The 123,037-nt window shown below is 37.9% G+C and overlaps 3 protein-coding genes across 4 annotated transcripts; 1 reads left to right on the forward strand and 2 right to left on the reverse strand.

Annotated features, from left to right (window-relative positions):
* Positions 1-420: 420 nt before the first annotated feature.
* Positions 421-4,552, reverse strand: LOC127626315 (dynein light chain roadblock-type 1-like). Its single transcript, XM_052102031.1, has 4 exons — positions 4,403-4,552; positions 3,952-4,023; positions 1,719-1,886; positions 421-830 (listed from the first exon to the last, which is right to left on the reverse strand). Exons 1-4 carry the CDS (start codon positions 4,407-4,409, stop codon positions 787-789), a joined length of 291 nt encoding a protein of 96 aa, XP_051957991.1. The 5' UTR covers positions 4,410-4,552; the 3' UTR covers positions 421-786.
* Positions 4,553-24,540: 19,988 nt separating this feature from the next.
* Positions 24,541-55,259, forward strand: LOC127626312 (CMP-N-acetylneuraminate-beta-galactosamide-alpha-2,3-sialyltransferase 2-like). Of its 2 annotated transcripts, none has more exons than XM_052102028.1 (7): positions 24,541-25,373; positions 40,164-40,876; positions 45,448-45,635; positions 47,293-47,472; positions 48,740-48,785; positions 48,879-48,998; positions 50,479-55,259. In XM_052102028.1, the coding sequence occupies exons 2-7, from the start codon at positions 40,553-40,555 to the stop codon at positions 50,644-50,646; spliced, it is 1,026 nt and encodes a 341-aa protein (XP_051957988.1). In that variant the 5' UTR covers positions 24,541-25,373; positions 40,164-40,552; the 3' UTR covers positions 50,647-55,259. The 2 variants fall into 2 exon arrangements, with proteins under 2 accessions (XP_051957988.1, XP_051957989.1); XM_052102029.1 differs by lacking the exon at positions 24,541-25,373 and adding an exon at positions 29,165-29,186.
* A 219-nt stretch (positions 55,260-55,478) lies between these two features.
* Positions 55,479-118,034, reverse strand: LOC127626309 (arf-GAP with SH3 domain, ANK repeat and PH domain-containing protein 2-like). Its single transcript, XM_052102024.1, is given in 29 exon segments — positions 55,479-56,417; positions 61,081-61,203; positions 62,112-62,302; positions 62,412-62,473; positions 67,075-67,138; positions 67,553-67,714; positions 67,717-67,734; positions 68,538-68,784; positions 68,916-69,023; positions 70,154-70,221; positions 70,772-70,887; positions 71,519-71,604; positions 71,744-71,930; positions 74,295-74,386; positions 75,271-75,404; positions 78,829-78,992; positions 82,327-82,375; positions 83,523-83,610; positions 85,181-85,250; positions 85,554-85,654; positions 92,802-92,888; positions 95,648-95,723; positions 96,169-96,254; positions 97,927-98,056; positions 98,672-98,721; positions 99,654-99,728; positions 100,045-100,190; positions 102,591-102,663; positions 117,765-118,034. Coding segments are annotated over 29 exon segments (3,054 nt in total). The 5' UTR covers positions 117,891-118,034; the 3' UTR covers positions 55,479-56,342.
* Between the last annotated feature and the right edge of the window lie 5,003 nt (positions 118,035-123,037).

The following is a 123,037-nucleotide window of genomic DNA, read 5'->3' on the forward strand; positions in this document are numbered from 1 at the left end:
TAATCTTGTTGTGTTGCATAACAAAGACAGTAACGCGCAGAGACCTTCACCCGTATTATTGGAGACCGCCATTGGACCGATAAACGGGCTTACAGAGTCATATGTATTACTTTTATGCTGCCTTTATTTGATTTTTGAAGCTTGAAAGGTCTGGTCACCACTCAATTGCATTTTATGGATCTACAGAGCAGAAATATTCTTCTAAAAATCTTAGTTTGTGTTCTGCATTAGAAAGAAAAGTCATAAACATCTGTGATGACATTAGGGTGAGTGAATGATGAGTGAATTAAAATTTTTGGGCGATCTATCCTTTTAAGTAATGGTCATTATCATTTTAACATAAGTTTTCGAAACTTGATGTACTTGAAGAGACTTCAACTGTCCATTTCATATACAATACAAAGCCACAACAAATTATAATACAATTAAATGCTTCACCTTTTTATTGTCCATTCTTACACTCACAAATATTTATGGTATTTCATAGTGTCAGATTGAAGCATACAGATGAAGAACAACTAGATTTCTGGCATAAGGGTCATTTTGAAAGAACAATAAATTAAGAAACAAATATTATTGGAATGATAAACAAGAGCAGTATAAAGAGAATCATATTAAAGATGGGAACTAATACAGTGAACCAAACTAATCCACTAATTTTCCTTTATGGTAACTTTGTGTTATAATATAAACTTCACTTTCCTGGAACATATGAAAAGCAAAACATTTTTGGCAATTAATTAGAAATGAAATTACTATGGAAACACTACTATGATGAATTAAGTACTACTCTGTTGGATTTTGAATGACAATCAGGAAATAGTCCTTGTCTGTGGAGAGAACAGAATGAAATATATGATTATTATATACATTACCTTATATACATAACTACACTGATGAGCCAAAACATTATGACCACCTGCCTAATATCCACTGTGTACCGCCAAAACAGCTCTGACCCGCCGAGGCATGGAATCTACAAGACCCCTGAAGGTATCCCATGGTATCAGGTGGACAGGGGTTATCTTAGGCACTCTGACTGGTCTATGGCTACGCAGCCCCATACGCAGCAAGGTGCAATGCACTGTGTGTTGTAACACATTCTTCCCGGAAAATCATGAACATATGTGATTTCACCACTGCTGACCGGGAGCACCCCACAAGCTTTGCCATTTCAGAGATGCTCTGACCTAGTCATCTGGCCTTAATAATTTGGCTCTTATCAAAGTCACTCAGGTCTTTAATCCTGCACTTACCACGTTGACTTCGAGAACTGATTGGTCCCTTAGCATCTAATCTACCCAGACCTTGTCATGTGACCTTGTTAGGAGATTATCAATGTTATTCACTTCACCTGCAAGTGGTCATAATATATTGGCTCATCAGTGTGTGTGTGTGTGTGTGTGTGTGTGTATATATATATATATATATATATATATACACACACATGAGTAAATGATAAAAGAATATCACTTTTGGGTGGACTATCACTTTAAGTCTCTTGGCAATTATCTGACTGAGAAATAAGCATACCCATCTTATCCTGCTGTATAACAATTGGAAACTAATAATTTACTAATTTCAAGACAAACACTGTTATTAATCAAACACTGCAGCTAAAAATTGCCATTGTATAGGCTATTTGTTGTGACATTACCACATACCTAATAGTTAGCTGGATATGAGCAATACATGTTAATAAGTTCACTTCTATTTACCTGGGGCAATCATGATCTCATTCTTCTTCGAGCGAACCCTGAGAAAAGTGAGGTCGTTCTGAGGATCAACTTCTCTCACCATGCTCCGTGCCTTCATGAGCAGCTGCTGGATATGTGCAGCATACTGTACAGTGCTCGAGTTATCAAGGGTGCTTTTGATAGGGATGCCTATTGAAAGAGAGAGCACGGGAACTGAAAGTTAAGACAACAAAGTCTTCTTTGTTTTATACATTTCTGGCTTCCACTTAAACATTAAAAAAATGGAACAGCAATGTCATGGTTTTGGCTTCATAAAAATATTTTCGGCGCCGTCCAAGAGGAATTTTGTGCTGCCGAAGCAAATGTAATGATATTCGTCTTGTGTTTGCTACTTTATATGAGCCAAATGCTTTTCATCTGAAACACGGTGCAACCGAAGCCTGGTTTTGGCATGTGTTTTGCACGAGACATTAAAGAACCACTTGCACAAGTGATTCGCACTGAAAGTGTTGTTTATTGCGCTATAGAAAAGGTCAAATCTCTCAAACAGCCCCGAACATTATGAACAACACTGTGCCATGCGCCAAAATAACTTTTTTATTTTTTTATTATAATTTTAATTAATTTAAAACTAAATTAATAAAAATTATAAAATGTAATTACATTTAATTATAAGATTTTTAATTTTATATTTTTGTATTAAAAAATCTATTAGGTGGAATCTATTAGACTTCATTGTGGCAGTAGTAATTTAACTTTCTAAATGTGTTTATGCTACTACTTTTTCCATAACAAATACTATTACTTTTATGTATTTGTTTGTTTTTGAAATACCACAGTAATGAGGAGCAATCCATGGTCTTACTATATGCTAATAGCATTGCTCTCTAAATATAATGGCAATCCCTAACTAGTTCTATAGAAATTAGGTGTTAATTAAATTTGGTTTGATTTCACATTTTTTTCTTCATTTCTACTCAAGAAAAAAGTGGAGAAAATTTTGTATTCCCGGAAAAAATATTTTTAATTGCTCTTCAGGACAAATACTTTAATTTTTGAATTATTATTTTTCTCTTAAAAATTGTCGTAAAGATAACCACACAGTTGTCTTAAATCCCAAAAGATAGGAGGTTTAATTAATTTACTGGGTTGTTTTACATGTGACACGTTCTATCATGTTGAGTAGGAAGTCGCAATGGGCTGTGTATGTAGAAATGTGATTCTTGGGGCCTGGATAGCTCAGCGAGTATTGACGCTGACTACCACCCCTGGAGTCACGAGTTTGAATCCAGGGTGTGCTGAATGACTCCAACCAGGTTTCCTAAGCAACCAAATTGGCCCGGTTGCGAAAGAGGGTACAGTCACATGGGGTAACCCCCTCGTCATCACGATGAGTGGTTCTCGCTCTCAATGGGGTACGTGGTAATTGTGCATGGATCGCGGAGAATATCACGAGTCTCCACATGCTGCGAGTCTCTGCGGTGTCATGCACAATGAGCCACGTGATAAGATGTGCGGATTGACGGTCTCAGAAGCGGAGGCAACTGAGACTTGTCCTCCACCACCCGGATTGAGGTGAGTAACCGCACCACCACTAGGACCTACTATGTAGTGGGAGTAGGGCATTCCAAATTCTGAGAAAAGGGAAATAAAAAATAAAAAGATTCTCCCAAAAACACGTTTTTTACTGTTTTGTATTTTATGTTATTTTATCTTCAGCTTTTAAACCATGTAAATGTAATCACAAAATTCAAACAATAAATGTTGTTTTTGTGGTGACCAATCATCCAAGTCAATTCAAAGTAAATTCTCCTATGATGTTAATGACGTTAAACTAAGGCATCTCACACTTTATGTATTTTAAAAAATTATTGCGAGGTGCTTGCTACTTAAAGAAAATGGTTAATAGATATATAGATACATTTATTGTTACAAATGAACAGTGTTGAAGTACTGAATTTGTTGTATTAGACAAGGCAACCTCATGAGCAGCCTCGTATAATCAGACAATGTCAAAGCCTGTCATATATCATCTTAAGAAAACTAATTTATAAGATCTTATAAGAAAATATGAGAACTTCTTCAAGAATTGCATCACTCAAACATATTTTTATTAATCCTAAGAAATGTCTTATTTTTTTCATTTTAGTAGACCCTAAAAGTAACTCATATCCAATGTAAATATAAAATGTAATTAAATAATTATGTTGTGTATTAATGTATTGCAATTATGTCATAAACCACCTTCGGTTACCTTCTGCATTAACTATGATGATTCCTTGCACTCCTTTCTGGCTCTGGATCCTCTTAAGTGTCTCCTCAACCTCTGCCTGCAAAATAAACGCGAAAGTGATTTAAATCAGTGAAATACACAATAAATAAAAAACAGTAAAAACAACTGTAAGTCACCGATTAATAATCGGCATGCACATCTTTCTTTCTGCATCATAGCTCTTTGAAATCCCTAAAAGAAAATGTATCTGTGGTCAAAAGATCAGATTGTTTTTTTGCATTTGTTTATTATATTTATTCGATGAATTAGCTGAAGAGCTAACTAACTAAAGGCCAAATCTCAAACATGACAACGCCCTGCACAATGTTAGCCCACAAAACCATAACAGCTACACTGACGAGATCCCAAACATGAGCTTTCGATTATATGCACACATAAGTTTATTCAATTGATGAAATAAGGTGAAATATACTTGCCATTGTAAAAGAAAGTCGCCGTTTTCGTTGCTATGGTAGATTCAGCAAGCGACGAAAGAAGCTGTTGTGTAGTGTAGTGTAGTGTAGTATGTTGACGCAAACGAACGGTTGTTCTGTACTGTCATCTGCTGGATTGGAGAAGCCGAAATTAGTTTAGTTAGTACAGCAGATCGCTCATGTTTCAACCAAAGGGCCAGGAAATGGCTGGTTAGCAGGTCCCTGTTAGCACCTGCTGGTAGATGCTGGAACTACACCACCCGATGGCAAAAATTATATTTATTCACTGACAGCCATTCAAAAGTAGCAGTTTTATGACAAAAATAAATAAATAAATAAAATCCAACAACATCTAAATTTAGATTATGTCATTACATTACAGCACAACGTCATCCTGTGACGGATTGTTTTTGAAGGGCTCCTAAAAGCGTGAAACTGATTTATATATTTTCCCCATCTATTCCCATTGACCAGTGATCAGTCACGTGACACCCGATCCCGTAACTGAGCGCGCATGAGGAAAGATGGCAGCCTCCATTTCGCTCGCTTTCTGTAAACCCTGCGCTAGCTGAGCACAGTCACAGAGATGAATTGGGATGCTAACGGATAGCTCTCTGCAGGTATTTTATAGCTCCATTATTTTAACACATAGCTACATTGTTTACTACAAATCAAGGGCGTGTCCAGATGGTGGGCATAGGGTGGCCCCTGTCCCCAAAATTTGATTGCTGCCCCCCAAATTCTAAAACCCTCAATTATTTATAGCTTAGTTTTTAATTGATTATATTAGTATAACATTAAAAGCCACAATATATGTGTTTTTATGTTTTTACTGTTATTATCCGCTTTTATCAGGACGTTTATTTTGAAGGGCTTCTGAAGAACGGGAGAGTCAAAAGAAGAGGAAAGTAGTGATGGGAAGTCCGATTCATTTCCGACAATTTCGGACAGTTCGTTTCCATGAACCTGTTCAAAAACAGATTCAGCGGTTCAAGTCACCAGGTAATGACGTCTCTAGCACGTAATTCTAACATCCCAGAGTTATCTCTTACGCTCATACATTTAAATAAAGCCATATGTGAACGCACATGGCTGATTATTACTTTTTATCCAATGAAGTTATAATAATAATGGTGCAATGGTGCAATTGTTAGCATTGTTTCATTCTGTGATCCTGCATGAATACAACTGATATTGAATACATCTTGGACAAGTTTCCTACATTAAAGTTTTGCACATAAAGCACCCAAAACAGACACTGTGCTCAAACGTGGATAAGTTCTATGTGTCTTAACGTTTTTTTTAAATAAAACTAGTCATAAGAATATTTCTAGTATGTTTTGGTTGTCATTAAAGAAACAGTTCGGTCCATGCTCGTTCACGTCCTCGGTACACGTATGCGCATAGGATCAGCAGCTCAATCATCAGACTAATCGGAAATCCTCAGCAAACTTTGACAGTTCGTTGACCGGCTCTTTCAGTTCTTTTTGACTCGGACACGACTGAAGAGCTGACTTTCGATTCTGTCTGCAGGTTTGTTTCCTTCGTTTCAAACGGGTTCTTTGGTTCAACAACAGCCTGTATGATTCCAACTCGTTCATTCAGGCTACTCAAGTCAGGTTACTAGTCATCTGCATTTAATGAATGAAATTCAGTTTCTTAAAAATGTCTATCACAGTTAGCTACACAATTCATGAAGTCTCATTTAAAAAATACAAATACAACAAGAAAACAACTATTTTATTATAATATTTTATCATTTGTATTAGTAACATCATCGAGTAAAAATGCCTACTTAATTCTCGAGATCTTCATTTGCGAATATTTTTTTAATTATTCAATATAACAGAAAGAAACATCTGTTTTATAAATGTTTTATTCGGATACTATTAATGTCTCAACGTGTTACAAATCCTCGGTAACCCTCGGCAAGCTTCGACGGTCAGTGGGAACATTTATTTTATTCATGCAAATTTTCTAAAAAATTCTGGGATGACCTTCATGTCTGGATTAGCTGGAAGTATGTAGTAACTGACTTGGATTTTAAAAGTATAAAATATACTTTTATTGTGAATTCTGATGCTAAAAGTTTAATAATATTATGGTTTTGGCCAATTATTATATACATAAATGTAGATTTTTTTTAAATCCTCCCATATGCTTGCATTTCCAGTTCCAGAAGGAACTGGCAGTCTTCTACAAATCATTAAAACATATGCATAACAAAAAAGCCCTAAAGTTGTGTAATCTTTTGAAGGTGTATTTTGATGATGAACCCCCTTGTGTGGTTTTCTTTTGTCTTCTTTTCCCTTCCCTTTGTTGTTGTTGTTTTAAAGCTATAATTTATTTATTTACCATATGTTTTGCTGCTACTTGGATTTCTTGATATTGTATTAAGTTGTTGTTCATTGAGGCATCTTTTATAATACATTCAAGCAATAAAGAGGAAAAACTAAACTTCGACCGTCAGTGTGACCAGCTCATTCAGTTCTTTTTGAGTCGGACAGTGCGGCGTGCTGCTTAGCCAGCACATTTACTTCAGCTCTGCGTCTTGCGTCATCAACCTGTAACTAAAGATTGATTCAATTTGATGTTGTGAACCGGCTTGAAAGAACAAATAATTTAATGAATCGGACATCACTAGAGGAGAGAGCAATTCACACACCCACATACATAACAATTAATGAGCCACAGTGTAGTTAAAGGAGTTTTAAAGTGCAAATTTACCCATTTAAGGTTTTTATCTAGTACCTGGTTGACAAGGGCGCAAGGTCAGTAATGTTCATTTTATGTGTTTGTATTTTGTTTATTTTTGTCTTCATGTCAGTTACAGTGTTTTATGGTCAGTTTTGTTGTTTATGCTTAGATGTTGGGTTAAATGAAAGATTTTGTTTTGTAAAATAGCCAATTGTGTTGTCTCTTTGGTTTGTTTAAATCAATTTCCACCTGCAAATTCCCATACTGTTTTATTTGCTTGTTTTAGCTCTTATGATGTGTTGTGGAGTCAAAGTATGTGAAAGGGAAAAAAGGATGACAATCACAAACATCAGTGGAAGAGAACAAATTTGTTTTATTCAACAGGACTGCTACACTTTGTTGGTTTAAATCGGAGCAGAAAGCAGTGTCAGGAAATTACAGTTATTCGAGTGGACTTGGGGGAAACACTGTGTACAGTCATCCAGATGTGGGAGCAAGTTACACATGTTCAAGTCACAAGCAAGTCTCAAGTCTTCACCATCATGTCTCATGTCAAGTCTCAAGTGCAGTGCAGACAAATCAAGCAAGTCAAGTCGAGTCCTGATGAGTTCAAGTCAAGTCGTGTAATACACACAGTAATAATTAGAGGTAAATGCTTTAAATAAATATTTATTTTTGAAAAGATGAACTTATATACATATCTTTACATACAATTTTTTAATCAAAACTACCTTGAGCTCAATGCTCTAAAGACAGTGGAGATGGTTGTGTACTTCAGGAAGAACTCAGCCTCACCTGCACCCTCTGTTACTCCACAATCGACACTGTGGAGTCTTTCCGCGTCCTGGGAACTATCATCTCCCAGGACCTCAAGTGGGAGCTGAACTTCAGCTCCCTCATCAAGAAAGCACAACAGAGAATGTACTTCCTGCGGCAGCTGAAGAAATTCAACCTGCCAAAGACAATGATGGTGCACTTCTAAACAGCCATCATTGAGTAAATCGTCACATCCTCCATCACTATCTGGTATGCTGCTACTACTCCCAAGGACAAGGGCAGACTGCAGCGTGTCATCCGGTCTGCAGAGAAGGTGATTGGCTGCAATCTGGCGCCGCTCCAGGACCTGTACGCCTCCATGACCCTGAAGCGTGCTGGAAAGATTGTGGTTGATCTCTCCCACCCCAGCCACAATCTCTTTGAGACACTCCCCTCGGGCAGAAGGCTGAAGTGCATCAGGACAAAAACACTTGCCTTATCAACAAGGCCCGGTACCCACCCTAACACTCTCCACACTCCACCTCTGGCTGTACATGCCACTGTACTTACTCTGAGGTACTGCTCTCTTTTATTTTTATTTTTACTTTTAATATATACTGTGTGGACATATTTATATTTATATTGCTTATATTTTAATACTTGTTTTTTTTATATTTAGAGAATGTGTGACACATGCCTACAACACCAAAACAAATTCCTTGTATGCGTAAAAAAAGTACTTGGCAATAAAGCTTTTTCTGATTCTGATATATATATATATATATATACACTCACCTAGAACTTTATTAGGAACAGTATGGTCCTAAAAATAGTTCCCAATATGGTCTTCTGCTGTCGTAGCCCATTCGCCTCAAGGTTCGATGTGTTATGCATTCTTAGATGCTATTCTGCACACTACAAATGTACAGAGTGGTTATCTGAGTTACTGTAGCCTTTCTGTCAGCTCAAACCTGTCTGGCCATTCTCCGTTGACCTTTTTCATCAACAATGTGTTTCTGTCCACAGAACTGCCGCTGACTGAATGTTTTTTGTTTTTGGCACCATTCTGAGTAAACTCTAGAGACTATTGTGTCTGTTGTGCATGAAAATCCAAGGAGATCAGCAGTTATACCAGTCAAACCAGCCTGTCTGGCACCAACAATCATGCCACCAATTTTCCCTATTGTGATGGTTGATGTGAACATTAACTGAAGCGGCTGACCCATATTTGCATGATTTTATGCAGTGCATTGCTGCCACATGATTGGCTGATTAGATAATCAAATGAATAAGTAGGTGTACAGGTGTTCCTAATAAGGTTCTAGGTGAGTGTATATATATATATATATATATATATATATATATATATATATATACACACACACACACACACACACACACACAAGTAAATTGCGTTAATAAACATGCATTGTATTTTTATCGAGGGCACTTAAAAATACTGTGAATAATTCTAGATACATTATTATCCAAATTGTTTAGATTTTTAGAATTAACCGGTTAAAATGTATAAAGCTGCGTGTATGCTGTGTAAAAATGCTGTCAGATTTTTCACATTGATCTAACAAAAATGGCAGACAGGCTGAATGAAAATGCTAATTTGCTCTCTGATAGTAGGTGGTGCTTATGCAGCAGAAATATAGCTGTTACCCTGGTAATGCCTGTACACAAAGCAGCTTATAAACAATACTTTATTAGGCAATATACAGAGGTTAGATGAAAAGAAATGCCATCGAAACTTTTCTGAAGAAAGTCAGTTCCCTTCAAAGATACATTTATATATAATATTCATAAAGGTTTTGCATTCAAGGGCTTTAGTTAAAGTCTTCAGAAGTCATAATCACTATGAGAGAACTTGGATTTCATCACAAGTCATTCTGTATATTTTATACTTGTCATGTTTTAAATAAAGTGTTGTGACTGCAAATCTGCCTGTTATGTTTTTATATTGCCAGCAAATGGTTATGGGATATTATTGACTGTTGAGATGGTTTAAATAAAATTTAGAGCCAATGTCGGGTCATTTCAAACTTGTCACGCTGCAAAACGTGAGATTAATCGTGAATCATTTTAATTTACTGACAACCCTCAAACATTTGAACAGTAATTTTACATATTAATCTTTCTGTATTATGAAATGATTTACTTCCCTTTCCTTCTGGTTTTTGACATGTCTGATGAAATTCAAGGTTGTGGTGGTTGTATCGGATATTTTTGCATTGCATATTTTCATACTTTTTATATTCACACGGTCCAAATCTAAAGGAGATTATTTTGGGGACAATCATCTGTCATTTTGGCACGTTGTGAGCACAGCGTTAACTGCGCAGATGCAGATCAGTTGTGCTGGCAGGCTTACATTTTTCATATGAATTAATTGATGTCTCAATAGTTTTTAAACACATTTCATTACTTCTTATAATAAGTTATTGCAAATAATAATAATAATAAACATTCACGTAATTGTCGAGTCATACAGTTCAAGTCAAGTCTTAAGTCAATGGTTCTCAAGTCAAAGTCAAGTCATTTAGTCAAGCAAGTCACAAGTCCTTAAATTTGTGACTCGAGTCAAGTAAATTTAACTCGAGTCTCCCACCTCTGCAGTCATCCGAAATAAAATATAGCTTGAATGTGCACTGTAGATCACGCTGCGTTTCACATGATTGTGACCGCGACACTGAAGTGAACCCGTGAAGAGGGCTTGAAGAAATCAGTTGAGGGACCATTTCACTAAAAACAGTGTTGGGTGTAATGCATTACTGAGTAATTAATGACTGGAATTAAATTACTTTTTCCTTGTCAAAAGTAAAGTAAGGGATTACTATAAATTTTTCAGTAATTTAATTACAGTTACTTCTGATTGTAATTGTGTTAAATACTGTATAGACTTGAGCAATTCTATATAAAACTATAGTGAATTTAAAATAAAAATGTAACGTCTAATGTTAAAATGTATGTTTTCTAATTTAATGCAGCCCCCTTAAATTCTTTGGCCAGTTCATTAATAATTTATCTGATTTTATATGACTTATTTGAAAGAATTAAAAAAACAGTTTCATATCTATCCTCATATTTTTCATCTGGTCGAGGTTGATCAGGGTTTTAGAAAGTAATTAATAATAAGTAACACAGTTACTTTTCAGACAGAGTAATTAGTACAGTAAACTAATTACACTGTAGAAGATGTAATTAGTAGTTAGTAATTAATTACTTTTTTAGAGTTACTTGCCCAAAACTGACTTTAAACAATGGTTACATTCACTGCAAACATTTCACAACGTGACAAAAATCACTATGATCATCCGTCCCGTTAGAGGTCTTAGCAGGACTGTTTTTTCCTTCCTGCTCCTGCAAGTTTGTGTCCTGCACCCGAACTCTGAATTTTACTCCATGTTCACCCACTCTTTGCCCACAGTGATTTTCTCCGCATTTGTTTTCCACATAGGGCGAAAGCCATGCAAATAGACAAGTGTACACATGTGAAATCGTTTTATTGACGTTATTGCAAATAACAGAAGCCCCGTTGACTACCTGCCTGCTCTAAATATTGTATAATTTGATGCATGTGCTGTGTTCCTCACCTTCATGCCATCCTAGATCAATACTTTATTTTTAATTTACTATGAATTGTCCTCCCTGCCCTGAAGGTGTCAATATGTGCAAAGAATGCAAATCGCCAAAAACAAAATTAGAAGAATGTGAAAGTGGAGTATATATATATATATATATATATATATATATATATATATATATATATATATATATATATATATATATATATATATATATATATATGACTTGCTTGCATTGTATTACAGAGCTGAGATAATATTAAAAAAAAAATTGTGTTCTGCAGAAGAAAGAATGTCATTCACATCTGGGATGGCATGAGGGTAAATGATGCGAGAATTAATATTTTTGGGTGAACCATCATTTTTATGCATACTATGTTGTCTATTTAACAACATCACCTTGTATTAATATGCAATGAAAAAAGATACAGGCCTGTGCACGCAGACCTTAATACTTGGTGTGCAATACACAATGACGGTAACAAACAAAAGCTATTTTTTTTTTATCATGAACAGGTAATTTTGAGTAGAAAATCAACAATACAAAGTCTGTGTAAATTAACTTGCAAACAGTGAAACCATGCAAGCTCAATAATTATTCAAGCTCTGTGCATGCTTGGAATACCAGCTTTGAAAAGTTAAGTAAAATGTACTTGTTTTATTTACCTGTGAAATGTTTTCAAATTAGCAAATAAATATGACAAGTTTTTCTACTTTTAGACTGATACATGATGCCCCTTGTAAAAATAAAAAACGGCGATTAATAATATTTAGTTATAAGCTAGAGCGTTACTTTTTGAATTTTCGAATTTAAGTAAAAATGTACAATTTACTTAAATGTTTCATGTTCACGCTTTAACCGATTCAGTGTACAAAGAATTAAATATTTTCTGATTTATTTAATAAATTGTTTTCCGATGTGCACAGTTTCTGTATTTATACAGTTAAAAGTACAGTTAAAATTGAAAAAAACAAAACTTTAACCCATATGGGAGTGCCCAACTAAACCTTTCTTTTAGCCGCTGTAAAGATTTACATTGCACAAAGTGGCCAGGCTTTAACAACAAACCTTACTGATTTTCGCCTGTCTTCAAGTGCAGATGTTGAATGTTTGTTTAAACCCCCGTGTGCATCTTGTATTTCAAATGTCTTGGCATGTTGAAAAATCAACTGCTGTAAGTTACATTACTGGCTTAGTGTGTAAACCATAAAACTACACATGACATAAATTTAAGATGGTACAGTTCCATGATGGGAGTAGAGAGACGAGAGCAGACACACTGTGGGTTTGTGAGGTAATTTACTTTCTTTCCAAACTTTTCTCAGGTTTTCCACTTGAAGACTGCTGCTATGTCAGCTTTACCCTTGTATCCTACACATGGAAACTTTGAGTCATTCCATATGTGCAGTTACATGAAGCTTTAAGATCAGGGGGTTTCTCACGTTTGTGGAAACGTAAAGCAAGCATCTCAGTTGAGGGAGCAACAAGTTTTCTGTGGTGGATGCCAGTTGACACACTGGCATTTTTACTGCTATTTCAATATGATCTGACAATACAATTAACATTGGTTTTGTCTGTTTTGATCATTTATCTGTATTACCAAAAGCATAATGCAGTCTTTCAGTTTGTGACCCAGTTATTTTTCTTCATCTCATTGGAAAGACAATTCGCAGGTGGCGTTTTAAAATTGTGGGCAATTACAAGCATGTAATTTACTTTATTTATCATGCGAGCATGCTTATAACACCTTCCCGACCCAATTTCTCTCAAGCTGCGAGAGCATATCTTGGAGCTGAGCCATTTTCCCTCAGGAGAAAAACACCATTTAAGGGTGGGCTTTCTGTTACGTTTCTCTTACTCTCACACGTCTTCACCATTTCCTTGTCGTGTAATAAATACTTTTACTTTACATTCAGAGACAGTGACCCGTATCTCAGATTCCCTCATAAATATCACGAAAAGGGTATTCTATCTTAATACCTGTTCTCTGCAGACATACTTTGACAAAACAAAGGTCAAACTGCAATGTTCTCCCTTCATTCTTTGCACAAAACAAAAGTTTGTTCACAAGACATATAGCTAGCACACTTATTTTAAAAGATGGGCTCCCTTGCCAACATACACATGGACACCAGCTATTGACCAAAAGGGGCTGCCACTTCTTGCCCATGACTCCTGACAGGGTGAGGAAATATGATCCAGTGACTATAATACTCAAGTATGTTCAACTCTTTCTTTTTGGGGGGTGGGGGGGCTGACTGACTGGGAGTGAGAGATGATTTGCCAAAGCAATGGCACAAAACGCAACGTTAGAGATATTTTATGTTATTATTAGAAGTGCAAAAATATTTTCGGTTCATTATGAAACTGTGGCGGGACAAATTAGACTGTGGCAGGCTAGGTAATAATGGGAAACACTGTATCAGCTAATGCTGTTAATTATACAAATAAAAAAAAAAAAATATATATATATATATATATATATATATATATATATATATATATATATATATATATACATTAAAAAACATTATAATGGTTATTTCTAATATCATTAGTATATTGATACAAAACAACAACACTAAATAAAACTAAGACTTCCATTAATTCTGAATAAAAACTTTTGTACATGATTTTTTGCAACTTTTGTAGCCCCAATGCACTGCCCAAGCATACATACATATTCAAGCGCAAATGCTTATGGGTATTTCACCATTATATGCCACAATGCAGTGCTATACTCTTAATTTACAGTGTACCATTTTTTATTTCATAAATAAAATAGTTAAATCCTGACAACATGTTGCATTTAATATGTTCATTTCTTCAAATGTTGATTTATACTTTTTTAATTTGACATTTAATTAGATATCATGTGAGATCAGGAACAGAGAAGAGGAGGAACATCATGAACACTAACTATGTGCCATATATTTGAAATATATTGGGGGTTTTATGTTCCTCTTTTTTTTAAATATCATTTTCCCATAAAGCTTTGCAAACAGTATCAGTATCAGTAGGCCAAGTATGCTTACACACACAAGGAATTTGTCATGGTGACAGAAGCTTCCAGTGCAAGAGAGTGCATTGTACTGTATATACATACATACAAACATATTTAAATATATTTACATATAGTGACTGTGGAGAGGAGGGGGGCGGGGCCGGGCTAGAATGTCGCAATCGGCCTAATGGGGCGCGCGAGGGATAAAGGCGGCCGGTGACGACGGTTCGACAGAGAGAAAATTACGGGCATGTCCGTCATGTGTGTGTTTATGTTTGTGCGTTTTGGTTTTGAGTTTAATTAAATATTATTTATATTGACAAGCCGGTTCTCGCCTCCTCCTTGCACATCATAACCCCCTTACAGTGACATAACAAAAAATACAGATAAAACAATACAATAGCACAATAATGTTGTTAGAATATTTTCTATACAGATATACAGGTGCTGGTGATGTATTGAAGAAGAGGTAGGATATGTTTGTCGTGGAAAATCACAATGAATCTCTCTAAGTTGTAAGAAAACTCTCGGAGTCTTGAGTTCCAGATGCCAAAGTTGTAGTTTATTGAACACCAACAAACATGAGACCGGTCAGCTGTCCGTTCTGACTCATTATCCTAAGTTCTCAGTTATATACCTTTTTGTTATCTTGTTACCCACTGTCTCTGACCCACGAGGTCACTGCCTTGTCTCTTTCCCACCTATATGGTCTACGTCCTTTGTTAATTAAATATTGGTGGGAGATCCCTCGCCTATCTATTAAAAAGAAAAAGTAACATGTATCTTTGGTAGCCTCTCTTATTTTGACCTCGTGTTACAGTTCATGGACAGAGTACATCAACTCCTAAAAACATTTGCGTAAGAGACAAACAGCCATGTCCTCATCACATACTTTTTACAATGAGGCAGCCTTGTTTGCTCATACACATTATCATTTGACTAATGAAAGAAAACACCAGCTGCAAAGATATCCTACATTCAGCTTATTAGAACAAGAAACCATTCATATGTGCCAGCACAAAGGAAACACACCAAGGACTCTCATCAGAATACTATTGATTAACAGAAACACATTTTGTTTTTGAAGAAATACATATTTTGTTTTTGACGAAATACACCTGTTTTTCAAGGTTATATACCATATGTTAAAGAATATAACTGAAATATGGATATAAGTAGGAATGGATGGATTGAATATTACACATGGTTCTATTGACCAAAGGAACGTATTTGGGGGTAGTACTTTGAACTGTTCATGAGGTGGATGACCTGAGGGTAAAAACTGTCCCTAGCTGTTCTGGTGCTCAGTGCTCTGTAGTGCAGGCCAGAGGGCAACAGTTCAAAAAGGAAGTGTGCTGGGTGAATGGGGTCAAGAGGGATTTTTCAAGAGGGATCGTTGGCATTGGAGGCATTTGTGTACAGAGAGAGGAGTAGTGGGGAGAGCACACATCCCTGGGAGGCACAAGTGCTGACTATGTGTGCTGGAGGTGAATATCCCCAGTCTCACTAACTGTTGCCTATTTGTCAGAAAGCTGGTGATCCATTGACAGATAGAGGAAGGAACAGAGAGCTGGGTTAATTTAGTCCATAGCAGAGTGAGGTTGATCTTAAAAGCCGAACTGAAGTCAACAAATATATTTTATTGTAATATCAATGCAGGCTAGGTAATTTTCTGTCACAACACAACAAATTACTTTAAAAGATACATTTGAAGATCACACTGCATTATGGGAAAATTGTGTTTTGTCTGAAATCACCATTATGGTGTTAAGTGTTCCCTTTGGATGTGTGGATTTCTTTCTAATTGAATTTCTTGCAGTTGATGCAAATGTGTTTAATAGTACAGTTTATTGTATTGTGATGTATACAGTAATTAATCACATCAATGGTTGACTTTATGTTGGTCCATGATATATAAACTACACCATATGATGCATTTTAAAGTAAATAAATAGTATCATTTTGAATAATCAATGTGAAAGAAATGTTTGCAAATCTAGGACAGAATATGGTTGATTTTATCACGCATTAACTTCATGAATTGTCAATCAGGTACGTAAGAAATCAACACTCAGCATACAAATCTCAACGATGGTGATAATTAACAAACACTGTGTATAAAAAATACAGATGATTATTGTGATTCTACAACACAGCACTACTACGTTACAGTAATTTATTGGTCCTGTTCAATGTGAAGTCACAGGATACAGTTGTCTTAATATATACTTATATACTACTAGTTGCCTTTAATATATACTACTAGTTGCCTTTCACAGTATATATTTATATAATAATATATACTGTGAAAGGCAACTAGTAGCCAGGAATTTACTGTAAACTCCTGCTAAATGTTTTTAAAGTGTATTGCAATAAAACAAGTCATTTCACAGTGAGCCTGCCTTTGATCTCCCAAAATGGCACATTTGTGTCAGCAAACTATTGTATTTAAGAATCACAGTAGATTTATGTAGGAATTTAGCAGTAAATTTACAGAATTGTTTTTACAGTGTAGGTGTACATTTGCCATCATTATGATGTCTGGTCTGTTCTGTTTTTCATTGTTGTGTTACTGTCAAAAATGACAGATAAAGCTCTAAAATGACAACTAAAACATGCATTCATGCAAACAGTACAAATTCATTTCTATAACCCTTCACCTGGGACTTGTCGTCATCATTTTTAGGACTATTAAATTTGTCATAATATTTATGGTGGTTTTCTTTACACAGCTGCTTATTTTACAACACTATCTTAGTTGTTGCTTCAGTTCCCAGCTGCTTATCATATTGTCCTTCAGTGTTAAGACCTTGGCAGTGTGAAAAGGCTTTGCATCACCAATGATTATTAACACAGTAAAAAAAAGTTTTGTCGATGAAGTGACACTAGGGACCGATCTTGAGAGCCCGAAACACCTTCAGATCTTTGAGAAAAGGCCAATGAGAATTGGTGAGTTGAATTTGCATGCCACTCCCCCCGACATACGGGTATAAAAAGGACGCCAGCAGGCAAGTTCATTCGGGTTTTGCACTGATGAGCCGAGACAAGGTCCCGGGCGTTACAGCGGTAAAATTCTGTATGTGGCAAGAGGGACACAACGTCTTGTTCCCTCTATCAGGGAATGGAGTTTAAGACAGTCACCGATACGTTCACCTTCTGTCACTCACTCGACGTTGTATCGATGAAGTGACACTAGGGGTCCCATATACGAAATGCCACACTGACTGATCTGGTCAGGTGAACTACCGATGCAGGTGTAGGCAAGCTACTATGAGCATAGGATCAGATGCACTCTGTCTGCAAGGAGCCTCTCCAGATGCCCCAAGATATCATGTGCTTCCCCATAACCCCCGGGGGGCCTTTTCTCTCTGATTACGCTGGGGCCTATAAATGCTCATAAAACATGCCAGGGAAGGCATTCTTTTCATTCATATTCTTTCAGGGGGAAATTCCCTGCGGAGGCCAGACCCTGCCCTGGAGCGGAGGCAAGGGTAAAAGGTGGCAAATACATCATATGGGAAAGGTGCGGTGGTAAGTCCTGCCCTTCGTAGGGGGGAGATTCTACAAACACAGCGACCTGGGCAGAGAGGGCTCTGTCAAGGGAGACGTGGGTCTGCCACATGGAAGGGGAAGACCGTACCGAGGAAGATACATCATAGGAGGTAAACAAGGAAACCAAAAACCTATGGAGCACTTACCCCGGTACAGGGCCTGTAGCACAAGTACTGGGTCTGACCGCGAATTCCTCCACAGAATTCGTTAGTAGGGGTCGGAGGAAGAACATCCAGGGTTCACAAGTCGTGAACACGCATGGGAGAGAAGAGCGCATGGCATCACCTTCTTGGAGGGGAAAGGCTCTATGCACAAGCAGTACACCCGGCCAGCTGTCCGTGTAATGAAACTTACTTATCTGTTCGCACCTGAAAGAATGAGACCGGCTCAATCCGGAGATTGTAAAACCTTGCAATGGTATTGGGTGTTGCCCAGCCCGCTGCCCTACATATGTCTGCTAGAGAGGTGCCGTTGACCAGTGCCCACGAGGATGCCACACTTCTCGTGGAGTGTGCTCGAACCTGCAAGGGGGCGGGCACTGTCTGGACCTGGTAGGCTAATGCTATGGCGTCCACGATCCAGTGGGCAAGCCTCTGTTTGGAGACAGTGTTCCTTTTCCGCTGTCCACCAAAGCAGACAAAGAGCTGCTCAGAGTGTCTAAAGCTCTGTGTGCGATCCAAATAGATGTGCAAAGCATGCACTGGACACAGCAATGATAAGGTTGAGTCTGCCTCCTCTGGGGGCAGCACTTGTAGGCTCACCACTTGATCCCTGAAGGGGGGTGTGGGAACCTGAGGGTGGACACCCACTCTCCCCTGTGATGTTGAGGTAGCCAGGGATGTGAGCCACAGCTGACTCCAGAGGAGGAGACGACGGACAAGTTGTGACATGAGACGGGAGCCTTGGCGGTTTATATAGGCTACCGTCAAGGTGTTGTCTGTCTGGATCAACACATGCTTGCCCTGGATCAAAGGCAATAGCCTCTGCAGTTGATGTGCCACCATTGGTGCGATCTTATCCAGGAACCCGCAGCTGTGTGCCCATTGCACACGGCGCCCCAGCCTGTCTTGGAGGCGTCTGTCATAAACGTGACGTGCCAGGACACTTGCTGTATGGGGACTGCAGCCTGCAGAAATGCAAGGTCGGTCCAAGGGCTGAAAAGGCGACGAGCCAGTGCTGTAGCGGTCTCATATGCATCAACCCGAGTGGCGTGACCGTTGCTGAGGATGCCATATGCCCCAGGAGCCTCTGGGAGTACTTCATTGGGACCGACATCTTCTGCCTGGACAAGTTCAGGCAGTGCAGCACTCCTCCCTATGGGTACAACGCCGATGTGATTGATGCTGGAGACATTTCGCGGGCTTCACTGGGTATGGTCCCACCGGGTAATCCGCCGTGGGCCGCCCATCCTGCCTCTTAGTGCCTTGGCCTGATGTACTTGTACAAAAGTCATGGCGTGCAGGGCGGCCTGACCATCAGCGCTGTAGGCTTTCGTCGCCAAAGACAACGTCATCCTACAGGCTTGGGAAGGGAGTGCCGGCTGATTCCGCCAGGTGGCGGCGCTCAGCGTGCACAGGTGTGCTACGATCACCTTATCCACCTGGAGAATTGTGGCATAACACTTGGCCGCCCCACCATCGAGGGTAGTGAGGGCGGACGAGCTGAAGAATCAGGTCCGGGCAGCAAATGGTGCCCTCCATGACCGCGTCAGCTCATCCAAAGAAAAAATCTGAATGAACTTGCCTGCTGGCCTCCCTTTTATACCCGTATATCAGGGGGAGTGGCATGCAAATTCAACTTGCCAATTTTCATTGACTTTTTCTCAAAGATCTGAAGGTGTTTTGGGCTCTCAAGATCGGCCCCTATGTGTCACTTCATCGACACAACTTCGAGTGAGTGACAGAAGGGGAACAGCATGTGTTTGAATGAAATAGATGCTTGTCACTCCTACTCATCCATCCACCTATCCATCTATCTATCTATATTCACTGAGCACTTCATCCTGAACACTATGGACCTAATACTGTAAAATGCCCAACATGGTCTCTGCTGTTGTAGCCCATCCACCTCAATGTTCGACGTGTTATGCATTCTGAGACTCCATTCTGATCACTGCAATTGTACAGAGTTGTTATCTGAGTTACCGTAGCCTTTCTATCAGCATGAACCAGTCTGGCCATTCTCCGTTAACCTCTCTCATCAACAAGGCATTTCCATCCTCAGAACTGCCACTCGCTTGATGTTTTTTGTTTTTGGCACCATTCTGAGAAAATTCTAGAGATTGCTGTGTGTGAAAATTTTCAGCAGTTACAGAAATAACCAGTCCTTCTGGCACCAACAATCATGCCACGGTCCAAATCACTGAGATCACATTTTTCCCCATTCTGATAGCTGATGTGAACTGAAGCTCCTAACCCGTATTTGCATGATATTATGCATTGCACAGCTGCCACTATCTATCTATCTATCTATTTAGATGTACTTTTGTGTATAAAGCAGCATGACTAACTTAACTAGATATGTGTGTAGGCATGAGGTCCTATTCCATTATTTAGAGTAAAGTAAATAAATAATTTGGCATTAAAAACAAATAAATGTGTCAGCAACATACAGTAACAGCAACAGATGTGACAGTCTTGAATAACTCTATAAACAAGAACAAAATTAGAGTAAATACTGGTTGATGATGGTGACAGAAACGTTAGCTTTGTTTGCCTAATCTTATCTAAATTTCAGTCTGTGTTCTGAGAATTAACATTGGATTTTTGCCATTAACTTTTAGGACCACAAGTCGATTAAACAACTAGATACAGTGTACTTATTTTTATAGTTTCCATAACTCCCATAAGAACAGAAAATAATGGAGAACAAACATAGACAATACTCACACATACATTTTTGCATGGACACACTAGTTTTAATTTAAACCATATTGTGAATTACTCCCTGCTAAGAGATCAACAACAACAACAAATGACTGCACAGCTACAATCATGACCTCTTGTTTCAAAATACCAACCCACTGCTCTTTAGAGGAACAATATTCTGGCCTAAATAAAGGCTATTACACATGTTTTTGAAACATTAGGACATTTCAGCTGATTTTTAAGAACTAATTGAAGTATGCAATATGAATTTAATAACAGACAAATTTCAGTGAAATGAAAACACACATTATAATTATTTTAGTTCTTTAAACAAGCATAGTATTTTTCCTCAAATATTTTCCATTGCAATACACTGGTTCCACGGTCAAATTTGATCCATTGTTTTGATTGGAACAGGCATATGTCACAGTAAAATAATTTTCTAAGTATACATACTTATTTGGCTCAAGTTAACTTAATTATTTAAGTACAGTTAACTAGTTACAAGTAAAATGAACTAATCTGTGATTAAAGTATGTTGTGGTTTTTATTTAATACATTTAATTGGATTATAGCACAATCAACACTATAAACCATATAAAACAATATTAATTTTCTATAAGTTCTCTTGTCTTCACCAAACATACATAATTTATTCAAGTGCGAATGGGTATTCCACACAGCTGAAATTTTGTTCTTGATAATTTATCAGTAATAGTACTCTAAGCCAAAGTTAAAAGAATGTATATATTTGAATTATGATTCCAAGTTGTGACTTTTGAAGTACTGTTTATTTTGGACAACTTGATTGTTTGTATTACTGTAATGACAACTTTAGGGTTTAGAGACATTTACATTTATGCATTTGGCAGACGCTTTTATCCAAAGCGACTTACAGTGCACTTATTACAGGGACAATCCCCCCGGAGCAACTTGGATTAAGTGTCTTGCTCAAGGACACAATGGTGGTGGCTGTGGGGATCGAACCAGCAACCTTCTGATTACCAGTGATGTGCTTTAGTCCACTACGCTGCCACCATAGAGAGTAACAGTAACTTAATTGAAACTAGTTAGAAAAGTAAAAAAATAGTTGAGTCTACTATTTTTTTATTTCAGATAACTATTAATATTTACAGTGAAAATGTGCAGTCACTACTTCATCTGATGTTGAGAAAATGTATGCTTTCATTCTTATATTTGATCTGTCCTGTACCCTATTTTAAAACTGTGTGTATTCACTGCTGCCTGAGAGAACATGGATCAATTTTACTCTTACGCAAGTGTTAAAAAGTGTTAAAACCTTTAAATTTTTTAAATAAAGCTCTGCTTTTCACCCACCCTATTTATTTATATTATACAACAATATTAATTAAATAAAACCTGAACTGAATTGTTTTTTAAATTGTGGTTTAATTGGATAGTTCACCCCCCAGAAAATGACAATTCTGAAAATGAAATTTCCATTGCTTCTTTTTTCCATACAATGAAAGTGAATAATGATGGAGGCAAACAATCTACCTAACATGTTCCTTTGTGGTCGAACCGAAGAAAGAAAGACATATGGGTTTGTAATAAGAGGAGAGAATTTTCATTTTTGAACAATTTCTTTAAGATCAATTCAGCAGTGGCTTTTTGTTTGCATCAGGGGTCTAGGTCCAAAATGGAAAAGTACACCATGCCCTCCTGCATAAACAACCCTGGGAGACAGGACTGATAACACAGATACAAAGGTCTTCTGTGCACTTGTATGGACACTGCGCTCCTTTATCACATCAATTAATGTCAAGCTAATTCATTTTGAGTAAACACTGCACTCTGAACAGCCTCAATGGCCTGTCAGGGAACTGCTGCACTGACAAAGCAATAGACCGCAATCATTATTCCACACAAACCAGACACAGGAAGGATGCCAAACGACGAGATAAGCACTATTAGATTTTATGTTTCTCTCATATTTGATTTGCATCTCAACATTTCCTGTAGCTCCATTTGCAAAAGCCCTGCCCAAATCACAATGTACAACAATGTATAGAGAGAATGTACACTCACTGGCCACTTTATTAGGTACACATGTACATCTACTTATTCATGCAATTATCTAAGCAGCTAATCATGTGGCAGCAGTGTAATGATAAAAGCATGCAGATACATGTCAGGAGATTCAGTTAATATTCGCATCAACCATCAGAATGGGGAAAAATGTGATCTCCATGATTTCGACTGTGTCCAGATGTGCTGGATTGAGTATTTCTGTAGCTGCTGATCTCCTGGGATTTTCATGCACAACAGTCTCTAGAGTGTGTATAGAATGGTACAAAAAACATCGAGTGAGCGCCAGTTCTGCGGACAGAAATGCCTTGATGAGAGAGGTCAACAGAGAATGGCCAGACTGGTTCGAGCTGACAGAAAGGCTACAGTAACTCAGATAACCACTCTTTACAATTGTAGTGAGCAGAACAGCATCATCAGAATGCAGAACATGTCGAATCTTGAGGCGGATGGGCTACAACAGCAGAAGACCATGTTGGGTTCCACTTCTGTCAGCCAAGAACAGATAATTGAGGCGGCAGTGGGCCTACCATTTGTGTACCTCAGCAGAAATCCAGATTTGTCAAACCAGGCGATGTTAATCCAATCGTCTACTGTTCGGTTTAGATGCTACTACATGAAGCACATTTTGCATGTTAACATTTCTTTTAGTGTACATATCAAAGATAAACAATTGTAAAGTGGGACAACTGGTAAAGTGTGACACTTAAAGGTGCCCTCAGTCATTTCTTTCCATATTAAAAAGTTTTGAAACATATGTATAAAATCATTAATCACAGGAGATGAAGATTCCAGTCATATCAGTAAGCTTATAAAAGCTGTTTTATTCTACATGGTTAGGGTCCCCTAATGGGGGCTGCCATTTTAGGATCACATGACCAACCGAATTCTGCTGGCTAAATCTCAGTAACCGCCTTGATTTCTGGACACTTTACATAAACATTTTCATGGCTGACTGTGAATAATAAATTTTTACACTGGCATTGGTAACAAAAATCTATTGCGTTGAATGATTCTGCATCCATGCCTCTAGGTGTCAGTGTCCAAGACGGAGTAAATAATATAATTACTGAGTGCACCTTTAAAGGTACTATATGCACGATTAACAACATGTGTTTGAAATGGGTACTGCAGTCCAAATTAAATATATTGGAGAGTTGTCTACACCGACTCGGACTCGAAGCTCATGCGCGTTGCCAGAATGTTGACATGCAAATTAGCCAACTCTGCATCCGTTTTAAAGGATTTCTGGGCTTTAAGCTGTCCCCAACTTCCAAAGGCATCTCCAATATTTAACCTTTGTTTTACTACGCCTCTGGTCATGGTGCGGCTGTGGCTCAGATGGTAGAGCGGGTTGGCTACCAATCGCAGGGTTGGTGGTTCGATTGCCGGCCCACACGGCTCCACATGCCGAAGTGTTCTTGGTCAAGACACTGAACCCGAGTTGATCCCAATGGCAGTCTAGCGCCTTATAGCTGCCATTGGTGTGTGAATGTGAGTGTGGATGGGTGATTGGACACAGTGTAAAGCGCTTTGGTAACCTCTAAGGTTAATAAAAAAGCGCTATATAAGTGCAGACCATTTACCATGGTGGTTTTTAGACGGATGACGAGGCTTTTTAGGTTGGGTGGAATCCGTTACCGTTATGGCTGCAGCGAGCGGTGTTGTTTGCCTGCAAACTTGTTCAAATCGCAACCCAGGGGTGTCGCAATACTATTGGGAAACGGGCAGTGGGCGGGATCACACAGGCCAAAACATAAACGTAAAATCCAGCCCGGAATGGAAACTTCAGAGCATTGTTATCGGAGAAGCCAATATTTGAACTTAGCATGTTTCCTAATTCTCTAATGAAATATTATGGTCATTTTATGATTTAGTACAGTAAACATATTACATATAGCACCTTTGTATTTAGTATTTTGCACTGTCTAGTGTAGTAGAGATCTTTAGCTATTTAAAATTAGGCCTATATCGTGGGTGGGACTAAGACATTTGACATCATATTTTACAGTAAAACAATGTAAAAGCAAATTACTAGAAAATGCCCCACTTTACATTTACTATATTAAAATGCACGTACATTTAAAGTGTTACTGTGTTAGCTATATAATAGTTATAAATGTTACAGTCCATGTGTTGCAAATGTATTATAGCACTTGCAACCTTTGAAAACATTTAGACTTTGAGTGAATGTGATTTGAATCAATTTACCAATTAGATATAGTTATTATTTATTTTTACTGATTATTAACATTATTTAGTCACGTAGCCACAGTAAAAACTACGCGTAAGAACGGAAAACAGAAAGGTTATGTAGGAGCACACACACACACGCACACACACACACACACACACACTTTAGACGCAGGACGTAAAGCTTGACATCATTTCTCCTCAGTCCCATGAAACAACACGGAGGTCTGCCTGTTAGACAAACACAGTCGAGCTGAGGCGGTAAGTATCCTAAACTTATCCCGCTTTTATATGCGGCTGCATGTGATCTAACACTAAACCTTTTTCAACTTAATAAAGTAGTCCAATGTGAGTACATGCGCGTGAGTGAATTATAGACAACAGGCGGTCTCCAATGTAACGGAGTTGCGCCGCTATCTCTAAGTTATGTTCTCTCTTTCTTTCGCTCTCTTTCTTTTTTTGTCCAAACATTGAGCTAATGGAATGAAAATCAATTATATTTTAAAGTAATACAAAGCTTATTAGTGAAGTGCTTTGTTTAGAGTTGAGCAAGATGATACAAATGTTTCCACCTCGAAGATTCAACTTGTGGTCGACTACTTGAGAAAACAGTTAAAACTACCGTCTTTGAGTGTATGACACAACTTATTCATTGGTTGTCAAACGTAAAATATACAGAATTGTGATATAGATGCCTTTGTTTTACTAGGCATCCGTTCGTTCGCGCCTGAGGAGCCGTTCACACCGAATCGTTTTTACGTCCGTAAAAATTTTCACTAGTTTTTCTATGTAACCAAGCTCTTGACGGACGTTTTTGACCGTTTTGCAGCTTATTTCTGTTTTTTTTTCAAGGAGCGCCGCGTTTTTAGACACGTGTCTGGAAAAAAGCAGGTTAAACTTTTAAAAGCGCCTTTCGAGACATTCTGTTTTGCGTCTTGCTTTTTTATGTGTGTGTGTGTGTGTGTGTGTGTGTGTGCAAGTACACGTTCGGTCTGAACGGCCCCTATTCACGTTATGCGCCAGAGAAGCAAGCGCGCAGCCATCTTGAAAAAGTTGTCTAGCGGTTCTATATAGATATCTATAGTGTTGATGTCAAAGTGTAATCATCTAGCGAATTGGATTTACAGGTTATAGAGTTGTTATAAGCTATCATGAGTGTTTTAAAGTGTTCAGGTTATGTCAAAGCCTAACAACTGGAAGCAGAGATACAAGCTGTCACTGTTGGAAATGTCATATCAAATACACATTTTAACACAAATTATTAAGTTGAAACCTAAAAATTAAGCAGAATTAAACTTATAACAATTTAATGTTGGTATCGTCAAAAAGTGCAGTGTGTCATAGCTGTCTGAATGTGATCTGCCAGGTCCAATTTACCTCCGGGGCTGTCGGAAAAAACGAACATTTAGAGAAAAAACACCTCACAAGCTTTTTTTAAAGGGGTGATGTAGACTCACACCATCAACTCTTGGTGAAAAATACTTCGTGCTCCCACACATTTTGATCGACTCTTCACAGTAGCTTCAATTCAAACTGGAAGTTAGATGACAAAAATCGGAAGAGCAGAGCGTTGAAAAGTGGCAGAGTTGAATAAGGTGAATAATGATGCCCAAAAATGCTGTCTAGGTAGGCAGCTCACTTGGTTTTGAGACACAGCCCACAAGTGACATTTTCCCCCCTTTTTCTTCCCAAGTCCTCGTGCCTTTGCTGAGACCGTTAATCTGTGCATCTTATCACATGGCTTGTTGAGCGCCTTACTGAAGAGACATAGTGCATGCAGAGGCTTCGCGTTATTCTCCACGGCATCCACGCACAACTCACCATGCACCCCACCGAGAGCAGACCACATTATAGCGACCAGGAAGAGGTTACCACATGTGACTCTACCCTCCCTAGCAAACAGGCCAATTTGGTTGGTTAGGAGACCTGGCTGAAGTCACTCAGCATGTGCTGGATTCGAGCTCGGGACTCCAGGGGTGGTAGTCAGCGTCTTTACTCGCTGAGCTACCCAGTACCTCCTTATTATAGGCTACATGTTGATTCGTTTTGTATAGTTGCTATAGGACACGTTTGCTGTATTATTTCCATATGTTATGCATAGCATATGTTGTAGGCTATAGCTGGTCAAGGGACAAAGAAGATTTATAAGGGTTCATTAGTTTAATGTACAATAGCTGGGGTTGCTAACCTATGGCTCTTTGTTAAAAATTAAGTTTCCTTGCTCTGTCGGCGGGTGGTACGGCTTCTGATTCTGTGCGATCAGCGACGTCAACTTGATTGAAGAGGGAAGGGGATCCTTCTTTCTTCACTTCTGCAGGCAAACGGATGAAGATGCGGATTGCTCGCCGGTTTCCTTCGGATCCGTTAAAGTGTTCGGTGGAACACAATGTAATCTCAACTCGTCAGGCAAGATTTTATGGCTGCAGTTTCAAGTTGCACGTTACTTCCTTGTGCAACGAGGCAACACCTGAGAGCAGCGATCAACTGTGTCTATGCACTGCGAGCGAAGTCACCTGAAGCAAGGTATTGTCAATTTCCGAGGTATTTCTACTCCTGATGACATCATAGTTGAGGTGCGTTCTGTTGAGTGCCTCATCCAAAAGGAGTTGAGAGTTCGATCCTTTGGAATTTCACACAGTTGTAAAGTGAGCAAGACTTCTTGGGATTTGTAGATTTGTACTCCCTTTGTTTGATTTTGGCGCGGTTTTTATCAGTAAGATTTATGACTGTTTTTGTGGGCCTCAGTCAGGCTTTACTACTGTGTTAGGCCTGCCTTTGTCTTGTATCTGAATACATGAGTCCCAACATTTTCTATGAGAATGCTGCAAATGATCTGCGTTCATCTCGTGAGGTGCTGTGAGTTTTGCTTTATTTCCACGGAGCAGTTTGCCCTTACACATTGTGAACACAACTCTGCAGGTTCAGTAATATATACAGGTATCATTATATTAAACAAAGACAAAAGTTATTAAGTCATAAAGTAATACAAGACACGTTGACTTTGAATCTAAAATTTAGTTCTATTTTCTTTTCTTTACGCAACATAAACTGTATTACCAAAACGCAAAACAATCACATTGGATAAGAACACACATTTGGCAGCATTTTTTGGGAACAAATGGAAATTTATTAGGCTTATTTATTATGATGATTATTATAATTATCTTTACATTTATAATTGTCTTTATTTCTTAATTTGTAGGCTATAAGTAATTATTCACCTGTTGTGATACTTGCCAATTGGGGCCGTTGGAGATGGTAAATATTTGGATTTGTTAAGGTGGTTATATAGAAGATTTTTTAATCACTTTGTAATTTTAATTGCTTTTTTCGTTTCATTTAAAGTGCAATTTGAATTTAGAAATATCTTTTGTTTTAAGTTTTTTGTTTTGTTTTAAGTGTTTCAATAAATTAATTTAATTGTTAAAGCAAAATCAGTTAAACTGAAATATTTACTGACCTTGGGGGTTGACCATTTAATCGGATATCGCTGACAAAATCATGCCGACATTCCCAAACATGGTTACAAAAGTAAAGCTGTAATAGCAAACCTAAAAGAACCTGGAAAGCCATACTTTATGTTTGTAAAATGAAGTTATCAAGAAACTTTTCAATTTGGAAATTGGTCATTTTCTGGCTTGAGTTATTGGTCTATAAATGTAATATTGATTGGCCAGTGTACTAATTCATAGATGAGGGCAGCACTGTAGGTTATGCTTTTTAATTGAGAGTTAAGCGCATGTGCTGTGGTTCTCTGGCCAAAAGCAGGAAAGAAATACATACAGTATGTATCAAACAATTAAATATCACATTTCTTAGCTCTCTCAACATACATAACATAAAATCCCGAAAGCCTCCTGCCCTCAGCAGTCCACACTTCACTTAAAACTGTCACTGTAGTGTTAACGCAGCCTGACTCTTTAACATGCCTTGAGCAAAACAAACCACTCACGCCTCTGCAAGTTAAAAAGTGTTGGCCGGACTCCAAGTCAAATCTTTTAGAATAATATTTCCCAACACCTCAGCAAATTTGATCATTGTTTTGAAATTGGTGAGGACTGTGTTACTACATCTGTAAGTATTGGGAATAATAATACATTGCATTAACAATAGAATGAAAAAAGAAAATCTCAGACATTGATAATGTTAGGTAACAGAATGTTAGGTAAACATGTGTCTGTTTATTTAGTTTGTGTGTATAGTTAGATGTGAGTTGCTGTAGGGTTGTTTCTAGGAGACACTTAATTTTGTGTGCAATCTCCTCCAGATTGAATACGATTGAAGTTCAGTCGACAGCATTTGTTGATTACCACAAAAACTATTTTGACACTAATATGGGTTACATTGAGGCACGTACAAGGGAAACCAATCCACAAACGTTAAAATACTCACTGTTTCAAAAGTGAAGCTATAAGATCAAAACAGTATGCATTAGGGCTGCACGATTTGGGGAAAATGTCATATTGCGATTATTGAGGCTAATATTGCGATATGCGATTGCGATATATATAATGCTTGGTTATCAAGGAAAATGCACAAATAGATTACTGATAATGCTGAAATGTGTATTTCTCAACTCAAACATACAAACTAGCAACATCAAAAACTATAAATGCAGTGTTTTCAAATTAAAATATTTTTACAAAATTAAATAATAATATCTTTGCATATCTATAAGAATATACAAATATTCATGAAAATAAGGGACATTTTAGCAGGATGTAACTTTGTATAAACTCCTTTGAAAAGGAAACTGGATATAAAAGTGTGGTTCACTCAAACCACTAAAACTGTTGTTGTTGTGTTTTTTTTTTTTTTTAAATGACCAACTGGTATTTCCAAATCTAGTACATCTGGTACCTCTTTGTCCAGTGTGTGTGGATCATTTTCTGAAATCCCATTTTGCTAACGGTGCATCATGTCTCTTTATATCTCTGTGAAGGTGTGACACAGGCAAACACATCTGTAATTGTGTTTTGTTTTGTTTGCTTACTGGGCTTTTTAATGTAGTTTTAGTCAATGAAAACTGTTGACATTTTAGTCATATTTTAGTAACATTTAGTCATATTGATATTTTAGCCAATGAACACTGTAAACATTTTAGCCATAAGAGTATTATTGATAAGCATTTGTCAATCTTGTCTATCCAAAACCAATATATATATTAGTTTTATTTTTCACATATGATTGATCTTATCATGATGATCTCATCAATGATGCTACACGTTGCAAGCTGCAGACAATGGGGGTGAGAGACGAGCGTCTCCATACTATGATCTGTTATTTTTTCTGGCCACCATTTCATTGTCGGTCTGCTCGGCATCCATCTTTACCTGATTTCCACGCTTTCACACCTGAAACTCACATGACATGACCGCATGTGCCACTTCCTAAACTGAGACTGACTGGTCATCTTTATTAGCGGTGTAGAAAATGGGCAAACATCTCTCAGAGAGAATGGGCTGTCACGACCACACATGCACTTATTTATTTAATATAATCGCACAGACTGACATCGCGATTGTGATATGATTAATCGTGCAGCACTAGTATGCATGTTAACATGATTTTAATGTGATAAAATTGCTTACTAAACATTTCTGTGTAAAGTTATGTCTAATTTTACAAGAATAGTAGAGACAAGTTGAAATACATTTTTGTGGTAATCAACATTATGCCACAAATGCTGTTGATTGATCTTAACTTTTATGAAACCTGGAATATTCCTTTAACTTACCTTTTGGGTAAGAAAATATGATGTAGTTATACTGTTAAAAAATTGAAGTGGAATCCGCACACCAGACCAGTTTAGTTTAAAAAAGAATGAGACTTGAAGTCCAGTGAGAAGAAAATTTTACTGAAAAAAATCCAATATTCTTGGAAAGTGAATATGTGCACAAAAAAGGGAAAAAGAAATAAGCAAAAGTTTTAGTCCATTGCAGACTTTAATTCTTTGACCATGTTAACATGCACTTAAGAAACTTTTTATTCCAGGGCTTTTGCAGAAACGCTCTGAAATATTATGTAAACGAGAATGCCATTTCCCTTATGCTGTTTAAGGGATTAAGAGAAAGCAGTTTAACACACCCAGATTTCTTCTGGATATCGCAGATTATCTGGCCATGTAAACACATAATCTTACATGTTTTTGAGGAGCACGCATGTGTGTAACAGATACAGCGGAAAGAATAAAACATTTCTAAGAGTACATTTGAAAAAGCACATAATCCAAAAATCATATCTCGTTATTTTTAGGCTGAATGGCGATACGCGATATACAGTATTGTGCCTAAGTACTAAGTCTTAAGCACATTAGATGTTTCACAAAAACATTTGTCTTAAGATGGTTATGTATATTTTCAGTTTTAGTGTGTCAATAGGAAATATACATGTTAGACTCACAAACATTACTTTTGCAAATATAAAAGAATAGAATAGAAGAACAGGGAGCCCTGCAACAGATGTCATTGCCCCCACTAAACCCCCCACTGAACATTGTGAACATGTCAGTCTGAGATTACATAAAGAGACGGAAGCAATTGAGACTGCCTAAATAGATAGAAGAACTCTGGCGAATTCTCCAAGAAGCTTGGAACATCCTCTCTGCCAACAACCATGAAAAACCGTGTCCAGGTGTACCTAGGAGAACTGTTTGAAGGCAAAGGTGGCCACAATGAATATTGATTTAGCTTTTTTTATGTTTACTGCACTTTGTATGACATTAATTGATAAATGAAAATGATTTATTTCATTACTTTTGAAGACATCCTCACTATACAAAATGTTTCACAATTGCCTAAAACTTTTGCACAGTACTGTACATCTCTGTGTTTTCTACGAAGTGGGTAAATGTTCAGTTGTAAGTCAAAGCCACATTTAAGATGGTAAATGAAGCTTGCAACGTGTTTTGTTTCAGGGTAGAAAACTTTTCGGGCTGCGAAGGTTTCGCGGCCGGGGTCGCAGCAGCAGCACAAAGTTTAATACACTCTTTGTACTGTAGTTTATGTTTGCTCCCTAAAAAATCCCACAATGCACTGTAAAAACCAGGGAGCATGGTTGCTCGCTATGTTCCCTTACCGGAAATGTCCTCATGTCTTCTGAAGTCTCTCAAGCCGTTACATGACGAGCACAAGTGTAAAACTATGAAATCCATTAATTGTTTGTAATGTCTTTCATTATTAATTACCATGAAAGTGAAACAATCTTTTAAATATTTAAGTTGTTAAAAGAAGGTTTAAAATACACTCCTTTATATTTTTATTTCTTTATGCCATTTGTCTGTTTTAATAGACCTGACTGTGATGATGCGTTTTCGCTAGAGATGCACCGATCGACCAGCCAGGGACCGGAATTAGCCGATTTTACGCATGCTCGGCCGGACCGGTAACCTGCCGGTCAGCCTCACGTCTTTCCGATTCCAAGCCGGTCCGTTTTGTTGCCAGCGGCGCAAGCAATAACGTCACAGCCGCACGTAAACATGCCATTGGCGTGGAAGATATTCACTGTGAGTGAAGAATACATAAAGTTTGAAACGTGTAATAATTGTAAGGCCAAAGTAAACCGTGGGGGAACCACCACAATAACTTTCGGAACAACAAACCTAATTAGACATTTATAACACCATCACCCAGCTGAAAATGGCCATTTTAAAAAAAGAAGCTAAAAAGTGAAAGCGGCTAAAGCTAGCCAGAGCTCAGAGCCAGTCACAATTCAGCAGCCTCTCCTATCATTCCTTGGAATGAGCAGCGAAAAGACCAAAGCAATTACGAGGAAAATTATGGAATTCATGGCCCTGGATGACCAGCTGTTCTCCATAGTTGAGGACAGAGGGTTCAGAAATCTGATAAATTTCCTCGATACAGAGTATGAGGTACATTCCGACGTCGTGCTGCCCAAGTCGTGTCATGTCACACACGCAGCCTGTTATCTGCCAACATTTGGGTACACAAATCCGGAAGAGGGGAAGTGGGGTGCTGGATGGCAGAGGCATGCTAAATACTATTCAAATTGTGCCGTTGTGATTTAATGTGTTGAGTAACGTAATTTTTCCCACCGTGTCCGATATTAAAATCAGTGCGACACACATTACAAAAGGCGTGGGCATTGTCGATATGGCTTCGGGATATCAAATTAAATTCTTCCATCCAGCTGTTGTTAAATGTACTTGTATATTTCGTTTTTTTTCACCGGAGCACAAGCTGAGTCTTCCTCTCCCATCTACCAGTGATGCTTGATTTAACATCCCGCGTCTACTACCTGCGCAGATATCAACAGCGCAAATGGGTTTTAGGTTGCCAGGTTGAGGACACAAAAGATTTGTAATTTGTATGAAGTGTCGATTGTGTGAGTAGGATGCGTTTCATTCAAGATCTGGCAACTGGACCACCTTGGAATAATATATTGATGTGATTATTCATATAGCGTGGTTTGGGCCATACAAATTACGGGAGTTTTTCAGATCTTTGGAATTGTTTTGTTAGACGAGTAAAAAAGAGAAAAAGCTCCATTTATAAAAATAGTGGGAAATGACATCTGTTTTATAAAGCAACTCATTTGCAGTTAATCGTTATTTCTACCTCTTTCCAGTCACAGAGCACTTTATTTTGAGAGTTGTTTAAGTGAGAGAAGATCCTGTATCTTAGTGCAGTTTGGGGGAAATTGTAATGTTTAATAATTTATTTTATTATGAAAATAAAATGTTGCATTGAAGAAAGGTAGATTTTGTTTGTATATGCGGTCAATAATAGTTCTTAGAAAGAAAATCGGAATCGGAAAAAATCGGTATCGGCAGGTCACAGGTGCAAAAAAAAAACGGAAATCGGCCAAGAAAATTGCAATCGGTGCATCTCTAGTTTTTGCCTTATTTATTAGTGTAAATCTCACAATTTGTTTTATATTATACATTTATTAAATATTGAGTGTAAATTTAGAACATTATGCTTTGTGTTATATTGCCCTGGAATTCGTTTTAAAAAAATGTATTACCACAGCTGCGAGGGGGTTTGGATTACAGCTGCTGAGAGAGTGACAGTAAATTTGCCATCTTCTCCCATTTTGCTGTCTTAATCCACCACTCTCTATTTTTTTTTTACCTCTTCTGGAAAGTCATTCAAACATAATATTGGATTTTTTTCTTTTGGTCTTGGAGCAAATGGGTAAGTGAAAATAATATTTGCTGTGATCTCCCCTTCACTCCCATTCACCTGCTGTCGAAGTTTACCCTACAAACGTTTACTGTCGCGTTCCAAAACGGAGTGTGAAAAAGGTCTATAACATGGTACATTTGAATGTCTTCAACGAAAATGAATGATAGTGGGCGAATTTCAGCATGGCATTACAGTTTGAATGTACCCTTCACTAAAAATCTTGTAAAAGGGCCCTTTGTTAAAAAACACACTTTTTACTTTTGTTTGGAACGACTCTTCGAGTGGCATCCCCTACCCAAAGTGCACTTCAAGGGTGCAAAAATTCTGTATGGAAAATGCCCAGTGTTGTTTATACTGCGATGGTGCTGATTAATAACAGCTGCGCTACAATGGGCAAGCTCGTTAACGTGTCACGTTTGATTGAGTCACAAGTGTCCCAATGTTCACTGGATCAGTACCCTCACCAGTACCCGAATTCATGTTCACGATATACTGATTCACAAACCTGGGAGCTGATGAGACCCAGGGTGAGTCTTCTTCGGCAGTGTGGACCAGCACTGTGTCTCCCTCCATGTTGCAGGAGAACTTGTGAGCGAGTGGGGCTGGGTTTGCGTGCAGATGCAGAGGGAGATTGGGGGCGGGGTTGCACAAAGAGTGTGAGAGTGGAGAGATGCAAACACTGGCATGGCTTTACGGAAGAAACGGGTTATGGAACGCAACATCAAACTATATCTATATATAAACGGTATTGTCTTATTCTATATCTCATTTGAAAATATATTGCTATATCTTTAAAAGTCAGTATACCACCCAGCCCTAACACCAATGTAAAATTTCGACTGTCGACTTTGCGTATATGCGCCCGTACACTGGGGGAATCCCAGAGTCTGATGTAAGAGGAAACTCCTCTATTTGAGCGCAATTCCGCTGGAGATAGTGATAAAAAGTTAAGAAAACAAAAACAGCAAAAACTCTGGAATATCTGGAACTAAAGCAAAGCAACAGGGCATAAAATAGCGAAAACAACAGAAGTATCATTGCAATAGTTACTTGATAAGTCTTACTCAAGGATCTGTTTTAACTTGATCTAACCTGTAGGAATGTCTTTTGTTTGGTTCATTTAATTGGACTTGAGCATGGTATTAAACTTTTGGCATGTAACTCGTCCTGCAATGTGATACAGACATGAATGATACCTCAACTCACATGGCTTATTGAGAAAAGGTGTGCTTTTACTTGTCCAAGCAATCAGACTTATTATTATGTTCCTTGCAACCACACAGAATACCCTAGAAACCACCTAGCATTGTGGCAGCATGTTTTGTACTGGCAAGCACCACTCACATTTTCTTCAGGAATTGTTTGTTGTCCACCCCAAAATCCTGAATATGTAGTTACAGCTTTGATTCTTCACTAATTATTTTCTTCTCAACTAAATAAACTGTCTGCCCTTACAAGCCTGCTGCATACTACAATAGTCACACACAAAAAGTTTGGGAAGAAAGATCTGTAACAAATCAAATCTGAATAGTTTGGCAGGCATTGGGGAGCCTCTATGTTAAATAAAATGAGTGTTCTATTGGCTCTGTGCTATAACATATTGGTATGCAAATTAATTTGGTCAGGCAGGGGTGTTTCTCAAAGCTTGGTGGAATAACAGCTGCAGTTCTTGGTCAAACACACCAATAATAGTTTCTCATTGCAGAGATTGTATCTGGGCTTTGAACAGAGCCACACAAGTCTGGAGTGTTGAATATGTTGAGTCACAGCTTGATCCATGGTAACTTGGCTGTGTATGAGGACGTTGATATTTCCTTTTCATTTTGAATTCTGAGTCATGAGAATGGTTGCTATATTTGGAAACTTAACACTATAGGAAAAGCACACACATTACTCTCCCAATATTACTTGGACCTAATATGCTAAAAAGGCACTTATAGGGAAGCTTATACCTCTTTTAGCGTGGTACAGCTGTTCAAATTCCTCCGATTACTTTTCTGAATGGACTAGTTGTTCCTCAGCTTATTAGCATGAGAAAGTTCCAGGTTCATTTCAGGGTTAGTATAGTTTTGAGTTCTGAATTTAGTTTTTATTTAAATGTTATTTTCAATGTGTTTTGTTTTTTTCTTCAATTTTCTTTACTTTTCATTAGTTTTCACTAAGAAGAACATGCATGCAAACACACTCCATGACTAATAGTCTTAGTTTTTATTATATTTTGTTTTTATTTTAGTGTTAGTGTCTAGTTGCATTTTTATGTTTATTAAAGCATGTTGTTTGATATCTTTTCATATACTGAGTATTAACCCTCCTATTGCGTTCAGGTCATTTTTGATCTGGGAGAGGTAGATAATAGTTTTAAATACCACATCGTTTTTAGTACGGGAACCAAACAAAGTGACTGTCAATACTATGAAAATACACATACATTTTTTTATCAAATTCTTTAAGAGATACAACCTTTTAAATTTTGTTTTACATCTTTTGTATTTGTGGCAATCGATTTTTTTGTACATCTATGAATTCGATTTTTTCTTACACTTCACTGACATTTAGCCTCTTTACGATACTCTCTCACACTTTTTTGACTCTCATTGGTGCTGCTTCTTGTTTATAAACATGCACAATCTAAATGGGGTGTGAGGAGGGTAAAAGTTAATGCATATATTAGTCTATTAGTCTAAAAACGCTTGAAAGAGGTCAGACATTTGTCCAGCTAAACCAGCTATCTGATGCTAAACCAGCTTACAGCAAACTCACACATCAACATTGAACATTCATGTAAGTAAATAGAATATATTTAGCTTAAAAACTTAGTAAAGAAGTATTAATGTTGTATACTTGAGTTGCACAGTTGTTTTGAGGAAGTTTAATTAGAAAATAATACATTGGTTTCATAACTTTTGTCCATCAAGTTGAATTGAGCAATTATAAGTAATTGGAAATTCATTAAAATTACTAGTAATTCTCACATTAGATGTTAATATAACTTGTGTATTATGTTATATTTAGAAACAGTTGTCTTCACATGTGTCACACTGGTTTTGCTTTAGTTAATGTATATTTTTACATGACAAAGAATTTCTACATTTTGTTATTTTTAAAAATGGCATATAAATAAGAACTTTTATATTTGTCAGTTAATATGCCAAAAATGACAATCGTTTTACATGCATAAACAGTTAAGAACTTATTAATGACTTACAATATAATTTTAGATGAAAAACATCATGAATGATTTATAAGCTTGAATTCTGTCAGATCAAAATTTACCCATGAATGCAAATGGTGTACGAAAAGTTAAAAAGGGTTTTTATGGGTTTTTTTTTTTTTTTGCTTTGTTTTTTTAATTTTTTTAAAATATATTTTACTTAGTTTTTGAGTCACTATCAATATTTACTATCTATTGGGACTTTCATGTTTATTGATTTGAAAGCACATTGTCAAGGTTTGAAATCTAATTTTGTATTTTATGTTAGTTTAGTTTTTTGATTATTTTAATTGTTGTTTTTATATCAGTAAACAAACATGTTTCCTGCTGTGTTTTTGTTTTGTTTTTAAATCATTTTTGCTTTAGTTTTCATGAAAAAAAGCATTAATTTCATTGTAGCGATAGCTTGACTCCCTCCATCAGCTCCATCAGGTTTTGTTATTTAAGGTTGCTTGCATTCGTTTTGAGCATAGTTCACATTGAATAATCAATGGGGGGAGACTTGTCTGTGCTGCTGCTTTGCTGACTAGGTGGATTTGGTTGCATTGGCCTGAGATGTAATTCTGTTTGATCTGTAGTTAGACAGCTGTCTGGCAGGCAGAGATGTTTCTTCAAAAATCAGCTGAACGTCAGCTGATCCCACCTCCCCCACCCCATTACCAGCTTCTCCCTGCTCCACTGGACACAGCTACATTACCACACAGACAGGAAAAGTCTTAAGCAACACTTCCTGTTTCTTATATAGAATTAAATGGCAGCCCTGCTCTGCAGTTAATTTTGGCTGTGGTCTCTGGTGCAAGACAGCATGCATCTTTTTTTCCAATGTAAAGTGTTTTTTCCAAGGATGCTTGCTTAAGTAAATCAAGAAGGCTATTGCAAGTACCCAATGTCAAATCCAGAGGTCTTGATGGGAGTAGCTGTGTTTGACACTCAATCAAAAGAGTGATTTGCTGTTGTCTTAATGCTTGCAGTTGGGCCACATTCCGATGTATTAGTGAGATTGGTCCAACACAGTCAGGCTGAGTAGCACATTATTTATGAAGGATGTGGGGGTGTGTGTGTGTGTGAGGGAGGCTTGGCTGTTTTCCTGCAGTCTCAGCAAGAGGCAACAGTTTTGCCAATTTTTCTGGCAGTCTACAACTTCCTTGTTGCATTTTGTGTGGCTGTCACACACACAATATGTTTCTGAAGAACTAAGAAAAGGCTCATTCCTTCTTTTTGGATCAGTTAAACATGACTGAGGAAAAATATGACTTTGAAGAGACAAGATGACAAGATACATTCTTTGTAGCTCTTCATTTTTCAGTCAAGCTTAAGATGGGTTCACCTTTTGACTTAACTGAAACTGCATGCTGATACCAGCAAATGGTGCATCCCCTAAAATGTGGCTGGGCAGAATAACAGTATAAACAAGGGGTCGGCAACCTTTTTAACATGGAGTGCTATTTTTTATTTTACTGGTCAATGGCTGTTTTTTTCTCCTGGAAATTACTGATTTGGATCGGAGTTGCACAATAAACTGCATCTGGGATTTCACTGAATTTGCATTCTTGTAGAGTCTCTGTGTCAGGCCATCTGATAATAGTAAAATACTAAGGCAATATTTTTAGTTACAGTACACCAACATGCGCACACAAATGCAAATACACTGGTTCTCACACAATTATTAATACATACATGCATGCTGTAACTGGTTCGAATTGTTCTTCAACCGGAGGAAAACCTCTTCGCGTTGTTCAGGGAGTTAGTGGGGCAACGATCAAAAAATCTGGGGTCCAAGGCAGTAATCTCTAGCAGATAATTCTGTTCCTTTGTGTATCTGCTTGAGAGGTTTTGCAGGATGGCTGTCTTCATGTTAGCTATAGTTGTAGAGTATTTCTCATCATGCTCTGTTCGATTGTGGATTTCAAGGGCACATAGAGTGACAAGGTGGCGCTCTTTTCATTAGACAGGACGGTGGTGACTTTTTTTTAGTGGTTTAAGAAGGTTTACTATTTGTTCGGCATCACTGATGTCGGCACTATCCAGAGTATCGAGTTGACGGGCATTTTTGCGCACCTCTGTGCTCAAGAGGGCTGACGTTATAGCCGCTTGTTGCTCGAGATAGCGTTCCAGCATTTCCATTGAGCTGTTCCATCGTGTAACAACATCCATGATAAGATTATGTGATGCGATCTCAAGCATCTTATACTTTACCACGAGCACAGCTGTTGCTGTGCCACTGCGGTGAAAGAAAGCCACGACTTTTCTCACGTGACAAAGCAAGCGACTGACACAGGTAGCATGCAATCCTGCTTGCGAAGCAAGATTCAATGTGTGCAAAACCCTTAATATGAGGAGACAACCCAGCTTCTCTCACTGCCACCTCCATAATAATGTAATGATTTACATGTTATGTTTACTGTGAAATGAGAAAATGAATTTTGTTGTAGTGGAATTTTATTGTAGTGTGTGTAAAGAACTCGAAGGGGCTGCATCTGTAACTGTTGGCAGACTTCTGGGGTTAAGTTCCCAGCAAAACAAAAACTATATTAAGATAAACTGTATACCATTACCTTGAATTAAACTCCTACTGTGACTAAATTTTGGCCATTACGCCCAACCTCACCCCAAAGTATATTGTTAAGACATTATATTTCTGAAAAGTAATGAAAAATGTATTTAAATATTCATGTTCTGTTGTGTGTTTTTCAGATATGATCTGTAGCATATGTAGAGACGTCTACTGCTGTACAGAGAGGAAGTGAAGCTGAAGTTGAAACAGTCTCCTCACAGAGTAACTTTTCACCATATTGAGCCTTCAACCGTCTGTTTACTCTTGAAGTGTGTTCCACTAATGCTTTGACTACCCATGGACTTTTGGTTTACAAACCATAAAATGGACAAATAGAACATGGACATAATGGACGTTCCAGGATCCTTTTTAGACACAATATTCCATTTAAAGCAAATTGTCAAAGACTATAAAACCACTATCCACTTGGCCAGGACAGTCAAGCCAGAAGTCAACTACTGCTTTTGAGGTGTTTCCTTGAAATCATCTGCTGAAATTTTCCTTTGGAGAAGTTTAGTCTGCTCTAACCATGATTTTAAGAAAAAAACTGTACTTAGGTGCCCTGCTAGGAGCTATTTTGTTTTTAATGATAGCTGCTCACACCATTCAGAAGGCCAATGTTGTACCAATTGCAATATTACCCACTCAAAGCACTGTCAGGATACAGACGAAGAGCCAGACACAGTCACATCCTGTTACAAAGCCAAGGCGAGTTCTTTCCTGTAACTGTCAATCTTGTGTAGCAGACACAAATTTGTCAGAGTGGTTTGACCAACGCTACAATCACAACCAGCGACCTTACCTCACCAGCATGGAAAATGACATAGATCCACTCTCTCTAAAGTGGTGGCTGGTAAGTGCCAGAATGCAAGCATTTCATCTATGGTCTATGTTCTTGACTGTTAAAGAGAGTTTGCATATAATCATCCACAGTTAAAGGAACAGCATGCAATGCAATGTAAAAAATAGCACTGAAAACCTTCAACATCAAGTTTCTTATAAATCTGATGGGAGTAATTGTTTTGATTTTAAAATATTTTTTTTCATATCCCAGCTTAATAGGCAGAGACCAACTATAAGTACATTTTTTGTAGTTTGATTCACACAGAAGTGTAAAACTGTGGCTGTGTGCCCAGCAATGCATCATTTACTCAACCAGTGGTGAGAGTTTGGGGCAGGACTATCTGTTTATACTACCAATGGAGGACGGCTGAGTTTACTAGAATCTGTTTGAAAACCATAATAATTTTTTGTGCTGTTTTAATTGGTGAAGCTAGTGGAGCAGAAATTACACACTTAAGCTTAAAGGATAGTTGACCCAAAATGTACTCATCTCTCATGTACTCACCACCATACCATCCCAGACATGTATGACTTTCTTTCATCTGCAGAACACAAACAAAGATTTTTAGAAGAATATTTCAGCTCTGTTGTTACATACAATTCAAGTGAATGGTAGACATAACTTTGAAACTTCAAAAAGCATATAAAGGCAGCATAAAAGTTGTCCATATGATTCCAGTGGTTTAATCCATATATTTAGAAGCAATATGATAGGTGTGGGTGAGAAACAGATCAATATTTAAGTCCTTTTTTTACTATAAATCTCCACTTTCAATTTCACTTTCACATTCTTCGTATATAAGGCCACCTAATGGGCAAGGAGGAGAATTTATTGTAAAACATTTAAATTTTTGGTTGAACTATCCCTTTGAATTGAAATCGTTTTTGATAGCGGAATTCCTGGTTAGGAACTAGTCGCAATCCTGAGGAGGAAAATTAACCAATCACTCAATTGCGGCAAAAAACCTTCGGGAAAAGAGTTTAGCAGGGACCGCCCACTTCCATGAGTCGCTCTCCCTACATTGTCAAACTACTTGTATATTTGAATATACCTGAATATAAGGCAATGTACTTTAAATATTAATATTTAAATATATGATTTTATGGTTATAATCAACAACTTTAAATCAATGAAGGGTATTTTTCTATTATTTTTAATTTAATTATGCAATTCACAATGGTTCATGGGATTGTAATTTCTTCCCTCATTACAGATGGTGGTATGTACACAGTCTGTACCTTTTGACTTTTTGTCAGATTTTCAAATATTTTTTTCCTTAAAATGAAAATATGTACAGCTGTGATTCACCTCGGTGCTGGTTAATTTGATTCGTGGCTTAGAACCAGTGTTAAACTCATCAATGAAATCACTGACGAAAATGTTCGTTGGTGAAGGGTTGATAATGAATACGAGACAAAAAAGACGATAATTAAACAATTTTATTAAAGCATACTGTTGATGAAAATATGATATTACAAATTACATCTGAACAGACAAAGAAGCGAATGTACGGAAGAGGATTAGGGCCAAGCAATAATAAAAAAAAATAAAGCCATCTCGAGATTAAAGTCATTATAATGCGAGATTAAACTCGTTAAATTTCGAGGAAAAAGTCTAAATACAATCTTGAGAATAAACTCATTAAATATCGAGATTAAAGTCATTATAATGCGAGATTAAACTCGTTAAATTTCGAGAAAAAGTCTAAATACAATCTTGAGAATAAACTCATTAAATATCGAGATTAAAGTCATTATAATGCGAGATTAAACTCGTTAAATTTCGAGGAAAAAGTCTAAATACAATCTTGAGAATAAACTCATTAAATATCGAGATTAAAGTCATTATAATGCGAGATTAAACTCGTTAAATTTCGAGAAAAAAGTCGAAATACAATCTTGAGAATAAACTCATTAAATATCGAGAATAAAGTCATTATAATGCGAGATTAAACTCGTTAAATTTCGAGAAAAAAGTCGAAATACAATCTTGAGAATAAACTCATTAAATATCGAGAATAAAGTCGTTGTGTTTCGAGAAAAAACTCGTTAAGTTTAATCTTGCATTATAATGACTTTTTTCTTTAAAGTTGCTGGATTTCTGTGTGCAATTCCTGTTGTTTCTATCCATGCACCTTGTGAGTAGCACCAGATCTACTTCTACAACCAAAAAAGAAGCAACATTGGCATCACTGCTCATGTTTTCTCCATCATCAAATCTTTCCACCTCGTGTGTGCCATACTGATGTTTACTCTAGTTTTTTTTGCCCGTCTTTCTGTCTTGCTTCAGACCTTTTTCGCTTCTTCAGCAGTACAGCTACTGAATCTTCTGTTGTCTCTGCTCCTAAAACACAAGTATGTTCCATTGTATTCTTTTTGCTCTTAGCATCACCAAACAACACCGTGCTAAGCATAGCCAAGCATATCTACATAGGCGGCATGAGGATTTTCTTCAAAGTTTAGTGAAACACAGAGGACCATGTCATATCAACATGGCGAAACACATTGAAGGGGTGACCCACACCATGTATTATAAAAACAATTTTTATAGAGCACTATTTTGAGTAGTCTTCAACTCATGTGTGTACAGTACATCATTCAGATCACTCTTCACAAAAACAATTAATTTGTTAATGTGTAAAACTTTTTAAATTAGCCCAAAATTACTGAATGCGCCTTAAATATATTAATTGTATGATATTATTTCAGGAGCTCAGATTTTCACATCGACACTGGAAACATTTTTTTTAAGTGGAGTTTACTTAAAAAAAAACCTTAGTAAACAATTTCTATATCGAAATTGCTAGTAAATTTAACAGACCATATTTTCAAGCAAAGGTACACACAATTCTTGTTGGTTTAATTAGAAATTCTCAAGTAATTTAACTTTGCAATACTCTTTCAAGTAAATATATCTCACTCTTTATTGTGGATATTTTACTCAAGAAATGTCACACTGAATTAAACCATGCTTTATAAACTGTACTAGCATATCAATGTTTTAAACATACTTAGACACACGTACCACATGAAACATGGCAGCCTTCCACAGAGAAGCTTAATGCATGCAACGTAGTCTATTAGACATCATCACCTTTAATTGTGATTGAAACAAGATTCAGAGCTGCCCACACAGACCTGAATACTTGGTGCACAAAACACAATGACGTAACAATCAACAGATACATTTTTTTTTTATTGTGAATGGGTAATTTTGAGTAAACAAATTAACTTAAGACTTCACCAAACCAAAAGTTATCAAACTTAAAAAAATCACCAATAAAACGGTGTGAATCAACTTGCTAACAGTGAAACCATGCAAGCTAATTTATTATGCATGCTGGGAAAGTAAAATGTACTCAAAAAAGCTAATAAAGATGACAAGGTTTTCTACTTTAGGATTGAAACATGATGAGGCATTGTAAATATAACTAACAGTCCAGATGTTACTAACAAGCGGGCATTCATTTTGACAAGTTTGAATTGAGTACAAATGTTGAATTTACAATGTAGAAAGGACTCAATCTTTTCTGCTATATTTACTTAACTACAAAATCATTTATTTCAGAACAGTTGTACATTTATTGTATGTGTAGCCTTTGTACAGCCTTTGGCCTCTCTTAAGGCAAAAGTATACTTCGCGTGTCCATGTTGCTGATCGCTCCACGCACAGTATGCGTGACGCAAATTTCGTCATCAGCCGCGTGGCCTGACCGCACGCCACACAGGTTATCTTGACCAGCAGACGCGGTCTTTGTCTGTGCGTGTCGTCTGCGCATGCGCTGCCCATTGACTGAACTAAAAGAGTGTCACAAAGCAGTTGTGTGCATGCGTTGAATGCGCTCCTATTAATTTGCGGTCAGAAAAGTATATTCAGAAAGGCAACACAGTCAGCCAGATGTGATCCAGAATGTGCAAAAACAAAGTATACCTAGGCCTTAAGCTAGAGACAGAATAGCTTTCAGGATGCTCAGGCATGCCTCTACAGTAGTGTCATCATAGCTACAGATATAATTTCATCCGTACGGCACACAGACTCACCAGGAAAGACAACAGCTGGTGTGTGCATTACAGAGCCTCTCATGTGCACTTACTACCATCATGTGCCTGCTAAACATTATTAAAACACATGGTGGTGGATCCCCCAAGCTGCAGTCTGGTTATCTGGTTTCCTCTAATAAAAAACTTAATTCTCCCCAGGGAACATGGGAGCAAACAGACCAACAGTCTGAATACACCACCCTTCGGCCCAGACTTGTGTTTCAGTAAGGTTTAATTTAGCCTAATTTAAGTCTTTCCGCTTTTGCATGACACTGAGAGTGCACCCAGATAAGCCTGACATTGGTATGCCTCAGGTGTCTTGAGTTTCCATCCACGTGCTACATAGAAATAGTGGGCAGTATTTTAAAGGCATATACAGCATGCTATTACACAGGAAGGCCAGGCAAACAAATAATGTGTACGTGTATTGACTTTAGATATCCCAAATGTATATTCTCTTTAATAGCTGGTTTGATAGCATTCAGATGTTTGCCATTTACTGTAAATTGTAAGTTTTAATGATGATATTGTTTTGCATAGTCTTTGCAGGCATCTGACGGGACTATCAAGGATGTCACCCAGAAGATGTTTAAGATCATATCTCCTCCACCTGTGGATAAGAAGCCTCGGCAAAACCAGTGCCGGACATGTGCAGTTGTTGGAAATTCTGGGAATCTGTTGAAGTCCAAATATGGAGCCTTGATAGATTCCCATTCAACTGTTTTTCGGTGTGTCCCATCTATTTCAATAACCAGCGCTTTCTGTTCTTTGTATGACCAATCTCAGTTCCACTTCATTTTCTTTCATTTTTTTTAGGCCTTTAGTTTAAAAGTATGCAAGAGTGAAAGTAGACAATGTTAAAGCTTTTTTGCAGAATAGTTCACCCACAAATATTCTGTCATAATTGACTTCCAACCCGGTATGATTTCTTTCTTCTGCAGAACATAAAAGGAAAACTATAAATTAATATCCTGGTTCATCTTTTTAATACAATGGCAGTGATTATTGACTCCTGAGTCTCGAGCTTGACTGCTGTGTGCATTTTCCATTTACCTTTTGATTTGTAACTGGCAACCCCTAAGAAAAATGCAAAATATTAAACTTTCCTAAAAATGTATGTCAACATATATGGACAGCGCGACTAATCTGTGACATTTAAAATAATATCGAGCTATACAAAGTTAAAAAAACAATTATCAAATTGTTTATTATGTTCCCAGGAGTGTTGGTTATTCATGTTTTTGAGACATTACAGATATTACAACACTAATTAGCATAATTAATTCTGAGTTAAAGTAATTGCCAGTATCATACATTCACTGCCAATTATGTTAAAATAAAATTATACATTCTCAATCTATGTACTGATTACCATTGTCCCATGTCTGACAAACATGTTGAGTGGTCCAAACCTCAACTGCAGCCTAAAACTGAACTTTTGGTCAGATTTTAAGAGTGAATTCACTTATAGCTATAGAACGCTCCCTTGATATCTATTTAGTGAGTGACTTAACCTCCAGTGTGCTGTCTGTCTGCAATGGTCTCAAAATGCACCTTATTTGTATCCCAACTCCATATAAAGCCTCTAAAACAATGAACCTATTGTTTCTCAATGTGATGATGCACAGTAAATCTAGGATTTCTAAGGAAAAATGCACTGAAGTACACATTGTGTTTAGCAGTGTGACATTTCGCGATAAATCGCAAAAAATTGTAAAATTGCATTTCGGTTGAAACTAGAGACTACTCTTTTGACTCAAACAGGTTTCAATGTAAAAACTTAATTAGGTTTCTTACCAGATGTAGTTTTGTTTGTGTTTTTCCCAAAGACAAACTCTGTTGCTTTGTCACATGACTCAGTGCTTTAAAAGTTTAACCCTTTATAGACACACAGAGTCTCCTGAACTGCGATCAATTTGGTTTAAATTATTTTAAATGATAAGTTGCTTATAGTAAAGCCAAACCTTTAACCTCATCCAAACATCCACAGATGTTCCATGAGGTTAAAGCTTAGAAATGAACCCAAATGTATCACGGAAGTAGTCCCTATCTATTCCAAGTCAAGGCATTAAGGTTTTGGTGAGAAACAGCTCAAAGTTTAAGACATTTTTCTGTGACAATCTTGACATTTGTTGCATATTCATGACAGCATGAGACAGCTCGTTCACAGTGGCTTGTGTGTTCAGGCAACTACTTGCGTTGTTTTTAGTGGTAAACAACACAAGTTCTTGCTTGAACATGCAAGGAACTGTGAACGAGCTTCTCTCTTACAATTTTGGGTGAACTTTTCCGTTGTGTTTAAATATTTTTGTCATTTCAAAGCATGAAAGCTCTTTAATAATATAATAATTGTACAAGTTTCCTTTTTACTGGAAATTCCCACAGAATGAATAAAGCCATAACCTTGGGTTACGAGGTAGATGTTGGTAAGAGGACCACACACCACTTCATGTACCCAGAGAGCGCAATTGATCTCGCCCCTGCTGTCCATCTTGTCCTTCTTCCCTTCAAACTGCGAGACATGCAGTGGTTGACCAGCGCCCTTTCCACGGGAGAGATCAAAATGTACGTCTTTGCCCAAACCTTTCAGGAAATTAATTGTTTGGTAGGACTTGATTTTCTACGGAGCGCTTTAGAGGACAGGGATGAAATTATTTTTTCCTGAAATCACTATAAATTACCGTTGGTTTTACTATAGTAATATTGTAGACTGTTGTGACCATGGATTTTGGTGGAAACCATGGTTTGAATACAATTAACCATGATTTTACTATAGTAATATTTTACAAACAAAGACTGTTGCAACCATGTTTTGTTTTTTTCTGAAACAATTATTTGGATACAATTTACCATGGTCTTACAGTAATAATGTACTATCCAAATAGTAACCATAGTTTTACTATAAAATATAAACTCACTGAACAATTTATTAGGAACACGATGGTCCTTATAAAGTGCCCAACGTGGTCTTCTGTTGTTGTTGCCCATCCTCCAATAGGTTCGATGTGTTATGCATTCTGAGATGCTATTCTGCTCACTACAATTGTACAGAGCGGTTAACTGAGTTACTGTAGCCTTTCTGTCAGCTCGAACCAGTCTGGCCATTCTCTGTTGACCTCTCTCGTCAACACGGCATTTCCGCCCACAGAACTGCTGCTCACTGGATGTTTTTTTGTTTTGGCACCATTCTGAGTAAATTCTAGAGACTGTTGTGTGTGAAAATCCCAGAAGATCAGCAGTTACACAAATACTCAATCCAGTCCATCTGGCACTCACAATCATGTCATGGTCTAAATCATTAAAATATTTTTTTGTACCCATTCTGGTGGTGGATGTGAATATTAACTGAATCTCCTGACTGAAATCTGCATTATTTTATGCATTGCACTGCTACCACACAATTGGCTGATTAGATAATCGCAAGAATAAGTAGGTGAACAGGTGTTACTAATAAAGTACTCGGTGAGTATAGTTTTACTACAGTAATATTGTAGTAACCATGACTGTTGTAGTAACCTTGGTTAATCTTGTGGTTACTATTTTTACTAAAATTATCATAGTAAAACCATGGTTAGTCTTCAAAAGGGTTAACCATGGTTTTAATACAGTAAACATAACTGAACTAAATTATGATTTTTATTTCAATAGTTGTGGTTTTCATGTAATATTATTATGGTTTCACTACAAATATCATGGTTAAAATATGGTTACTGTAGAAAACATGTACCTCCCTGTCCTCTGAGGGGCTCCGTAGTTATCAGAAATAACAATCTGAAAAGATTCAGATTTCGCATATGCTCTTGCTCTAAAAGTATTTGTGATTCTCAAACAGGACATATATGAGAGTGAAAAATCGTGTAAAAGCTGATAAAGACAAGGTGAGAGTACATTACCGCTTTAATTAAAGCTTGTAATTCCATAAACAGATCAGTCTTTTATGCCTCATTCTCTCTCTTGTGTTTGCATTTCAGGTGATAGTTGTAAATCCAGCCTTCTTTAAGTACATACATGACAGATGGACAGAGCATCATGGAAGATATCCTTCCACTGGGATAGTAGCCGTTATATTTGCTCTGCACCTTTGTGATGAGGTATGTACTTTTATAGACAGCCAAGTAAAATATTGAGCATATTATTCATGCATCAAAAGAGTCCTGCAGTGACCGGCAACTCCCATAACACACTGTGAATGATGCCATCCAGTCGGTCTCTGAACTGGATTGACTACTTATATTGATATTAGTATATTTTGATCTAAGTATATTAATTCTATACTTCAACTTTAAATCAATAGTTTTAAAATTTTCTGCTGTTTTTTATTTGATTACATCATTCGCAATGCTTCATGGATTTGTAGTCCATTCCCTCATGAAAGACGTTAAGTACACAGTCTTCTACTTTCTAATTTTGCCTTTGTCCAATTTTTTTAAATACTTTTTTTGCTTCAAATCGAAGTTTGTAATGCTGTGATTTCTCTCAAACCTTGTTGATTTGTTTCATGATTTAGAACTCTTTTATGAAGGATTTTATGAAATCCCTTTGGGTAAAAATGTATAGGAAAAAACTTCCAGAATCATGACGCCTAAGAAAGTGGGCAGGAACTAGATTACGTAACCGTTTACGTCCTATAAAGGCTATCGGCTATTGGAAAAAGTGACAAGCCCTTAGAAATGTCCACCCCAACTTCCTGGGAAATACACTCAATGGCCACTTTATTAGGTAGTCCTGTACATCTACATATTCATGTGATTATCTAATCAGCCAATCGTGTGGCAGCTGTGTAATGTATAAAATCATGCAGATATGGGTCAGGAGCTTCAGTTAATGTTCACATCAACCATCAGAACTGCTGATCTCCTGGGATTTTCACTAGCAACAGTCTCTGTGTATAGAGAATGGTGCAAAAAAACATCCAGCAAGCGGCATGGAAACACCTTGTTGATGAGAGAGGTCAACGGAGAATGGGCAGACTGGTTCGAGCTAACAGAAAGGCATCTCAGAATGCAGAACATGTCGAACCTTGAGGCGGATGGGCTACAACAGCAGAAGACCAGGCAATGTTTTTCCAGTTGTCTACTGTCCAGTTTTGGTGAGCCTGTACCCACTGCAGCCTCAGTCTCCTGTTCTAAACTGACAGTAATGGTACCCGGAGGGGTCATCTGCTGCTGCAGCCCATCCGCCTCAACGTTCGATGTGTTGTGTGTTAAAAAATGCTTTTCTGCATAGCACTGTTGTAACATGTGTATATTTGGGTTACTGTCACCTTCCTGTCCCAAAAAAATCCCAGGAGATCAGCAGTTACAGAAATAATCAAACAAGCCCGTCTGGCACCATAAATCATGCCACAGTCTAAATCACTGAGATCACATTTTTCCCCCCATTCTGATGGTTGATGTGAACATTAACTGAAGCTCCACATGATTGGCTGATTAGATAATTGCATGAATATATTGATGTACAGGTGTTCCTAATAAAGTGGCCGGTGAGTGTATCCCAGGGGTCTTCTTTAAATGTGTGTTGGACATCATTTCCTTTTCAAATGCCAATCATAAAGGTTTTTAATCCCACCAGGTGTCAGTGTTTGGATATGGGGCGGACCATCAAGGAAACTGGCACCACTATTGGGAGGACAACAGATACGCTGGTGCGTTTCGGAAGACAGGCGTCCACAATGCAGATTTTGAGATGGAGATAATCCGAAGGCTCAGCAAGGAGGGCAAAATTAAACTGTACAGATGAGCTTGTAATTGTGGCCTTTATTGACTAAGTAGTGCTTAAACCAGGACATGCACAACTGTTGGAAACCAAAGAGTGGAAGATCTGTGGTCCACATTACCATTAACTGACCACTATGAACTGCACTGAACCAAACCCACAGACATCAAGCTGGATTCTTAAAACCAAATGAACTCCTCCTGTTCTCTAACAGCATTTATTGTCATGTGCCTGAAGAAAAAACACATTATGTAGTGGAGCTGGATGTTGCCTTGCACCCCAACTGGGCATTGAACATTGAAGAAAGCGAATAGTAAGCAGATCGGCTTGATCTGTGCGTCTTCATATCTTGTTTTGTTCAATTGGTGCTGAATTGCCTTACACCGTGTCTGCACTGTAAGAGGTGACAAAACTGTCCCAATCCACAAAGCTGAGTACATTGCAAGCCAGTGATGTTGATAATATTGGGAGTGATCTACTTGCTTGCAGTGTACATATGGTTTTATAAAAAGCCAGCTTGCAGGGTACTAAAGCCTTAAAGTCAACATGAAGCAAAATCCACAAAACGATTTACTTCCGTAATTGTCCACTTTCATATGATTTTTAAGTAAGCTTGAAACAAAATTCCATAATGTGAGAAAATTAGGAAGGGACTCATGGGTGTCACTTTGTTTTAAAAAGTGGTGGGGACCTTTTTGGGGGGCTCATGAATATTAATTAAGTTCAGATAATGTCAAATAATCTTTTACTGTTTTGATAAATAATCATTCTTTATGACCAAATCAAGCATTCTAATAAATATTTCACATAGTTAATTTGATTAATTGATCTGCAACACAGTACTGTTGGTACACAGTACCAATTTGTTTTGGGAGTACCAGGTTCTAAGCCGCCCTAATATCACTTTTAAACTTAGTATACTGCAACTGTATGTTGGTGGATGTATTTAGAGCGCCCTTACAAAAATCGAGAGCTCGTGGCAAATTTGCGACAAATTTCAATGTTTTGAATGACATTTATATATCGCTTTTCTAGACACTAAGTGCTTTGCATAGTATGGGGGACTCTCCTCAACCACCAGTGTCCACCTGGATGATGCGACGGCAGCCATAGTTCGCCAGTATGCTCGCCAAACACCAGCTATTGGTGGAGAGGAGAGGGTAGAGTGATAGAGCCAATTCATGGAAGGGGTTATTAGGAGACCATGATTGATAAGGGCCCATGGGGGAATTTGGCCAGGACACTGGGGTACACCCCTACACTTTATGTGAATTGCTATGGGATTTTGCGGCTAGTTTGCCAGAACTCCGATTTTTTTTGTAAGGGTGGGGACACATCTGTTTGCATTTTGCTTTACGATTTAACTGGAAAGGAGAGTGAGGTGCTCAGCGAGTAGAGCCCGTTGTCACTCAGCGGTACATCCACAACAAGCACTCATAATAACATACTTGTAATAACACACAAACGAAAGAGAGACTCCTTTGGCATTAGACACTTACCTGATGAAAGCTTTTTCAAAAAGTGTTGTCAACAAAATTGGCAAATGCAAAAGTGGAAGGGTCATGTCCCACCCGTAAATGATGCCTTCAATTTATCCGTAGATAATTGATCAGACCTTGAAAAGTGTCCGTTTCATACCAAAATTGAAAATAAGAGGACTTGTTGACGTCAGCTGAAAAGGAAATTCATTTCAGGAAACCCATTTTAAGACCAGAATCATTCATTAAGAAAGTAAAAAGGGTCCATTTTGATTTCATGTTGACTTTCAAACTTAAACCTGCAGAGTGCAAAAGCCTTGATCTTTTGTTTTTGAAATCTTTTGTTTTTGAAATCTTTCAAAGTATCAAATGAGCAATGAAAATGTTTATTATTGATTATTTTAGATATCACATATTGCCTCTTATTTTATCCATGCTGTCATTTAAATCACTTCATGCACCAAAAAAAACATGCTGGAATATGTATTTTCTTTGTCCCAAAAAAATTTATTTACAGTCTAGATTTCACATTTCAACACACATTCTTAATTTAGTGTAGCGTTTTCTATGGGAGCATTGGTAGTGTATGTGATATGTGTTTAATACCATTATGTACCTTTAGACCAATGCCATCCCTAGAGGCATCTGGTTTTTGTGGCCTTGAAATGACCCGTGACTCTCGCACAACATATTTTGAATATAGCAAATGCTGTATTTTTTATACATATTTCATTTCTTAGCATTCGTTTCATTCTTTGACCCTGAATTACGATTGATCTCTGTATTTTTATAGTGGAAATGACTTGTGATAAACGTTCTGTGGTTTTTCCCTTTTCAATCCAAGTTTGCATTATTGTAAGGACTGTGATAAGGCTGAAACTTGGAACTGTAATTTTCGATGATGTTTGTTGCCATAGTGTTACAGTGCATGTGCAGAGCTGTGATTTGCTCTGTCATTTTATGTCCTTGAATGCAATTTGGCTGCACATATATCGCTTCATGTCAATCAATGGCGCTCATAGTGTTTTTAGGGATTTCGCTATGAATACTATGAAGATATCGTGACTAAAGTATTATCACTTTGAATTTGAACAAAACATGACATTAATAGGAAAAAAACACTTGAGGTGTTTTATTCCTCTATTTAGAAACAGAACCAAAGCATAAACAATACAAATAAAATAATTACATTTAAAAGTCACAGTTTAGGGTACCAGGACATTATTAATAATAAAGATATTTGATATTTGTTGCATAAATAAAAATACAGAAAAACTTAATTTTTAAAGCTACACTATGTAACTTTTGGCCCTCTAGCGGTTTAAAATAAACTGCATGCGTCTTGCGGAAGAACATTGTTTAGGATGTGCTTCGGCTCTGCTCCACTGCGCGGATGAATGTGGTTCGAGGCACCGGTGTACACATGAATACAGGGCATCTTATCAGAGCGAATGGATAAATAAATAACGAAAGAAAGGAAAAGATGGATATCTGAAAACATGTCACCTGAGCAGGAAAGTGCCATATCTTATGCTATTGTTTTAACTTACTGGAAAAATTTATGTTTTGAAAAAAATGACGTTACAAAAGTAAGGCAACATTTGTTATCATTAGACATAACGATTGCTAGCTTGCTATAATAAGGTCAAACGTTGTAAAGTTTTTATAATTGCAGGATATTCTGGCTAAATAGACCACGATAGTAACTAATTTCTAGATCTAGATGGTCAACATCATTTCAAGACTCACATGTGATTGGCAAGCCTAGGACTAAAGGATTTAGTTGCCGTTATAAAGAAAATACACACATGTGCTAGCAAGTGAAAAGATTACACCGATTACAGTATAATTATTGTATTTGTACAGACGTGTGTGATTACACAACTATACATTAACCATATCAATAAAATATCTTACGTGTTGAGGTAAGAAAAAAGCCATCTCTGGGTCACTTTCAGATCTCAGAGTTGTTGCCACCTCTGAAAAGCCAAGCCAATGATGATTCGGGTTATATTTCGTACTCGCTTTCCCTTTTTGCTTGTAGTTTCTGCTCCGTTTGTGGTTTCTTTGTTTTTACAACCGGTGATTCCCCGGAGGTTTGCCGTTTTTAATGATCCATGGTCAGTTTTATCGTTTGTTGTGTCAACAAACTTTCAACTTCTGCTACTCCGACACACACGATACAGTAGCCAGATCTTATTTTCTCTGTGTACGGATATGATGTGACACGCACGTGCGAAAGATGTATGTATGCAATTTCTAAAATATAAATCATTATTATAGGTTTATCAAAGTTTATTTGGGTAAAGACATGGTTTGGAAGATGGATTTTTGTTGAACTCTCTCATTAATAACATTTTATTTTTTTAACAAACAAAAAAAAGTTACATAGTGTACTGTAGCTTTAATGGAGAGACAATTTAATATATCTCAATACTCTAATTTCCATTCAAGTTCATAAATTTTTTTGAAAACATCACATTTTCAACTTTATATTAATGTGCATACATATATATATATATATATATATATATATATGGCCCTCTAATGCAAGTAGAAAAATAGAACACCACTTAAAATGGACTCTAGATGTATTATTTAAGATTCCAGATTATTGAGCACTGACATTCAACAAAAGCTGAGGCCAAATTACTTTTTTATTGTTTTGTTTACATCACACAAACTCAACATGTGACCACAGATTTCATATTTCTTGGGTTTCATATGACTTGAGAAGCATCTTCTGCCACATAAATCTGAGTAGTTCTCTATTCTCTAAGCACTTTAAGGAAGGTAAAGTATACATGTTAAAAGACTGTCCAGCTGAATGTGATGGTTTTATCCTGTTGAAATGGACAAATTGTGAGGCTTCATAGTATGCATGTCTTGTGAGAAATTGTGGTCTGTGTCTTCAATAAACCACTTACTTCACCATTTATTTGATCATTATTTCATCATGACTCTGAAATAAGTGAAACAAGCCATAAACGAGTGAATCTCACGATACCACAAAGAACATGTCCAGGTCCTATTGTACCCCAAATTCAAAAGAAAGAACAAATTATTTTTTGCATACTGAAATGAAGGCTAGTTTTATTACCATTAATAATGTAATATTTTCCCCCAAGATTCTCATCACTTTAATGTAAAAAAAACAAAAAAAAAAACATATGCATTGCTGTAATTTAATACAAAACCTAAAATTAATATATATATATATATATATATATATATATATATATATATATATATATATATATATATATATGTATGTATGTATGTATATTGTAAAGTATGTTATTTCTACTTTTAATTTATGCTTATTCGAAAACGTTCTGTTTTAAAAATAAATTTAAAAAACAAATAATTGTACTGTATTTCAGTGATAGAGTAAAAAAATATGTTTAATAGTAATGAGAATAATGAGAAGAGATTAAATAATTTTTTTCTTCAAAAATAGGCTTAATTTTCTTTAAACAAAATATGGTTTCTGATTTTTTTATTTTATTTTTGGAGTAAAATATGACCAAGACATGCACTAAAAAAATGCCTATTTTAAATGCCTATTTATATCTTTAAAAACATTTTTTTTTAAGATTTATTTCAATTTCATTGTACTGGCTAGTCTTGATTATTGGGTTACCTTTCCCCCATCCCCCCAGAATCTACGCCCCTGAACAAAATTCATTCATTCATTCTTAATTTGTTTTCTAAATAAATGACATTTACTAATTAACCCTGTTGCAGAGAGTTGTGCTTTATTGACGTTCTTACTGTATCCATTTCTTATTTGAATAACTACACAAACTTAGCATTGCAATTTAAAGGAAAAAAATATTCTCAATACAATTCTGTGGATCACAAATGATCATTCACATTTCAGTTGAACTAAACACAGATGGCATGCTTCTCATGCTGTCTTTTATTTCAACATTTCATGATAAATAGGACTCTGGGATGGTTCAGTTTGGCTGGGCTGTCTAATTAATATCCTCAGAGGATGGCATGAGGCATGATTCTCATGATTGAGGGGCCTGAACAACCACAAACTATGAAAAGTTTTGTGCACAGCACAACTTGTTCCACATTGCAAATCTCCCTCTTGAAGGGCCGGTGGCTGCTGCTTTGTTATGCTGATTATTCATTACCGCTGGTTCTGTGGGTAGACTTCAAACCCGATTTTCCCAGGATGTTTTGGCAGTATAGTCGACCGTGTTATGATTTCAGTTCCTTTGGTCAGCATCAATCAGAGAGCAAAGAGACAAACGATGCTGGAAATAAGCCAGTTTTGTCTGGCTGTCCCTCGATGTAGCCATGCTGAAAAGGAGATATTATTGGCTCTGGTTAAAGTCATCAAAAAAGGCCCTCAGAAGGATAATGTAAAATTCAATTATGTTATAAGTGAAGGCTGCGAGCTTTCTGGACAAACAACAATAAAATAAAAGCTGAACATGTAGCTCGGTTTGAGGAAAGCGCTAAACAAATAAAAAATAATCAGCATATTGTGAACACGAATTCAGGCATTAGCTTTAGCATAAACATTGGGGGTCGCGCATCTAAATGTAGATGGTTCTTATAAACAACGTTGTATAACACACCGTATGTCGTTGAGCTGTTTAGGGATACAAAGTTAAACTAATAAATTATTGAGATTACAATTACAGTTGTCACAATTAACTAATCGTGAAAAGTGCCATTGCGTCAAAATGTTCAATTTTCAACATGTTGTTTTGGAGCAGTTGCTCGCTTTCCGTGTATCATTTATTATCATTTAAAAAAGTTTTGTTTTTCTAAGAGGCCGACGTTAAATTCATTCTTTAGTCTTAATTTACTGATGTATAAAATAGCAAGTAGCAATAAAATAATTCAGAATCAGTTCTCGGCTTGTTTTGGATGAAGAAAATTATTTTAATGTGAATTCAATCAAACTAAATTAATTTACAATAACAATTTTCACAATAGTGTAGTTTACAACATTGAGGGAATTTTAATAGTAAATTAAATTAGTATAATTTTACAATTATAACAATTACGAAATAATTGACAGTTAGCCTACATATTTCGTGCAGCACCAGTGCCATTATAAATAATGCACTTGTCCTGAATTTATACTTAGCAAAACAGATCATGTAAATGCATAATAATAATAATAATGCATGCAGAAATGTAATATAACTATATGCATTTATTAAAATTGCATGAATTAATAAATTAATAAAAATATAAAGAATGGGGTCTTTTTAATCTTCTTCTAACAACTCTATTTCTTGTGTAATAATTAAAGGTTGCAGGATTGTTTCCTTTTCATGCAATTAGGATGAAAGTTAACAAAAATAGAAATGAAAAATGTCTTTGTCTTCACTAGTGCTCGCCCTCTGACGACTTGAGTTTAAATTTGTAATTTAAGCGCCACAAGCGTCTCCAAACGTATAGAGCTCAAACAATGACTGGAGAATTTGAATCTGAGTTTTGTTCATTTGAATACTACACATGTGACAATAACCAATATTAATTTTGTGGCATATTTTACAAGTGTGTATTTTTTGTATTTGTATTTATTTATTTTTAAAGGTGGAATTAGCTGTAAATATTCAGGTAATAAAATACAGGTTCAAATTTTCAGATTAACCCTTAAATGCACACCCCCTTAAATGAGGACCTCATTCCACCCCCTGCACCTCATCCATTTTTGAAGTGTAAGTCAAAGTTTATAGGGTCAATAGAGAACCTAGGTATGTAAAACTGTATTTTTTAAATTTTTTTTTGCACTTCCATCAATTATATTTTTATGATTATTTCATATCTATATATGTTTACTATCACGTGATCTATTTATTTGTTTTTTTTTACAAGAGATATGAGTACTATATTCATACAAATAAATACTATATCACGTTGATTTTCTGTGCAACAATGGTGAATTATCAGTATCCCATATGCACATACTCATACATGCATGCTATTTTTTACTCAAGGTGGCGCTGTTGTTTCAGTGATTGACTTGACTTACATTTGAAATTGCTATTTGATGAAGAAGCAACGTGGAAGTAAACTATAGCAAGTAAAACACATGAACAGTATTAGACTATTGTCATTTGGGTACACTACTGAAATTATTTAAGTTGTGGATTTATTTATACTCAATAAGTACCTGAGAAAATACACATGTAGCTTGTACATAACTTATGCATATCATATGTGTAGCTCAATATTTGTTTGACAGCCAGTTGCATCTCATTAAATTTCAGCGTGAAAGTAATGAATCCTGTTCTGGACTTTGTTCTAAATTGTTGCATTTTCTCTTTCGGAAATATGAAAAATAAAACATCAAAATATATAGAAATCAATTTTATTACATTATTTTCTAATTGTCTTGAAAATAGTTTGAAAATTTGACACTATCTGGGCATTTTGTAGATCCGTTTGTGATGGATATAAGTGCCGGGTCTCTAAAGACCCGAATATGTAAGAGTGTTTTGTGAAATTCTCATTTAAGGGTTAAGAAGAAATTCAAAACTTTCAAACTTAGCATTTTGGCCAACCTCAGAGTTACCAGAATTCTCTGACACGGCCCAATGTTAACATGAACTACAATGAACAAAACCTTTACAGCATTTATTAATATTGGCCAATGTTAATTTCTGTACTATATGTTAAATGTTAAATATGTACTATACATTTTACCATTTCAAGTTATAAACGATAACATAAATGTATGTATTATGAACTAACAATGACCAATAAAATTGATAAATGAACACCGGCTCAATAATTACTCAATTCAGTCCTATACTACATCAGATAGCGCCAGAGCATTTTGACCAATCATAGAGCTACCAGAATTTTAAGTTTGAATATTCTGACAACCTCTACTTTTCCCTGTGGGGCATGGAAGCTTGACCTATGGCCTAGTTTGTTTCTCGGAATTTCTGAGATCCAAATTTGTATTTGGAGTTCTGACATTTTTAACCTGTAATTCTATAAATTGAATATTTACAGCTAATCCACCTCTAAAACATTCATTTAAAAAAAAAATATAGATATAAAATGTAAATGTAAAAAATAGGCCACAAAAATCCAGAATCAAAATGAACAAAATTCAGACTCACTTTAGTGACTGTTCAAGCTCCATACAAACGGAATTGCAACAATAATCACTGTTTTCAAATAGACCCTGTCTTCCATGAAAAACAGATACAAGAACAAGAACCTTGCTGCTCTTTCTCATCTAAACCATCTGTAACCGTAACAAGGAATCCCAGCCATTTATGCCAGCATATTACCAAAGTAAATTGAAAGGGCTTAAAACAACTGAAAAATAATGCCAGTAAAAAAAATCATAAAAAAAGCACAGTGTGGTTCAAAAGTCTTTCCATATTGAAAATCTTTTATTTAAAATCGAATTTAAACCTGGGAATTAATAGGTAGCTTAAAAATTTTGGAAAATGTAGATCACGGTCAGGAAAGGCACATTTATCACACAAACAGGACGAGCTGATGCAGAGCAGCAGATGGCCGTCCAAAGTTTCAAAGGATTTGTACTTCTTCAAGAATGAACAAAGTGACGCTGTTGAGTTTGCAGGTTAGTGTATGAAACTGGTGTAACTGCATGAACTGAATGATTAGAAATGACAACGTTTATTATGCAATTTCTCTGTATGTAGCCTTGAATAGATTTCATTCAAGCTGTCAAACCACTGCAGAATTTGGACGCTGAGCATTGGCAGTGTGTGCATGGCTAAGTAGAAATTATGTTTTGATGTTTTGATGTTAGAACGTGCCACCAGTTCGTGAATTGCTTTAATTAACCCTGCCGCTCATAATTTACCAACATTTTTTCCCACTTTTCTCCCAATTTGGAATGCCCAATTCCCAATATGTTCTAAGTCCTTGTGGTGGCTTAGTGACTCGCCTCAATCCAGGTGACAGAGGACGAATCTCAGCTGCTTCTGCATCTGAGACCGTCAATCCACGCATCTTATCACGTGGCTTGTGGCTTGGAGATATAGCGTGAGTGGAGGCTTCACGCAGTCTACCGCGACATCCACGCACAACTCATCATGGGCCCCACCAAGAGTGAACCACATTATAGCAATCAAGAGGAGGTTACCCCCTGTGACTCTAAACTCCCAAGCTACCGGGCCAATTTGGTTGCTTAAGAGACCCGGCTGGAGTCACTCAGCATGCCCTGGGATTCGAACTAGCGAACTCCAGGGGTGGTAGCTTTACCACTGAGCTACCCAGGCCAAAGACCAAACAATATCCTGATTATTAATGTGTGAAAAAGTTACCGATTTCCTACATAGCTGTGCTAGCTTTACTTACATTATAAAATTTCAACTTAAATTCCTATTTATTTTTATGGTATTAAGTTACTGTATTTAGTCAGATAGTGTACAGTGAACCAGTCAATATCACAAAATAAACCCCTTTTTGGTCACCTTGTCGGAGATTATTTTGCGATATTGTCCTGCTGACTGTACATTACCCCTTGCGTAATTGCACAAACTACGTAGTACATCTATTACACCATAAACCTGAATGAAAATGAAGAAAATACTGCACTTTATTCATCTTATATCTCACACTGGACTGTCAACATATTCTCCTCAATATACTACTTCATATATATATATATATATATATATATATATATATATATATTTCATATACTCCTTATTGTATTGTATATTGTGTGTATTGTATATAATTATTGTGTTGTGTAAGTATGTGTACATTTGATTTGTAAATTGTTTTGTGTAAGTATGTTGTTTACTGTAATTGGTATATGTCTCGTCACTGTCATGACTGCTATGTTGCTCGGAACTGCACACAAGAATTTCACCTACTGTTGCACTTGTGTACATGGTAGTGTGACAATAAAGTGATTTGATTTTGATTTGAAAATTACTCACTGGCTTTCCTTGTAATAGGTTCATTGTTTTTTAGTTGACTTAAACGTGTAAATCCCTATACTCACCCACCAATCAGCATCTTCCTCCCTAAGTACCACCAGAACTTCGCCTTCATTAAAGGTGAGCTCATCGTGATGATCAGCCACACAGTCATACATGGCTTTAACACGCCTCAGCTTCAACTTCATCTACAGGTGAGAGGACAACACGGGAGGTTGTAAAAACATAATTTGGCTTTTAACAAATGTGTATGTTTTTAAAGCTGTCATTATTTGTTGATGGGTAACCACAAGTATGAGGAACATTTCCAGGAACACCTACATCACTCTGTGTCTTTCCAACAGCCAAAGATACTGGCCGAAAAATAACATTCATTCAGATTATGCAGATAAGACCAGCTTAAACCAGCATGAACACAAGAATGGTTTAAGCTGGTTTGAAGTTAGACTAGCTGATAGACCAGCATAGAGAACAATAACTTACTGGTTATGAAGCCTGGTGTGGGTACCAGCAAAACACAATTTATGCTGGTGTTTCTCATTTATGCATTTGGCTGATTTATCCAAAGCGACTTACAGTTATTACAGGGACAATCCCCCCGGAGCAACCTGGAGTTAAGTGCCTTGCTCAAGGACACAATGGTGGTGGCTGTGGGAATCGAACCAGTGACCTTCTGATTAACAGTTATGTGCTTTAGCCCACTCCAAGTGTTTCTCCTGACAGCATTGAGATTAAATGCAAAACAAATGGAGACGTTTCCTGTTTTCTGAGAAAAAGACCCTAGTAATCTCACGTGTCTCCTCTAGAGTTTCAGAAGAGATCTCAACAATGTCAAAAACTGTGCTCAGATTTGCCTCAGAGTTTAGTCTGAAGTCTCAGATATTTATCATAAAATATATTCTGTGTCTACTTTTGTTTCCTCTAAGGAACTTCAGGTGAAACATCTGAGAGAACATTTATACTTCTCTGTATGAAATTGATAATTTTTATAAGATACATTTCTTTCTCCTATCCCAGCTTACAAGACCTTAAATAAGCCATCTTCAGCTAAACTTATGCTCATCATGAATGGATTATAGTAGGTTGGTGTTCTCACCAGAGTTTTTCTGGGCAGTGGATGAGGTACAGCATAGCAAGATGAAGAGGAGCTTCCGTTAGCCTCCAGGCTGAACGAGCGTGGGGAGGTTGGGGAGCGGGCCGGAGTGTGCCGCCCAGCACTGCTGATAGGCTGTGGTGTATGGTACAGGAAGTAAGACGAGCTGCTCTCCCCATCCGCTTGAAATCCTCCTGAGATTACAGTCACGACACATGACATAAAAACACACAGAGCTATGATCTGCAAAACATATTAACAGACAACCAAATGCAGAGATATCTGATGAACGAAAGCACTAACCTCGTTCTGGCAGCTCAGATAAAGAGTTTAGAGTGGACACGCCGAATTTGGGAGACCCTGAGCTGAAACGGAAAAGTCTGATCAGTAACGATACATAACAATACAGTAAACTAACTGTAATTATACACCAACAGAGTATACACTATAGTGTAATGTATTGTTTTGTATACAAGCAATGCAGTGAAATGTAAAACTGTAATCATGACAGTGTAGCCTTGTGGTCTGTTTCAGATCTAGATTGTAAACAACCTGAAAAGGGTTGTAGGTGGGTTCATTTCTATGGCCTTTTTTTTATCAGCATAAATAATTTATGTTAAAATTGATATGAATGTATTATGGAAAGTGCATATCTTAGGCCATGTAACTGTTCACCATTCTTTGTACAAGTTTTTCAAAATGTTTAATCACTTTTCAGGTCACTCTTTATATTAGGTGTCCTTAACTACTATGTACTAACATTTAATACATACAAGACTATGTATTTACTGTGTTACTATATGTTGTTCTTTCATTTTTGGGGTAAGGCCCAATACTTAGCGGTAAAGTTAAAAGTGTAAATACAAATGTAATTAAATGTAAGTACTTTAAATGTAATTGCAATGCAACAACATGTATGCACATAATAAGTACATTGTATTAAATGGTTAAGCACACAATAGTTAAGGCCACCTAATATAAAGTGGGTCCCACTTTTCTATTCATTTTAACCCTATAACGGTATGATGTTTGGCAGCTCCTGTTCAAGCTGACGAGCCAAACAATCTATTTTTTGTAAGTTTCACATGTTTAAAAAGTGTTTTAAATTTTTATATCGATCTATTTAAAATGGCTGCTGTCTTGCATGAAAAGTGACTCTTGTGTTGGGATAAATGATAGCTTATTTTAATAAAGTAATGATTTTGTTGTTACTGATATTAAAATGAGTATTTACTGAATATAAGCAATTTGTGCTTTGTTAAAGTTTTGTAATTTAAAAAAATAATTTTATTGAAATCCCCCTTTTGAAATCCATGTATCAAATATGATAAAACAGTCTTTTGAGGTATATCACCACGAAAATAAAATGGTTTTTGCATGCCACTCCCCCAAACATACGGGCAACCGCTCATTCAGATTTTCTCTTCGGAGCAGAGCAGGTGACCATGGCAACGCTGCGGTCGCGGCTTGCCTTCGTAAGAAAGCAAGCCACCCTCAGCGGCTCCCGACCTCGGTCCTTCTACCTACGGGTATGAGGCCAGCGCTGCTAGCACTGGGTGTGCTTGGCGACCGACCTCGCCCTCCGTTCGACAAAGGTCACGGCGCGGTCTCTCGGGTGGGCGATGTCCACCTTAGTGGTCCAGGAGCGACATTTGGCTCAACCTGGTCGAGATGAGAGAGGCCGACAAGGCACGGTTCCTTGACGCCCCCATCTCCCAGGTTGGCCTGTTCAGCGAAACCGTCGAGGACTTTGCCCAGCAGTTCTCGGCAGTGAAGCAGCAGACGGAGGCCATCCAACACATCCTGGCATCGAGCCCACAGCAGGAAGCAGATGCCACCTGTCTCACGGCCGGCCGCCAAGAACCCAAGGAAGGCTTTGAAGCGCCCCTGAGACAGGCAACCCAGGGACAAGGAGACCCGCTGTTCCGGAGTTGGTGAACAGATCACTCCATCCCCCGGTGGAGGGCTGAGAGGAGAATCTTTTGCCCCACAAAAGCCCCCTTGCCTGCACACCCAGTTGTGGCACAAACACGCCCACACATGGACGGTTTCAATGAACTGTGGTGACGATGCACCTCCTCAGCCCTCGCCAACCGATCCTCTAATGGGTATCAGGAGCCAGGTAAGTGCTTCGATGTCCCTCGACTCAGCACGGCCACAGGGCTCAAGCCCCTTCAACGTGGCACCTCAGGCTCCGCCCCGCCGCGAGGCCCCACCCGCCAGTATGTCCGACGAGATTGCCCCTTGGTCCCCCTCACCCGGAGCTTGGACGCGTGGCTTGCGCTCTCCAACCCGTCACGATAGCTGACCCGGACCGTCCAACTCAGCTACGCGGTTCATTTCGCCAGGCGTCTGCCCAGGTTCAGTGAAAGGCGAGAACGCAGCTACCTTGCGTGTGGAAATCGCTACCCTCCTTCGGAAGGGTGCAATAGAGCCTGTCCCTCCAGCTGAGATGAAGAAGGGTTTTACAGCCCCTACTTCATTGTACGGAAGAAAGGCGGTCGGTTGTGGCCAATCTTGGACCTGCGAGTACTGAACCGGACTGTACACAGACTCCAACTGTGCAAAAACTCATTCTAGCAAGCGTCCGACATCAAGATTGGTTCACAGCAGTAGACCTGAAGGACGTGTACATCCACGTCTTGATTCTGCCTTGACACAGACCCTTCCTGCAGTTTGCGTTCGAGGGTCGGGAGTACCAGTACAAGGTCCTCCCTTTCGGCCTGTCCCTGTCCCCTTGGCAGCCCTTTCCCCTTTAAGGGAAGTGGGCATTCGCATCCTCAACTATCTCGATGACTGGCTAATCAGTCTAGCTCACTCTCGGGAGTTGGACTCAGTCTTGATGATGGCGCGCCTCACGAACGAGCGCACACTGTCGGTGCTGACCTGTTTGAAGGTGTTCCGACAGAGAAAGCGGTTCCACTGAAACTGTTTCAGAGACTCCTGGGGCATATGGCGTCCTCAGCAGTGGCCACACCGCTCGGGTTGATGCATATGAGACCGCTTCAGCACTGGCTCCCGACTCGAGTCCCGAGATGGCTTTACGCATCTATTTGGATTGCACGCTGAGCTTTAGTCTCTCTGTGCAGCTCTTCGTCTACTTTGGTGGACAGCGGAAAGGAAGTGCTGTCTCCAAGCAGAGGATCAACCACTGGGTCATTGATGCCATAGCGATGGCATATCACGGCCAGTACGTGCCGCCTCCCACAGAGCCCATTCTACCAAGAGTGTGGTGGCCTCCTGGGCCTTTACCAGTGGTGCCTCTCTAACAGACATTTGCAGAGCAGCAGGCACGTCAACACCCAATACCTTTGCGAGGTTCTTCAATCTCCGGGTTGACCCGGTTTCATCCTGTGTCTTGGCAGGAATGAACAGGTAAGTCTGGGACAGTTGGCTGGGTTTATCGCTTGCGCATAGCGCCTTTCACCTCCCCTGCGCTGTTGACTCCCAGTAGTGTTCACAAAATGTATTCCCTGGATGACTTCCTCCTAGCCCTATGGCAGACGAATTTGCAGAGAAACTTGCTGCCGGCTCAGTAAATGTGCTATCTAAGCCCTGTACTGGGGTAGGTGCTCCGCATGTGCTGGATCCCCATAGAGCGACCCCATGCGACGTATATCTTACGCTAAATTGTTTCTCTGTTGGTAAACTGCATCTTCCTTGGGCAGAGGCCCATCTGCCCCAGTCACCATGTTTGTAGAAACTCCTCCCCCATTGGGTAGGACCTACCATGGGACCTCTTCACATGACATACTTCCAACAAGGCTCAGCAAGACCATGTGATTTATTTTCACTCAAAAGAACCCCCTCTCTCTGGGTGGGGTGTGGTCTCCATGGTGTCATCCCCTTGGGAGTGTAGACACTGGTGGTCCCAGTCGGTTTACAAATTCCACTCTTATATGGGGAGAGAAAAAAGAGAGAAAGAGGCACGACAGGGCTAGGCTGTCCCTATTTTCTGGGCAGTCGACTTGTCCCCGAAGGGCAGTTCGACGCTCATAACAGCGTTGGGTTAGGTTATGTGTTGGCATGCTGCGCTGGCTACGAGGCACACAGTAGTCTGCCCGTCTTGCACCGCCAGTTCACGTAACATAGTTCAGCTAGATGTTGATCCCTAGTGTCACTACATCAACACAACTTCAAGTGAGTGACAGATAGGGAACATACTGGTTACTTTCGTAACTTTCCTTCCCTGATGGAGGGAACGAGACGTGGTGTCCCTCCTGCCACAACGCTGGACTACCCGCTGAAATGGCTGGGACCTTCTCTCGGGTCCTCAGCACAAAACCTGAATGAGTGCGCCAGCTCCTTTAAACCCATATGTTCGGAGAATGGCATGCAAATACCACTCGCCAATTCCCATTGGTCTTTTATCAAAGATCAGAGGTGTCTCGGGCTCCCAAGAGTGACCCCTAGTGTCCCTACATGAACACAATGTCTCATTCCCTCCATCAAGGAACAGAGGTTACGAAAGAAACCAGGACATTTTCTGTAAAACTGCTTTGAAATGTTGTATGTTGTGAAAAGTGCTAAACAAATAAAAATGACTTTTCAATACATTTCAATCCATATTAATAGACAAAGGAAACTATCATGGTCAAACACTCAAACATTTGGTATCTCTAAAAAGCCCTGGGAGTCCTCTGATAATACCCCAAGATTTACCACTGTAGCTTGTATGGGCTAAAAAATAATAATATGAGGTCATAAAAGTGTTTATGCATGCATAATAATTATAAGATAATTAGCAACATATAGCATGAAGCTATCAGGATGTTAACTTCCCAAAAGTATTTCCTGGTACAAGGGGGTGCACACTTGAGCAATGGATTTTACATTGGATAAAAGCATCTACTTAATTGATGCTTGCTTATGCTTGAAATGTAAACATACTGTTGTTTTGTGGTATTTGAGCAAATAACCAGGAGAGGTCAGCATTTGTGGCTACAACAGCAACCCCAGAACTTACACACACTTCTGGAAAGGAGAGTCTGGACCACCGAAGCTTCTTTGACCTGCAGGCACACCATAATCTGTAAACAGAAAATATAAGGACATAGAAAGTATACTTTAATAACAAACAAATCTGACAAATTAACTTCTGACAAAAAAAAAACAACCTTTGACTAATGAATTTCCATGAATTTTCAAATTATTTTCCTGTTGTTCATGATTAATTGATAAGGATTTTTGGAAAAAAAAGATATATATTGTACAGAGAGTCATTTCTAGCCAATCATATATTTTAGAGCTGAGCATAACTGGAACCATTACATTCACTATAAACAATTTATATGATTTTTACAATTTTATTAATTTCCATGACTTCTCCCGGTCTGGAAATCAAAGTTTAAGATTCTGATATTTCAAGATTTTCTATAACCGTTGAACCCTCTGTCTAGCATTGGCATTCTAAAATTCTAGGGCATGTCAGACTTTGCTCATACCTGTTTGTCCTTGCCGTGTAGAGTGGGGGCTGGGAGGTACCTGAGGGGCAGGCTCAGAGTAGGTGCGCTTGTGACGGATGATAAGGGGGGGGGGAGGGTTTCGTTTCTTAATGCTGCTCACTTCATGGGATGTCAAGTCATCAGGTGAGCTCATAGGAGGGGAGGAGGAGGGACATTTGGAGCTGGAAAGGACATGAGGAGTGTAAACAAGATGGCAGTGAGAAGAGAAGAGATGAGAAGAGACTAGATGAAACAAGACAAGAAAAGTCAAGACAAGCCCAGAAGGGAGGAGCTGAGATAAGACTAGATTAGACAAAAAGAGATGAGAGGAAATGGGAAGAGCCGATGTGAGACGAGAAGAGAGGATCCTAGGCAAAATGAGATTAGACAAGATGAAAAATGAAGTGACGATAAAAAACATGAACAGATGAGAAGAGGGAATCTGAGGAGAGAAGCGATTAGATGAGGAGAAAAGAAGAGATGAGACGAAAAAAGCCAAGAGAAGTGATGAGACGAAAAAAGAAATTCGAGACGAGAAAAGACACAAGACGAGACTTAAAAAAGCTGAGACAAAAATACATAGAAGAGAAGAGACAGGACAGGACAAGAAGAAAAGAGACAAGATGAATCAAGAGAGACCGAGAAGAGATTAGACACAAAAAAAGAGACAAAATTAAACTAGAAGAGAGGATCCGAGGCAAGATACAATTGGACAAGATGAAAAGAGATTAGAAAAGGTGAGACAAGAACAGAAAAGAAGAAAAAAGAAAACAGTCAAGGAAAGAAGAGACAAAACAAGCCAAGAGAAGAGAAGACACTAGAAGAGAATAGATGAGAAGAGACAAGAAGAGAGGATCCAAGGTGAGATGAGACAAGAACGAGACGTGAACAGAAGAGAACGAGACGAGACGTGAAGTGAACAGACGAGAAGAGAATAGACAAGAAGTGACCTGAAGAGAAAAGAAGAGAAGAGAAGATTTCTCACCTCTGACTCTGGGTGGAAGTGGTGGTGCAGGCGATGAAGGGGGTGGTGGAGGTGGACTGTCCAGACTCCGTGTCTGAGAGCTGGGACTGGCATACACCTCCCTACGGTTTTCCCCCCGGGCCATTGCCAGCCTCCGACCCACATTGAACAGCCCCCCTCCAGCACCACCTCCTCCACCCTGAGAGATGGAGTTACTGTGATACAAGCTAAACGCCCGTCCTATACGCTCCTTCTTCACCGGACCGAGCTACAAATTCAGCAAAGGAAGCAACACTGTTATACCTCAATTGTACACTTTTTTCTATTGGCACTTAATGCAAGTCTGTTATATTAGTTATTGGTGGCGTAGTTAGCTTGTTTTGGAACTCAGCATGTCACCTTGTCATCCAGCTCATCATCACTTTCATAAAGGTCATCCTGCCGTAGTCTCCACTCATATTCCACGTGCACATGCATGTTGAACTGGTTGTTTTGAGATTGGTGGATCTGAACATAATGCATCACATGACTTAATTAGTAGTTAATAAGTAATGAGTCTACATGTACTGTGCAATAAAATACTGGTAACTTTTAAAAACCAGCTTATTCTAAAACGTTTTTATATGAGAATCAATAAACCAACAATGCAAGAACCCCAAGCTTTGCGGTCATTTTAGAGTTTTAAGGTTTACAGCGTTACATCGTCATTGCAACGAAGTTGCAAAATTGGACATAATTTTACACAGGAAAGATTAGTAAGCGCTTTTATCACACTAAAATCATGTTAACAACATGCATATTGTTTATGTCTTGTGGCTATACTTTCTTTTATTTTATTTTTTATCCCCATTTCTCCATTTTTGGCATGCCCAATTCCCACTATTTAGTAGGTCCTCATGGTGGCATGGTTACTCACCTCAATCCGGGTGGTGGAGCACATGTCTCAGTTGCCTCAGCTTCTGAGTCAGAGGCTCATTGTGCATGACACCGTGGAGACTCACAGCATGTGGACGCTCATGCTACTCTCCGTGATCCACGCACAACTTACCACACGCCCCACTGAGAGTGAGAACCACTAATCGTGACCATGAGGAGGTTACCCCATGCGACTCAAACCTTCCTAGCAACCGGGCAAAATTTGGTTGCTTTGGAGACCTGGCTGGAGTCATTCAGCATGCCCTGGATTCAAACTCGTGACTCCAGGGGTTGGTAGTCAGCGTCAATACTCGCTGAGATACCCAGGCCCCCAAAAACAGTGGGCATTTTAACGTTTATGGATTGGCCCGCATTCATTTCCATTTTAAGTGCCTTACTATAACCCACATTTTGCTTTTTTTAAGAAAAGGAGGGACAAGTCGAAATACATTTTTGTAATAATCAAAATTATTCCACAAATGCTGTCGATTGAGCTTAACTTATCCTGAAGTTAATATTCCTTTAAAGGTGTTTTTCATGTTAATTGATTCATTGGTTCAGAATATTGTTTACAATGAAAGCACTAAGATTTACTATTACTCCAAAAATGTTTGGCCTCCCTCAAGTTTTCTTATGGATAATTTGGCCCTCCGAAAGTAAGTAGCTGAAGAGCCCCGGTTCAAAGATTTATGAGTAAAATGCTTGAGTGGTCTTTGACTCACCAGCTCCTCGCACAGCGTATGTTTCAATCTGCGAGCCATGTCTAGCCCCGTCTCTCCAATGTCATTCTCTATCACAGAACATCAATTCTCATCAGCACAATTACCTTCCTGCCTGCAGTGTAATTTACTTCTCCTGATGAGCAAACAGCTTAACCAGCCTTCAGAAGACTGAACAGAACAAGGTGCCTAATATAATACTGACTAATAAGGAATCATGCTACATATCCTGCATAAAAGACCATGCAACATTAGTAAAAAAGCTTATGTGTGTAATTTCAGTGCAACTAGTGTCACCAAACAGAATTGCAAAAATAATGACCATTCAAACAGGTTTCCAATCTGCGAATGGTTGGAAAACAGACAGTCCCGCTCCAAAACTAACACCACTGGTCAGGGCGGGCTGAGATACAATTTTAACATCGAAAAAAAATAAATAAACTTTAATTGAAAACATTTGGCTGGCTTTGTTTTCCTGTCTCACTTAGTTATTTATCTGCTAATGTAACTTAAGAAGAGATTTATTTATATGTGTCAATTTGTCAAGCGTTAAGTAATTTAAAACAATCATGTCTGTGTTGGTTTTATGATTTGAAGGGAAGAGTGGAGGGTCTGACTCACTGATATGTGTGTTGGCCTTGGCTCTGAGCAGAAGTTTAAGGCACTCAGTCTTATTGTGTAGACAACAGTAATGCAAAGCCGTGTTCCCTTTCGAAGTCTGCGCGTCCACATTATTACTGAAACAGAAGACATGGATGAAAGGCAGTTGTGATATAAATATCCGCCTCTGTTAAAAGGCAAATAGCTCTACTCACTCTCTACTTCTCATTTCACATGCAAATTTCCCTCAAAGTCAAAATAAAGTTCAGGCTGGAGTTGACTACTGCACTAATAGCTCATTAAGATAGACGTCCCACAAGAACATTAGGCTCCTCTAAAATGTTCCAGCTGTTGTTGGATATCCTCCATTTGCTATATTACACATTCCAGTATACTAAACAGCTGAACTCACCCTCTCCAAAACAACTTTTTAACTGACTGCAGAGTGAGTTGTGTGACTGATACAATATTTATATTCAATTAAAGATATGTGCAGGCAGCAAGGGTTTTAAAAAGTAAATTGTTTAATTCTTTAAAGAAAATGTGAGTGGTGCTTGCTCGTGCAAAACACTCCGCCATGACCCTAGGGTGTTGTGGGTCATTGCCAGGGCATTGCTTTATGGTTTCTAAACATGAGTGCTTTTTAGTGCATTGATATGCAGTTGCTAGGGTGTTCTGGGTGGTTGCTAGGGTGTTTCTAGTTGGTTTCACTTCACACACACAACTTTGCTTTCAAATTAACAATACCGATGAATATTCTTAATTTACCAGTTGTGGAACAGGAAGTCAGCCACATGCAATGATGTCCTGTCAGCCAATAGGACGGCTAGGTGTAGTGCAGTTTCCCCCTTTTCCTGTCTCAACGAAATAAGAAGTCAAAATATTAAATATATTATATGTAAAAGGAAAGATCCTAGATCTACAAGAAGTATGAGAAAATCTCCAAGTACTTTATAAAGAATTAGTAAGACATGTGTGTGTGTGTTTGCTGACCTGTAGGGGGCAGGGCAGAGGCAGGCTAAGGTCCACCCTCTCAGCGAATAGTTGTAACAGGCTGAAAACGTCCCGACTGCGCACAGCATCCTGCAGATATTTGCGCTTTGTTTCTGGCGAGCTGCTACTACGGTGAGCAAACTGCCACTCTGTATACTTTGAGAGTATGAAGTCCTTACGTATTGTCCTGCAAACACACACATAAGTTTGCATACATATCTTTGAGGGAACTTAACCCTTTAAGCTCTAAAGGGGTTTTTAAAGACTTCCTGTTTCAGTGGCATACACAAAATTAAAGGCTTATAACTTGAGAACAAAAACAACAACAAAATAACAAGGAGGGTCAAGTGTTTGGTATCATTGTAAAGAAAAATGTTAATGTTTTTTAATGTTATAGACTGATACATTCTGAGACTCAGTCTAAGAAACTGCTGAAAAATCACAAAAGGAATTGAGCCAAAAATTTACTTTTTTGATTTGACATTATATATCTCTCGGTGTTAATAAGGTGGCTCAGAAAAACTTTTTTGTTTTGTTGCCATTCATGTCAACTTTATCTGAGAAACATTTGGGGTTGACATGTCAAAGCAATCAAAAGTTATAGCATTACAAATATGATTTATCCTAGTGAACAAAAATGCCTCCAAGTGTCCAAAAGCATCTCCTGGTGGCCATATGTATCATTGTGCTTCATGTGGATTGTTTAATGATATATGCCTCTGATTACCTTGTGTTCGGGCACGTTTGAAAGATAATCTAAGTAATGGTATGTAACATTTTATTCAACAAAATTGTCAAGGACATATACTTCGCAATTACTTGTTATATTTTTGTCTATAAGTAAAAGTGTATTCTACTATTTGAGAGCTTTCTAACAACATATGACACATGGCTATTTGATGAGTTTGATGTTTTTACTGATTACAATAATATGTACAGTGCAATTGTTTTGTATAAATTATCAAACAGAACACTTCTGATTTTTCTGCAAATTTCAAAGCAGACAAATCAGACAAATCACTTGTTCATTTTTGGTAATAATGCATGTAAAGTAGAGCTTCTAAGCTTTCAAACGATACCTATTTTGTGTCGGTGAAGACTGTAGTTACACATTTTCTTTCTTCTTGCGGGACCATCCAAGCTTAAAGGGTTTAAGGTGCACTCAGTAACTTTTGTCTTTGTGTCATCTTGGACTTAAACTGACACCTAGTGGATTGGATGCAGCATCATTTAAAATAGTTTCAATCAATAATTCAATAATTCAATCAATAGTTTTCAGTTTTAGTAATTTAGTATTCACAGTCAGCCATGATCATAATCAATGAGTGAAAGTGTCAAAATAACAGGACGGTTACTGAGATTAAGCAAGTAGAATTCAGCTGGTCATGTGATTCTAACATGGCAGCCCCCATGTGTGGACCCTCTCCATGCAGAATCCTGCAATAGAATAACCCTAAAATAAAATTTTTGTTTTACAGCTATACATATGAATTAAGAGTTTACTTTTTTTATTTAATTTTATTAAATAAATAAGTTAATTTTATTATTGTTTTTAAATTTGTCCCCCTCGAGAAACGCAACACCTGACACGCGTTTTCGAACGTACAAATTCCAATGCATTTTAATGACAGTGTGAAACAAAAAATATCTGATACAAATAAAATTAGTTTGTTTTGCTTTTTATAGAGAGATATTGGGAAAGAGATATCTTTTCAAGACCATAAACTCACATAATCCACAGATCCATGTTTTTTCTATGACCTTTCCAGGCGTTAGTATGGATGCCAGTTTTAAAAAATAATTTTGATTTAGACCAATTCGCTTTATTCGCTAATTCACTTTGACCCATAATTGACTTAAAAGGTTCTCTCACAAATCAAACATAACTATTGCTTGCAAGCAAGTTTTAGAGGCTGTTCACTGCAAACATGTTTTTCCATCCATCTGCATTGTTTTTCATCAGTTTTGCAATGTAAACATGCACATGGACATAATTTACTGTTGCAGCATACCTCACTGATTTTCTTTTACATTTTCTATAGAAATGTCCATGACTTTTGAGATTGTATCAATTGTTGTGACCTTTCCAGGCCTGTAAATCACAATTTTAAAATTCCCTGGTATTTCAAGGTTTTCCATGACCCTGAACCTTTAGCTAATTAATGATTAATTAATGATGAATGAGGCAACTAGCGAAACCTCAGTGAAGACAACACCTTACACCTTAATTGAATGCTTTAACATCACCACACACCGTGTGAATATCTACAATATTTAAGATGTAAGTGTTGAACTGAGGTTGGCTAACGGGCTAAAGCTAGCGGCAACGCATCAGATGCATTTAAAACGTCACATCCTTCAGCTGAAATACTTCCGTGTAGAAAGAAAAAGTAATAAGTGTTATATTTGAGACAATTCTACCCTTTGCACATACTGTAGTACATCATTTAAGACACAACTCTGAATTCAAGGACACTGGGAGCCACAGGGACACAGCTGAAAGCAATTGACTGCAATTTGAAGAACAATTAGAGGTCTGCTCATGACTCACATGTCACTCTCTGCTGACGGCTTCACAGAGGGACTGGGGAGATTGGCCTCCACAATTTCATTAAAACCTGAATTCCCCACGTTTTTTGCCAACTACAGAGAAAAGAAGAAAGAGACATAAATCTGTGGTTAGTGGTTAAGAACAGGAGAAACGGCTGAAACTGTCAAGAGTGGGAAACTCAGTTGACTTATTAATAATGCCAAGAGAAGCTGTCAGCAATTTACAGAAAATACTTTAGAAAGCAAAGCCTTCTTTGGCAAACATTGAGGGGGATTTCAAGAATGAATTGTCTCTGTTGACAGAGTAATTTATTTGCATGTGCTGTCTTGTGTAGTTAGTACAAGATTTCCTAAAAGGAATTAGACAAATCAGGTTAGAGCACAAACATGGCCAAAAACATTTTCAGAACCCAGTTTCCAATCTTGTGGATGATGATTTTGTTGTGTAAAATGCAGTGATCTAGCACACTGCACTTAGCTGGGACTGTATAGCATCACTCCACCACTGTGTTCATACACCTGAATCGGCTCTTTCAAGGAATAGTTCACCAAAAATGTAAATGTCATTTGAATTTTTTTCTTCAGGAGAAGTCAAAGGAACGTAATTTGTAGCAGAATATCCAAGCTGCTCTTTACTATATACAATAGTAAGATTTTCAGTGAATAATTACACACAAAAAGTAAACATATGACTTCAGAAGACTAAGAATATAGTGCACACGTTATACTTCTATTGTGCTTTATGGTGTTTTTTTTTGGAGCTTGACAGCCAATGGTCCATATCCACTTTTATTGTATGGGAAAGAGCAGCTCGTACATTTAACTACACTTCTTCTTTGGCACACCACTGGGGAAAGAAAGTTATAACAGTCTGGATAAACTGGATTACAGGTGGTTAGTGAATAAGACGCAGGTTTTTGTTGAAATACTGCATGCAAATGTGGCGTCACTGCTTGGTGAATTCTGTAAAACCTCACCAGCAACTCCGAAGTGGCCAGTTTGTCCAGAGAAAGTGACTGAATACGTGAATAGTGTACACCCATCTCCCGATGGATACCTGAGCACTCTATACACGTCAGTATTCCCAGGTTTACAGAGATCCAAGATGGATCTGAGGGCAGTAAAAAGAGAAAACACATTTTTTTATCATGACAGTTTGACAGCAGTCAATAACTAGGGTAAACCAAAGTTAATTATGAAGCCTTTATTGCCCGTCGTGCTAGATTACCCATTTTACACCCCATGTGTAACTGTCAGACAAGTATTTTCTGTTTACACATTGCGTTTAGTACCAGGTGGGAACCACGGTTTTCTACGTCTTAAAACTAAAAACCAATAATGGGCCTCATAAATGTTATTGTATTGTTAGTCTAGTTTTAACCTGGTCCTGGTCTTGGTCCTGGTCCTATCTCAGTGATATCATTCACTAGCACACTGTCATGGTACATTTCACAAGTATTACAGAAGCTGCAACTAAAGCAAACCATAAACATTTCTTAGAGGAAACATGGCAATAAATCCTACTACCCTCACTTGGTTTTATTTTAATTAAACTGGCTTTCAAAGAGGCATAAACAGAGGACACATTTCCAAAGCAACTGTTTGCTGTGACTTTATTCTGTTTTGGTCAAATTTCATTGTTAGAATAAATCAGATTGACATACAGGTGAAACTCGAAAAATTAGAATATCGTGCAAAAGTTCATTAATTTCAGTAATTCAACTTAAAAGGTGAAACTAATATTTTATATAGACTCATTACAAGCAAAGTAAGATATTTCAAGCCTTTATTTGATATAATTTTGATGATTATGGCTTACAGCTTATGAAAACCCCAAATTCAGAATCTCAGAAAATTAGAATATTGTGAAAAGGTTCAGTATTGTAGGCTCAAAGTGTCACACTCTAATCAGCTAATTAATCCAAAACACCTGCAAAGGGTTCCTGAGCCTTTAAATGGTCTCTCAGTCTGGTTCAGTTGAATTCACAATCATGGGGAAGACTGCTGACCTGACAGTTGTGCAGAAAACCATCATTGACACCCTCCACAAGGAGGGAAAGCCTCAAAAGGTAATTGCAAAAGAAGTTGGATGTTCTCAAAGTGCTGTATCAAAGCACATTAATAGAAAGTTAAGTGGAAGGGAAAAGTGTGGAAGAAAAAGATGCACAAGCAGCAGGGATGACCGTAGCCTGGAGAGGATTGTCAGGAAAAGGCCATTCAAATGTGTGGGGAGCTTCACAAGGAGTGGACTGAGGCTGCAGTTACTGCATCAAGAGCCACCACATCACAGACGGGTCCTGAACATGGACTATCAAATGTCAGAAGCGTCTTACCTGGGCTAAAGAAAAAAGAACTGGTCTGTTGCTCAGTGGTCCAAAGTCCTATTTTCTGATGAGAGCAAATTTTGCATCTCATTTGGAAACCAAGGTCCCAGAGTCTGGAGGAAGAGATGGAGAGGCACACAATCCAAGATGCTTGAAGTCCAGTGTGAAGTTTCCACAGTCTGTGTTGGTTTGGGGAGCCATGTCATCGGATGGTGTTGGTCCACTGTGCTTTATTAAGTCCAGAGTCAACGCAGCCGTCTACCGGGACATTTTAGAGCACTTCATGCTTCCTTCAGCAGACAAGCTTTATGGAGATGCTGACTTCATTTTCCAGCAGGCCTTGGCACCTGCCCACACTGCCAAAAGTACCAAAACCTGGTTCAATGACCATGGTATTACTGTGCTTGATTGGCCAGCAAACTCGCTTGACCTGAACCCCATAGAGAATCTATGGGGCATTGCCAAGAGAAAGATGAGAGACATGAGACCAAACAATGCAGAAGAGCTGAAGGCCGCTATTGAAGCATCTTGGTCTTCCATAACACCTCAGCAGTGCCACAGGCTGATAGCATCCATGCCACGCCGCATTGAGGCAGTAATTAATGCAAAAGGGGCCCAAACCAAGTACTGAGTACATATGCATGATTATACTTTTCAGAGGGCCGACATTTCTGTATTTAAAATCCTTTTTTATATTGATTTCATGTAATATTCAAATTTTCTGAGATTCTGAATTTGGGGTTTTCATAAGCTGTAAGCCATAATCATCAAAATGATATCAAATAAAGGCTTGAAATATCTTACTTTGCTTGTAATGAGTCTATATAATATATTAGTTTCACCTTTTAAGTTGAATTACTGAAATTAATGAACTTTTGCACGATATTCTAATTTTTCGAGTTTCACCTGTATATCGCCCTTTCGACATTTAATCATGTGAAGAGGAATTATAGATATCAATTATTTTACTACTTAATATGATCATTCTTGATATTAGCAAAGGAATATATACAAATTATCATTCTTTATAACAGCAGTTAGGTTTGCACTGGTAAAAACGTTAATTCTCAAAATCACAAATTTATTTTATTATGAATTCTATGATGAAAATTCACGTTGGAGCATAACTTTGTTTTCTATAGTAAAACCTTTGATATTTGAGCAAGGATATACTGCAATAATCATATTCATAATGAAAATGTAAATTTTTTTTTCCTGTAAAAATACCTAAAAATCCTTAAGATCAAAATAAATTTAGTTGAACAGCAAAATTGAATTGAAAGATATTTTTATGCTTTTTTTTTTTCAGATAATGTTTTTTTTTTTTACAGTGAAGTGTATTTTATTTTTTACCTTTATATACATGTTTAGAGTGAAAACTAGTGAAAAAATCTGCTGGTGCTGAAAAAGTAATCCAAAGTATTTAGATTACATTCCTGACCTTGAGGAATCTAACGGAATATGATAAAAATTACATTTTACAGCATGTATTCTGTAATCTGTAGCTGAATACTTTTTATAAGTAACCTTCCCAACCCTGTTTACAGATATAAAATAGCATTTTGACTTTGTAATTCAATTGTTGATACCAGGAACTTTTTTTTTTGGCAGTTTCAAGCATCGTATATCCTTCATTCCTCAATACAATGATTGACTGATGAACTTCTAGAGAAAGGGGTTTCTTTTTTGCCATTTCTGACCTAATATTGACCTTAAGACATGCCAGACTATTGCATACTGTGGCAACTCAAAAACAAACACAAAGACAATGCTAAGCTTCATTTAACATATCAAGTAGCTTTCAGCAGTGTTTGGTAAATCTAGTACCAAATTAGCAATTTAGCATGATTACTCAAGAATAAGTTGTTGGAGTGATGGTGCTGTCTAGATTTGATCAAAAATTACTTTTTTCAAATAGTGATGGTGCTGATTTTTACATCAGTAATGTCCTGATTATACTCTGTGATCAGTTGAATGCCACTTTGGTGAATTAAAGTACCAATTTCCTTCCGAAACCTCAAAATCTCCATTACATTAGTCCAAACTTTTGGCCGCCAGTGTACATATAATATATATATATATATATATATATATATATATATATATATATATATATATATATATATATATATAAATGAACATGGATGAAACTGAACAAACTATGATAATATTATGGTACATTTTAACTTTTTTGTAAACACAGTGCTATACCTGGTGCTCCGCAGTCACAGCAAATGTTGTTGCCAGGCATGCGACGGATATCCTCAGTAATGGCTCTTGTGAGATCCTCCACACTGTTCTCTCCACTTGTCCTCCGCTCATCCAGAGCCACATTCAGAGCCTCCTGCTTACTGTTGGTCAGCACTGATATCCACCTGATTTTGTTCAGTAAATTGCAATAACAAAGATGACCATTAGAGGGCGACAAGAAAATGTCTAATCAAACAAAAGCTAGTGGACATATACATTATTATTCCCAGGCGGTCTCATGCAGAAAAAAGTAATGTGTCTAATAATGGTCCTGCTCTGAGAGAGGTTAGATTGGAGTTCATCGGCAGTTAATGAGAAGAGAATTTTGTAAACACTTTTGCACCCAACGCACACTAAATGCACTTTACTGCACATTTAAGAACCCGGGTCATTCCTTCATTCATTTTATGTCCCCATCAGTTATCCATGTATTATATATCCATATCTTCAGTCCCCATATGCTGGATAATCAAATATTAAACTGGTTTTAAAGATGGAAATCATATTAGTTAGTACTATTATCACAGTATCATGATTAAGTGACATTTTTACTTTAAAAATTAAAAGCTGGCATTTTATTAAGAATTACTCCAGCTGTTTATTAATTTCTCTAAGTGAAATTGAAATCTAATCAAAGCATGTTTCTGGGAATATCATGTTCCATCTTGCCTTTGTAATATTATTCCTTTAACTATTAAAAGCCACTTCCTGAATGGCAACAGCCTCCTGGAAGTGACATGATTTTGGTGCACAAACAAAACTTTCTTAACCCTATTCCTTAACCCTATTGCGTTCAGAATCTGCATACACCTTTTGCATCAGCAGGTCGATATTGACCCGGTGGAACTCAAGCTTCTCGATTCATAACTCGATGGTTATCATCTAAAACTATCCTGTAAGTTCAGTTAACAACTGTTAATACATGTAAAAAGATTGATATTTTTGACATTTTAACTGACACATATGAAAGTTATGAATTAATATGCTACTTTTTTTAGAAATACTAAAATGTAGAAATTATGTGCCACTTGACATGTGAGTATGCTGTTTACCCACTAATGCAAATGATGTAACAATTTTTTAAATGGTTATATCTCTTAAAGAATTTTATTAAAAAATCTGACAAAAATGTATTATGTGTATTTTGATAGTCTTGACAAAGTTACAAAGTTTGGTTCCCACACTAAAAACAATGTGATATTTAAAAATGATTATCCAACTCTCCCAGGTCAAAAATGACCCAAATGCAATAGGAGGATTATAACACAAGCATATCAAAGAAATGATAAGGGTCACCTGTTTACATATGAATGGGGAAAATTGTAACACTGTAGGAATGGACGTACCACCTTTACAGTTAAAAAAAGGTAAATGACCTTTTTAATAGAGACATTGTAAGTTTAAATGATAATGTGCAAGCATATTAGCTGCATGAGTCTGAGAAATAGTTTTGTTTGTGTGTGTGATTTGAGCTAAAGAAGCACAATTTATGTTACTATTGCTGACAGATCGTATAGCTGATTTGAAATACGTTATTTGATTGTAATCTTAACCAATCTTTTTGGAAATGTCGGTGTTTTCCCATTCAAGTATATCGGAGCTGTAATTGCATGACTCCAAAATTGCTACCTGGAGAGGTTACAAATATAGCCACCAAGTGACCTGAATGGGTCTCTGAGCATTTTCAATTATCTAAAGTTACAGAGTTCAAAATGTACTGCGTAACATGAATGACCCAACTATACTATGGATAACCTCTCTCGGATGCTTTTCTGTAAAGGTATAATGTGACATAATCATTAGTCTCTTCTCTTCTCCTTTGACATTTAGCAGAAGATGGACTACCGGTTGTGATCTTACACTTGAATCATCACACAGACAGACACATCAGAGGATGAAAAGTTACATATTTCTCTTTTTCTGCAAGGAAGGAGGCACTGTTCCTTTGTCAGAATAAATAGTGTCTGTGTATGTGCATGAGAGAGAGATTATGGTGTGTGTGTGCTGCCTGGAATTAATAAACAAGCTCTTTCCTATCTGACGCATTTCTCTTCTGACAGTCACATGAGTGGACTGAGAGGATCACTGTCTGGCAAACTAAATGAATTGCTCTTTAGATCATCCCTTAAGAGGTGGTATTGACTCAAGATGCATTCTGTGTGAGATGTTACAAATCATATAGTATGAGTGATGGTTTTAATTATTATATAAAAATTATGAAAGCCCTGGACCGCACTGTGAAAAAAAAATTACTAGGTGAAATTATTTTTTATGTGTCTTAGTGCCTTCCTGAGCCTATTTCCAACAAATATTTTTTCTCTCTCAGAATTGTTTCTCTCAAATGTTTTTTTCTCTATCAAATAATTTTTTTTACCATTTTTTCCACAAAAAAATCGAAATAATTATTTTTGGTTTTTTTTGCTAGCTAGCTAGCTAACAATTTACATGCGGTACCAACCTCAGCCACCAGGTGCCACTATCAGTAAAGCATGAAATCTTACAAGGTGACATGACAGCTGTATAATACTCTAACACGAATGTTTTGCAGATCTTATACAAGAAAAGAAACATACATAATGTTTGAGAGTCTACTAATACATGTAATCCAATAATTAAATGAATATACCTCAGGTTATGTATGTTTCAAATGGCTTTCGTTGTCAAGTGAAACAACAGGAGTTGTTTAAGAAAAACACATTTATTTCTTTGAGAGAGAGAGAAAAAAACGGGAATTTTTTTTGAGGAAAATACAATTTGAGAAAAATATATACATATTTTTAGGACAGGCTCAGGAAGGCACCAAGACACCTAAATAAAATTTCACCAAGTTAAATTATTTTTCCAACAGTGCGATTTAGGGCTTCCGTACAAACTGACTAATTCAGGTAGATAAATGCTTAAAAAATATTTGGCTAAGGTAACAAATATTTTTTAAGAAAATGCCTCTGGAAAAACTCCCCACCACAATGATAAGGTGTTATGGGTGGTTGCTAGGGCATTTCTAGATGGTTGCTAGGGTGTTATGGGAGGATGGTAGCGTATTGCTAGATGGTTATTATGTGTTCTAAGTGGTTTCTTGGGCATTGCTAAATGGTTCCTAGGGTGTTCTGAGTGGTTGTTTATTGGTCCAAGTGAAAAAGGTGGATGTGAAAATCAGTCAGATTACTTTTCTAAGTCAGATTACTTAGAAAAGTAATAGCACACCTTGCCTCAACAAGCCACACAATTTGAGGTATCATTCATACTGTGTAGCAGAACCCATGCGGGATGAGTTAGAGTACGTGTCGAAGGGGTTTGTATTCAATTTTCTTTAATTCCTAACCATAGGTATGAGCAATCGAATCTAATAGTGCCTTGTAGCAAAGAAAAAAAATAATAATAATAATAATAATAAATGCCATTTGAACAGTTTTGATTTCAAGCATTTATTTCTGTAAAATAACCATTAAAAATACTTACGCCACACAATCAGATTCATCATCAGCCAGAAAATGGTATGTGCGATTATCTAAAAAAACAAAAAAAACACCCTCATTACTGCACACAAATTCATCTTCAGCTGGCACAGCAAATGTGTAATCAGCAAACAATCAGAAGAGATAAAAACAGGTTTGAGATCCTGTTAAAATGCAAATGGCAGGAAACAAAAGAACAAACAATTTGTGTCCAAGTGCAAAAACTCAAATACAATTGAATTTAAAAAGGTCCTTTTTTTTAAAATGGCCAACTTTAAGATTAGAAAAGAATGCAGTTCTGTAACTCAAACTATGATATAATTGCTTGATCCTTAGATGCATGCACATACAATTAGGCAATTCACTATAGCTTGTGACTAATATACATTGATCTTGGACTCTACCTTTGATGCTCTTTTTGTCTTATATAACTGTAACTGCCTGCCGGCAGGCTTTTCCCCGCCTCTCTGGAGAGGGGAAAAACAAAACAACCAAAAAAGAGAAAGGAAAGGAAAGGGCAAGGCGGAGTGACAGTGAGAGAGAGAGAGAGAAAGAGAGAAAAAAACTTGCTCGTCGGTTCCCAGACACGCCGTCGCCTGGCCCTCGATCACTCCTCCACCCTCTGGTTGACGACAGACGCCCCTCCCCAGGCGGACCAGAGCCAGTCCTCCAACCCCTGGCGGATGGAACGCCCCTCCACATTTTAGCGGCCGGTAGGGAACTCCTCCACCCCTGGCAGCGGCTCCACCACTCCAGGCGGCCGGCAGCGAGCCCCTCCTTCCCCATGGATGGTGGCCGTTCCTCCGCGTCCAGGCGGTTGGCAGCAACTTCTCCGTCCCCCGCCAAGTTGGGTGGATGGCAGTGGCGAGGACTCCACGGCAGCGCATCCCTCCTCCTTCACGGGTTTCGACACCAATGTAACAGGGTTACTAGCTTCATGGGAAAGTAGGAGGCGGGAACCGGCTGAACAGTCAAAATAATATTTAACTTAAACAAAAATACACAAAAACATAAACACACACGTGGCAGCTGCATGTGGCTCACTCTCTCTCCCAAACTGACGCTTTCCACTGCACTTATCCCTCTCCTCGGCTGATTAGCCCGATTGTGGGCCTACCGGCCCTCCTCCTCATCACAATAACATTGGGATAGTGTTTGTTAGACCGAGCTCTATTCTGAGAGAGAATGTGTTTGACTCACGTGAAATGAGGTCGAAGCATTTCTTGTCTTCCAGACTGGGTTTGACTTGGCAGGTGAGAAGGTTCAGTTTAGCTGGTGCTTTATTGGGCTGCGATGAGGAGGTAAAAGTGACACACTTCATCAATAACAGATCCTCATGACCAAAGTCCAATGCGAATGACACAAAACTTTTAAAATATTTACAAAAAAATGTAAGCCCCAAAACTGCTACACAATGATGCCAAACTTTCAGCATTTGTCATGTATGGCATCCAAGCATATCAAAAATGACAGATCATCATCACAGTACAATATCTCGGTGACAATGCAATACCACAGTGCGAGGACAGTTTTAGGATATGAGCTTTGTCAATATCATGGTTTCTTGGACCTTGAATTACCATGTAAGTACGATGGTTAAAATGGTAATAATTGGGCCTGGGTAGCTCAGTGAGAATTGACCCTAACTACCAGCCCTGGAGTCGCGAGTTTGAAACCAGGGTGTGCTGAGTGACTCCAGCCAGGTCTCCTAAGCAAACATATTGGCCCGGTTGCTACGGAGGGAAGAGTCACATGGAGTAACCTTTTCGTGGTCGCTATAATGTGTGGTTCTCACTCTTGGTGGGGCACATGGTGAGTTGTGCATGGATGCCGCGGAGAATAGCATGAAGCCTTCACCAGTGCTACGTCTCCGCGGTATGCGCTCAACAAGCCATGTGATAAGATGGGCGGATTGACGTCTCAGACACGAAGGCAACTAAGATTCGTCCTCCGCCACCTGGATTGAGGCGAGTCACTACGCCACCACGAGGACTTAGAGCACATTGGGAATTGGGCATTCCAAATTGGGGAGAAAAGGAGAGAAAAAAATCAAATACATTTTTTTTAATAATTGCAAGGGTTTGTATTTACAAACAAAGCAAAACTAACTGTGGTACTACCTTCTGAAACATCACTGTATCATTGTACCGTATTGTATCATTTTTGTAATGGAATTTGCTAGAAGATCCGTTTTGTAAGAAGATATCTTGTTTTAACCTTCTGTTATTCTATATACTGTAAAACAGGAATACCGGTAATGCAAAAATCTGTATTTTGTTTTGCTTTCCAGTAAAATGAAACCAAAAATATTTCTAAATTCAAATTACACTTCAAAAGAAACAAAAATATAATCAGAATCTGAACGAAGTTGTCAAAACAAAAATGTTACAATGTCCAACTTCTTCCACTGGCCCCTTTTGCAGTGACTTAAAAATCACTCAAAGACAACAGGAATTGAAATGTGTTACTGTAATGACCTATTTCTCAGGAAAATAGCAAATTGCGCCTTTCTCCAATTTATTAACATACATACAATACACCCACAGTTTGCGCGGACACATCCAAAGATGGCGCAAACACTCCCGCCCGCTTGCATTTTGGTGCTAGCACAAAAATTGCGCTTAGAATTAGCGCTCTCATGAAAATTGGAAAAGCTAGTCGTGCGTAGCGCTGCGCTTTCCGCATACACGAAAATAGAGCCTTTAATATCTTATACTATCCTGCTTCTAAAGTCATTTTTTCTTGTTTTAAGGATGTTTACATATTGTTACTGGAAAATGACTTATGAATATGAAAAATATGTTTTTGAAGTGTTGCTGCAGAATATACACGCAGTGATGTACAGTATGTGTACTCACAGTTCCATGAGCGATGGTAAGATAGCAGTTTTGCACAGTACACTTCCTCTTCTGCCACATCTTCCTTAATCTATCAGCGAAAAAAGATCGCACAACAACATACATAGTCATTTTGTTAGACACAGCGCTATACAGTGAATGACAGATCATTGTGTCAGTGTAACTTGCAGTTACCCCATCACACTTGAATAATTTGAAATGAAAGGCTGATAGAGCACCCCAAAATGTATGTATCAGGGAAATCTTAAATAATTACTGGATTATACAGCATTTTTGAAGAATGCCCCACTTAGACCGAGATGTCCAGAAAAAGCGATACAGTAATATCACGACCATATGCATCCATGTGCAAAACAACAAATCATTATTTTACCCATCGCTTCTCTTGTAGAGGTAGCCTGATTTCTCAGTCCCATATTGCTTGTTGCCTTGAAGCTGATGCAAGCTGTATACTGTCTGCCTGCTTACAGAATCCTGCACAAACAAGAATAGGTTGCAAGGTCATGATGTGTCTATATGTAACACTCCAAAAGCTTTGTTGATTTTCATTCTCTAAATAGATGTGATATTGGTGACTGTACATGAAAGCATGAAACGTTGTGTCATTATTTACTCACCCTTATGTTGTACCAACCTGGAATGAGTTCTTTATTTTGTGGAACACATAAGGTGCATTATTTAAGAATATCCTGACCGTTCTTTGTCATATAAAAAAAGTGAATGGTGACTGGGGCTATCAAGCTCCGAAATGACAAAAAAAGCACCCTTAAAGTATCATAAAAGTCTTCTGAAGACATATGATAGCAATTGTGTGAGGAACAGACTGAAACACAATTGGGTCAGATTTTCAATCATGTTTATAATTAATGAAAATAATTTATTTTAATAAATATTTTTGATAATTTAATAAATACATTTAATATGATATCAATTTATTTAATATATAATATTTTTATTTTCAATATTTTTAAATAAAAACAAAGACATTGAACATTGAGCACGTTTTCCGTGCATCTGCAATGTGCAATTTGATGTTCTGAAGAAGTTTAGATTGCAAAGAGGACTTCATGTGACTGTTATACAGATACACATGATTCTAGATTGATAAATAAAATACAGCTTATTGCAACAAATTTACTTGCTTGGATAAGAAATTATAAAGCGAGTGAGCTGCTTAAAATTTGATTATGCTGGTCGGGTCAGGTCCTAAGGTCTCAGGATATTCTTAAAAAAATGACATGAGGGTGAGTAAATATAAAGGCAACATTTTCATTTTTGGAAGAACTATTCTATGTCTAAACTATTTAAGCTCAACTAAGGAGTGTCACAAACATATCACATCATTCATGCAAAGACATGTTAACAGAAAGCAGAAATACCGGCTCACACTTATGAAGAGTGTGTCATTCAAGCACTGGGTATACGTTTAGAAATATTCAGGGTTAAATGCTTTCAATAACCACAAAAATATTTTGTAAAAACGAAAAGGAAAAAAATAAAAATAAATGTGGTAACAATTATGGACTTACAATGGAAGCCTATGACAGCATGCCACAGATACTGTTGCCAGACCTTAAAAGGCAAGATCACCCAAAGAAAAAGGAGATGCTAGGCAGATTGTTAGCCTCAGTCACCTTTCACTTCATTTATATATATATATATGGTCAATGGTCAATGGTCTGCACTTATATAGCGCCTTTTTTAACTTTAGAGGTTACCAAAACGCTTTACATTGTGACTCATTCACCCATACACACACCAATATATATACAGTGGGTACGGAAAGTATTCAGACCCCCTTAAATTTTTCACTCTTTGTTATATTGCAGCCATTTGCTAAAATCATTTAAGTTCATTTTTTTTCCTCATTATTGTACACACAGCACCCCATATTGACAGAAAAACACAGAATTGTTGACATTTTTGCACATTTATTAAAAAAGAAAAACTGAAAAATCACATGGTCCTAAGTATTCAGACCCTTTGTTCAGTATTTGGTTGAAGCACCCTTTTGATCTAATACAGCCATGAGTCTTTTTGGGAAAGATGCAACAAGTTTTTCACATCTGGATTTGGGTATCCTCTGCCATTCCTCCTTGCAGATCCTCTCCAGTTCTGTCAGGTTGGATGGTAAATGTTGGTGGACAGCCATTTTCAGGTCTCTCCAGAGATGCTCAATTGGGTTTAAGTCAGGGCTCTGGCTGGGCCATTCAAGAACAGTCACGGAGTTGTTGTGAAGCCACTCCTTCGTTATTTTAGCGGTGTGCTTAGGGTCATTGTCTTGTTGGAAGGTGAACCTTCGGCCCAGTCTGAGGTCCAGAGCACTCTGGAGAAGGTTTTCGTCCAGGATATCCCTGTACTTGGCCGCATTCATCTTTCCCTCGATTGCAACTAGTCGTCCTGTCCCTGCAGCTGAAAAACACCCCCACAGCACGATGCTGCCACCACCATGCTTCACTGTTGAGACTGGTTTGGACAGGTGATGAGCAGTGCCTGGTTTTCTCCACACATACCGCTTAGAATTAAGGCCAAAAAGTTCTATCTTGGTCTCATCAGACCAGAGAATCTTATTTATCACCATCTTGGAGTCCTTCAGGTGTTCTTTCATGTGTCTTGCACTGAGGAGAGGCTTCCGTCGGGCCACTCTGCCATAAAGCCCCGACTGGTGGATGGCTGCAGTGATGGTTGACTTACTACAACTTTCTCCCATCTCCCGACTGCATCTCTGGAGCTCAGCCACAGTGATCTTTGGGTTCTTCTCCCCCGATAGCTCAGTTTGGCTGGACGGCCAACTCTAGGAAGGGTTCTGGTCGTCCCAAACATCTTCCATTTAAGGATTATGGAGGCCACTGTGCTCTTATGAACCTTAAGGGCAGCAGAATTTTTTTTGTAACCTTGGCCAGATCTGTGCCATGCCACAATTCTGTCTCTGAGCTCTTCAGGCAGTTCCTTTGACCTCATGATTCTCATTTGCTCTGACATGCACTGTGAGCTGTAAGGTCTTATATAGACAGGTGTGTGGCTTTCCTAATCAAGTCCAATCAGTATAATCAAACACAGCTGGACTCAACTGAAGGTGTAGAACTATCTCAAGGATGATCAGAAGAAATGGTCAGCACCTGAGTTAAATATATGAGTGTCACAGCAAAGGGTCTGAATACTTAGGACCATGTGATATTTCAGGTTTTCTTTTTTAATAAATGTGCAAAAATGTCAACAATTCTGTGTTTTTCTGTCAATATGGGGTGCTGTGTGTACAATAATGAGGAAAAAAAATGAACTTAAATGATTTTAGCAAATGGCTGCAATATAACAAAGAGTGAAAAATTTAAGGGGGTCTGAATACTTTCCGTACCCACTGTATATATATACATACATACATAAACCACAACATTAAAACCATCTGTCTAATATTGTGTAGGTCTCCCTCGTGCCGCCAAAACAGTGCTAACCCGCCTTCTGAGATGCTATTCTGCTTACCACAATTGTACAGAGTGGTTATCTGAGTTACCGTAGACTTTGTCAGTTCAAACCAGTCTGGCCATTCTCTGTTGACCTCTCTCATCAACAAGGTATTTCCATCCACAGAACTGCCGCTCACTGGATGTTTTTTGTTTTAAATTCTAGAGACTGTTGTGCATGAAAATCCCATGAGATCAGCAGTTACAGATGAATGCAATTCTGAGATGCAGGTTGGCGCTGTTTTGGTGACACAAGGTGGTTTTAATGTTGTGGCTGATCGGTGTGTGTATATGTATATGTATATATATATATATATACACTCACCTAAAGGATTATTAGGAACACCTGTTCAATTTCTCATTAATGCAATTATCTAATCAACCAATCACATGGCAGTTGCTTCAATACATTTAGGGGTGTGGTCCTGGTCAAGACAGTCTCCTGAACTCCAAACTGAATGTCAGAATGGGAAAGAAAGGTGATTTAAGCAATTTTGAGCGTGGCATGGTTGTTTGTGCCAGACGGGCCGGTCTGAGTATTTCACAATCTGCTCAGTTACTGGGATTTTCACGCACAACCATTTCTAGGGTTTACAAAGAATGGTGTGAAAAGGGAAAAACATCCAGTATGCGGCAGTCCTGTGGGCTAAAAATGCCTTGTTGATGCTAGAGGACAGAGGAGAATGGGCCGACTGATTCAAGCTGATAGAAGAGCAACTTTGTCTGAAATAACCACTCGTTACAACCGAGGTATGCAGCAAAGCATTTGTGAAGCCACAACACGCACAACCTTGAGGCGGATGGGCTACAACAGCAGAAGACCCCACCGGGTACCACTCATCTCCACTACAAATAGGAAAAAGAGGCTACAATTTGCAAGAGCTCACCAAAATTGGACAGTTGAAGACTGGAAAAATGTTGCCTGGTCTGATGAGTCTCGATTTCTGTTGAGACATTCAGATGGTAGAGTCAGAATTTGGCGTAAACAGAATGAGAACATGGATCCATCATGCCTTGTTACCACTGTGCAGGCTGGTGGTGGTGGTGTAATGGTGTGGGGGATGTTTTCTTGGCACACTTTAGGCCCCTTAGTGCCAATTGGGCATCGTTTAAATGCCACAGCCTACCTGAGCATTGTTTCTGACCATGTCCATCCCTTTATGGCCACCATGTACCCATCCTCTGATGGCTACTTCCAGCAGGATAATGCACCATATCACAAAGCTCGAATCATTTCAAATTGGTTTCTTGAACATGACAATGAGTTCACTGTACTAAAATGGCCCCCACAGTCACCAGATCTCAACCCAATAGAGCATCTTTGGGATGTGGTGGAACAGGAGCTTCGTGCCCTGGATGTGCATCCCACAAATCTCCATCAACTGCAAGATGCTATCCTATCAATATGGGCCAACATTTCTAAAGAATGCTTTCAGCACCTTGTTGAATCAATGCCACGTAGAATTAAGGCAGTTCTGAAGGCGAAAGGGGGTCAAACACAGTATTAGTATGGTGTTCCTAATAATCCTTTAGGTGAGTGTATATATATATATATATATATATATATATATATATATATAATGAAAATGAATAGTGACTGACTCAACATCTCTTTTTGTGTTCCACGGAGGAAAGAAATTCACAGTGGTTTGGATGAGGGTGAGTAAATGATGACAGAATATTCATTTTTGGGTGAACCATCCCTTTAACTTTTGTTGCTTGGCAATTTGAGTGTATTGTTACATTTCAAGTGAGAACATTGCACTATACATACAATATGCAAGGTGACAGTTTACATGCATGTGTTATGAGTAATTTGAACACCTTGTTAACATCACATGCTAATTGAAAAGTCTCAACTTACTCTCCTGGACTGCTTTTTTTTTTTTGTCAGTGAAGCATTTTGAAAAACAATTATGTTAACAGCTTCTCTCTACAGTCATTTCAAGTCATTTTACATTTACATTTATGCATTAGTTAGATGGTTTTATCCAAAGCGACTTACAGTGCCCTTATTACAGGGACAATCCCCCCAGAACAACCTGGATTTAAGTGCCTTGCTCAAGGACACAATGGTGGTGGCTGTGGGGATCGAACCAGTGACCTTCTGATTAACAGTTATGTGCTTTAGCCCACTGCACCACCACCATTCCCTTTCATTTTCAAAAAATGATTATGTGATTGCCATTAAAAAAATAAACAAAACAAAAAACAATACACACTGATATACATTGATCCTCCGCTGGTATAATCCCATTTAATTTGTTAGTAGGGCTGACAAATTACTTCATAAGACCCTGTCTATTTATTACCCTGACAAATGATGCATACCGCCATCCACTGCAACATAAAATGTTATTGATTTTCCTAGAGTGAATCAATAGTGGTGGGTTCCCTCTAAGATGGGGAAAAAATAGAGCATGGCTGTGGTTTAAACACACTGCAATCTAGAATACAACACACCAATAGAACAAAGAACTGCACGTAACTGTGCATACCATATACTAAACATAAACAATACTATTGAAGCATATACATTGTGTTTTTTAATAGAACAACATTTATTAAAATAAAATTAGAAAAGAACAGCAACTTCATATTGTCCAATAAAAAAACACTATACTATTACACTCTAACTGTGCTTCCTAAAGTGCTATTCAGTGGCACTGCTGCCTCTCTACTGAATCTACGGTGCAAACACACAGTGCGACAAGTGCAATCCGATTCCCAAAACATAAACCCTTATGGGCCGGTTTTTTAGAACATACTGAGCGAAACACAGCGTGACCAGTATAGTCTGATTCCCGAAACAATGACTCTTAGTAGCCGATTATTTTGAACCTACATTGTGAAACACAACGGGATCACTGTAGTCAGATTCCTGAACAAATGAGCCGGTTCTTTTGAATCTACAGCGCGAAACACACAGCGCGAACATTGTAGTTCGATTCCCAAAACAATGGCACTTAGTAGCCGGTTCTTTTGAACCTACAGCGTGAAACACAATGGGATGACTGTAGTCAGATTCCTGAACAAATTACTCTTATGAGCCGGTTCTTTTTAATCTACAGCGCGAAACACACCAGTGTAGTCAGATTCCAGAACAAATTACTCTTATGAACCGGTTAATTTGAATCTACAGCGCGAAACACACCAGTGTAGTCAGATTCCAGAACAAATTACTCTTATGAACCGGTTCTTTTTAATCTACAGCGCGAAACACACCAGTGTAGTCACATTCCAGAAACAATTACTCTTATGAGCCAGTTCTTTTGAATCTACAGCATGAAACACAGCATGACCAGTGTAGTCTGATTCCCAAACGAATTACTCTTATCAGACAGTTCTTTTGATCTACAGTTCGAAACACACACCACGATCAGTATAGTCAGATTCCAGAATGAATGACTCTTATGAGCCGTTTTTTTTTTCATCTACAGCATGAAACACAGTGTGACCAATGTATTCCTATTCCTGAACGAATGACTCTAGCGAGCTGGTTCTTTTGATCTACAGCAAAAAACACAGCGTGACCAGTTTAGTCCGATTCCCGAAAGAATGACTCTAGCGAGCTGGTTCTTTTGAATCTACAGCATGAAACACACAGCACAACCAGTGTTATGTAGAAAATTGCCTTTCATATTTCCAAATATTTATTTCTCAAAAGAATCTTTAACAGAACCATTAAGGAAACGATCTGAAAGCATTAAATTCCTTACGATTCCCCTCCCTAAGTGTTATCACTCATCTCATTTGAGTGAAACACCTTTTTTGAACAAGTGGAGCGGTAGTGTAAAATATATTTAGTGTAGCGGTTAGCGCTACGAACCTGGCGACCCGAGTTCGATTCCCGCTCATGGCCAACACCTGTGACGATTATCTGAACCGGTCCTGGGCCTCCCCTAGGTTGACTCAACCTAAAATGAGTACCTGGTGCGGTGTGTAAAACATTGTCACTGGGGAGACAAAGGCGGTCCGGCGTGGTGCTGGCCACCCACCTCTCGTGTACCCGTTCCGGCCTTCATAGGTGCTCGCTAACAGCACTTGCCCCTACAGTCTGTTAAGGCTAAATGGGTGATCTTTGTTTTTGTGTGTGTGTGTGTGTGTGTGTGTGTGTGTGTGTGTGTGTGTGTGTGTGTGTGCATTCAGGGTGGGAATACCTCTTTCAGTTCGGGCTGCAGAGCTGGTTTGAGCTGGTCTCGGAGAGAACAGAGCTGTCTCTTCTCCTCGTCCTGCTTGTGTTTGATCTGTGAAAACACATGTACACACACTCTTAAATTGCTCCGAACGCATCTTACACATCCCTTCCTCCTTGCACTATCCGCTAGCCGTGTTTTTCTAACCGTGATTTCTTGAGCTTTGGATGAGACAATGCCCCTTTCATTAAGTTGTCTGTCATTCACAACATCAATGCAGCGGAAAGAAGCAGTTTGCTTTATCAACCACAAATTTGTCCTTAACCAGGGTTTACTGTTACCCAACATTCGTGGCACAGATTTTTATTTGATTGTGTCCATGTAATTGAGAGAGCTGCGGAGGCTGGTAACCTTGATGCAGCGAGATCAAAGCAACAAAACTTCTCTGTTGTGGTTCTTTGTGGTGTAGGGTGAAGCAATATAGCATCTGAAGAAATATAAATACAGCAATATACGAGTCAGTTTCTACTTTGGCACCTCAATTGAGTTACGTACACGCAATGAGACGATTGACTGATTTAAAACTCAATCGAGCAAAAACCTTAAAAACCTAATCTTTTTGGGAGCACATTTACATAACTCGCTTTTAGCGCCCCACAGTGGACATTTCACATCGGAACTGCCACAATGCATCTAATGAACCACATAATATCAATTTGGATAAATGTCGATGTAGATCAGGCTGATTGGGGATATGCAGGACAGTGTGGACTGAGGGATCAGGGCTCAATTTGCTCATCCTGACCTTCATTGCTGCAAAGTGAGATGTGCTCTGAATACAGATTAGCTCTCTCCAGCACAAGGCAGTGCCTCCCATAAACACACACACAAAGCAGATCTTGTTACTTGATGGATGAATTTTAAGAAAAAAACATGGGCCTCATCTGTTAAATCATATGACTTATTTTAACAGTCTTTTTGGTTGTCAACGCCTTTTTATACATTGTGACCTTTCCTTGGGCATGCAGTTACTCCCTAAATAGTCTGAATTAACAAATGAAATGTCAGTGTACTGTAGTATAATTAAGCTAAATTGATGCAATATACCTTATTCACAGTAGTGCCATGTTTGGTTTTTGGCGAGGCTGTGAGGGGATATTTCTTGTAAAGATGTGTTTTTTTTTTTACGTTTTGTCGGAAGAGATTGAACATTTATCCCTCACAGCCTCGTTGTCATTCCCATCATAAATGAAAGATGGCACTACTGTGGATAAGATTCATAATCCAAATGACAATTCTTCAATATTTCACACCATTAAACGGATAGTTCTCCTAAATATTTTTAATTCTGTCATTATTTACTCATCCTCATGTCATTCCAAAATTACAGCATATGCTGATATTTTTTCCATGGAACACAAAAGGAGAATTTTGAAGAATCGTTACACAGCTCTATTCCATGACAGTTTATAGTGACCATGACAAAAAGTACTGTAACGGCATCATGAAAGTAGTCCATATGACTATAATATATGTGATATATTCCAAGTCTTCTGAAGACATTTGTGTGATAAACAGGCCTAAATTTAAATCATAATTCACTCTCGGGGGTCTGGGTAGCTCAGCGTGTAAAGAAACTGACGACCACCCCTGGAGTCGCAAGTTCAAATCCAGGGCATGCTGAGTGACTCCAGCCAGGTCTCCTAAGCAACCAAATTGGCCCGGTTGCTAGGGAGGGTAGACCATAGACCACATGGGGCAACCTCCTCGTGGTCGCTATAATGTGTGGTTCTCGCTCTCGGTGGGCCACGTGGTGAGTTGTGCGTGGATGCTGCAGAGAATAGCATGAAGCCGCCACATGCGCTATGTCTCAGCGGTAACATGTTCAACAAGCCACGTGACAAGATGTGCGGATTGAGGGTCTCAGATGTGGAGGCAACTGAGATTCAACCTCCGCCACCTGGATTTAGGCGAGTCGCTACGCTGCCACCACGAGGACTTAGAGCGTATTGGAAAATGGGCATTTCAAATAGAATATTTTGATGTCATAATGTTTGGTCACAAGACATGATAATGGGTTCTTTTCTAGTGCTTTATATAGCCTTTTTTGGAGCTTGATACACTTTGTATCAATTAACTGTCATTTTATAAAAAATAGAAAAAACTGCTTTAGTGTACCACAGAATAAATCAAATTATATGATGGTACAAATTACATGAATGTGGCAGCTTTTTGCTAAATTACATTACGTGGTATTAAGTGAAATGTCCACTGTGGGGCGCTAAAAGCGAGTTCAATTTTCAACAATCCTACCTCCCTACTCAAAACTAAGCTGATAGTATCATGGAAAGCATATGTGAGATGAAAAAAACTCATTTTGTGATGCTTCTCTGACGCTTAAGCTTACGGGTCAACTCGTGTGTTCTTCTGTACTCTGGTCTTTTGCATCGCATATGCAATGCTCTATCAGTTTTTATGTACTGCACAATTTAATCACATTTAAATGAGCTTGCAAAAGTTAAGATTTATCCATTTACAAGTCATACACTACAGTAAATATGTTTTGATGTCAAAAGATTTTGTGAGGAACAGGGTGAAAGGTAAGCGTTTATGAACAGATAATCTGCTGTTTTACTTGTGATTTGTGTGAAAGTGAATACAAGTCATTGTTGTACCGCCTCTAGTGTTCATTTCATCAGGAAACTGCAGCGACATATGTACAGCCACACGAAAATCATTTTGCAATAATGTAGGTAGAGTAATGTGATACTATGAGACCAGGGTGGTAAATAGTCACCTGCCCCATGCATCATGAATGCATCATGAAGGAACACAAAAAAGCCATGTTTAAGTGGGCAATAATCACTTACAGCACTGAGCTGTCCCATCAGGGCATCAATGTACTGCTTGAGCTTTTCCGTTGCAGCTAGACACTCCTGAAAGAAACTGACAGAAGAAACCCATTTAATTACAAATCCCATAACACAACAGCATCAGTTGTCAAGGCAGCTTCTCCCTTCCTCCGTCACTCTCTCTTTTAATGGTTTCTTGCCCTCATAAATTCATTCACACCCAGAACAGCTTGACAGACTCGAGCTAGGAAGGAATAGAGAGAGAAGCGACTATAAAGCAAGATAATCAGTCACACCATACACACATTTAGCAGCATTTAACACTCTGATGATGGTGCCAAGCAGGCACAGGTGTGCTGTCAAACTCAGATTTTCCTCCACACGGATGACTTTATTCATTTTGCCATGGCACAGTTCAAGCTATTAGACAGCTCTATTGTGGGGGACTGATTGTCTTAGTTTATAAGGACTTTTCTTCAGATAGATCTTCATGAAAACATATTATGATAGTTCCAAAACTTTTATATCTGTCGACTTACTTGCACTGAGAGTGATAGTGTTTGATGAGGTTCTGGAGCAGGTCTACTCCTTTCTTACTCTTGATTTCGTTAACTTTGATGAGATACTGTTTGGAAAAACATGAGGGGAAAACAGTCCACAATGTGAAGAGTGTTTTTTTTTAGATTTCCACAAACTTCGAATGGCTCACAAAACCTTAGACATCCCCAAGTTATTTTTTTCCTCTTTATAATTGCATTTTGTAGGGTTGTGAATGAATGCTGCTAAATTAAAATGTGAATCATTTTGGATAAAATCATAATTCTTTAAATGCAGTACTCTTTGCTCTGTTAAACCATTTTTTATATTTAAACCCACTTTGCAGGATTACGCAATCAGAACAGAAAAAATAAAAAGGCTACGTTCACATCGCAGCTGTTACCACAGACCTGTTAATTTAATGACAGTGTGAACAGCCACAAAAGCGCATTGCAACAGACATTTCCAAATTTGTGATTTTATGGTCTGTTTCATTTGTAAGTGCTTCGATGATAATTAAATTCCAACGAATGAATGCAAATGACTTATAAATACTACATTAGCCATCAATAAGTCTTTCTCATTCACTTCCTGATAGATAACCCATATAAAAAATTAAAAATAAATGTATAATTATAGTTTTAATTTTAATTTAATTACAGTAACAACTATACATATTATAATGATGAATGCGGACAGGGTTTTTACATACATGCAGGTCAGATTTGTCACGTTGGCCGTTCAAGACCAGTATCTGATATGGACTACATTTAAAATATCATTTGAACAACCTTAAAAAAAAATTTTTTTTTTAAAGATTTGAGCAGAAAATCTGATCTCAGTAAAGATTTACATTTTCAAACTCAAACAGGAGATAAAGGGAACGCAAACAAATATTTTTAGAAGAATATTTCAGCAATGTAAGGCCATACAATGGAAGTGAATGGTGACCAGACCTTTGAAGCACCAAAAAGCACATAAAAGCAGCATTAAAGCAATCCATCCGACTCCAGTGGTTTAATATATATCTTCTGAAGCGATGCAATCACTTTGAGTGAGAAACAGAAAAATATTTAAATCCTTTTTACAATAAATCTCCACTTTCACTTTCAGAAAGTAAAAGAATGTGGAGATTTATGGTAAAAATTTTTACTTTTCTCACCCACACCTATTATATTTCTTCTGAAGACATGAATTAAACCACTGGAGTCATTTGGATTGCTTTTATGCTGCCTGTGATTTTTGGAGTTTGAAAGGTCTGGTCACCGTTAATTTGCATTGAAAGGACCTACAGTGCTGAGATATTCTTCTTAAAATCTCAGTTTGTGTTCAGCAGAAGAAATAAAGTCATAAACATTTGGGATGGCATGAGGGTGAGTAAATGATGAGAGAATTTTAACTTTTGGGTGAACTATACATTTAAGAACAGAGTAAAAGCTTTTTCTTAATTACAGTGACTATTTGTAAGGGAAAACAAAGTTGATGTCAACTTCATCCACTTTTGCTAAATCCATGATGGAAAACTTAGCCTTGGTTTATTGCACAAAGTGTAAAATAAACATTGACAATCAAACTGCACTGTATTCCACTTTGGGCCCCCTCATTGGGCTAATCTGCAGTTTGGAGTAATGGTGAACTATGTTTACGCTTTTCAAAATGACTTTATATCAATTTTGAGGAGCTGATCTGAGATTATCATTAATCTAACACATCAGTCGCGTTCCTCTGTGGCAGTTTACGCAATTGTGAGCGGATCTTACTTCACACATCTGTAGCTGAAACATCCTGCGCTCTTTCTCCATATCTTCTGCAATCTCTCCTCCGCTCACCTCCGTGCGCACCATACCATACTGCTTTGCCAACTCCCTCTTCTCCTTCTCAATTTTAGTACTGAAGGGGAAAGGCAAGGGGACACATGAGTGTGGTAAAATGTTGCACAAAATAATACACTACACTACATAGTACAAACCAAATGGAAATATTGTAAAAGAAGTGAAAAAAAAAAAACACATATGAGAATGAGAATTAAATGAAGAACAGAAATTATATACAAAAATAAAAATACAGGAAGTGGTATAAGGTGACCGAAAGGATTTTTTAATCAGAAACTCAGAAGGTCATTAGACTTTTATATCTAAAACAAGCAGAAGAGAATCTAACAACCAGAGTGAATACATAAATGTGTGAAGAAAACGACACAAAAAGCAATATATGAAAGGCAAAAACAGAAAGTGATGGTAAAGCTATAGAGAAAATGTAACATGGAAGGCAAAGAGAAACTAAATCCTACACAGTTTCTAAAATTGGTTGACGTGTGATAGCTAAGCACATTTCTGTTATGACAGAATAAAGTATGATAAAATGTTTTCCTTTTCTCAGGCTTGTTTTGAAGCTTTTGCGATATCTCTCCCATCTAATGAATCAAACATAATCTGAGGGCTGAAGAAGCCACGAACACAGGCGCAAATATCCAGAAAAAGCACTCAGCGTTATAATAACACTTACAATTTATTTTCATAATCCCTCCATGCCTTTTCAAATGGTTTTTTCAGGTCCTGCCAAGATGAAAACAAGGAGTTAGAAATAGAGGCACAATTATATCATCTTAAAAGACAAAAGCATCAAGACAGATACAGAAGAATTAAGAGAAGTATTTGCCTTAATACCATTTGCTTACATTAAACACTGTGCTGATTTTAATGATCTTTGAAACAGATCTCTACCCAAATACACTGAAAGACAGAAATCTGCATAACAAAATTGCATAAAAACACCCTGAAGGTTTTTGATTTTGTGATAACGACCAGCTGATTGTACATTATCCTGCTTAGTACTCTTAAACGCGCCTCTCCAGGCGGATCAGAGGCAGACCTCCAGCCCCTGGCGGACGGAACACCCCGCCGTGTTCTCGGGGAACAGAAGGGGTCTCCCCCGCCCCTGGCAGCGGTTCTCCCACTCCAGGCGGTCGGCAGCGAGCCCCTCCCCTCTCGCGGTTGCCGGTCTCAAACCCTGCTGCGTTTCAGCGGCCGGTAGGCTACTCCTGCGCCCCTGGCATCAGCCCTGACCGCTCCAGGCGGTCGGTTAGGAGCCCCTTCTCCCCTCGCGGTCGGCGGCCATCGTCCTCTTCCAGTCGGCTGGGCTCCTCGTCCCCCGGCAGATGGCCGCGGCTGCTCCGTTGGGGTGGAAGGTAGTGGCAAGAACTCTACTACGGCGTATCCCTCCTCCTTCCCGGGTTTCGGCACCAGTGTAACGTAATTCAAGGGAAAGGAGGAGGCGAGAACCGGCTTGACAATGTAAATAATATTTTAATAATAAACAGAAACAGACAAACACACACATGATACGGGACCGGGTGTGTAGGATCACGACCCGGCCCCGCCCTCCACACTGCCACATATGGTAATCAATTGATTTTTTTTCCTACAATATGATTTACAAATCAAACCAATGCGAATCACCTCTTATTGTGTTCAAGAGTTCTACTTACACCTTTGACCTCTTTTAGATCTCCTTTTACCAGCGAGTCCAGGAAAAAGTTGATGTTGTGCAACATGCTCTTCAACTGATAGAAAAGGAATCATAAAACAGAAACTGTGAGCAGGCAAAATCTATTTAAACCCAGTTAATATAAACATACGGTAGGCAGAAACAAGCATCAAACACTTGTTTTTTATTTTAAAATTCAGTTTAATGTGAACATGGCTTGTGAGGATAAGAAACCGTGGACAGAAAACTAAGACAACCTTTGGTAGGGAAGCCGAGCGGTTTGTAGATAAGACATATCTTGTAAGTCCATACTGTGACTAATACTAAAAACAGTCTTTGGGATTATGCATAAGCTGGGTATTGTGACAGAAAAAACTCCCCATGTGTCTCACCAAGTACTTCATTGGCGTCAGCAGTTCTTTGGAGAATTCTGCAAATTTATTAAAGGCAGAGGCCACTTCCGGTTCTCCATTACTGCGGAAATTCACAGCCAACTTCTCCATGGAATTGATGTATGACTCCAAATGTGATATGTGGTCTGGAGGGAAATAACCATGAGAAAACATGGGAATTTAACTAATGGCACATTCAGACACACTTAAAAAAAACAGAGTGAGGCATTGATGGGTCTGGGTCTTAGAGGGGGTATTTGTCTTCAACTTCATTCATATTCACAGCTGTGCTGCAGGAAATACTTTGCATACACTGTCAATCTCTCCAATTAATTAACACAAAATCAAAAAGACAAGCATAAATGCTGCTTACAGTCTGGTAAGATAATTCCATAGTGCCATAGTGCAGACAAATACGTGTGACATAATATTTCTATATACTACATCTTCATCCAGCCTTAGATTTGATATAAAAAAAAAATAAAAAAAACATTGCTATAAGGTAGGGGAGACCACGATTGGTTGGCTATAGGGGTTAATATGTGAGTTATAATAGGATGAGGCCAGAAAAATGTAACATCTGAATGTTTGCCCTCATGATGAATGAGCCACTCACTAATGTTGTCAGGACAATTAAAATCTTTAAAAAAAAAAAAAAAATATCTGAATGTTTGTAAATTGATATGGGAACAAGTTATCACTACTAGTATGAGTGGGGATGGTTGACACATTGATTTCAGGATTGGTTAGCACACGAAATGTAATATAAGAATAATTCATCATAATAACTGATACCTACCAAAAGGTACAGGTATGAGCACAACATTTGCGCACATTGAATAAGCCGCAGGTAAAGGTGTTTACATGAAACACCAAATCTATAAAAATCGTGCCAATTATTTTAAAATGCCTAAACTGTTTATGAATTTACCCAGATAAAGGAAACCCGTTTAAGGCGTTTACGTGGCCTTACACACTATCAAGATCATGCATGTAAACGTGCTCATTCATAGCACGTCTGAACATTTATGTACAGTACTGTGCATACGTTTTAGACGCTTGTGAAAAATGTTGCATAGTGAAGATTTCTTGAAAAATAATGCCATTAATAGTTTTCATTTATCAATTAACATAACTCTATGTCCAGTAAACTAAAAAAGCTAAATCAATATTTGGTGTGACCACCTTTTCCTTCAAAAGCAGCACCAATTCTCCAAGGTACACCTGGATAGTTTTGTTGTTGTTGTTGACAGATAGGATGTTCCAAGCTTCTTGGAGAATTCACCACAGTTCTTTTACCTATTTTGGCTTTCTCAATTGCTTCTGTCTCTTCATCTAATCCCAGACTGACTCAATGTTCAGTGGGGGTCTCTGTGGGGCCATGCAGTCAGTTACAGGGCTTCCTGTTCTTCTATTCTGTTTGCTAAAGTAATGTTTGGGAGTCTAACATGTATATTTCCTATTGACACTTTAAAGCTGAAGATATAAATAACCATCCTAAGACAAAAGTTTTGTGAAACATCTTATGTGCCTAAGACCTTTGCACAGTACTGTATATGTAGATACACACAAGCAAAGGGCTTATACAATTTGATAAAAAAAAAAAAGTAACTGCAGGAAAAAACCTCTAAAGTAGCTGTACTGGTTATTTATGTAATTAAATTGCATGATAAAATGTTTTAAAAGTTCAAATTAATAATTTCATAAATGTATTATATTAATATGATGCATTTATATTAGTGTTGGTAAAATAAGCATTTTATTTTTTTCTGTTTATTGCTTCCCTCTTAAAGCTATTGCCTTTTAAAAATATTTTTTATTTATTTATTATTGTTATTTTTTTAATCCCCTTTTCTCCCCAATTTGGAATGCCCAATTCCCACTCCTTAGTAGGTCCTTGTGGTGACGCGGTTACTCATCTCAATCCGGGTGGTGGCGGACAAGTCTCAGTTGCCTCCACTTCTGAGACAGTCAATCCGTGCATCTTTTCACATGAATCGTTGTGCATTACACAGCGGAGACTCACAGCATGTGGAGGCTCATGCTGCTCTCCATGATCCATGCACAATTTACCACACGCCCCATTAATTGCGACCACGAGGAGGTTACTCCGTGCGACTCTACCCTCCCTAGCAACCGGGACAATTTGGTTGCTTAGGAGACCTGGCTGGAGTCACTAAGCACACTCTGGATTCGAACTCGTGACTCCAGGGGGTGATAGTCAGCATCAATACTCGCTAAGCTACCCAGGTCCCAATTTTGCCTATTTTTAAGATTTTAAGATTTTAATTTCATAACCAAATTCCATCAAATTGAATTGAGAACTGTTTAACAAAATTAAATGAATACAATTTTAAACATATATAGTTTTTTCTACTTTTAAAGATTACTCAATGAAATTTTATAGAATATTGTTATGAAATTGAAATGCATAAATCTTACAATAATTGTTTGAGTGAACCAATCCCAGAAGATGTGTCAACCAACTCTGTATTGGGGATGGTTGGTCAAATTACACAACATAGATTTAGTCATACAAACGTTACCTTGTCCAGATATATTCTTTGCTTTGGCTGCTTTCTTCATTTTCTGCAATATTGTACGGTCAGAGTCCAAGGCCTTTAGAAAGATACGATGGATGGATGGATGGATGGATGGAAAGATAGATTATATATTCATACAATATCACTTTGATTAATTTAAGCTGTGCTGAAATGCACACAAAAACATTTAAAAGCATACAGTATACACACCACTTAACACAAACAGAACATTAAACAGCTCATTAAACAAAAAATGTCCTGTTTCATAACAGCAATTACATGGAAGTGGTAATCATGAATAGATTGTGAAATTATAAGAGCCTTGTGAGTTTGCCCTCTGTAATGGCACAGCAGAAATTACACCTGCAATATTTCATTGAAATTAGGCATTTTCTTTTAAATAGACTGTTTATTTGCAATTCATTTACTTCATTTACTTAACACCACACTGAGCTGTAAAATCTAACGTAGTAACATGCATTATGCAACAATTTAGTCATTATACTGGAGCATGAAATTTGATTGTTGTGTCTATCAATAGAAACAAGCAAGAGCAAACTTGAAAATTTTATTAACAGCTTCATAGTAACTTGTTTCCAATCTGCCATCTATGTTGCATCATGTTTTGTGGTGCATGGTTTGGCTGGGCCAAATCTTCAATGATTCAGCACATTTTAATAGCTATTTTCATCTACCACAACAGTTTTAGAAATGTTATTCATTACGTGGCCCTTCAAGATTTTAGCAGCTCCCATGACATACCAAGACAATTTTTTACCTAGATCTCACTGCACAATGCTGCAACACACCTGATATAGAGTCTCTGAAAGTCTAGTTTCTTCCCAACTCATGGGAAATAAGGGTGATATATCAAATACAGGTATTTACCATTTTCATGATGACTTTAATGTGCTTTTTATTTGCCCATTAAGTTTCCTAAAGAGTGTTTCACATTTTCTTGATCTCTTCTTGTCTCATAACTTGCAAGCACTGTATGAAAGATACTTTTAATTGTGTCTCAGGGTGATTTCAACTTCAGCAGAAAGGGTTTGGTTGGTGCATTCAATTGATTTTTGAATCCATTTAAACTGTCCATTTCAGTGAGCCGACTCAAAACTCTAATTCAATTATTTTGCATCATCAATCAGAAATGGTCTCTGCATGGCATTTTCCATGAAATTATAAGTTTTAGTAAAAATGTATGTGTAGGTATCAGTGTCAGATAGTTCCTCTGATTAAGAACATAACCCTTTTAAGCCATTTCAATGCAAAAACATACACATATATGGATATATAAAGAGAATATAGCCAAAGGCTGAATAATATTGTAATTTATATATTTTCCAGCCCTAATGGGAAAGAGTATTTCCTGTGGATGTCTGTCCCAATTATCTCTCTTTTTGCTCAGGATAAACAGTTTGTTACTCAGGGTGCAGAATAAAGCCCTGCAGAGGGCCATAATACTTCCTCATATCCCCATCAGTCCACTTAGCAGTGCCCTAAACTATGAGTTCATCTTTTTAACCACAGGTGTCTGAATATAATACCATTTTTATGACGGGAAAAGCTCCAAAGGCTCATTATTAACTTCACAAGTCTCTATGATATTGTACCCTAGATATGGCTCGAGTACCTCCCTCAATTCTACAGAATTATTATATTTGCCCATTTTATCATCCACCAGATGAATAAAAGAATAAAAGTCTGATCACAAAATAGCACACAACTAGGCACATGATTTAAGTATCATTCATGTCCATAGAGCACAAATCATATGGCACGAGTTACACACCAAAGTTTAACACTAAGGGTTAGTTAGGGGTTTGTTAGCATCCCTAATGGTGCAGTCACATTTACCTTTGCACTGCAAATTTCATGGCCCATCTCAATGGGACCCTGCACAATTGTTAATTTTGAGCAATGGAGAAGAATTTCCCCCCACAGATTATGCATGGAGGCAAATTCGCCAGCGTTGACAAATTGAAAGTTGCTTGATTTGGCAGTGAACTCTGTGTTGGCGGTGCTTCATACACAGCTACACTGAATATTCACAATAGAAAAGGATATAATTTTAGCGGCCAATTTCTATTTAACTTTACCCACCTAGAGTATAAATTCTCGCATTAAAAAGAGGCTGCAATACAAAGCATGTTCACACAAATAAGGATGGGCATAGAAATGCATCTATTCTTTAACTTCAAACTCTTGAGACATGTTTTGTAAGTTCTGTGTTGTTGTGTTTTTTCTGTTGTTAATATTGCTGGTGGACCTGTTGAAGCAAAACATTGCAGAACTGCTGCTCTTGTGCGCTCTCATGAACTCACACAGGACAGCAATGGTCGTTGAGCATTTTCACTAAATAACACATTCGATTTTGGACTGTTTATTCAGAACAAGGCATGAGTAGCATAAAATAATTTATTAGACTTCTGAATTATACTTTTGCATGAATTTTCATTTTTGGGTGAACTATCCATTTAACCCTTTCCCAATTTATGTATAATTAACCAGTTTGTTGTTCTGCATCTTAAGTGCACTCACAGGTAGATGATCAACAGCAATCACATAACACAATTAAAACACCATAACTCATCACTGTGCAGAAAAACTGACTTTAACTAGATTCTTTGTTCTCCTTATTCTTGATGTCTTGTTCTCCTAACGTCCTTTAAAAAATTCCAGTTCCTATGGAGACGTAAGTCACTGTTATGAGTTCAAAAAGCTCATAATAATCTCCTTATGCTGCACAATTGAGAAGAATGTTGTTTGTGAAGTGAAATCATCTGACACTGAGCAAAAGTCAACAGTCATTGACTGAACCAATGTTTAAAGTGGAAATTCTGTCATTATTTACTTGCCTCCATGTTGTTACAAACCTTCATGTCGATAGATTGGGTGAATGATCCCTTTAAGTTGAGTGAAACTGGAACAGGATGGTTTCATAAATGCTTGCATCAAGAATGCTTTACTTCCTTATTTTAAAGCCCTCCCAGTGACCTGTTATGATTACACTGGGCCAGTAACAATTTCACTGTGAGGTAGTCCACCTGATACAGCATTCCAGCCTGAAAGCATGTTCCCCCTGACTAGGCTGAGTGAGAATTCTGTACTCAGCAAAGCTAAACTCTTTTGTTCTTTGCGGCAACAACTGTTTCTGGCTTTTTAGCATGGCGTTGGTATGCAAACAGTACAATTACATGAAAAATGCTTGTGAAATTCAACACAGAAAACAGACATGAGACAGAACAAACTATCTAGACATGACATAAACAGTCATGAATGCTAGATTAGGTCATGGCACAACCAAAATATCAGCAAATATTTGGCCATTTTGAGATTATAGGCATCGGCCGATTTCCTGCTTGGCCTAATAAAAGTGTTTCTCTTTCTGTCAGTTCCAAATATAATCCCAGTTTGTTTTTCATTTTTTAATATTTTTGTACATTAGCATCAGATCTTTTAAATCCTGTAAGCTGTGAGGTGGGGCCTCCATTGATCGGAATTGTAGGTCCAGCACATCCCATATATTCTCAATTGGACTGAAATCTTGGGAATTTGGATGCCAAATCAACACCTTGAACTGTTCCTTAAACCATTCCTAAACAATTTTTGCAGTGTGGCAGGGTGCATTATCCTGCTGAAAGAGGCCACTGCCATCAGGGAATCCCATTACCATGAAGGGGTGTATGTGGTCTGCAACAACGTTTAGGTAGGTGGTACGTGTCAAAGTAACATCGACATGCATGCCAGGATCCAAGGCCTCCCAGCAGAACATTGCCCAGAGCATCACACTGCTTCCGTCGGCCTGCCTCTCTTCCCCAGGTAAACGATGCACATTCACCCGGCCATCCACATGATCTAAAAGAAAATGTAGTTCATCAGACAAAGCCACCTTCGTCCATTGCTCCATGGTCCAGTTCTGACGCTCATCTGCCAATTGTAGGCGCTTTCAGCAGTTGACAGGGGTCAGCATGGGCACTCTGATCGATCTGCAGCTACACAGCCCCATACGCAGCAAGCTGTGATGCACAGTGTGTTCTGACACCTTTCTATCATGGCCAGAATTAAGCTTTTCAACAAACTGTGCTACAGTTGCTCTTCGGACCAGATGGGCTAGCCTTCGCTCCCCACTCGCATCAGTGAGCCTTGGGTGCCCATTAACCTGCTGCCGGTTCACTGGTTGTCCTTCCTTGGACCATTTTGGTAGGTACTAACCACTGCATACCGGTAACACCCCACATGACTTGCCTTTTTGGAGATTCTCTGACCAAGTCGTCTAGCCATCACAATTTGGCCCTTGTCAAAGTCGCTGAAATTCAAGAACTGACTGTTCACTTGCTGCCTAATATATTTCACCCCTTCACAGGTGCATTGTAATGAGATAATAATTGTTATTCACACACCTGTCAGTGGTTTTAATGATAAGTGTATATATGTCTTGTTGCACTCTAATCTCTATCTTGGATAGTATTTTTCTGATGCAATTAAAACTTTGTAATTCAGCACTTTTAATACTACTGTATCCTTAAGATGAATTGCTTATATTGTATTCTTCCTCTTTTGTAAGTCATTTTGGATAAAACCATCTGCCAAATGAATACATTTAAATGTAAATGATATCCATGAAATCTTCACAATTGATTACATTGAAACAAAAAATGGTAGGAATGATGTTGCATGATTATTACACAGCAAAGCACATTTTAAGCAAAATTATGCTGCTCCCTTACCCTGTTGTGATTGATTTGATTGACATGGATACAAAAGCTTGTTCATTCAGCGACGTTTAACAGAGACACGCTTGTGGTAAACATTTTTGCAAAATGGAAATGTGTGCCTTGAATCCATAACACTTACACACTATTAAACATAGAAAATAGTGACTCCAGCTAGGTCTCCTAAGCAACTAAATTGGCCCGGTTGCTAGGGAGGGTAGAATCACATGGGATAACCTCCTCGTGGTCATTATAATGTGGTTCTTGCTCTGTATAAAGGAGTCAAAACAGTGCCAGGAATTCCTCACACAAACGATTTGCTGCAAGGAAAGCTGATGGCGGTTCCAACGCCTGTACCGAACTGTAATGGGCAACATCGCTTCTATGATAAGAAGAACCAGGTATGCTTGAGTTCAGTATTAGGCAAATTACTTCCTGTTTTTGGTCCGTTTAGATGTCTTTGGTCCATGTTGCATTCATATATCAATTGAACCGCACCAGAGTTTGTTTGGAAGTGGACCGAGACCCACTATTCAGGTGGTCTCGGTCCACTTGTTTAGGTGCACACCAAGGTTCGGGTGCCAGTATTCACACTTGTTCAAATGAACAACAACTTTTGGGTGGAAGGGGGCCCTTGGAGATAATTGGCCCTAGGACCTTTGCAAGTCATTATCCATCCCTGCCCACAGGTTTCAACCCTTACCATTCTTTCTCTCCCAGCATTGCTCTCCACAGATGTAGCTCGGCCATGCCCACATCACCACATACCCCCATCACCCGACTCAGGCCGGGAGACATCCGGCCTGTGACTTAACCACCGGGCTGGCCCAGTCACTGTGGGATACTTCTATTACCCCCTTATCCAGCATGGCCTTTAATTCTACCCGAAAAACTTCTTTTTTATGCTCGGGTAATCAGTAGGAATGACTGTTTCAATATATTGCTCTATGAGATTTGTACGACCGGGAAGAGGAAAGAACACATCAGAAAATTCTCCTTGCAGCCTAGCAACCTCCATGACATGGGATGGTGAGAGGTGGTCTCCACAAGTGACTGGGGGGAATCGATCGGTGGCTTTTAAGTTCACCTCCCGTCCGAGCTCCTCCTCCTCTGGAACCACTGTCGCCAAAGTCATGGGGACCACCTCTCTCCATGGTTTTTGGAGGTTGAGGTGATAAATCTGATGTGCTCCGCCTCTATCCATTCGCTTCACCTCATAATAAATTTCCCCAACTCGTCGTGTGACCTCAAAGGGTCCTTGCCACATGGCAAGCAATTTAGAGCTCGATGTGGGGAGCAATACAAGGAATTTATCTCCCGGTGTAAATTCCTGTAGCCGAGTACCCCTATTATACAGCCGGCTTTGCCGTTTTTTGACGATGTTAATTGCCTCAGTGTGTGGCGTTTTGCTCTCAGGTCAAGAACGTATTGAATTTCATTTTTGCTGTTTGAAGGTACCTCCTCCTAATTTTGCCATAGGTCAATGAACACGCCACACGGTCAAAGCCCATACAATAATTTGAATGGGGAGAACTATGTGGAGGCTTGCGGGACCTCTTGTACTGCAAATAAGAGGGGCTCGAGCCACTTGTCCCAATTTCAAGCATCTTCGTGCAAGAACTTACAAATCACATTCTTTAGGGTCTGATTAAATCGTCTGACCAAGCCGTCCGTTTGTGGGTGATAAACACTTGTCCAAATCGAATGAATCCCCAATAATTCGTACATGTTGCGTAGTGTATGTAAAAAAAAAAACAGTGCCGTGATCAGTGAGGTTTTTTTTTTCTGAATTCCCACTCAGGAGTTTATTCTGAATAGTGCTTCCGGATATTGCACTTCATAATCCACCAGAACCAATACAAAGTGATATCCGTGTGCCATCAGCTCTAATGGCCCGACGATGTCCGTACCAATTCTTTCAATGGGGACCTCGAGCAATGGAAGTGGGCACAATGGCACTCTAATGGTGGACGGCGGATTCACCAGCTGACATTCACAGCATGCTGCACACCACCTGTGAACATCCCAGCGAATGCCCAGCCAATAGAAATGGGCCATTAGACAGTTCTATGGTGTCTAATGTGTCTTTTCCTGCCCTAAGTGACCCGCCATCAGTTTATAATGAGCACATTTCTAATAACATTTCCCGACGGCTCTTCTGTATTAAAAATTGGGTTGTATCCTCCTATGTTTGAGTGTCCTGAGTAACTCGAAACAACCGATCCTTGATAACTGAAAAATACGGATATGCTAGTGCAATGTCTGACTGGCGGCATTGACCATCAATCACTTTCACTTGACCAAAGCCATGCCAAAGGGTCTCATCTCGCATCTTCTCCAGAGGGATATCCCCTACAGGGAATCCTCTAAGGGCTGGGGAAGCCGAGACTTCCCCTCCCTTACGTCCTCCTGAGGTGGAGCTGATGTAGACGGCCCTGGCACCTCCTCCCCAGCCAGCGAGTCACACCACACACTGATATGTTTTGTTGCAGGACCCATCCACACAAATTCCCCTTAATAAAGTAATAAATGCCAGCGGAGAGGGTTAGGGAAAACCAGCAGGATGAATGGCCGGATGAGGAACAGGAGAGAACAAGGGGAAGGAGAGGGGAGAGAGAGAGAGAGAGAGAGAGAGAGAGAGAGAGAGAGAGAGAGAAGAGGGCTCTCCGGCCCCCAAATATGCCACCATGTGGTCCTCAGTCAGTTGGATCGCCCCATCCAGCGATGCCGTACAGTGGCACAGGACCCACTCCGCTGTTCCTTTCTTGTAGCCGGTGGATAAACTGCTCCAGTACCACCAGGTTGATCACTGACACAATGTCGCATTTGGCTGCCAGCAGCCACCACCACCAGGAGCCACGGAGCTGTTGGGCAAAGGCAAACGGGTGGCTGAGCTCACAAGCGTCACCATGCAGAAGCTCAGGCAGTGCGGCTCTGTGCTGTGGCCAACCTGTTGCAAGATGGTCCTCGTACACCAGGAGGTTGGGCCATGACATGAGCATACCCAGACAACAGCGGCAGTAGGTGGGCCGCCCACTGGTTGTTTGGCCACTTCCACGATCCAGCCGTCCACTAAAAGTGCTTGAGTAAAGCCTCAGTCATCCTGAGGTCCCATGTTCACGAGTGTGATGTGAGGCATGGCCATAAGGGATTCCGGGATTGTGGCTGAAGACCCCTCCTGGTGTACCAAGCTCTGTAACACCTCCCAGTCCTCCGCTTGAGCCTGGAGGAGCACCTGAAACCAATGCTCCTGTTCCAAGCGCAGGTCAAGCAGAGCCTGATGTTGTGTTTGGTGGATGTCGGCGAGGGTCTTGAAGTGTTTAGACAGTGGCAAAGACACCATGACGGAATTTTCTTCCTCCAAATTCCCGGGATTCTGCACCACTGTGATAAATCACTGGCTCTCTACTGAATGAGGAAATGGGGGCCAGGTGAACAATCCAACGTAAGCCTTTTATTTTTGATACTTTTCAGTATAACACAAACTAGTAGCTTTTCAGCTCAACATAAATGCACACACAGACACACACACCTTCATGTGTTACTCTCTCTCTCCTCCGGCAGTCTGGACTTCCTCTTTATCCCTCTCCAACATGGAATTTGGGAAAAAATGTAATGGATTGGATGAAATTAAATGGATTTCATAGGGCCTGAGGTAAAGTCATTAACTGTTAACTGTGGGCAAGATAAAGTGAAAAGTGTCTAGAGACCCTTAAAAGTCACTGTCACACTGCAATCTGGTATGGCCCATTAGTTTATCTGAATGGAAGAGTCCTCTGACAGGTTATTTACATTTACATTATTTAGGTCCTGTGGTGGGTCTCTATATAATGTGCAGGGTCGGGAGGGTTACTATTGAAATGTATTCCACTACAGATTAAAGAATACATGCTGTAATTTGTAATGTATTCCATTAGATTACTCAAGGTCAGTAAAGTATTCTAAATACTTTGGATTGCTTCTTCAGTACTGGTAGATTTTTTCACTTGTTTTGACTATTAAAAACTCTGCCAGTACAGTAAGACAAAATACACATGTAAAAAATACTTTCACTGAAAACCTAAATATCTTATGCAGTGCTGTTTCTAAAACAAGAAAAATCAAATTGATCTTGTTTTAAAGATTTTTAGATATTTTTTTTTAGGAAAACAATTAAAAAATTATTATCAAGAATACGATTTTTGCCCTAATATCAAAGGTCTTACTAGAAAAAAGACATTTCAATCGAACGTAAATTTTCTTGATAAAAAAAATATGATAGTGTCTGGTAACATGTGCATGTAAAATGGCTAGAAACAGCATTTTAACTTAGCGTAAAGCTCACAATTTACACAAGGTTTATTTCTATTTCTTCTGCTCCAAACTTACTTCTCTGTCTGCTCATATGAATGTAACACATAATAAGAGTGTTTCACCACTGTTCAAATGCACTTTGGATCGCATCATTTATATGTAATCTGAAAGGACTAAATATTAAATGAATCAAATGACAATAAAATGCAAAGTAATATCTTCAGTAATCAAAATACTTTTTGAATGTAACTGTATTCTAATGACCAATTATATAAATTGTAACTGTAGTGGAATAAAGTTATTTATATTTTGTATTTTAAATACGTAATCCTGTTACATGTATTCCGTTACTCCCCAACACTGATAATGTGGTATGGCATGCTATTTATATTGTGTTCACAGTGCCCTAAATACAGAGAGTGGTTTGAGGTTTAAAAACAACACACTCAATTCTAACAACTCTTGTTCAGAAATAGCTTTAAAAGAAACCCACTCAGATGAAGCCCAGCCACATGAAGAATCCAGAGAAGGTTTATCATGTAGTCAGCAGACGTTTTTTATAATTTATTTTGCGATTGCAACATATTTTTGCTGCCACATTGGAATAGCTTTATAACATATGGAATTAAACCTTGAAGTCCTTAAGACAATAGGATACACATTTGGGAAATCACAAGGTGAGTGCATTTAATTGGCTTTCATAGCACTAAATGCTAAATTAATCCACAATAATGCATTTAACTGGGTCCCAAGGGAAGTAATGTCATACCAACCCTATAGGGTTAGGTCAGTGTTACAAATAAAATTTATCCTATTACTTTTCCATTCTACTTAACTGAATTAGAAAAAAAGATTTAATATTATTGCCCTAACATTACACAATTGTTTTTCCTTTATCCAACAATTCATTCTTGATTCAAAACAGATTTTCATTTAAGCTCTGATAAAATTTATAAAAATGTATATTAATATCAAAATATGAATATCTACAATCTTAACCAACACAAAATAGGTATCGTTTTAAAGCTTAGAAGCTGTACTTTGCAATGTATATAGGCATTATGACCAACTCTGATCAAGTGCTTTGAAATTTGCAGACAAATCACAAGTGTTCCATTTTGATAATTTATTAATAACTTTGCACAGAACATATTAATATTATCGGTAAAACCATCAAACTGATCAAATAGCCACATATGTCATTGGAAAGCTCTCATAGAGTAAAATTCAACCAGCCTATGTTTTTTATGCACAGATTTGATCTGAAATGATGTTGTACGTTGTCCAATATCATGGAGCGCTATACCAATCATATTAGGATTCAGTTTGCTGCAACCAGAGGTGAAAATCATCCAAATATGGGCAGAGAGGATTATTCAGGAGATGGCACCAAGTACATGACACAGACTCAAAGATGGCTCAAATGACACAGAATGGAACTGATTTGTAGTTGCATGTGTAATTAGTTCTTATGTACAATTATTATGTTTTTTGTTTGGAGACATTTTTGGACACTAGGATAAATTATTTTTATAATGCTATAACTTTTGATTGCTTTGCCGTATCAGCACAAAATTTTATTCAGGTACAGATGGGGACAAAACAAAAGCAGTTTTTTGCAGCTACCTTTTTCACACTCTGCAATATATAATGTCAAATATAAGTTTTTGTGTGATTTTTCAGCAGTTACTTACTCTGAGAGTCTCGGAATTTATCATAACCTATATAATAATTTTTTTTAAAGTTTTCTTTAAAATTATATTAAACAGTTGACCCTCCTTTTAAATATATATATATATATATATATATATATATATATATATATATATATATATATATATATATATATATATTAGCCTTTAATTTTGGGTATTCCACTGAAACAGGAAATATTTAAAAACACCTTTAGATCATAAAAGTGCATTCAGAATTTTTTTTTCTTTAACTACTGAAGTAATTTATTGTGATTTTGCAATATATGTAGGAAATCGTGACCACTCACACTAAGACTCATATCAGTAACCTTATAAAAGCTGCTTTATTCTACATGGAGAGGGTCTGTACATGGGAGTTGCCATGTTAAAATCACATGACCAGCCAAATACTACTCGCTTAATCTCAGTAACCGTCCTGTTTTTTGACACTTTTACTCATTGATTGAAGTAATCATTGCTGACTGTGTATACTAAATTTCTACAATGGCATCTGAAACTGAAAACTATTGATTTTAAATGATGCTGCATCCAAGCTGCTAGGGGTGTCAGTGTAAGTCCAAAATAACACAAAGACAAAACTTACTTAGTGCACCTTTAAAGGGTTACATTTCAGGCTGTTTGATGAAGCACAAGCAGCATGGACTACTGCAGACTTCACATGCTATTAGAACTACCGAAAATACAAGTATCCCTCTTGGAAGTTGCACACGAAGTTGTAATTATGACTGGGAAACTCAGAGATAATTTTGATACATGAGTTTCCTAGTTGGGCGGAGACATAAACTTTCAACATTGTGCAGGAGAGTACAGTTTCAGAAGTCAATGACAGGTTTTTTCTTTATTTTTCTAAATACAGCTAATTGTTATCGCTTACTGTTTTGGTCATATTTATTTATGTATATCAGCAACCAATTTATGCATGTTGTACATTTTTACACTTTGAAAATAGCTTGTATTTGACCCAAATTCCATTAATGTCAGCAAGCTGAGTTAATATAATATTATGGTGTCAAAATAAAAGTTCCTCAAGTAATATGTTCTTTCCGACAACAAATCACTTGAACACAAGGAACTCGTCATTACCACTTCAGAAGTGGGAAGAAGGATAATTCCGAAAGCACATGAACGCAGAATACTTTTATGATACTTTTTTCATCCTTTTAGAAGTTTGAAAGTCAACCACTTTCCACAGCCATTGTACTGAAATGACGGGATATTTGTTAAAACATCTCATTTGGTGTTCTGCAGAAGAAAGAAAGCCATTCGAGTTTGGAAAGACATGAAAGTGAGTACATTATGACAGAATTGTATTTTTTGGTGATCAATTCTGGTAACACTTTAACGTTCCATTGGTTAACATTAGTTAATGCATTAGGAACTAACATGAAATAACAATGAACAATATATACATTTTTTACAGCATTTAATAATCTTGGTTCCTGTTAACTAATGTTGGCAAATGGAACCATATTTGTAAAGTGTTCCCACTATCCCTTGCAGTGGTGCAATGATGAAACCTCTCTTTGTCTTTGTTCAACTACTCTCAACAAATGCTCTGAAATGAAGATAATAGTAATATCAGGTGTCTCCACTCAGGTGAATTAAGGGGTAAACCTGCAATACTTTACAGGAAAAACAAGGTGTGACACAACAGCCTCCCCTGTCCCTGTTGGTGTGGCAGATTATACAAGCACTTCAATTATCTTTCTCATTATTCCTCTCCAGTGCTAATCCAAACTCGGCCCTCATTTCAGTTTACTTTCAGCGACATACAATGGAAATGTTTTAATGGGAACACACAAGCACCATGATGTGTAGAAGAGAGATAGCTTGGGGTGTGTATAGAATCATAAATGTCTAGGGAAATCTCTCCCCTCTTTGTCATTAAGTCACATGACCAAAACAAGGTCCATATAAGGGCATGTGGCTCCCATTCTCTGTGTTGAGGTCACCACAGATTAATGCAGAGAGCATCTCCATTGCTTTATTTCCCTTCAAATGTGTCCTCTTTAAAGGGATAGTTCAGCCAAATATTATAATCTGTAATTATGTACTCAACCTCATGTTGTTCCAAATCTGTATGAGTGATTCTCGTGAAACCTGTCAAGAAAATGTCCTGGTCATATTATACTTAAATCAAAAGAAACAAATAGATTTAAAAAATGCATATAAAAAAGTAAAGCTATTTTTGGGGCCATTGAGATTTGTTATATTTTTGTAAAAGTTAACCACATTTTACCCCCCAGTTTTAATTATTGCATCATGGAGAAAATGGTCAAATTCGTATTACCGCAATGTTAAAGAAAATTATATGTTATTTGAATTTTAAAGTATTGGTAGTTGATAGTGCCTTTTATGGCTGGTCTTGAGATTTTTATTATAAAGGCAGAGGTTATGATTAGGGTAGGAGAAGCTGACTGTAGATTGGTTAATAAAGACCTCCACTAAGATCTCTTCTGTATTCTGTGTTGTCCTAAACCCCCTGGGGCTGTGTGTGTGCAACGCTCACTAGATATTCAGGGTCTCATCCTGTCATATGAAGCCCAAACAAGCATGTAATGCATTGCACTGTTCAGTTTGTATGGCCATGTATTGCATAGCCTAGGTCATCGCCATGGTTACTTCACATTCCACTATGTCACCCTTCTTATGGCAGTCAGAATTCAACTGTTATCACCCTGACTTGGCTGCATCCATTACATTGGTGCAACATTTACACAAACTGAAAAGTACAAAGAATGAATGACTTAGGCTAATAGCAGTTCAAATACTATGCACAACGTTATTGTTACTGAAGGGTTAGGGTTAATAAGAATGTTGTTCCAATAACAACAAAGGATGCTCATCCGACACAGGTCTCAGTTGTGTAAATCACGGTCATACAGTATTAATTGGCAGGGATGGGCTTTAGCGGTAATCTGCGCCAGAAGACCCAGGAATCCCTAACCTGAGCAGGCTTTTGTTTATGTAAATGAATGCATGCAGGATGACAGGCACGTGCTGGATAATACACAAAAAGCCTATGATGCACAAGGAGGGACGTTCCAGGTTTAATGCAAGTTAAGCTCAGTCGATAGCATTTGCGGCATTGATTACCACAAAGAAAAAATTTCAACTCATCCCTCATTTATCAAAAAACAAAACAAAACAAAAAACACAATTTGCGGTTACAATGAGACACTTACAATGGATGTGAATGGGGCCAGTCGGTAAACATTAAAATACACACTTTAAAACAAAAGTATAGCCATAAAACGTAAATATTATATCTGTTTACATGATTATAGCATGATAAAATAAGGAATGTACTGGCATTACGGTGTTTACTAGATTACAGGGTTTGTTGTGCCGAAATTTGACTCTGTGCCAGATTCGAACTCCCCTCTACCTGATTGGTTCTTATCTCTAAAGCCCACCCCTAACCCTAACCGTCATCAGTCCTTACCGCTAAAGCCCATCCCTACACCTACCCCGAAACATAAGGCTATAGGGAGTCAAAATTCGGCATTACAACGGTATTGACGTTTCATGACAACAAAGTTATTATATTGGTTATACTTAGGCTAGACAGGGATTTTATCACACTTCAATCACGTGAACATGTATAATGTATTCGTCTTGTGGCTATACTTATGAAACACTGTGTATATAAACGATTTTGAACTGGCCCCATTCACTTCCATTGTAAGCGCCTCACTGTAACTGCAATTTGTGCTTTTCTTAAAAAGCTAAGCGAGAGACACGTTTTTTTTTTTTTTGTCAAATTGTTTTTTGTAATGCTGTCAATTGAGCTTAACTTGTATTGAACACGAAACATACCTGTCAATTTGATGCACCAAATCATGCAAGATAGCGGCAATATAAGAAATAGGCTAATGCATACTATAAAACATTTTAATAATAATAATATTAATAAAACAAAAGATTGCAATGCATTCTGTGCAATTTAATTTATAATAACGATGAGGAAGTGTTGCTGACTTTTAACATATATAACGACAGGAGGGATCCTTCCTCTTTCAGTAGTGCCATGTATGTGCCACGGCACCACTAATAGACCCCAAAATTTATCAGCTTTAATAAAACTCCCGTTTTTTGTTTTTTTTAACAACAATATTCAGTATAGCCTACTTTAATTCACAATTTTCTTTAGGAAAAGCAAAAATACATGGTTTGGGGTTTTGGAAATTGACTGTGCTCAGCCACAATTGGGATTCAACAAGACAAAGAGCATCAGTATCTTCCTTTAGAAGCTACTGTAGTAATGTTTGAAGCACAGTATGTGAAAGCCAGTTGCAGCTCTGATATTCAGACCGGCTCCTGGTGTTGGACAGGACAAGACACCACAACAACTGGACATTTAATTATACTGTGCAATTTACAGCTGTCAGAGACATTTCGAAAAGGTGCTTTTATAGAGGAAAAACGAAGCAAATAAAGAAGCAATGCCATACCTCCTCGATATTGTTGGCGGTATTTCTGCAACTTGTCATTTTGGCGCAGAAGGAAGAGGTGGTCGGAGAGCTGTAGTCCTCCAAAGTCTCCGTAATAAACTCATCCACTGATATGAACTCGGGCATTTTGGAGGAAAATCAAGAAACCTTTATAAAAAGAAATGTTTCACATAAACCCCATTCAAATGATGGTCTTGTTGAAGATGAAGTAGCTGGCTATGTCTGACTGTTTGCGAGAGTAAAGTGCAGCAGAGTGAATCTTCACCGACATAAACCCATGTTTGGCTGTAGTGGTGAAAGCGCATAAAGAGGAAACTGAGCGTCCAATAGTACGCATGCGCAGTTGGACAAAGTACACACAAAGCACATCAATGAAACTATTATAACCGACTACTATGGTTCACCATGTCCGGTAGTGGTGATGGTTTTAAATATATATATATATATATATATATATATATATATATATATATATATATATATATATATATATATATATACATTGAAGTCAAATCCTATATTATTATAATCTTAAAAGAAAATATTTTTTATGTAATCCTACATTGCAAAGTGATGTCCTCTTAGTTTTTATGATATGTAATGACTGACTAACTGAATTAATAAACATTAATAGTAATTCTAGATTAATATGAAATAATTGTATATATATATATATATATATATATATATATATATATATATATATATATATATATATATTATTTATAATACTGCTAATATTAATACTTTGTTTTATGTCAGCTAAATACATGATATATTTAGTGGACAGCTATTTTTTATTTTTTTATTTTTGTTAGTCCGCACATGGAAGCTTCGAGAAGAGGCCAAATGTGCACAAACCGCCTTCAGTCATTAGTCGCATTCAAATGAAGACTAAAAACTTGCAATTTTCTGTGTGCACTGCATTATCTTATTTTTTAAATAAAGGCAGAAATGTGAAGCTTTTAATTTGATAAAAAAGCGTTTTCATTCATTGTTATTTTAAAACTTGTGTGTGTTTCAACAGGAAAGTTGTTATAAAGTAGTTTTTATGTTCATTTGAGGGTTTGTAAAATTAAATATTTACACAGAAATGGTAAGTAAGCCATTTTATTACACTAAAATCATGTTAACACACATATTGTTTACGTATTATGGCTATACTTTGGGGATTGGCCCCCATTCACTTCCATTGTAAGTGCCTCACTGTAACCCAGATTTTTTTTAAAGAACAGGAGGGACGAGTCGAATTTTTGTGGCAATCAACATTAAGCCACAAATGCTGTGGATTAAGCTTAACTTGTATTGAAACCAGTATAGAAATGATTTTAACACTGACTTATATGTATCTTTATTTTTCCTTCTCTTCATCATTTCTAAGTATAGCTATTTGAAATACTGTATGAATATGTAGCTATAAAATGTGTTTCTAAATAAACTTGCCTTGCCATGGAAAGTAATGGACATTTTGATTTGTATTATTCAAATGTGCACACAAAAACTTCTTTGAACTGCAAAGACAGAACATCAGAGGAAAGCTAAAACTTGACCATAAGGAGTACTGTAGCCACGCCATGCATTTTGGTTTGGTGAGTAGAAAAGTGCATTACATAGCGCTTCATTAATAAAGCCTGGAAGTCACCTATCCCAGCTGTCACCTCTGATTAGAGTTTCACTCAATCAGCCGCAAGCACTTCTCTACCCAAGACAGCCCAAACTGCCCTGCAGACAGCCATGTGACTTCTGCTGCATAGTTCCAAGCTGTTCATTCACGGGTGTGTACAGGGGCGGATCTACCGGGGTGTCATGGGGTGGCAAATGCCCTAAGAAAAAGCATTTCCACCCCAGCATAAGTATCCGAATTTATCAAATAGAAATGCAAGCATATTATTGTTGATTGTGACATTGTGTAAGGGTTTATTCATGTCGAGTTGCCTAAACTCTCACCGAATGCACAAATGACTACAGACCCATAGCGTGATTGATTACAGCGGCAGCCAATCACAGCATAACACTATTATAGATATTATATGTGTGGGTGAGAAAAAGTGACAGTTGCAAACATCAAACTTAATGTGTGCAGTAAGATGCCAGGTCCAAATGAGCAAACAGACAGAAGCAAGAAGTAGAGAGAGCTGGTACCTCATCACACGGCAGTGAGAGTTTGAACAGGTTAGTAAATAGTTTAGTAAGTTAGATGAAGGAAATGTCCAAAACAAGTAAGTTAGGTGATTATTTGAATCATTAAACCTAATCTTAAAACAAAATGCAGCAGACAGTGAATTTATTTTTCACTTTTATGATACCAAACAAAAAGGGAAAAAAATTATAATCATGAACCATTCAGTTATCTATATTAATACATGATTTTATGTTCCTTGCAAAAAAAAAAAATAAAAAAAATATATATATATATATATATATATATATATATATATATATATATATATATATATATATATATATATTTATAAAAAAGGATAAGATTTTTGGCAATACTACTTTGTGGCATGTGATGGCACCCCTGTCGCTGTCAGTTATGGGTCGAGATGGATGAAACACATCATCACCACTTTTGAAATAGCTTTCGTCAGGTATGTGTACAATCCAGATGAAACATCTCCAGTTCTTGATTAAGAGTTTCTATTTCATTTGTGTGTTTTGACTGGCGATTCAGACCTGGAATGTGTTATTTTTGTTGACATGTTTAATAGACACTGTTTTGGTGCTCTGGAGATATAAATTGTTTCTTAATTTTGCAAAAATAAATATATATATATATATATATATATATATATATATATATATATATATATATATTTTTTTTTTTTTTTTTTTTAATGTTTTAATGTTGGTAAATCATTAAAACATGATTGAGCCACTATGTGGCTCCTGTGGAAATGCAATCTTATCACAAATTCATGGACATTTGTAATTTGATAGTGACTCCAATTAACGAACTAGTACTTGTTGCAAGAAAGCTTGGTACCCTAATCCATAAGTACTATGAATGGGAGTTTGGTTTGGTGTCGCAACCCCTCACAGTCTGCATGCCACCCCATAAAGACATTTCTAGATCCGCCCCTGGGTGTGTTCAACCTGAACACAACATAACGACTGCCTCTCATTATTGCCATTGCATTGTAAAATATCAATAGAAGAGTTTTTGGGTGACTGTACTCATAAAAATAAACAAATAACTAATCAACTATCAAACAAATCACTTTACATAATGTAAAAAATTTATACATTTAGTCATTTAGCACACGACTTAATCCAAAGTGACTTACAAATGAGGAACATAGCAATCAATTTGTCATACAAAGTTCAACAACATCTGCAGTGTTGTAGTGACATGTTTTCAAGGTGGCTGGAGTAGTATAGGTGCTAGCGTAGAAGACCGAGATTTTATTTTATATATTTTAATTTCTTTGGATTGTACAGTAAGTGCAAATGTAGTTCAATAGTAAGGATACAGGCAGTTGTTACCATAGGAACTATTTCTACTTGATCTTACACTTCTGTAGGTCCACACAATGCAAGTGAATGGTGGCCAGAATTTTGAAGTTCCAAAAAGCACATAAAGGCAGCATAAAAGTAATCCATAAGACTCCAGAGGTACAATTTATGTCTTCATAAGCGATGTTATATGTGGGCCAGAAACAAATCAATATTTAAGTCCTTTTTTACTATAAGTATCCACTTTCACTACCACAGTCCACTTCTATTGATTTTGGCAATTTGCATTCTTCATGCATATTGGCACCTACTAGGTAGGGAGGAGAATGTATAGTAAAATTACTTAAATATTGATCTGTTTCTCAACCACACCTACGAGTAATATCCTTCAAAGTTTTGGTCACCATTCACTTGCATTGTATGGACCTACAGAGCTGAGATACTTTCTAAAAATCTTCATTTGTATTCAGCAGAATAAAGAAAGTCATGCACATCTGAGATGGCACGAGAGTGCGTAAATGAAGAGAGAGTTCGCATATTTGGGTGAACTATTCCTTTAAAATTGATATTTATTGGTGTGACCTAATAAAGTCAGGTTGATACAGTCACATTTTTGAATTTAGATGTTATCAGTGGTGGTGGCGTAGTGGTCTAAGCACATAACTGGTAATCAGAAGGTCGCTGGTTCGATCCCCACAGCCACCACCATTGTGTCCTTGAGCAAGGCACTTAACTCCAGGTTGCTCTGGGGGGATTGTCCCTGTAATAAGTGCACTGTAAGTCGCTTTGGATAAAACCGTCTGCCAAATGCATAAATGTAAATGTTATCACAAAGCATTTTTTTTTTAATTACCAGACACAACATTGCTTACAGTGCCAAATATTATCTCTGAATAACTGTGAATTAACTGAATTTTATAATCAGGTTGGCTGGTAAGAATACAGTGGTGGCAATAAAGTAAATTAATTAATATCTCTTCATAAAAATATTATAATAAGACTGTTTAATTAAATATTTCCAGTGCAGTGGTATATTACAATGGAAGAACTGTCAAATTCATTTACAGTACATCCTCTAAAATTGGCGATAAAATTAAAGAGACAGTTCAATTATGACATAAATTCAGAGAACATAAAATGACACTCCTAAAAAAAGTACAGTGATGATCAAATGGTAATAATACCATGATTACATATTCATTATATTTAAAAAGTACCCGAAGGTACTTCAAAGAATACCATGCTACATGTCCAAATAAAAATAGGGTAGTACCATTTTTTGCTACTTTTTTGTTAGGGGCCTTACATCATAATAGTGAGATATGCTGATGTATAGATCCATTACACAGTCATTCAGGGGCATAACCATGGGTGTTATCAAGTGATAATTTGCACGTCCATTACCTCCCACTTTTTAGTTGTATTCCCATGTGACAGCCTAGGCTTCACTATTACATTCTATGTAATTACCCTTCTCTAAACCAAAGGCAATTATCTCAGTTGAGTGCTGTCAGATAATGTACTAAAAGATAAGACCAGAGTCACAAAGAGCAGTGTGTTGGAGGCAAGACAGTGAAACACATCATTTACTAACATTAAACGCATAATATGACACATTACCATTTTTCATATTATTACGTTGTATAAGAAAAACAGAATTCTTTTACCAGTCTGGCCAAAAGGTCCATTGAACAGTCCAATAATATCACCAGGAGGTACAGTGTTTTCTAGAGATGTAGAGATTTTTTTGTGACTAATATCATTATGATTGTATATCAATGTTAGTTAGTGTGACAAACATCTCATCCAACAGA

This window comes from Xyrauchen texanus, chromosome 32 (genome assembly GCF_025860055.1).
Source record: "Xyrauchen texanus isolate HMW12.3.18 chromosome 32, RBS_HiC_50CHRs, whole genome shotgun sequence".
Taxonomy (NCBI): Eukaryota; Metazoa; Chordata; class Actinopteri; order Cypriniformes; family Catostomidae; genus Xyrauchen; species Xyrauchen texanus.

Excerpts from the sequence above, each read along its gene's own strand:
- LOC127626315 (XM_052102031.1), bottom strand. Across the intron at positions 1,887-3,951 it reads CATCATAGTTAATGCAGAAG|GCATCCCTATCAAAAGCACC; the intron begins GTAACCGAAGGT and ends CTCTTTCAATAG. Across the intron at positions 831-1,718 it reads TGAGATCATGATTGCCCCAG|ACAAGGACTATTTCCTGATT; the intron begins GTAAATAGAAGT and ends TTCTCTCCACAG.
- LOC127626312 (XM_052102028.1), top strand. The coding sequence starts at position 40,553 with ATGATTTTAAGAAAAAAACTGTACTTAGGTGCCCTGCTAGGAGCTATT. Across the intron at positions 45,636-47,292 it reads TCCCATTCAACTGTTTTTCG|AATGAATAAAGCCATAACCT; the intron begins GTGTGTCCCATC and ends AAATTCCCACAG. Across the intron at positions 48,999-50,478 it reads CTCTGCACCTTTGTGATGAG|GTGTCAGTGTTTGGATATGG; the intron begins GTATGTACTTTT and ends TAATCCCACCAG.